The 144,179-nt window shown below is 32.8% G+C and overlaps 8 protein-coding genes across 9 annotated transcripts; 7 read left to right on the forward strand and 1 right to left on the reverse strand.

The window, feature by feature from the left end:
• Positions 1–21,678: 21,678 nt before the first annotated feature.
• Positions 21,679–24,713, forward strand: LOC129946696 (L-lactate dehydrogenase). 2 transcript variants are annotated; one of them, XM_056056968.1, is made up of 3 exons: positions 21,679–21,957; positions 23,474–24,322; positions 24,390–24,713. In XM_056056968.1, the coding sequence occupies exons 2-3, from the start codon at positions 23,489–23,491 to the stop codon at positions 24,552–24,554; spliced, it is 999 nt and encodes a 332-aa protein (XP_055912943.1). In that variant the 5' UTR covers positions 21,679–21,957; positions 23,474–23,488; the 3' UTR covers positions 24,555–24,713. The 2 variants fall into 2 exon arrangements, with proteins under 2 accessions (XP_055912943.1, XP_055912944.1); XM_056056969.1 differs by lacking the exon at positions 21,679–21,957 and adding an exon at positions 22,545–22,828.
• A 2,415-nt stretch (positions 24,714–27,128) lies between these two features.
• On the forward strand, positions 27,129–28,274 carry LOC129945306 (endothelial lipase). Its single transcript, XM_056054961.1, has 2 exons — positions 27,129–27,301; positions 27,364–28,274. Exons 1-2 carry the CDS (start codon positions 27,148–27,150, stop codon positions 28,272–28,274), a joined length of 1,065 nt encoding a protein of 354 aa, XP_055910936.1. The 5' UTR covers positions 27,129–27,147.
• Positions 28,275–28,701: 427 nt separating this feature from the next.
• Positions 28,702–65,606, forward strand: LOC129944667 (bestrophin homolog 15). Its single transcript, XM_056054261.1, has 11 exons — positions 28,702–29,043; positions 42,928–43,481; positions 56,681–56,791; positions 57,124–57,304; positions 57,391–57,759; positions 57,926–58,054; positions 60,830–60,937; positions 63,525–63,758; positions 63,830–64,109; positions 64,179–64,568; positions 64,628–65,606. The coding sequence occupies exons 2-11, from the start codon at positions 43,411–43,413 to the stop codon at positions 65,128–65,130; spliced, it is 2,376 nt and encodes a 791-aa protein (XP_055910236.1). The 5' UTR covers positions 28,702–29,043; positions 42,928–43,410; the 3' UTR covers positions 65,131–65,606.
• A 2,199-nt stretch (positions 65,607–67,805) lies between these two features.
• LOC129945848 (multidrug resistance protein homolog 65) lies at positions 67,806–74,882 on the forward strand. Its single transcript, XM_056055781.1, has 13 exons — positions 67,806–67,963; positions 70,212–70,493; positions 70,550–70,795; positions 70,857–71,028; positions 71,089–71,403; positions 71,461–72,018; positions 72,087–72,465; positions 72,521–72,950; positions 73,004–73,267; positions 73,328–73,624; positions 73,677–74,037; positions 74,099–74,455; positions 74,523–74,882. Coding segments are annotated over exons 1-13 (3,864 nt in total). The 5' UTR covers positions 67,806–67,961; the 3' UTR covers positions 74,724–74,882.
• Positions 74,883–75,956: 1,074 nt separating this feature from the next.
• Positions 75,957–83,505, forward strand: LOC129948326 (multidrug resistance protein homolog 65-like). Its single transcript, XM_056059284.1, has 14 exons — positions 75,957–76,569; positions 78,796–79,050; positions 79,111–79,356; positions 79,452–79,623; positions 79,675–79,989; positions 80,048–80,504; positions 80,563–80,663; positions 80,755–81,133; positions 81,203–81,626; positions 81,683–81,946; positions 82,008–82,304; positions 82,366–82,726; positions 82,780–83,136; positions 83,206–83,505. Coding segments are annotated over exons 1-14 (3,831 nt in total). The 5' UTR covers positions 75,957–76,567; the 3' UTR covers positions 83,407–83,505.
• Positions 83,506–84,382: 877 nt separating this feature from the next.
• On the forward strand, positions 84,383–91,184 carry LOC129948325 (multidrug resistance protein homolog 65-like). The gene is made up of 14 exons (XM_056059283.1): positions 84,383–84,539; positions 85,977–86,234; positions 86,303–86,548; positions 86,605–86,776; positions 86,825–87,139; positions 87,197–87,653; positions 87,708–87,808; positions 87,911–88,289; positions 88,354–88,777; positions 88,834–89,097; positions 89,214–89,510; positions 89,570–89,936; positions 89,989–90,345; positions 90,429–91,184. Coding segments are annotated over exons 1-14 (3,840 nt in total). The 5' UTR covers positions 84,383–84,537; the 3' UTR covers positions 90,630–91,184.
• Positions 91,185–95,914: 4,730 nt separating this feature from the next.
• On the forward strand, positions 95,915–103,032 carry LOC129948327 (transmembrane 9 superfamily member 3). Its single transcript, XM_056059285.1, has 8 exons — positions 95,915–96,204; positions 96,273–96,468; positions 96,537–96,898; positions 96,955–97,086; positions 101,230–101,396; positions 101,460–101,894; positions 101,974–102,204; positions 102,262–103,032. The coding sequence occupies exons 1-8, from the start codon at positions 96,133–96,135 to the stop codon at positions 102,404–102,406; spliced, it is 1,740 nt and encodes a 579-aa protein (XP_055915260.1). The 5' UTR covers positions 95,915–96,132; the 3' UTR covers positions 102,407–103,032.
• Positions 103,033–108,370: 5,338 nt separating this feature from the next.
• LOC129944392 (serine/arginine repetitive matrix protein 2) lies at positions 108,371–116,086 on the reverse strand. The gene is made up of 6 exons (XM_056053776.1): positions 115,353–116,086; positions 114,865–115,282; positions 114,720–114,806; positions 111,115–114,650; positions 110,081–111,047; positions 108,371–110,020 (listed from the first exon to the last, which is right to left on the reverse strand). Exons 1-6 carry the CDS (start codon positions 115,783–115,785, stop codon positions 108,634–108,636), a joined length of 6,828 nt encoding a protein of 2,275 aa, XP_055909751.1. The 5' UTR covers positions 115,786–116,086; the 3' UTR covers positions 108,371–108,633.
• Between the last annotated feature and the right edge of the window lie 28,093 nt (positions 116,087–144,179).

Consider the following 144,179-nt stretch of genomic DNA (forward strand, 5'->3'; position numbering starts at 1 on the left):
TATGATTCAAACAAAACCATTAACTTTTTGTTTCATTTAAAACGCCACCGCCACTGAAACCTGAACAATATATAACAATTTAAGAAAACCAAACAAATTTGCATCCATTAGTCAAATCAATGCATTTAAAGTAAACTAAAACTCTAAATAATGCGATCTAATCAGCAGCGCCATACATATGAGTATAATCCTTACCTATACCCTATAGTCAAGCCACCTACATATAACAAACATTTAGTAGCCAAATTCGTTAGCGCTAAACACTTGTTACTCCACACGCCAGCTAATGACATTCCAATGTAAAAAAAACCAGAGCCATAACAACATCAGATCAGATGTACCAAAAGTACCAACCAAATGCCAAACACCAAACGCCAATACAACCAGCTAACATATATGTATGTAGTTAAAGTTAAATAAACCTAACCGACCGAAGGCAACACGAAAATCAAATAAGAATTAGCCACTAGCTTGGGCCAAGCCAGGCTAAGAAAACGCCATCACCATATTACAAGTGGAAGGCAGCCTCTTACTGGTAAGCGATGCGATGCAATAGCGCAAAGCCAAGCAAAGCAGCAAAAGTCCTTACGAACTTGTTCGTTTTCGTTTGGCCCAAGGCCCAAGGCTTTAGCCACAAATCAACGAACGACACAATTCAAATAACACTAAATCAAAAATCACTTTTACCTGTGAGACATTAATGTTCGTTTAAAACGTGAGCATAACGCGCGCACGGTCCGGAGTATTCGTTGGACCTGGACGAAGCGCTTCTCAAAGCCGCAGCTTAAGCGCTATGCTACCCATTGCGCTATTGCTATTGCCCAAGCCAAAAGGTGCTGAAATGGTGCTGAGTGCGAACCTCTTATTTAAAGATACTCTCTCAGCTGAAGTCTGTCTGTATACAATATACACAACCTAATAATAAACCATTTCATGCTATGACTATGAGGGTGGGGCGGAGGCTGAGGCATCTTATATTATATAGCTTAAATCACAACGGACTGCGAGTAGGGTAGCACGCAATCTGTGACCGCGCGTACCACTTAATTAAACCAAATATCTTTGATAACCGAACCTGATTGTAGGCAATAAATCAATTTGCATTATTTCGACCGAAACGGAATTACAAATATCCGCCATTTGTGAGCTGGAACAACGTCACAAGGCTCTATGTGTATATAGTATTTATAGTATACGCAGGATGCGGGATGGTGGTTTTGTTAAGCCATAGTTTGCTATCAGTTACAGACAGAAAAATGTTGATAGCTGTCAGGCGAGCTGGCAAGCTGGCGAGCGAACAAGCGTGAGGAGCGTACGACCAACGATGACGACAGCTACACACGACGAACAACGAGCGACGCAACGCAACGGTCACTTGTGGTATTGCGTGAACCAATTACAATCAATCGATCGGATAAAGCTAAATAACTACATATCGGTTTCATTGTAAACAAAGCAAAAAACAACAGGGATGTTATAAATTACTCGAGAGTAAATTTCACTGCAGGGATAGTGTTAATGAGTTTCTAAATGTTCCTTTCATTTTGTATGACTAACAACTCATAAGTTCTTGAAATTCATAATACTTCATTTTGAAAAAATTAACATTTAACTTGAATTTAAAACCAAAGTTAAGAAAAGATTTGCGATTTTGTATTGCAATGTAAGGTTTACAAAAAATTAAGCTGTCGAAAAATTACAGACAAATTAATAAATCAGAAATCATAGATTTCAAAATGTTGTAGGTTAGTAAACTTATAAAATTTTCTTGCGACTTTCTAGAGGTAAAGGCTTTAGATTATTCTTTTAAAAGAGAAACAATTGTTATATAACATCCCTGGATGTTTAAAGCGAAATTATTGCTCAGGTATTTAAGTATTTAAGTCTCATTACGAGCACTATATTCCCAGCCACCCACTCACATCACGAGCTCGTGTATTCCTATTTCATTTCAATTATGACAATTATTTGATTTTAAACGTGCGAAGCTTGCCCACACAGACTACAGGGGGATTATTTAACAATTGGTCATTGAATTAAAGAATTTAGTATTAATAACATTGAATGGGCTAATTTTGAGGCTTGATGGTATAATGGGGCGGGCACGCCCGAACTTCTAAATAGTATCTACTCTATAGACGGTTGGACTGATCGACGAAATGAAACGACCACAGCTGCTAGCTTCAGAATGCGGCAAGTGCGCGTTGCAGGCTAATTGGTCACGACATCGCAAACGTTTTTCGCATTCTCCAATCGAATATTGGACAATTTGGAATGGTTTCAACTAAAATGTAGGAAATGTTTATTTTTTGTTGGCGAGTCTATTTCAATACCTTGGTATAGTACATATGAGCATTAGAATTATTTTGTGGTTTTTGTAGGCACAGTTTTAGAAATTAATAGTGAAGAAAATTGATTGCGAATGATGCATGCATATTGATTGAACATCAATGAATTTAAATTATAAACATTTGATTTAACGTTGTTTAATTATTTTCCTAAGCTTATTGTCATTCAATATCATTAATCCTAGTTTACATTTTGCCATTGGACAACAATATTTTTAAAAAATTGACTCCCACAGCGACTGGAAGACAAATTGAAAAATATTCAAAATTAAGACAAGTATACGCCATAGTGGCCCAATTGATTTTTGTATTGGTTTTGTTTGTTAAGTTATGGATTTTCGATTCTGCTTAGCCCTATTATATATTATTTCGAAGAGTTTAAGTTGTATTGCCATTAAAATAACATTCAATTTAATTGAAGACTGAAATACCACTAAGCCATCTTTTTCAAATGTCTGATGAAATAAAGCATTTAAAAGAGATTAAACAAAAACAAAACATTCAATACTGGCCTAGTACAGATATACATTAATTTCCTTCATTTTTATGTGAACATAAGATAAAAATACAAATTAAAAAGGGGTGAATGTATTACATTGCCCCCTACGAGGCGAGGCGGTTGGTTTGGTCTTGACAACACGATCTTTCGAAAGACCCTCCTTCTTTCATTTGTTTTACTTCCCTCTAAAAATAATATGGTAGCAACTATTGAAGTATACGCAATGCATGCACATGCACAATGCTCGTTATCCAATTGAACACTCGGTGCAACTATAGGGGGCAATTGAGTAATCTTGCCCAACATCTCCTATATAAATTACCAGATCGCATTTAGATTTGCAATAAGATAACCAGGCGATCGCATTGGTTCGCAATTCCAAGATTCAAACGTGCCATCGCAATTCGAATTTAAGGGCGACTTTCTACTTTAAGTTTCCCACTATTTGTCGCATGTCGCAATTTAAAAATAAAATACAAAAAAACATACGTAAATTCAAAATAAAGGAAGATAAACCTGCCGCAATTTCTTCCCCCAAGGTGGAAGCACAATAATAGTAACGACCGATCGTGGTATAGGCGCTACATTGAAACAATATGCCGCGATCGTCGCGAGATACGATCGTGATTGCACGCCTTTGTGATAGGAGCGAGAGAAAAAACCACAGAATAATATGCCCGCAGGCGAAGGCGAAGGGATCCCATTCACTCTCCTGCAATTTTCTATATATGTTTGTTAAAGCACAGGTTCAGGCTCAACCTCAGTCTCAGGCTCAGGTCTCAGGAGCCCTATACCTACTCTAATCTGCATAAACATGGCCATCGGTTTGAGCAGAATATGTCTGCCTGTGTGATTGCAATCTACTACGGTGGCACCACCATGCCGACCGCATCCGTAAAATCCTTGTCGCGTGTTTATAAACAAAAAATTAAGTTAATCCCAGAGAGAGATCACGAGAGAGATGCTTATAAAGGTATCAAAACCCAACATGCTCAGGACCGGGATTTTGATCAAATGAAGATGTACCACGGTATCGTAATATTCTAATTTTCTTGCGATTATCATTATGAATATCAATGAGTCCTTACTACATATATATTGAACAACTTAATATGGATTGCCCTATAATCTGTGTTAGCGTTAACAAAAAAAAACACCGGTAGCCTGAAGTAAGTGTTTTTTTAGTGACATTTGTATAAAGCAGGTACTTAATAGAGTAAAAGGACTGAAACGTGATCAGGAGCAACGAGTTTTTGAAAAGTCAAGTTAAAAAGTAGCTTTTTAATTGGTTTTTTGTAGAAATCTATATTTTGCACATCTTCAATGAAGGTTTTCAAATACAAAAATGATATACCAACATTCTGTAAAGTCTCAAAACAAAATGGAACTCAGCGGAAAAGTGTGGGCAAACCTTATCGAACTATAAAAGCTAAACTTGGATTTCGTACAAACTAACCCTTATATAAATTTTTTCAATGGTCTTACGGTAAACTTTAATAATCTAGAATTTTCAAAATCGAAAATCGGTATTAAACGCTTCAAATAACTTTTAAAATACTTTTTTAAATATTAAGATCAAAATAATTTCGATAACCCGTGTAACATTTTTCTTGGAATGAGTTCTGTTTCTTGTATGAGGTTTTTCAGAGGTATGAGCTGAAATAATCTGCTTTTGAATATGAAAACCATAGTAATCGCATGGGCAGATACTAGTATATTTTTGGAGAAAAAAAAACAAGTAATGGTTTTTCTTGTTAATCTAAAAAACTAAAAAAAATATTTGTCACCTCGAATATTTTACGAACAAAAATTGATTTTTTCTCCAAACAAATTTTGTCCACCGAAGAATACAAATATTGACATCTGGTAAAATTTATGAAAAAACGAATTGACAGTTTTTTTATAAAAATCCAACATCTAGCTTGTAATATTCTTTAAATAAGAAATACAAACATTTAAGAAATGCTACTAAAATTGAAAAAAATTGGTTTTCGACTAAAATTGGTTTTCGTTAAAATAGATTTTGAAATCAAACAATTTCAATATAATTATGGAAAATATAGTTGCTAGTTTTTGAATTTGTAAGAATAGTTCAATTGATAACTTTTTTAACAAAACACGAAAACCTTCCAAACTTATTTGAAATATCAAATGTCATTAACATTTTTGAAAACAAAACAGGTATATTTTTAAATCTTATAATAAATTAAATATTTTTAAATAGACTCGGTATAGGATTTTTTTCAATTTAAGTCATTCCTTCTTAAGTTGCCTCTACCTACTACACGAAGAAAATAAAACCCCATTTCGAAAGTGCACACTTTTGGCCAAATCCATCATACTATCCAATTCAGCACATTGATATTTAAAGCTTAAAACTTCTATTTCAATATAACCTATCTTGTGTTTTTTTGTACATTTTTCTAGGAGTTTAATTTTACTATTAGCACCTATAATTTAAAACAGTAGTAAAACTCTATGTTTATTTTAAATTTATAGAAATAATACCCCAAATATAAAATCTTTGCTCTGACAGAAAAAATGCATTTGATAGAATTTAGATATCTTAAGACTGAGACAAAGGCATCAAATTTATGTAAGTCCAATTACAAAGACTAATACTTCTCTTAAAATAAAGATCCAAATAAAGTCTTTTCCCTTATTAAAAGTAAGCATTTGCTTATACCCATAATAATTCAAAATTCTAGATAAGTAGATCCTTTTTTTAATAAATACCTACATTATAGAGTCCGACAAATAACTTTTTTTGAAAATGATATAAAATCATCGAGTGTAGCTTCGGCTGCGTGGCATGTAGCGACATCTTGTTGAAACCAAATCTTCTCTAAACGTTGTTTTCAGCTTTTTTCAATCGTATACAGATACACTCATATTCGTTCAGCGGAAGGATTACATTAATTATCTGTGAAATCAAAGATAAGCTAGATAAGCACATCTTTCCGCCAAGAGGAACTTTGGTGGTGGCAGCTGTATGGTTTGGGAGGCCTTTTTCGAAAGTGGTAAGGTTGCACTTACCTTCACCTCTACTAGAATGAACAATTCTGACTACACTTCGGTCCTTGAGGAGAATTCGGTAACTTATTTGAGACGATTTCGTCGAGTTGAACATGTCTTCCAGCAAGTTAGTGCCAAATTTCATATAAGCCGTCAAAGTTTAGATTGGTTCGAATTGAACAACATTAATTGATGGAGTTTCCATCACGTTCTTCAGATTGCAAACGCTTCGAAAATGTTTGGAGAATTTTAACCCTCGAAATTTATGCCCATTACAGGCAATTTGCTAGAGTTTCTGAGCTATGGGAAGCAGTTGTGACAGAATGGAACTATCTAGACGACTTCATATTAAAAAACCTAGTGAATAGTATATTTATAATATTAGTTTTTTGTTAAAAGTGAACTTAATACGAAAAAATAAATATGGTTATATATCATATCTGTTTTTCTATTTTGAAACACCAGGAGAGAAAGTAACGGTACTTTATTTTCTTCTCAATTTGCTTGATCAGAGATGAAAATCAATAAAAATTTAGCAAGAAGTCACCCTGTTTTAAGTTTTTTATAAAAACGCATTTTTTTAGGTGTAAACCTATGTCAAACATTTTGTACGAAAATAAGATATTCTCTTTAAAAAAGTCCGACAGTTCTTCATTTACACATGCAACAACCTAAAGATGTTCTAAATACCTACAAAATGACATCAATGATGACTCCTGTTTGTCAATTCCCCCGAAAGTTCAGTCTTTCGTTAAAATAAGAGGTAACAAAACTTAAAACATTTTTGTTTTATCTCTAATATCTTTGGTCATCTTTTTTTTTAATGCTATAACAACCTTTAAAAATTAAACGATTTTTTTTTGTAGAATTGCATTACTTCTTGATTTATAAGGATAAACTGCACTTTTACCCCTCTTGCTACCCTTCAAATCTATGAAAAATTTAAGCTTGTTTTTAGGACATTTCTTACTCTGATTTTGCAGGACTAGAGCCTGAGAAGATTCGTTTAATGTGATACTAATAAAAAATATCATCTTACCCAGACATCATACTAAAAACATCGTTACAAATTGATAATAATCTAAAACCAATATGCGTCACGAAAAAACATGCAAACATAAATAATGAATCCTATTAAAAGTCATAGTAATTGTTTATCAAGTCATCGCTTAAGCTTTAACTACAGCTTCACTCGACTCGCTTACTGTCCGATTTCGATTTATTTTATGAGCTAGCAGTATTTTTCAAAATGAAACCCTGATGACAGCCGTTCATAAATATCACAATAAAAGTCTCAAATCCCCTCATATTCGCTTTAAAAGTCCTCACTCGCATTTGCGGCTTTCATATAACAATAAACTATAAACCGTATAGCGTAGCACAACCACCAAATATTGCACATACAGATCACTGACAGAAATTCCGTCGTCATTAAAAACCCTTTCATTTGCTAACTGGAAAAATATTTACGACTTTAGCCTGTTTTGAGCTGCTGTCACATTCAGTTATGCGGGACAGAAACGGGAACATTAACTATGGACTTTTGAAGGTTTTCAACAAAATAGTTTCACTTTCCGTGTCTGTGTTATGTGTCTATGCTTTTAGTCAAACAAAACTATGGCGTGTGGCAGCTTGGCTGTAGATACAGTTCGAGTTTATATTTATTGTCTGCTAGTGTTTCTGTAAAACGAGTATCGGTTTGTTTGATAAAATTTTTAAGTGGACAACTAACAACTGATAGATTTTGTCACATTTTGTTGCAACTTATATCCTAAACTGTCATCAAAATCCAAGTTTGTTGGTCATTGTGGTTAGAGTAGAGTAAACAAAATGTTACAATTTTTATAAAAAAACGCAGGAAATTGTTACTTTTAACCCACCAAAAATGAAAAATACATTTTCTGAAATTAAGATCGGCCATTACAGTTCACTTCATTTCATGTCGAAAAAAGGCGTGGCATTTATCATCCCAGCACCTCCATTTTTGTGTTGTATCATTTGTTATTCACTTTCAAAACACAACAAGAACAAAAATATAAAAATACGTAACGCCAGATGGACTTAAAGTCCAAAAGACTCATCATAACATTATATTTTTTGTATATAGCCGCAGATCTCCTTTAAAGACAGATGTTAAAGTACTTCAAGTTGAACAAAAATAACATACAAAAAATTGGACATTGCGGTAAGGGAAGGGCGAAATGTATCCCCATCCTTGTTGAAAAATTACAACTAGTTGTACAAACTCACTCCTCCTTCCTTAAGCCAAGTGATCCAATTGGCATGAATTCAAAAAGGGTTAACTCAATGCAAAGCAAATTTCATCCACTTCCACTTCCACTTCTACCCCAAGTGAGAGGAAAAAAATAAAAACATCAGAATACCAAAACACACCAAACTACCAGTGTTTATCAGGACCATGCCAGGCTACCACCGCACCACACCGAACCGAACCCAACCGAAACGAACCGCACACAATGAGAAGCAGGAAGCCAGCCAGAGACGCAAAACCAACATTCAAGCCCAGGACGATTGTTATCTTCAAAAATGCTTTTTCGGTCTTTTCCGTATAGTAAAACTATACACAGAATGGACTCTTTCACATCCGCTGAATGAAATACACAAAACCATTGACCGCCGCCAACATAACATTTATACAGCATATATAGGTACATATTTATGTATATAAGGCTAGCGAGTATATCCAGGACCACGACCATAACACTATAACGCCCAAGGGATTACGTTCTGATTGCATTCGGACATTGACTGCAATTAGAGAAAACATACATGTGTTGAGCTTGAGCATCAGGAGCTACAAGTTGCAAGAAAGGATATACGCTCTACTATACTATGCTTTGAAATTGCAATGCCATGCGATTCTGATTCTGATTCTGAAGCTGCTGCCCATGATGGGGGTCAGAGTAACCCCAGCCAGGGTTACTCTTAATCAACTTTTTGCCTTTAAATATTGTTTTTTATACTGGGAAATTTAAAAATGCAAATAAGATGATAATTTAAATAAAATCCATTTAAATAAAATACATAGAGCACACGTGAGAGTTTGTGTTTCTCAGAGCTTCCTCCAATCCTAAGGAAAATATATGCGTAGCGTGTTCTAATCATTCAATGTTTTGAAATGTGTAAAAGATATCGATATCACATTTTTAGCGTCTGCAATCTCAGAGGTGAAGTGATGCATTTTGAAAACCTGTCCAACCGATCGATTTTTATTTGTAAGAGAATACCGTGCAAAAAAAGGTGTGTTCGATGAGGTTCCGTCTGTCAACTTAAGTTTGCCAAACGCGTGAGTGCGTGTTCTTCTTCTTTTTGGTAAAAAAAAGCAAACAAACAAAATTAAATAAAGAACTACTTTTCACGGTCATTCACAAGTCTTTTATTTTTGTTTTTGTCTTTAAGGTGAACTTCCATAGAATAATCCCATTGCGCGCATGAAATACAAAGAAAAAGCGGCCTCCAAAAAATCGTGGGGCATTCAATTCAAATTGGTCAGTGGTCAAACAAGCGCACACTGATGCCAAATGACACCGACAGAAAAATATATAAAAATTTGTTAGGTTCGTTCTCTCATCGCGCAGTCCCTTTATCTCCCTGATCCTGTCTTCACTTCTGATTTTCTCTGCGTCGTCGTTGTCGTCGCCGTGGTGTGACGATGATGATGGCCTGAAGTTCGGAGTGAGCCCTGAAAATATAATGTCGGGTAAACTTTATAATTTTTTTTTGTTTGTTGGTGAAAAGAACCAAATTCCAATTCGGTGTCGTTATGAAAGCATGCGAAACCAATTCAAAATCCTCGCCAATCCCAATATCACAGATGATTCAGACATTCAAAGCGCTTCACTGCCTCTCGGTGCCAGTGACGATGCCGTTGTCGGTGTCGTCGGTGCCGGTGCATGTGGTGCTATAGGAGTCTTTTTTTGGTCTTTTCAAATGGAATTGGAGCAGCAGCAGCAGCAATAACAGCAGCAGCAGCGAGAGTCACAAAGTCGCAGTGTCAAATTTTGGATACGGGTGGTGAGGATCTTGTGTGTGTATACGAGTATGTGTGCTTCTCGCGGTAAAAAAAGGAGTTCTATCCCGCGATGCAAGGCGATACGCTGGCATGCCCTGCCGGTAATCATTAGAATCAGTGTTGAATTCGTTGGGTCATGGGAATTGAGATTGCTTATAACGAATTGTGATCCATAGAATTTTCACTTTATAACCAAGTTTTTCACTTTAACTTTATGAATTGATGACAATCAACACTTTCCTTATGGTTTTTAGGAAAAATTGTTAGGAAATATAAAGTTATCCAAAACAAAACATTAATTTCAATTGAAATAAATATATTTCACAGATATTTTAAAAAGAATAAAAAATAGTAAGTATACGTCTAAGTGCACCGCGAAACAGATTTTTCTACATTAACACTTTATTGTTTTCAAACCGTCTCTTGCATGAAAAATAAAAATTCCAGGACATTTAAGTTCCTTGAAATTTGAATATAAAATTCAAAATAAAACATCTTTTTACTTCTTCTTTTCTCATACTCCAAGTAAATCCATCAACTAAATGTTTTTCAAAATCAAATTATTTCAGTTGAGACTGCAAACGATTTCATTCTCCTTTTCAGAACATTTCATCGCACAAACGAATTGAATGTGGATTTCAACAACAAGAGCAGAGATACATTTATATATGTTTGTGCATATAGCTGCCAAAAAACAACGAAATAAATACAAGACCAGCCGAATCCATGTCAAAATTTAAATAAAGTGTGAAAAGGAAGAAGACGTCGACACAAGTGGAGTCCATACAAGTGTTATTTTGGTTGCCAAACAACCGCGACAGTGAAATGAAAAACCAAGCTAAAAAAAATGTAGGTATCAAAAATATTCCGCAATCCTTAAGGAAGACCGAATAAAATAATGGGTTTTTAAGGCAATTAGTGTGTGAGGTAAAGGGGCTCTGGATCTACCTACATGTGGCTTGCATCTTTTCTGCTGCACTTGTTTCTTTCTCTTATGGACGTAGCTATACACAATCGCACAACACGTAAAAGTCCATCGATGATAGCACGCCATTTGCATTTCCTTAATCACGTAAGCTCAGTGCTGTCTGCCAAGTTTAATCGATTTGACATTACCCTGTAATTCACCTTCTTATACATATTTCTAAGCATATACATATACCAACAAAAAAAAAACGTATCTACATTGTATAATGAGTCCTTTGAAACTTATTACCTTGGATTGGCAGCTTCTGGAAAAGGAAGGCTCTCGCCTAGTCATCGCCTTATCTTGCCGAATCGATCGGTGATATTCATTCGCACGCACGCGCATTTCTTGCTGCCTTAAATACATACACATACATATGTATGTATCTTATGGTAAAACCAGTGTTGAGTGTGGCGTATTTGTGCTAATATTTCGAAAATTGCGTTTTTATGCTAATTTTGTTGAGATTGTTTCCCTGCGATAAACCCAAACCACCGCAGATCGATCGAAATCTGAAAGTTTTATAGAGGACGCGATCCGAGAGTATATAGGAGGAGGTGGGGTGTTAAAAACTGCAACTATAGAATGATGCAAGTGCGGCACACAAACTCTCCCCCTGGGCATAAATGTGTGGTGGAAATTTTATCACTTATATTCCATTCCCCTGACAGCGGTCCAAATAATAATTAAGTTGTAAGAGGCACGAGATGCAAAATAATATATGCCACTGCCACATATTATACTCGTAGTTATAGACCAGTCCTAGCTTCAGTCCCAGCCTCAGCCCTATACTTCATCAATTGGTCTAAATGTAAGAGAGATGTTGTGAGGAAAGGAAGTGATCCCGCACGCGGCAGGATCTCTTGCTGTGCACAAGCGCAGCGCAGCAGTAGGGCTTTCCAAGCTGCAAAAATATATAGAATACAATCCATAGGCGAGAAAATGTTATTAGGAAAATGTTTTAATATGGCGTATCGAGAGTGGAATTTATTGCCAACAGTAAACCATGATTCTTATCAGGGAATTGCACAGCATTCAGGCCATAGTCAAGGTGGGTTATTAATGAAATAATCCCACAAGAAGCGTGGCTGCACGGCTAAAATGATCAATGTATGGAAAGAAGATAATAATGTGTACCAAACTTGTATTCACATATTGGTGTATCCATTTAATAAGGGGACAATTAAAGTTACAATTATTAAAGTTACAAAAATATTGGAAGCCTACAATTTCAATTTTTCAATTTTATGAAGGTTTTTAAATGTTATTAAATTAATGAAGAAGCCCTCAAGTTGAACTTTGTTCAACAGCACTTTGCACAAATTTTTGTTTAAGATTTTAAGAATTTAATAAATCTCAAAGAAAATTTGAATACAGCTACAAGGCTAATCTATTCTTATTTGAGTAATCGAATGCATGCTGTGCAAATTGGGGATAGTTTATCTGATTTGCTACCTAACGTTTCCGGTGTCCCTCAGGGTTCTATACTCGGTCCTCTGCTGTTCTCAATCTATTTCAATGAACTGCCATCAATTATCAAGAACTGATCGGTTCTTATGTATGCGGATGACGTCCAATTATACATGAGCTGTCCCCTTGGGCTCATTGAACATGCAGCTTTTTGTGTAAATGAAGACCTAGAGAAAATTGAAAAGTGGTCTCAATTAAATGGTCTCCTTTTAAATCCAAAAAAATCCAAGTGCGTAGTAATATCAAGGGAAAGTCTTGATCTCAAATATTTTCCTTCGATTGTATTGAGCTAAACCGAACCCAATAACGTGAGAATTTTTGAATTTTCCACGAAAAATATAGAAGTTTTTTGGCTAAATCCCTTCTTTTCGTCCTTTAACGAAAATGACAAAAAATTCATACAAAATGGTTTAGATTGGTAAGAATTTTTTATTTTCTGGCCTCAAGTCTATAAAACACACCTTCTAAAATTCCTGGTTTAGTTTCCAAAACAAAATTTGTTCGTTTTCTAATTTGAACCAGAAAAATGTATTTAGAATTCTAAAAGAATGCAATCTTTTGTGAGTGGAATCTTTTACATTAGATTCACTTTGAGGCTGGAAATTTAAATTTGTGTACCATCAATCATTTTACATTGACACTAAATCAATCTCAAGCGCAATTGTTTGCAATTCTTTTGATTTAAAAAGATTGTTATTTGCAAAACTTGGAGCCTCAAGTCAGTACAAAAAATTCAATTTATAACTCCTAAGAGATTGCATTCAAAAAAGATTTCATTAACAAAATATTGCATTCTCTTTAGAAGCTAATTTTCTTCTTTTGAGTTATATTTAAAATTTTTCCACACATGTTCTCAGAATTATCAATTTCTGTTTTCTGCAAATGTTCATAAGCCTAGTTTTGACATTAAATTGAAGGAAATTTTCCTACTTCTCTGAAAATGTCATGTTTCTAGTATCATAATTAGTGACGTCTATCATTACGGCTTCATGGTACAACTTTATTTACTGCAGAAATAATTTAACATTTATTAAAGTAAAACGTACATATTTTGAACTTGTAATGCTTTTGAGAGAGTTTAAGCCCATTTCTTTCAAAACATATTTCTTTTCATTTCGTTGAAAGGGCGACTCTCTTTGAATTAAAAACCTTGACTCAACATTAACCTAGATAAAAGATTTATTTGTTTCATCTCATTTAAATCAAAAGAAAACCAAAAAATGAAAATAAAAAAACACATAATTTCAAAACCAAGCATCAAGAACATTGCATATTCACTTTGGAACGTGTCGAAAACAAAAGATCCACAGAAACTATGCACACGTAACATCGCCTATCTATCTGGGTCACCATTTAAGCCCGTACCTACTATACTCCATTCAAATGCAAATACTATGTGTATCCGAATCCGTGCTCGTTAAAACTGAATTCAAATTCAAAAACTAAAAAAACAAAACAGAAGCAAAGCAACTTTATATTTCCTGATCTGCAGTTTTGATATCAGTGCAGTGGAAAGAGGATATACCAAAGGAAAATATTAAAATAAAAACATTTAAACTAAAGTGAAAGCACACCACTATACTGTAGCATTCAAAAAAAAATCTGAAAACTATACAAGGAATTTTGAATTGGAAATGTCCTTTGGGAAATTTGAATTATTTGAATGCACGTGGTGGTGGTTTGGCGCTTCACAGTCACTTCGCATTCACAGCAAAAGCAACATCGACATTCAGCACTAAAATAAAAAAGAGATCCTTATCGATAGTTTTTCCTTGCAAATAAATGAAATGCGTTTTCGAATTGAGTCAAGGATGTGTTCCGAAAGCTGTTTTATGTACTTACACATATGCATCAGATGTAGATGGAGATATCTTGGAAATTGCTATTCTCTCTCTAGCTCGAATATTTGCTCGTTTCGGTGTCACAGCCATCAGAGTGCTATGTGTATTTGTTGACGCGAAATGGCCAACACTCTAAGCTCCGTTTAGACTTATTGCATCGTCTTGATGTCCTTTCCCAAAATTAATGACTATACCGACACTTACTCGATTCCTTACAAGGAATATCTCAAATCTGCTGCTGCTGTTGTTGCTGTAGATGTTGCTGTTGTTACCGAGAATGCAAGTGTTGTAGCTTCGCAGCTTCTCTGAATCAACTTATTTAAATTAAAAGCCATTTCAAACATGAATATTAATGCCTTATGTTGGCAATTAACACACAGAACATGGAACTCTGGGCATGGACTATGGTGTCACCGTACATCCAATCCACAAAAAGGGGGTTTCACAGGCAGCGACAGAGAAATATTTATGGATGGATGGATTACTGGCGAAAGGCTGCGTGGCCTGATTTACGCGCCAACAAGGTGCATCTATTTTATCACCAAACAATTAAACGGAATAGCTCTACGAAGATATAGTCGTACCTACCTAGCATCCTTGCAAAGGATGTTGAATTATGTAAATCCATATATTTATCCTTGCAATTCATTCGTGTTATGTGCTTACTACTTGTTTTATTTATTATATGAGAAAAGGCAATGTCGGAGAGAGCATAGTTAGTATAAGTTCTGAGATAAGAGTGAGGAATGGCCAGAGTAATTCCAGGGAGTTGTAAAAAATAAAAATAAATTCCCCAGGGTAATTTATCTTAATATAACATTTTTTGTCTGCTTGTTTAAACTTTGAAATTCTGCCTATATTTTAGTTTATTAAGTTTTGAAGGAGAAACTATTGTTGCTACTAGTGTATGCCTGTTTTTAGCTTTTAAAATAAATAAATTGGGTGGCGCAACAGACCATTGAGAACTGGGACCTAGTGACTTACAACTTTCAACGATTCCTGTGTGAGAGTAGTGTTGTCAGAGATGGTTTTTAGCTTTATCTTAGTCAATTTGTAGATATTTTGAGTTAGTTCCTAATTTTTGTGTAATAGGATCTAAAATTATTTTATTTAAATACTATAATCCGTGCGATTGAGAAATCTTGGTATTTATTTGCAAAACTGGAGTTTCAAGGATAAAGGAGTTTTAGAAACAATGTCTTCCAGCCTATTGATTTAAGCTAAAATAATAAGCCTATTGATTTAAGCCAAAATAAAACAAACACCAAAATGTGTAAAAATTGAGAAGAAACATTTAGATCGGCTGATTTGGACCTCTAGGTTAAGTTGGATAAATGGGCTTGCGATTGATTTAGTTATCGCCACACTAAGTTCAATTAAATATCCCTTGTGATATACTGACAATTTTAAAACTTCCTTGAAAAGAGAGTGTTTAAACTACGGTTTTAGATGTAATAATTTGTAAGCCCCTAGAACCTTGAAGTTTTTGGGTTTTTCTAGAAGCATTTTAATACGAGTTTATATTAAGTAGTGTTCCTGTGTTCTTCTTCATCGTTGTATCCATTGCATATGTCGTCAACAAACCGCATTTTCTTACTGTGGTATCCCAACAGGTTGTGACCGGTTGTTCTGCTCACAAATATAAGATTTATTCTCTGGTTGCATAATCTTACCGGATATGATTTTGACAGATTTGGGCTATAATTCCCTGGCTGTGGGGCATGTTTCAAGACTTTTCCATAGTTCCCAGCAGAGCCTTCTGTCATTGATGCCTGTTTCACAGCGTTTTTTACCACCAATACCTCGGGTTGGAAGACAGTGCTTTGAGCGGGAGTCTGAAGGAGAACTCTTTATAAAGGTTTTCTATTTAAAAAAATATATTACAAAATACTTTTTTAGTTTTGTTGTGATTTTTTGCGAATTGATTGTTTTACTTGTTATTACGTTTGTTGACATTCTAGCAATAGTTTCATGAATTTATTATTGCGAGCTTATAACATTTTCAATTCAAATTATTCAATTTCATAAAAAAATGACTTGAATTTAGAAACAAAAATGTTCAAAGTTTTTTTTTCTGAGGAAATTTTAATCGATGAAATGATTTAAAAATGTTCACTTATCGCAATTTGAATAACAAAAAGTTAAATTTCATCAAATTTAAAGCAAACATTTTTAAGCAAGCAATTCTCAAATGGCCTAAAATTAATACTTCCCAATCAATCATATATATGCTTATTTATGCCATTTCTTGACGTTTAATTTTCAATGACTAAACTTGAAAATTAACTTGTGGAAAATGAGCAAAAACTCTTCAAGAAAGTGTAGTTTTCAGTAATTTCGATTGTGTTTCTCTTATATTTCATTTTTTTAAAAATAAAGTGACTTTATTTGAAACGGTTTATATTTATAGCTTTTTTAACTTAAATTATATTAAAAAAAAACAATGACATTTAATTTATTGATATTAATTTGTTCATAAACTTTCAACATATAAATTGGCAAATCATTAACATCCAATGAAATTTGTGACAAATACAATTAAAAGTACTCAAAACTATACTCTCTTTAAGGCTTTATTGCTCATTCTAATTCTAATTCTAATACCTTACTCTTAACATTTACCCGATATCATCCAACTTTTTAACTTGCCATAGGATAACTTCCTTGTAATGGGTCCTATTTGTCGAATTGAAAATTTTTACATTTCTCGACGTTTAAAGGTCCCTAGAGTCGAAGTAAAAGATTTTTGGAGAGCTGTCTGTGTGTGCGTGTATGTTCGTACATCCGTACGTCCGTATGTTCGCGACGTATTTTTCGTCGTCCATAGCTCAAGAACCAGCTGAGATATAAATGTTGTTATACAGATAATAAGGCAGAAAGGTGCAGAAAGGGCTCTCAACAAAATTGCGTGGGTGGTTTTTTTACCATAGCAATTTAAAAAAAAGGTGAAAATGTTAGTTAGCCCCAAATATCCCACGAACCAATGAAATTTAAAAACCTAAAAAATAATTAACAAAAGTAGTTAAAAATTGAGTTTCGACTGAAATATCTTTTCAAAACTTTGAGATTTTGGCTTGAATCTAATTTTATTTTATGAGAAATATTGTTTTGAAAATTTGGTAAAGTTTTTTGAAAAATCAAATGGAAAGTTTTTTAACAAAAACTAAAAACCTTAAAAAAGCATTTCTAAAAGTTCGTAAAAATTGATTTTCGACTCAAATGCCTTTTCAAAAATTTGAGATTATGGCTTCCAAATAATTTTAACTTATAAGAAATATTGTTGTCAAATTTTGAGAAACCTCGAACTGACAGTTTTTTTTACAAAAAATAAAAACCTAAACAAAAGAAATTAAATAAAAGTTGATAAAAATTGATTTTTGACTCAAATATCTTTTCAAAACTTTGAGATATTGGCTTCAAACTACTTTTATCTTTTAAAAAATATTGTTGTCAACATTCAGTAACATTTTGAGAAAAATCGAATTAATAGTTATTAAAAAAAAAAAAACTAAAACACAAAAAAAAATTAGTAAAATTTCGTAAAAATTGATTTTCGACTCAAATGCCTTTTAAAAAATTAAATGTATTGGTTTCAAACTTATTTTATCTCGCATAAAAATTCTTTTCGATATTCAGTGAATTTTTGAAGAAAAAAAAATCCAACAATCCTTTTGTACAAAAACAGTACGAACATTTGGTAAAAATGATGTTCGGTTCTCGATACCACGTGAATAATAGAAGACATTCACTTCAAATTAATTTAATTAATCCAATTTTTATATTTGTTTATATAAGAAATAAAAACTTTAAGGAAATGCAACTAAAATTGGTTAACGACGGAATCAAACTTTTTCATCATATGCAAAACATTGTTATTATTTTTTAATTTTTAAGAATATGTAATTCAATTGACAACATTATACGTAATACGTGCGTTTTGTTCGCATTTCTTATATAGTAAAGTGAGAAATTCCGATGTGGCCAGATTTTTGTATTTAAAAATTGGTACAACTGAAACAAGATCTGTCAAAATAATCATAAAAAACTTCAAAAAGGGGGTTTGTTCGTAGACTACTACATTAACATGTGGTGTTGAAGCGAGCTTGAAGCTCGCTTCAATTCTGTATATACCTGAATCGAGTTGAGATTTATCTATTCTAAACTGAGATAAACCTTTTTTGGAAACATAGCAAAACATAAATATCTTTTCTATTGTTTTTTCTTGCAAAATAAACCCAGTTAGTCCATTTTCACTAACAAAACTAAATAATTTCAACAGTAATAGATTAGTTTCTTCCGCAATGGAAAGCACACATGATTCCAAATGCAGAACTACTCAACAAACACAGCCATCGAGATACAAATGCAATATCAATCGTACCAACATTTGAGAACGAAATCACATAAGATTCATTCGAGGCTCATATAAATGTCAAAAACCTATCCATAGTGAGATTCTACTCTAACTTTTATCGGTGTTATTCTCACTATGGATATTGTTTTTGTTATTAGTGTAAAACCCGAGTTTACTATGGATAGATTTCCCAACAAAACACGGGTATTTTTAACAAAACACGAAAACCTAAAAACCTTTTAAGCAAGACAGCATTCCAGCCTCTTTTTTAATTCTAGTATTTAAATTTTATTTTATTTGTCAATGTATTTCAAATTTTCAATTTATAACAGCATGAAAATAGTGCTGCCTGTTGATTGCTAGCCTTACTAACTAGCTTTAATTTACAGCTTTCAGTAACTTGAAAGGTATTTTATGTGTGACATCTATGAGAAAAAATAAACTATTAGCAAATACACAAACCACATGTTAAAAGGTTGCCGAATTTACTTATTTAATTTTTTTTTTAGTTTGTTCTAAATTATCTTACAATAAATTGGAAAAAAAATAATTAATTTTTAGAACACATTTATTTAAAGAAGTGAAATTCGAAAATGATGGATCATTGTTTGAGCGTCATTAAGTAAAAATGATTTGCATAAATGTGTTTGTTGTATGCGTAGACATAACAAATGTAGGTCATAACTTTGCCGGTTTCAGGCTGATTTTTCGATGAAACTAATTTGCATTTCAGAATTATTTCAAAAAGATTTCAAATTATCTTAACAAAACGGTGAAATACCTGCAGGCAATTTTAGTTTTTGAACTTGAATTATTTGATTAATGTAAGTTTTATTAATTCTTTTTCGTAAATTTCTTGACCTTGATAAAATAACCCGAAACGTAAAAATGGCCTTATAATTTAAAATTCGTTTTGGATTAAAATAAAGATCCAACACGTGAATGCGAAAATAAAACAGTTTTGTCTACCAGAGATCTGTGCAGTTCATACGACATGTGACCAATAGTTTACTTTTGTTGTTATTTTTGTTGTTGTTGTAAATATAACAAAAGAGCCGGTTATTTCGTAGATACACATTCTATAAAAAAAAAATACTTGGCATCGACTCACTGAGTGGACGAACCTACGTGATTCACTTCTCGTTTCTCAAATATGAGGTTGCCCCAATGTGTTATGATGAAATCCAAACTCTTTAAGTTTTCTTCAGAAGATGACATGGAAACAGATTGTTGTGCATTGTGAGTAAAGTATCTATAAGTATATTTATGAGGTACCGCTATGAACACTTGCATTGTACGTAGATAGGTAAGTTAAGTACTTGGTTTGGTACTTACTTATAGGCTGATTTGAAAGTGTTTTGTGATTTAACTCATATGAATGCATGATAATGACGTAGTTATCGTCATTCTTTCAAGTGTAACCAGAAACTTGTATTTAATTTTTTTTTTGCGTTTAAGACATGTAAGGTAGGTTAAAAGATTCATACTAAAATATTGAAGAAGCTTGTATTAGATTTAGTGGAATATAAAAGGACTTTTTGCTTTTCTTCTGTTTCGAAACATAGAATAGTAAAATATTATTTATAATATAACAATAAGGTACTTTTTGCAAATAGGAGCTATACTTTTTATCTGTGCGAAATAATGAAAATCAAAATAAAATAATATTGCTTTAGATTTCTCAAGATTCTCTAATATTAAGGACATTTTTGCAAGGTTCTAAAATTGAAAAAATAATCACATTTTATTTCACTTTGCGCAGTTTGAAAAAAAAATTTGACTTCTATTTAAATAAGTGTTAACTCTTTTCTAAGTTTTAGCAAAAGCATTGACTTTATAAAAATTAAAGAAAAAATATAAATAAGAGCAACAACGTTCAACACCTTACCTAATACTTCAGTATTATAAGAATAGCTCATGGTGGATGTAAAAGTGGGACCTGGATACCTTTATGCGTAGGTTTCTTATGAAATGTTTGTTTGAGGAAAAAAAGACTTCAGCTCAACGTAGTTTAATTGATGTTTGATATGAATTTCTGTAAATAATTTATTATTTATCAATGAGATCTTTATGCATATAGAGAGAACAACGTTTCATTACAAAAACCTTCCCTACACGATCTAAAGACTTTGTTTATTTAATAATATTTTTGAAGTGTTGACGAAGCATTTAAGTGGTTAAACCGGTTGGCCGGATTTATAACTCAGACATTTTTTTTACCGAGTGTCTTCAAATTTTGAATATATGTATTTTGAAAGAAATTTTCTTTGAAGTTATAAAATAATTATTTATTTCATACAGTTCATTTGTTTTTAAAAATTAAACTAGTTATGTAACCGATAACCATTCTTTACGTTTTCTCTAAGGGTTTCGATGGCCTCAATTCGAATCTAACTTCTTTAGATTATAACATAACATAAATAAATTACAAACAAGGTTTTTAAAAACTTCAGATAGAGTCAAATAAAGAACCATCTCATAACTAATTAGAAAATATGAAAAATTAAGTGAGATACTAAATTGGTTGAAACTGAATCTAGAATTTTTGTAACTTTCGACAACAAGTTGTTAAGTCTTAACCCATAATTTATTTTTTCGCAAAAAATATGAACTACTATCGAGCCATGGAACTACTTGCTCATTTTTTTCGATAAATAATTTAGGTAGGTATAAACAAACGAAGACATTAAAAGTAACCGAAATCAATACTAAGATATATTGTGCTCCAAGATCTATTTCCTCTCAAAAATAAACAAAGTTTAATAAGTAAAGGTAAGTTATATGAATGCGTCATTCATTCATGACAAATCTGCTTACGCCTATTAAATCAGCAACCCAGTCAAACTTTTTTGAATTTCAAAAGTCTACCAAAAGTTTACAAATGCATTTTTTCAATTTCAAATATAAATTGCTGATTTCAGGCACGCAAACCTTTCCCTAAGAATGTATTTTATCATATTGTATCTAGATACATACACAAGAGTATTTCCAGAAAATAAAAGATACAAACCAATGAGCACGACCACAGTATACACAAAACAAAATTTACCACGCTCACTCCTCTCAACACATATCAAAGGTCACCTTGAAATAATGTACAAAAAGCTCTCCATTCGAATATTCCGTCATCATATTGTGCGCGCGTAAGAGAGAAATATACCTAATCTAACGCTCCCTGTCGCTGTTCCTTTCCTAACGCATTAGTTCCTTGCCTTCCAAAAAAAAGATATAAAAATTTGTGTATGACAAACTAAGTACAAACATTCAAAACATTCAACTCAAACTCAGTCCGCAGAGAACCCGCAAAGTGTGTAGACGTTCAAAACATTAAAACTAAAAGATACTTTCGTGATACATAAAACAATCTTAACTGATAAACAATTCGAATAGTGATAAATTATTTCCTATCCTAAAACAAATTTCAAAAAATGTAAGCAGCTTTAACTATTTTTTTAAATTGAAGTACCTGTGATTAAAATAAACAAGATTATAACAAATTATCTATACTCGTACCTACACAATATTGATAGCTCATAGATACATATCTATCTACCTATTTTTATTTATTAATTACTGTGCTGTGACCATGTTAATAATTTTAGTGATATCATCAAGTTGCAATTATTCGTGATAAAGCAACGAATTTGTCATTCAATTCTCGTGAAGTGCAAAATATACTTCTAATTATTAGAAACAATTTGTAAATCCCCAACTCTTTATCTATTTATATCGAATACGAATTCTAAAAATAAAAACCACACACCCAGAACTGGACACCACTTTCTTCTTTAGAACAACAACAATTCGAACAAACAACAAGGCAATTTCATTTTTATTCTTCTAAAAATGCCACTAAACCGCTATGACCTTCAATGGGGGTGTTGATAGTGCAACAACCCTTAAAGCCGGGTACTTGCACTTTTCATCGAGACATGCGTCTTGCATCCACTTAGCGAAAAAACGATGACACTTTGTTTCTACCATCCATATGCAAAATATCTCACTTTCAGAAACTGGGTTGAGGTGAGATAAATGCTCTGTTTTGGTTTGGTCTGTCTTTGGCTGGAGTCTCGCCTACAACAGAATAGAAAGCTCCCCAAAAACTCTCTCGAAAGCTCTCGCATATTCGGTATATGGTATCCTTTCTTTTGACTTTGAAACGAAGTTTTGAAGGACACAAAACTCGTACTCGAACTTCTTATAGCTAAATTTCTTTCCAAGTGATGAGACGTTGGAATTCAAACCGGCCAGTATCTAAATTGTTGTTCTAAAAAGTGGTTACAGTACATTTCTTGAAAAATGTGAGTTGTTAAAAAAATCTAAACCAGATAAGAATTCGATTAACAATTTAATTTCATTTTACCGACTCATGTTATAGGATTCAAAGATAAAGTGAAGTGCAAAGATTTGAAGCCAATAATTTATGTGAAGTGTGTTCACATTTTTATCGTTTGATAAAAATCGTTGTAAATAAATGATCAAACGTTTTTTTATTTCAAAATTGTAATCTTTCACTGCATTTTCTTTTTTAAAAACTCATAAATGGGTACACATAGAAATAGACACACATTTTTGGCTGGCCAATCATTGTCATGTGTTTTATTAATCAAGTGGAAAATTAAACTACATATTTCTCTTTTTTTGTTTAGTGATTTGACTTTGAACTTTTTATTGCGGACGAAACGTTTCTGGATTAGATTTTTTTTGAAATTACATAGACTATCATAAGGGCAGTGTCTAGTGTGACATATTTCAAGGTCAAATTATATTTTATGGACCAATTTGAATTTAGCGGTATTAAATTTGGTTTTATCTGACTTAAACTACTATTAGGTTTATTCTTTTTGATTATCATTCAGAAATTCCTTGACAATTCATTTAACTTTTGTTTAAAATATGTATGAATTTTTCTAATGAATACTTTTTGTAATCTTTTTTTGTTTTAGCAAAAATATCCCAAGATGACTTCAGTAAAGGACAACATTATGTCACAGGTCGCCGAGACCTTGCCCTCAGCTGGTAACAAAATCACCATTGTCGGTATTGGTCAAGTCGGTATGGCTTGTGCTTTCAGTATTTTGGCCCAAAACGTGTCCAACGAAATTTGCCTCATCGATGTGTGTGAGGACAAGTTGATTGGTGAAATGATGGATTTACAACATGGATCTAACTTCTTGAAAAATCCCAAGATCACAGCCAGTACAGATTATGCAGCTTCGGCTGGTTCACGTTTGTGCATTGTCACAGCTGGAGTCCGTCAAAAGGAGGGTGAAACCCGTCTGTCGTTGGTGCAACGCAACACTGACATCCTTAAGCACATCATTCCTAAGTTGGTGGCAAACAGTCCCGACACTATTTTGCTGATGGTCTCCAATCCAGTTGATGTTATGACCTATGTGGCATGGAAACTCTCCGGGTTGCCAAAGAATCGTGTCATTGGTAGTGGAACCAATTTGGATTCGTCACGTTTCCGTTTCTTGATGTCGCAACGTCTGAATGTTGCTCCAACATCTTGTCACGGTTGGATTATTGGTGAACACGGAGACAGCAGTGTTCCAGTTTGGTCTGGAGTCAATATTGCCGGTGTCCGTTTGAGGGAGTTGAACCCAACCATTGGAACTTCTGACGATCCAGAGAAGTGGAACGAATTGCACAAACAAGTTGTTAACAGCGCCTACGAGGTTATCAAGCTAAAGGGATACACCTCTTGGGCTATTGGTTTGAGTGTGGCTTCGTTAACATCTGCTATCCTGAAGAATTACAGCAGTGTTGTGGCTGTTTCGACATCAGTTATGGTAAGAATTCAAAATCTTCATTGCCTTTTCATATTAAAAATGTCTCTTTTTGCTTATTTTTGTATAGGGTGAACACGGTATTGACAAAGATGTCTTCCTTTCCTTGCCATGCGTCCTCAATTCAAATGGAGTGACATCAATTGTCAAACAGATTTTGACCCCAACTGAAATTGAGCAACTTCAAAATTCTGCCAATGTCATGGATCAAGTTCAAGCTGGTCTTAAATTTTAAGTTAATTTTTATCAATTAAGAGATTTTTAATATTTAATTTTAATTTATATATTTGTAACAAATTGTGACGAATTTTTATGTTTAATTTATAATTTTTCCTCATCCAGAAACAAAAAAAAAATATGGAACCAAATATAATTTTTTTAATTTAAATATTTACTTTTTTTGTTTTATTTTCATAAATATATTTTTTTAATTTTTAATATTATAGTACAAAAAAGAAATTTAATCAAATATCTTGGTAAATGATGATGACAAAAATCATGAAGCATACTATAAGTCAACCGAAACTACCTCATTAGCTAAATGGATTGATTGGACGACCACGAAAGAAATAATGGCAAAAATTTAAGACATCGCTCGATATATGAGAAATTAAAAACAAGGATATTTCTAAATTAGTAAATTGAATAAATAATATCTACAATATTAGTATAAATTATTACTAAAATATAAATTTTTTAATTATCTTTTTACTTGCACTTTGTAAGTATAATAATTGAATGCGCACATAACTTAAAACTAACTGCTAAATGTACAACTAATGAAATGGATTTGAAATTAGAAATAAGTATAAAGAAAATATTGTAGCTTAAAGTTTAATACAGTTTTTATTCAAAAATAAATAAATTTTATTAAAAGTTTTTCTTCTTTTATAAAAAAATGTAAAAAAACCTTTAAATTTTTCAAATAAGTTGCAATTTAAAAAGTAACCAAGATTGAATTAAAAAGTAGTGATGTAAAAATAGTAAGTTGCAATTACTTCAGACTTTTTGAGGGTAGTCTTTTTAAAATACACTTTAACCTTTTGTTTCTTAAATATTAGGACGCCAAATAACATACAATCTTTTGATATAAACGTGTGAACAGAAAATTTGAGTATATGAAAATTTCAAAAAAAAATCTTTCGTTCGAAACAGTCGGAATAACATAAATACAAAATAGATCAGCGTTTATGACCCAAAGCTAAACATTGAAACAAATCAAGAGAGATTTTGAGCTACTAAAGATTTTTCAAAATTTCGAATATAACTCAATTCCTTTCAAAACTTCAAAAGTCGTCTTGAAAAAAGTGAAAACTGACGGCGGGTTTCTTGAGAAAAAAAATGATTGCCCAATTGTTGATTTGTCTACTAATTCGACTGGCTTTAAAAAAATCCCAATGAAGCCATGATTTTGCTTCCATCAGTTGTGACTGTTTTTGTTGAGACATTAAATCTTAAATCAAAATACTCTCCTTCTTTAATGGACAAATCTCAACCAATAACAAGATATCTGAAGCAATTCTTAAAAGCGGAATTCATTTATAACAAGAATCTTACCATTTTTAAGAACATTTGTTTTCCGTGAAGTGAATTCTAAAAAACAGGAAAGTAGTGCGGTTTTTGGTTTTTCAGAAAATTGTTTGTTAATTTTTTTATAAAAAGATTAGTGGAAAAGGGAAATTCAACAGTTAAGTTAGTTAAAAAATGTTTTGAAAACAATTTCTGATAAAATTTAAAACATTTTTTGTTGAAATATTTTTTCTTTGAGTTTGAATTAAAGTTCAATTCCGTCTTAAAGTTAAATAAACAAACCATCCTGCTGGTTTTATTTTGACTTTTTCTCAAAAAAAAAATAAGTTAAACTTGTTTTCTCACGCTACTTGCTTAAATATTGCTTGAAGCGTCTTTTTTAAAGCAACAAATCAGAGGCTTAAAGTAATTGGTTAAAAACACAGTATACGAGTACGAGCATTTTTACTGGGAAACGTTAATCCCAAAACTCATATAAAATTGCTAACATTTTTCTGTCCGAACAATTGTGTGCAATACCTTGTGTTTAAGTTAATATTTTTATAAATATAATCAAAGTACATTTGCCACAAGATTTTCTTAACTTACTTTTAAAAATGTTTAAAGAACACATGAAATTAAGTCTATGTTAAGTCCAAGTAAATGAGCTAATACAACAAAATTTAATTGATATTGCAAACAACAGGTTTTCGGCTCTTGAAACAGAGGAAAGGTAAATCAGTAATCCTTAGTAAATCCTCAGCAACCTTCCTATATCCAACCGAATCTTTCTAATTTTCAGGACAGCACAATGTGTTCGAGTGGGATATTTCGAATATTATTCTATTACTTAAAATGGCTTTCCTCTCCTCTAGATCAACTGATATTATGATAAATTTGCCAATTTTCGTTTTCAATGGGAACAGCTTCGATACTGTAATAAAATGTTTATCTTTTACACCATTATTATTTTTTTAACGAAATGAAATTGAGGAAGAGTATTTCTTCCATTTGTCATATACGTATTTTTCAACAGAACAACGCTAAGAACTCTTCTGTCGTGTGCTCGCGTGCCTATACGCTTTTTTTTAACCAACTTTACCATTTACTTCCGTTTTAATTTAAAAAAAAATGATATTATGCGACGGAAGTTCATGCGCAAGTGTCAGTATGAGTTCAACACTTATAACAATGATAAAAACGTGACTTTATCCAAATTCAAAATTGACCTACTTCTTTGATTTTAGTTTTATATAAATTGTTTACTTTTTTTATTTGCATTGGTAGAATCTTTTGTGTCTTCATCAGTAGATCACAAAATGGAAAATCGCATTTATTTTTTCCTAATACTTTCTTTTGTTGGAATCAATCTTGTTAGGTCTAATAAAGCCACAAGTGCAACAATAGATTCTGTTCAAAACTACAACATTAAGACACTCAAGGCAGCTTTGCCATTAGGTTGGAAAAAGTTCTGTAAGTACTACAAGAGTTTTCGAAAGAAGTTCCAATTGTTAAGTATATGTTCTCACATTTAGGTGAAGCCGATGTCGATGAAGGGGTGATGTCCTTTTTCCCTGGAAATGATCCATCTGATGCAAAAATTCATCTTTCCACACCAAACAATCAGACCATAACCCTGCCAATTAAGTACGTCTCTAGGATTGGCGAATTCGGAATCAACACCCGCTTGAAAACCATCGTCTATGTGAATGCATTTTTTGCTGATCATATTTACCATATCCACGGGAACCTAATTTACATGCAAGAAGCCCGAAAAGACTACAACATTATCATCGTGGATTTCGCTCAAAATATTCTTCAGCTTTACAATGCCATCAAACATAATGTTTTTGTTCATGGCTACTTCGTTTCCAAGCTCATCTCGGCATTGGTTCAGAATGGTGTAAGGCAGTCAGACATAACACTTGTCGGTCATTCTGTAGGAGCTAATATTGCCGCCCTCGGAGGCCGCCTACACAGTGAAGAAAAAACTGGGAGAAGGCTTGCAGCTTTAATTGCTATCGATCCGGCTTTGATGTGTCAGAGGAAGGACGTGTACGTAAACGCTCATGTTTGTGAAAAAGTCATCGTTATTCATGGAGAAAATGGCATCTTTAGTGTGACAGAACCATTAGGAACAGTTGATATTTATCCCAATGGCAATAATGTGAGATACCAACCCGGCTGCAACACAAAGATATGCAACCATGTTTTCCCATTTTTCGTGTTTCTTGATGCCGTCATTGAACAGACCCCGATAACAGCGGTAAAATGTGAATCTTGGGAGAGTTTTAGGCGTGGCAAGTGCGACTATACTTCGTTGATATCGTTGGATAATTTTAAATTCGGAAATACGCCGCATGGAAAATACTATTGCATAACCAAAGAGACCCCACCTTTCGGCATCGATGTAGCCGTAGAAGGTTTGAAGTTACAATTGCATTAATGTAGTTTTAAAGGTTTGAATAAAATTAAAGTGAATTTTTCAAGAAGACTGTGAATTTTTTGTTTGGAAATAAGTACAAATCTGGATTTTCAATGAATTTACATACATTGCAATGCACTTATTTCAAAAACTGATCTTAAATTTTTAATAAGCATTGCATATTCGAAGGCAGATGCAAATGAAAGCTCTTTTTACGATCTCACCAAAAGCTTTAATAAGATTAATTCATCTGCAAACAGGTATTTCACAAACAGGTAATGAAGAGAGACACATTTATCCAAAAGATCGTTAAAAATAGATCGTTAAGCTGAATCGCAGCTCTGACGAGAGTTTAATTCGAACTCAGCTCACCTGCTGATTACCAGATTCAACCTATTATTATTACCCATTGTAGGTGTTTCGTATAGACTTGAAATTTCTATCTCAGCCAAGTATATTTCAGTCTTTCGATAATTTCAGCCACCGTCGGTTGTGTATCTCTATCCCCCTGGTTACACGTTCCGCGGATGTGAATGTTCAGTCCACCTCGAATTTCTAAACATACAAAACCTATACTAAGTGATTCGAATACAATGAAAAAATCATTCCGATCGATTTGTGTGCGTTTTCAAGAAGAAAAAAAGATGTGATTCTTAGTTTTTGATATTAAGAAGATATTCTATCCACCAAGTGAAGTTTTGGAGGAAAATAATTTAAAAAAAAATTGTGTGTTGGCTGTTTACTTCTTTTTATTTGGATGAAAACAATATTTTAATTTCATACTTTCAAAGTGAGTGCTGGAACCAAAAATTGCTTATGGAATTTAAATTATTTATTTTATATCACAAAGAAAAAACTGATCTTTATAAATCTTTCTTCGTTACTCTCTCTTTGTTGATATCTTTAAGAGAATAAAGCGATTTCTGCTGTCAATGGATTAATTTATTTGTATCATTACATTCTGGTTGTGCTCCGCAATTTAATGGATATCAGTGCCGTTTTAGCTTTGATCTTATTTCCAGTTATTGTGAAGGTTTTTCATTAAAAACTATTGAGACACAAAAAGTTAACAGAGAATTAAATGTCTGGTGTATCGTTCAAACTTAAACTCTATGTCGACCAAAACATCAACACAAAAATGACAGCTGTTTTTTCATTGTTGTTGTTGTACTGTCAAATACCAGAGTGAAGTTTCTTTATGATGATGTGGACAAAGCCGAGAGTTCTCTCAATTATATTTTTTTTTCCATTCAGGTGTTAATGTGGTTCAGGTATTGCACATAGCAACATGAACTAAACACTGAACAGTGCATCATGCATATTCAATATGCATTGTGGTCTGGTGTTGTTTCGTACCATGCCACAAGCAACTTTCTGTTGAAAATGAAGTGTTTAATATTTCGGGGAAATCGGATGATGGCCTTGAAAGTTTTAAAACTCAATTACAAAAAAATGGAGGCATACCTACTTAACTTTTGTCTGCTTATACATTGTTAAACAAAATTATGCTTGTTGCTATTCCTGTTTTTCAGGAATTGTTGTGCAACAAGGTGCGAGCGAGGTCCTTTCATTCTTGCAGTTTAAAGTGGTTATTGAGAAAGCTATTTTTAGACGAAGTAAAAGAGGAAAAAGTAGGCATTTTGTGTTGGATGTGGGCTTCGCTTCTTACATAATTATGTGGAAGTTTGGTAAACGAAGGCTTCGTAGATACTAGATACTAGTGTTAAAAATCCAGAGACATTTATTGAAATATGAACATTTTTATTTTTTTGATTTCTTATAATAATAAACTGTGGCGGCTTATTTTATGGATATTGTATATTTTCCCAATTTTAAACTAAGGACATTGGTTTTGTAAAATTTCGAAAGAAATTTTGATCAAAATTTAACTACAAAAAGGTCTACCTAGTGTGTCAAAAAATGCATTTTGATTTAAGAGTGGTTTTGGTACCTAAATGTGTTCAGAATAACATAAAATGAGTTTGATTTTGTGATAAAAATGTATCTGTAGTATAAAATCGTATCTTAATTATTTTAAGAATTTTGAAAAACAAATTAAAAAAGTGCAAAACTTTTAACCGCCGCGGCGTTTCCCAAAAGTAAACTTGCGCATACTAGAGTTCTTTTATCGGAAACTACCAAAAATAGGAAATTCAGACAGAATTCAGTGAACCCGTTGAAGGAAATATTTGGATAAAACACAAAAATTTGAAATAAACCTTAGGCGCATGATTTGAAATCAAGTGATAGTCCAAAAATCAATAAACAAGAAAACTGAAATATTTTTGGGTTTAAATAAACAGGATAAAAATACTTTTTACAAGTTTTTATCCAAACATCATTTTTGAAGCAAATATCACTTACCTTAATTTCACGGCACCGTATTTATTACGTTTTACTTCAACGTTATTAAAAACAAACTCTGGCAAATTGTATACAAAATCAGTAAACAAAAATTCAGTTGTTTGATATTTAAATAATTTTTTATTTAAATTTTGTTTGACATTTATTCTTTGATTATTTGTTGGTTTAAGTGTGGTGACATAAACGAAAAATAAAAATATTCTTCCGAGAAACAATTTTTATTTATCGATTTTGTTGAGGGGATTTTATTTTAGATGAATACAATTTTTTTAGGGTGACATTTGTATTGTTTATGATGCTTACAATTGTGATTAACACGTTGATAAGGAATATTTATGGAATATTTTTTAAGAAATTTAAATAGGTTAATTAATACAAAACGTACTTCTTTGTTTTTTAACAAAGCTTTTAAATGCATGTAAATTATGTTTGTTTTATGGGAAATTTAAAGAACATCCTAAGATGCAAACCACACTTATAACGTCGAATTGATAAATAAATATATTTTTTGACGCAACAGCTCGATGCGAACCAAGATCTAATGACTTAAAAATCTTAACCAATCCTGAATGTGCCGAATAATTTATCTTTTTAAACCGATTCATATTCTCTAATTTGAGAAAGCATTTTTCATGACAAGAATTACACTTTTCTCAGGATATTTGGGACTTTAAAACAATTTAGAGGTAATTTCAGTAGAATTTTATTTTCTGTAAAAACAAAATAGTAGTTGGCTTTTTATCGAATTCCTCATTTGTCGTTGCCTACAATTATTATTCTGGAAGTAGTATCAATTTTTCTTCGTAAAATATTTGAGGTGTGGTATGTATATTTTGTAAGCTGCTTTTGAGCTCATACCAATTTTGTTAGTCGCGTTAATAGTTTGTGATAAATTTGGGGTCAAATAAATTCTGTCCCTTTTTTTAAATTGCTATAAGAAAACACGCACTAAATAGTTTTTTTTAAAAATCCTTTCTGTGTATTTTAAAAACAAAAAACTAAAAAATAGTATAAAACAAATCGTTAAATATCTGCTTTGAAGTAAAAAATAACAATATAAAAAATTAACCAAACGTTTACACGCGAAAACACATTTTTATTTTGTTTTTGCAAAAAAGCACAGGTGTTGGAAGTTTTTATTTCTCTATTTTTTGTTTGTTTTAAAAAAATGTATTATGTAATAATAATATAGTTTAACAAAATGTCACTAAATATGTATATTCAAACTAATTTCTTACTTAAATCTTAATTGATACGAGTGTTTCTATATCTTTAAAAAAAATAATAAAAAGAAACTCCAAAATAATTACATCATAGTTTGAAATTGAAAACAAAACAAAAATTATGTATAAATAAAATTAAGTCTGCATAACATTATAATTGAGACAAGATTTTCTGCATAATCAGCGAATATGCCAAACATACGCTATGCTAGTTGTATATAAATGTTTATTTGTCATTGTTTTTATTATTATGAGTGCAGATATTAGTTTGTTTCTTTAAATATTTGATAGTATTTAAAAATGGATGAAGGTAAAAGCTTGCCTAAGGCTTTTATTTTTTGTACTAAAATTGAATGAAAAATATATGTTTAACATTTTACGTGTAAATGGTTAGTAGATATTAATAAATAAACAAAAGTAATGATTAAATTTCTAAAATAATATTTAACTAAAAATTGTGTTTCGAGAACCAAAAAGTTCAAAATCAATCATTTGGCTTGAAGTTCATCTTACTCGAGGTCTATTGAAATAATGCGAAAGAAATGATTAACTCAGGAATAAATAATAGACAATTATTAAACGGGAAACACGATAATACCTTCCTTTTGAAATATTAACACCCAACAAACTTTTCCATCTAGCTCGGTCCCTAGCTCTAGATGTCTCCAATTTTACACTCCAAGTTGGGGGATGTAACTTCCTCTACCGCACTGTCCTGTGGGTGTGGATTCGAAGACTTTCCAGGCAAGAGCATTGGTTTAAATGCGGTCTACGAGACCCATCCATCTTAGTCGTTGGGCTGTTATCGTTCTGACTAAGTCTACATCACTATTAAAGCCGTAAGGCTCATCGTTTCATTTTCTACTACACTCACCTTCTACGCATACGGGACTGTAGATTACGCCAAGAACTTTGCTACTCAATTAGATTCTTAGCCCCTTGTCCCTTAATCCCTTGTTTCATCTCAGCTACTGGTGGACCAAATATTTAACTACCTAAAAGTTACGCCTGTTAATGGTGACGTTTTGACCGAAACATCAGTGTTGTAAGTCTTTTCTTGATGACAGCATGAACTTTATTTTGGCCTCATTAACCGTTAAACCCATTCCGCCTCAGTACTCATAAAAGCTCCATTGACATCACGCTGGGTTTTTCCTATTATGTCAATGTCATCAGTATATGCTAGTAATTCGATAGAATTTTGAAAATAGTCCCTCAAGTGTTGACGTGGGAGCTCCACACTATGCACGATGTTAAAGAAATCGCATGAAAGGGAATTACCTTGTCTAAAGCCCTTTTTGACATCGAAAGGTTAAGAGGGTCTCCTTTTTTCATAATCGGGCAAACAATACTAATTATTCATTCATCGGACATGCTTTCTTCCGAATAACCAAACTATCTCCAGCTACTTTGAAGAGCTTGGCAATCAAGCCATCTGCTCCAGCAGCAGTTTTGTTAGACTTTAACTTAGATATGGCAATCTTTACTTCGTCTAAGTCGGGAGGACGGGATTGTTGGCTTTCGTCGGCTATGTTGAATGGATCATCTTGCCTGACAGCGGAATTCGATATTAAACTTTATTTTACTGAATTTTCTACATTCTTATAAACTTTCTGTTAGAACAATAACATCTTCTTGTTTTTAATATTTAATAATTATGATATTACACTTTAGCTTAAATAGTGTTTGAGTTCAACTTGAACATGAAAATAATTTAACACGGAAGAACAAAAAAATCAGTAAGAAGAATTATTTGCCAAATGTCGGCGATATTTTTATTTTTTCAGTCACACATTTTTGTATTTATTATTTAAGCAAATATTGTAAAAATAAGATAGAAAAGTATTATTTGTTAATTAATCAATAGAATTAAAAGTACACAAATTCAATGTTGTATTTAATCAACTGATGATGTGGGTTTTCCCATTTTACAGATGCTATTTTTATATGTCTTTTATTTTTGAAGAAAAGTTTATGACACAATCAATAATAATTAATTTTCACATTTGAATTTTTTATAAAAAGTTTATTTTTTGTCAATAAATGTTATTTTATAATTTGTATAGTCACTTGAAGTCAGTGTTGATGAACTGAAATAACATTTTTTTTAATCTTACACTTATGTATTGACTAAATTTGAATACACATTTTTGTCTGGTAGAAGGAATCTAAGGTTCAAAATATTTATTTTAATTTAAGCTTTTCTGTTTGATTTTAACTGTTTTGTACCACTTTCGCACCGAAAGAGTTAAATATGTTTTGTTTAGTTAAATTAAATATTACCTCTTGATTAGCAATGGCTTAAACATACAAAACCGCCTAAATTTGAAGCTAGACCGATGCAGGCATACAATTCTTAAGAATTTCTAACTTTTTGGAAAAAAATGAAGGGGCGATGTGTTTCCTATTGTTAAAAAAGTGCTATTAATACCGATGCAAGTATATTTGTTTCACATTTCATACTTATTTATCTACATTTGCTTTATTTCGACTTATACCTGACATTTTTCAATAGCATTAATTTAAAATTTGACTAACCTCTTTTTATTAGAAGTCGATTTTTTTAGTAGAAATGAAATTTGCACAGTTGATCCAAACAAATCTATGGACTTTGTTTTCGACAAAAAAAAAATATTAACGATCTTCAGGACCAAACTGAATAAATAAAAATATTCAACATTTTACAAAAAAAAAGCGGTTTATATAAAGAAAAAACGAATAAGTATGAAAATGTGCACGCAACGAATTGTCTGCTTTTAGCTTAAAAAAAACTAAATTTCGAGAATCGTCAGAAAGTCTGTTATTAGACAAGCAAATTGCTGTTTGTAAACTTTTGATCAAAGAATAAATAAAAAATAAAAATGGCAACGAGGTTTTACAGTGACATAGTAATGACTCATTGGACAATTTAGAAATTAAATATATTATTCAAAATTTGAAAAGAAAATTTTAAAACACTGTTTTGTAAATTTATTCATAATTTGTGTAGAAACAGGTCGAATTGCTGTCTTTCAGAATTCTGTCAAAATATTAGTCATAATACTGTTAACCCTAGTTCTGTATTTCAAATACTGTAAACATAGAATATTACATGTTTTAAATGATGTGTAAACAAAACACTATACCTCCAAACAAATATTTTTTTATTATTAACATTATATTATTATATTTAAAAAAAGTATTGCAGGAGTAGTTTCTGAAATTTTTCCTAAATATTTCTAAAATTTTCTGAAATGCTTCTCTGTCTCCACTTTTTGAAGGGGCAAGTGTGAATGGGAAATGTAGCAAAAGTGTGGGTTAACGAGAACGTTATACAAAAAAATAAATTAGGTGGCGCAACAGTCCGTTGAGAACTAAGTGATTTACAGCTTTAAACCAATCCTGTGTGCCAGTACTGTTGTCAGGGATTGAGGGGACCTACAGTTTTAAGCCGAATCCCAACGACTAATTTGAGAAAGCACTTTTTATGACAAGACTTACTCTTGGAAAATTTGTCAATTCCTCGCAAGGGACAGTACCCGTGAAAAAAAAACTTTAGATGTCACTGGCAGTGATTTAACTCAAGACCTCTGGCATGACAGTCCAACGTGATAACCATCATCCCATGGGCACTACATTATACAATTGGTACAAATATTTGAAAAAAAGTATACACTTGACAAAATTTTTGAAAATATAAATTAGAAAAAAAAGGTAGAGAAAAATAAAAAAAACATAGGCACGGAATTGGAAAATAACGAAACATTTTAGAAGAAAGACAAACAATTCCAAAAACATTCTCAAACTTTCCGCATCAAAAAAAATCAGAAACATTGTAGTAATGTTTGGCAAATGGGAAATATTTCACAAATGTTTTTTTAAAACAATGTTTCCAAAAAAATTACTTTGGTGTGGAAATAGCTTGTTGAAGAAAACCCCAAGTGTCCCCATTTATATGTAGTTTTTTCAAAGCTTTGATATTTTAAAATTTAATTTTTCTCAATTGTAGAAATTCTTGAATCGTAGTTAAAATAGGGGTTTTGTTAGTCATTGGAAAAACGTAACTAAAAAAGTAAATTAATAAGAAAAGAGTTACTACGTGAGAGTGCCAATAGAATTCTAAAAAACATTCTCCCTTATTTTGTAGCCAATTAAACACTTATAAAGTGTCATATACTATTAGTGACAATTAAAGTAGCACTATTTTGATGTATCATCATTCCAATACTTTTTATCATCATCGCCTAGCCCTTAAATTTCTAACAAATCACCAATGTTACTTTTTTTTAACACGACCAGTTTCTTCTAATAACCCACGATTTTCTTGTTTATTTTATTTTGTTTTTCTTATATTAAATTAAAAATGTCGTAGGATAAGAAATTCATCTTCGTTTTCTTATTTATTTATCTCTCTGGCAAAATTGTGAATTGACCGATCATTTTCTTCAAAAAAAAAAAAAACGATAGCATTCCGATCGATTACAAGTTCTACATCATGACTACATAGCTTTGTTAATAAATCACTAATCGTCCGTGTCGCGATTGCCGCGCGCCGTCCGTCCCGTTCGACCGTACCGGTGAGCTGTTGTCGTTGTTTGGAGCGTCGTAATTTTTGACGGATACAGTTGTTGTTTTCTTATATTTAATCGAATACCTATACGTTTATTTTGTGATTTTTATTCAATCAAATGGAAAGAAACAAGAATTAAAAACATGGCGCTTGATGATGCTCATCTCTGACTCTGAACCAAACTGTTATTTTATTTATTATATTTTGTTATTATTATAAATGAAAAATATACACAATCCCTTGGATTGAAAGATAAAATGCAAATGTCAGACTTTATTATAATCTTGAGTAAGATTTAAATAATTGAGATAACTGCGTCGTAATTTTGTTGTCTTTCAAAATTTTTTAAAAACTCAATTTATTTGAATTGTTTTTTTTTTTGTCATTTTTTAATTTATTTATTTACTTACGTTAACTATTTCGTGACATTGATATGATAAGAAATGTTTAATGTTTTCACTACTGTAAAATACATTTTTATAGTTATTGTTATTTTGGTTTTGTGTGCACAGTTGATCATGATCAAATATTTTACCATATTTTTTTTATACACATAACTATAAAACTGTAAAACACTAAAAATCTGATATTTTCAAAATGCTTGTACTTATCAAAATTTAAGCATTAACAATTTTGTACACCAAAGTTTATCTACTCTCTAGGGTGTTTAGTTACTTTACTTTATTTCGTCAATAATCTAAATTTTTTCCAACTGCACGGAATGGAAGAAGTAAGGGCTTTAAGGCATATTCAGTCGCTGATTCTCTCATTTTATTTTTTTTATTTGCAAGAGCTGCAATTTTAAACAATGACTGTTCGGCGCCTCAGGGTCAAAAGATCAATCATTTGGTTGGGCTTAAGACATAAAACATCATGCACTCATAACACAATTAAGTGAGCTAACATTTTGAAAGAAATTGGTTCGTTAGTTGAAAGTGGGTCAAAAGTCCACAATTTATTTCAATATTTAAAATTTTAAAAATACCAAATTGATTTTTCAAAACTTCATATTTTATTTTGGTTCATGTTTTTCATTTTGTAAGAATGAAAAGAAAGAAATGTATTCAAAGATTTATGGTCTTACTATGTGTGCAACAAATGATGATATATTTTTGGACACCCATTCTTCAAAATAGCGCACACACTTACATATGTCTATTTTCGTACATTTCAACATTTTAGTCGATTTAGCTTACTAAAAGAAACAATATTTTTATTTAATTTTACAACTAATTATAATTAAAAGATTCAAACAAGGCAACGCTCAGAGAATTTAAAGATCGAATTTATGCTAAGCAACGTTGAAAACCAAAATGAGAAATAAGATTTCAATTGTCTTGTTCTCGTCTTTTCTTGAAGCCTTGCTAAGATACTCTTTAGGTTTAATTCTGAAAGGTTGTCGTACTACAGTTGATTAGAAAGTCAATACACAATTATGTAGAGTTATTAAAAAATTGGAAACATGCATTTACAAAAGGAATTAAATAATAAATTAAACAAGTCAGTTCATTGGACAAACATCTACAATTAATTAAACTAGTAAACATTAGTTGAAAGAAAATTAAATAAAAATTCGGTCGAAATATATCAAACTAAGAAACGTCTAAAGATGTAAACTCTAAAATTGATTTTGATAATCGAATAAAAGTCAGAAACAAATATTTTATCAACGTTTGGCTCTATTGATAAACTTGCCCCAAACAATTTTTAAACAATTTTAAAAGGTATTTTCTGATAAGTTAGAGAAACTTTAAGATGAAGTAACTTTTGGTAGATAATAATGTTTTTAATACAAAGTAGAAGTATTATTTTTCCAAAATAAAAACATGTCGTAGCGATTGGTAAAAAATAATTCACAGGGAAATCGCTAAATTGGTCCCCCTAGAAATAAATAACCAAAGAGCAAATTAACTCAGCTTTCCCAAATCTATAAACAGTAATTATTTAAATAACCAATAAATTTCTCATATATTAAGTTTCCACATCTCTTGTTATTAAAACATTTTTGATTTTAACTTTTCAGGGTCAAAAATAGGGTATTTTTATTATCAATCTTACTAGTTCAAATTTAAATTTTGGATTCACCCTTTCAAGATAATTTTTATGTTAAAATTAGATAGTAAGTATTTTAAAATAGGTCAATGCTACTTTTAAAGTGATTCAGATTGCATAACATTAGTTTAAGTTGGTCCATTGTAATAACAGATTTAATTTGGTATAAAAACTAAACTTAAAAACAAAAGTCCTATAGGCAACAACAAAGATTTATATATTTCTTGTTTTAAGACTATTTTTATTGTTGTTAAAGCCTCAGAGATATTTACCACTGAATTCATTTAATGTTAAACAGAAAATTTAGCCAATTCAATGATGGTAATATTTTCCACAACAGTGCTTGAAAGTACTTGCAGTTGAACAAAAATCTGGGTTTAACCCAACTAAGTGGGGTTTTCAGTTCATCATAAAAGAAATTAAATAAAGATAAAAAATGGTACTCACCATGAATCATATTCACTGGAACTGAATTAAAATAAGCATCATAACGTACCTGAAACCATAAATGTTTACTGCCGTTAAATAAATGAAATCAGTTGAATTACATTTTTTTTTTAATTTGACAAAATAAATATTGTTTTGAATGATTCTCCGAAATTCTATAAAAATTTATATGTCCTACAAGTGCTCGTTAAGTAAACATTATAATAACAAGTAATAAGTCATTATTTTTGTATTATGCAAACAAAAATTGTGTGATCAATTTTAAAACACTTTTGCAGCCGTTTCACTTTCTGACAGAAATTAAAATTTACTGTGATTTGTCAACATGCAGCTCATATATCAATATTATACCATTTTAACCTGCTATCTGGAAATATTTCGTACAGTTTTCATTCAGATTAGCTAGTGTATAGATATAATTCCATAAATATGTAGATCAGAAATTAAAAAAAAAAAAAACAACATTTCAGACATGTATACGCCACCACCGGGCAGTGCCGTGACAATTCAATGAACAAACTATCAGCACGTACATTTTTATTGAAAATTATTAAAATTATTATTGTTGCAATTTTACTTATAATTTAAGTGCAAGCTCAGTAGAAATAGAATCTATTTTTCAAAATATCAGTTCACAATTTCGGTTACAAACGTCATTTAAACCCAATACAAAACAAACTTGCACCAAGAAATTCAAAGAATTGCAACAACAACAACAAAAATAAAGAAAATTATAATACTCTACTTAAGTTACACAAAAGCCATTGAAGCATAGTGCCAGTTCATATATTTTTTACAGCTTGCGTAATTAATTGTATATTTCAGTGTCCATATAGCCTCATGCAGTTAGCCTCTTAACTATGGTGTATCTTGATTATTGTTTTTTGTGTAATACAAATTATTAGTGTTGGGTTCAAATCGATGTAATTCGCTGCATTTGATTTGTTAATCGAATTTTGAATAGATTAAAGTCTGTCTTCATTACTGAAAGGTTATAATATCGAAGAATAAAACACTTTGCATCTGTTGATGCTTTGACTAATTGACAGCCACAAGTAATATAAGTGATGAAGAACAATGAGCTATGAAGTCGTAATTAGCCAACGACGCACGACGACAACGACGAAGTTGCCATCGACATTAAGTCAAGTCGAAAATGTTTTGATAAAGACATTTTTAATGAAGTGTTTAAAAATTTGTGCTGCATTTGCAGAGGTGTGGTGTTGGGAAAATTAAATAAGGCTGGTTGTTGATCAATGACTAATGACGGTATAAACTCGTCGTAGACGGCAACGTGAAATGTCAAATTTAATTCGCACTTAAAGAGAAACGTTTAAGTAATTAATTAGTTTGACCATCAAATATCCATTAAATTTATATTTAAGCTAAAAAAAACGTGTTTTTAAGGCATTAATGGACTTCAATTAGTGTGGCTATGGAGAAATTGTGATAAATAGCCTTTGGTGTCATTTCAGAGTTTTTTTTTTCAAAAGATCTGTAGGTACCTCTGATAGGTTTTTAGGAGTTGTTAGAAAATGAAGTGAATTTTGATTATTGAATAACAGTTTTAAAGTGAAAAAGAACATCTTGGTTGAGTTTTTAAAAATTGTAAACTTGGAAAAATAACTTAAAGTGATAATAATAAGTGAAACTTATAACGAGTGTGATTTTAGAGGCAAAGAACTTATATAAGTTGGCAACACTATTTTAATTGGTGTTTTTTAGTTGGATTGTAATTTAAGACAAGAGATTACATAATAAGACGTAGAATTACACTTGGTTAAACGAATACGTCAAAAAACAAAATGGCTGTATTTGGATTGATAATGAGCCTCAAGTTTCCACAATCTACAAAAACTGATTGTTAGGTGTACTTGATAGGTTGGTGGAATACGTGGTTCCTGCTTCTTTAAAAACGATGCTAGCCAGAACGTCACAGTCAATTATGACCTCTAGATTACACTACATACAAGACAGCCATGGCAGTCAAAGGTAATGCCAAAAGATTTATTTTCGACCAGAGAAAATTTCATGTCAATTTAAAAAAAATATCTTTGATTTATTCCATTTTAAAGTTCTATAACAGCTGTTCAAAAAAATAGGTGTGCTAAAATTTTTGATATTCACTGTTGACTTGTTGCTGATTAGCGGTTCTTTGAAAGCAAGCAACTTTTTTTAAGAAAGAACGGTTATTCTCTCTATGAGGATGTCAAACCCTTTGGATTTGAGTAATTTAATGTTAAGCAGCTAAATTATTTGTGTTGCAATATGATTTGTTTGTTCTAAGAGTTGGCCATAAAAATAGGTGTGTTCCGAATAAAATCCAATTTTCCTTATTTTCTGGTATAAACTCTTGAGGTGGTTTGTTTATAATCATTTTATTACCTTCAAACAATATTTTTGTATTCATTAGTGTTTGAGTATCGTGAAGCTAGAAGAAAGAAAATTAGTTCGTCGACATAGAGATGAGGCAAGACCTGCAAATTTATTGCGAAGGGCCTAGGCATATCTCAACATTAAATAACTAGTGCTCCTAAGCCCAGTAGTAGTTCGCAAAAATAGAGGCCGCCCGAAAAAAACATCAGCTACCAGTGACCGCCGCATACTATTTCTAGCTACATCTAATCATTTTATTTCGTCAAGGACTATAGGGGCTCAAGTCAATAATGCGGTCAGTGCACGTTCGATCGGAAGCATGCTTCAGAACTCTGATCTCACAGGAAGAATCATGGGGAAAGTTCCATTTCCTTAGGGCTTCCAATATACGGTCCAGAAAAGGATTTTCCTTGAACCTTGCTTATTAAAAGCGGACCAGAGGGCTTACAAAAATGTCGGAATATTCTGTGAAGTGATGAAAGAAATGTACATTTGTTTTCATCGGATTCCGGGATCAATTTAAGGCGATTACCACCCCTGCTATACACAGAACACTATTAAACACACGTGTGAATAATATCTTAACACCGCACAGATTATAGAGATATTTTGGAAGATATCGTATTGTCACCGTTTTCTGAGGAAAACATGCCCCTGCTCTGGAACTTTCAGCAAGTCAACGATCCTAAACTTAATACCGCAGGTCTTGTGATAGATTGGTTTCGAGAGAACCTAGTATCCTTTGTCCCTTGGCCAAGTCGATCCCCAGACCTCAATCCTGTTGAGAACTTGTAGAATGAGCTTAAGCTGAAGTAAGGGGGTCAATATTTCACTAATGGAAACGAATTGTAAGAATGGTATTCCATAACCCAGCAAACATGCAAAAGTTAATAGAGTTAATGCCGCGAGGACTCCAACAAATTTTGGATAATAATGAAGGATAATCAGGTTATAGAGAAAGCAAAACAAAAATTATTATAAAAACAATAATATAAATATTTTAGAAAGACACACCTATTTTTTTCTCCAAGCGAAAAAACCTGCATCTGCAGTTTTGGGGTTAAATTATTTATAATTGTTAGGTATTTGAAAGCCTTTAAGTGTTTTTTATTTAATAAATATAAGACCTTCAAAAATATGTTCTTAAAGTGATTATCATAGAAACAGTAATAAAAATTAATTATCACCCCCATTTTGGTGGCCTAGATCGAAGAAAATTTATATTTTTCCAATGGACGCATTTCGTAAATTAATTAATTGTCAATATCGCACTGGAAGTATATGGTCATTAATTGCATGACTTAGTTGGTAACACTGTAATGTGACACCTGTCAAACTCAGCTGTTATTTAAGGTGTCATATTATAAGTTAGATATCTGTGAATCGCTTAGGAATAAAACAATACGTTAAAATAGCCAAAACTTACTACAAAAGTGTTGATTTGAACTTACGAGTAGCTGTTATAATCGAATAAGGAATCTTCCCGAAGCAACCGTTCAAATGGTTGGAAATTCTCGAATACTAATTTTGGAGAAAATTATACAAAATATAACTTTTGTATTTTTCTCTCATATTTTCTGTGAAATTTTTAATAAATTTAACTACTATTTAAATGAAATCAAACACTTCTTTAATGACACTATTTATTTTTGTTTACTTTCAGATTAATTCAGGATTCAACCTTCATTTACTGACCTCCATTCGAAAAAAAAAATAAAAAAAAAATAAACCTCTAAAAGAAAATGTCTGCCAATTTAAAAAGAAAAAGCAAGAAGTGAAGTGTTTATTTATGCTAATAAAAATCTTTGTATTTATTATTCGGCCTTTAAAAAGTTAACAGAAAGTTAAGACATACAAAAAAAATAATATCATACTGTGCGTATACCAAACATGATATAAATAATGTCCACCATGCTGGCGGACTATAGTGTGTAAAAACCGTGTCTAGATTTTCAAATTATTGCAAAACAGTTGACAGTGTTGCCAATCAGAAAAGAAAAAAAATATCAAAGGAAATTAACCCCATAGAAGTTTATTTATGATCAAAATTGAGAGGTTTTAAATAATTTATTATGATTTGTGCAATAAATTTACTCGTTTGAGTTCTGTAACATTTTGAACAGAGCCAATCAAACGAGCACACACTATGACAGTATCCTATTCAGGTGAAGTTCCAAATGGAAGCAGCTTTGGATGTTTTTGGAAGATTTTGTGGAAGTAAGTTGAAATTTTATTTCTATTATAAAAATAAGTGCATACATTCATTTTCAAGTTCTTACATTTAAAAAATGTTGATTTAATATTTTGTTGTTCATTTTTGTATAATTTTAGAAAGAAAATTTTATATTTTAATAGTCAGAAAAGAAAATATATGATATAAACATGACGGATTTCAGTATTTTTCAAATATCAATTGATAATTGACACACACAGGGCAACATTAAAGTCCGTTACAAAATTCAAACTAGTTAAAGAGCCTTTCTTTTGTTCCAAAAAGTTACCTACAGATGTGGTTATAAAAGTAGAACAACAATTTTACGTGACAAAGTTAATTGTGTAAGACCCAAACAGTATTTTTAGTTACCTTTTAAATTTTGTTTTTCATATATTTTATGAAATCGAATAAAAAATGTTAAAAGTTTAGCTTGTCTTTAATTTGGATAACAGGTCAAAAATATATCACAATGACCTTGGTGTTTCTCTTTTATATGTTTACCATCCAAACAAGTTGTGTCCACTCATCTGACCCAAAAACAAACCAATATAATTATGTCACCTTGTGGTATAGGTACCTAAGTAAGAAAATATAGTCTGAGTTTCATTCACAAAGTTCGAAAAAATTCAAAAGAAAAAAGAAACTACCCTTTCGAGAAGTCTTCATAAGCAGAAACAATAAAGTCTGGAGAAAAGACAAAAAGAACGACAGCACAAAGGCTGCAAATTCATAAAAAAGTATGTCCCATTAAAAATTTGTCAGTAAACAAATAAACAAATAAATTACACAGTTTTTAAGGAGCTCCCTCTTTTTTCAAATTTCAATCGAAAACCAGGCTATCTCCATAAAAAGTGACACAACATACTTTATGTCAGAAAATGGCATTGCTATTTTGGCGTGTGCCGAATGATTAATCTCCTTTGGCAGCCTTAGAGTTGTTTTTGTTTTCCAGAATGGTAAGCTGACGTTTGAAGTTCTCGCATATGCTCGGTCTTTGGAGTGACCATCTGTTCTGATAAAGAGTTTGGAAACTTGTTTTGAATTTTATACATTTAACTACTAAGGTAAAATAAAGCCCCAAATTATGACACATACAACTTCGTGTTTAAATGGTTTTAAAAGCTGACATATTTAGTTGTTTTGAAACTTATTAGTGTGGCATATATGACTTTCTGGCTTTTTTTTAACTCGGGTTTAACAAATCTGAGCTTTAAAAACTAGTTTTTTTAGGAAAATATGGTCACCCTATAAAAATGTAAAAAGTGTGTGAGAAAGATGAAATTTAATATACTCTACGTGACGTTACCAAGCAGGTTCGTCTACCTTAAATAGCAAGTACCCTGATTCACCTGCCTCTTTCTCTACCTAAGTTTTAAGAGGTATACCGATGCAGAGGTAAAGGGGTTAGATTATTAGTCGCATATTTGAGCGTAAATTCTTCGAAATATTTACTTTCATTCTTATCATGTAAATATAAGCAATAATAATTGATGCTATCTAATAGGTAGACAGTAACGCCACATTTGTATGCAAAGGCATGCGCCAACGCTCCGCCGTTCACTTTATTTCCCGTTCCTTCATATTTGAACAATGTTCCTGAATATTCATGTGTTGTATTTCGAACGTATAATTTTATTAAAATATTCTCATCGTAAGAGATTTTTAAAAGATTCAGTTTTTGTCACTGACGTAAACTCCTCTCAATGCAGTTTAAGCTCGAAAATTCTACTTTTTTGTGGAATCTTCTGACTCAAAGTTGAATCTGAATGAACCTGAAAAATGTATATAGAAGTAAAGGATTTCGTAAAATCTGACTGAAGACAACAGATTTTCCATTTGAACGGAATCAAAACTGCCAAATTCATTCTTGTTTCAATGTACTCAAAGCTCTTTGAATTAGGTTTTTGTTCAGAGGGCGGATTCTGAATGCTCAGAGCGAAATCAACAAGTTTGTCATTCTCAAGATAAAAGTTAATGACGTAAATTTGAACTCAATTAAATGAAGCTTGTGGAAAACTTTACCTCAGAGGTTTACTTCGACAAATCATTAAAATTGTTCTTAAGAAACTTAGGGTTTTCTTTCATAACTTCATTTCTTAGGTTACCTTCAAATAGTAAGTTTATTCATTACTGTACGACCTTTAAATCTCTTTTAGCCCAAAACAATACAAAACGAACTATTTTCTAGACAATACTTAATTAACAATTTCTATAAACTTTTCCTTCATCAATATTCAACAAATTCAATTGTTTGCTATCCCAACCTTCACCTAGAAACACAGCTTCACCAGCCCCTTTAATAATATCAAATTATAATTATCCTCTCTGACTGGGAAAAAAGGCAGGCTGGTAAATTGAAAAATGTATGTAACTATAAATACTTTTGTAAAGAGTGATGAGTTGAGTATGATGACTGTGATGAGTTTCCCTTTAAATACACCCTTGTTTAACATCGAACAAGTTGTGTTTTAAATTGAATCATCAAAAAGCAAAAAAAAAAGAAAAAGAAAACACAATTTTTTCCCGCACTAAAACTTATTGAAAAAAATCGACATGAGAAAATCTCAAATCTTCATTAACTAAGAATACAAAAAAAAATTATATTATGCATAAAAACTCGTATACATTTTTATTTTTTCATTTGTTTATAAACAAATATGGCAGACATGAACGCATTCGTATCACATTGAAGAAAATATAATGATTCTAGGTTAACCAGTGTGTGGCACATCGACGACGAACGACATCAATGTTGACAACTCAAAAACTATACTAGTTTTTAAGTATTCTGAACATGACGGTGTTAAAAGTGAAAATCTAACCAAGTTATTCATTCACTTAAATTAACGAACTCATTTATTGTAAAAACAAATAAAAAGAGAAATAATTGTTATAATAAAACTACACCACAGACTAAATCTATATCATTAATCTTAATCATCTTCCAACTTGAGTCGCATTCTAATAAGCTTCAAATTGAACCGTCCTCCTCTCAATATGGATAAAAAAAAACGGTTCACGCCACTTCACCTGTGTGTAGCAAAGTTTGAGGTATTTTTCAAACAAAAAATTAATGAATTGAAATTGAAAATTAGCTATTTTTTTTAAATTGTAATATTTAAAGGTACGTTTGAGTGTTCAAAAAAGAAAATGCAATCACTGTAATCGATAAAAATAACAGGAGTGTTTTTTTAAGGATGATGTGTGTGTGAATGTGTTCGTAGAGTAGTGTCTTACATGCATCTGTGTTTCCAATGAGCTGGCGAATGAACTTTTATAAATCATCTTTTTTGTAAACACATGTTTTCAATTTTTTTTGTCGGCTACATTTCAACTGAAGTACGACTACTTTTCAAAATCAAACTTAAAAAGTAAGGTTTTAAAAAAAGATGAAAACAAGAACATTGGAAGCATACTTCCATTCTGGTTTTATAAATTGCTCAGCATTTAAACAATCTTTGAATACTCTGCAAGTGTCGTTTTTATCTTTTGTTGAATTAAGTGTAAAACTAAACAAAAATACAGATGGAGTGATGTTCTGTAATCAACAAACGAACGAACGTTTTCGCTCTTATCATAATCCGCACAAGGAATTTTTTAAACTAGGTTTGGTTTTTATTTAAAAATGTTTTCTTAGATTTACTTCTCAATGGAAACACGTCAATTTTAAGAGATTTTGTTTTATCAACTTAACAAACCTTGACGTCATTTGATAGAAAAATCATTTAAGAACACAGCTGTTCTAATACACAAACAAAAAATAAAATGTTTACTTTATGAGCTACATATGTTAAGAAAAGAGTAAAATTATAAACAATATCTTATAATTTAGAATTCCATGACCCCATCAAAAAGTAAGCAAAATGTTTAAGCCTAAAGATCGAGTATTCTAGTCATCTCTTTAAATAAAGTTAAAGTTAAAATTATAAGACTTCATTCAATGTCAGTAATTCTGAGATTCTGACATTTAAAATATTAGAGTCATTAAACAAACTTAGTGGGTCAGTTAAAGCTATCATTGGGCAGGTTTAGACAGCAAAAGGGACTTGATTTGCAGTCACAGAAACGTACATTTTGACAAAAAACAACTAGTTAGTTTTTCAAGTGTCATACGGTTCAAACTTTGGACTTTTCGTCATAAGAACCTTCAGTATGTAGTGCCAAAAATCATTGTTGTCTACAGTAGCAAGCTACTAGTTCATCACGACTTGTATTTTATATTGTTAATAAATATTACTTTTTCCTTTTACAATTTGACAAGGAACCCTTTTACGCAAAACATTAAATGTACAGAGTAATAAAGTTCAGCTTTCGGTTGAATGAAAAAAACTTAATTAGCTGTCATTTTAACATTAGTTGCATTGGCTTAAAAATAAAGTATAAATTTCAAAAATAACAACGTTAACTCAACGAAACAAAATGTTTAATTATGGAAACCAATGATAGCTATAAGAGGCACATCAGGTTTGTTTGTCAGCTTTGTTGTTTGTCACAAACTGACATTTATTAGATATGTTCAAATACGGTGTTTTTAATAAAAGAAAGATACAAATTTGAACAGTTAACAAAGGATTAACATTTTAGAATTCCTAAATGTTTAAAAAGATTTCTCGCTATTATTTCGACACTTTGTTGCTTTTAAAATAAAAGTAATATATTCAGGTATTTTATTTAAACATTAAAATTTATTTTAAACAGTCCAACATCAAATTTCGAATAATTAAATCTCATTTCTGTTTATAATATCTATTGATTTACTTTCTTAAAATAAAAAAAACATGGCTTAGTTAAGTTATTTTCTTAAATTGGGAGTAAACCATAATAACGCTACACTTGCACTGTCCCAAGCACGTATTAGTAAGCAATTACTTTCGACTGAGTCGTACATTTTATTGAAAGTGAATTAAAAGTTTTATTGCGTGATAATACTCTGTGGCGCAGATCCGTTTGGGATCGCATCAGAAAAATTTCCGGGGTTTCTGTCGTGTCAGAACAACCTTATACCAGACCATTGAACCGTAGCATGGCTTGGCTTGGCTGTAGCTAAACGTACTCAACTGGAACTGTGATGCCATGGTGGTGTTATTTGATGTACCATGTACCGCCGGCCGCTGCTGCTGCCACTAGTAACTTTTGCTATTGTATACGAGTATTTAAAATTACTAGGCTGTGAAGCCTGAATGTTTGTTTTGTCTATGAAAATATTTAAATTCGCAACAAGATAACAAACGATAAAGACGATATGATGTTGGAGTCATGGTCTTTCAATATAATGTAAAAAAAACACCCACGTTTCTTATTATCTGTAAAATGCATGCCATTGCCATTTATAGGCTTTGTTTAACTATGAGGGATTAACTTTTGAAAAAATAGTTTAAAGTATTTATATTCACAGATGAATTTATTAATTTAAGACAAAATAAAATATATTTTCTTCTGTTTAAAAGTTTTCTCTCAGTCTCCAGCATCATCAAAATAAAAATAGATTTCTGTTGATAAACATTTTTTATAATAATTTTGAATTAAATTAAATAAGAAATTCCCATAAAAGCTTAAAGTGCGCAACGCCAACTAACGATGGACTGCCGGCGGCTGCGGCGACGAGTGACGGTGATCAATCAAATCATCAATTCTTAGAATTCCCATATTTAATATGCTGTCCGCGCATGATAGAGTCAGACACCTGCGGCTCTTTTTCTGTGGTTAGACGTTAGAACGGTCAACAAGACGAATTATATCTTATTAAATATGCAATTGCATTATAGGTTTACTATGTAATTAATTTTATTTAATGATTCGGAAACTCTGTTTGTTCTTTTGGGGTTGTAAATTTAAAGATCCCTGTAGTATAAATACTCGAAGTAATTACAAAGTTTCAAATTATTGAAAAACAAATAATTAATCCATTAACAGGTTTTAAAAGTTTAGAAAAATACAATTTCATAAAATGACAGAGTTTGACAGCTGTCACAAATATAGAGACTCCATTTATTTAATTTGACCCGTTAATGGCTTTACCGAGTTTCATAATTTTTAATTTAATTTTTAAAACATAAACTAAAAAAAGTTACTTACTCTTTTGATAAAACAATTGTCAAATAATACCGCTGAGCAACTGACGTCAAAAATAGTAAAAACACTACTTTTTCAACACTTTGATTTCTGTAGCGAGACCGACCGACCGACCGCGAGACTGGAATTAAATACAATAATTTTACAAAAAAATAACTTTACAAACTTTTGACCTTTTTTTAATGCACAATAAATATTTTCATGCATTTAAAATAAATTGTCTTTTTTCTGCGATAAAAACTAAATCAAACGCCAATTAACCAACCGTCGACATAAGCCAAAATAGGGAAAAATTAATATTTTACGAAATATAAAACACTTAACTTAATATTTAACCACTTACTTAATATTTTATTTCATCACGACCTGCTACTGCCTATTACCAAAGAATAAAGATAATGTAGATGAGTTTGAGAATAGATTCCAAACTCCTTAAATAATGGTGAACTCAAACACTTATTAAAAGAGTAGACTGAGGAGTTGAAACGAAATCCAATTCAAATTTCGATCTTGGCGATCTTGGATAAATAGATGAAAAATATTTTAATTTAAATTGAACCATTACGTTAAAAAAAAACGCATTGTTGCCCTTTTAGGATGAATATTTTTTGCAATGAGCCACATTATTATTAAGGGATTTTTGAAAACTTTTGTGGTATTTTTTTTGTAATTCCGAAATTCGCAAACGAATCTAGATTGTTATTAAATTTTCTCTAAAATTTATTTTATAACCTAGGATTTTTTTTTAATAACATAATTTTTCTCCGAAGATGGAAAAAATTTTTTACCCACTCTGATCTGGCTGTAATCTACAAAGCTTTCATCCGTCCAAAGCTTGAATATAAATCGCATTTCTTGGGTGCCCCTAAAAAAATTTAAATCTCTTGAATAGAATTCAAAAAAGGGCTTTGGCGACAGAACTATAATCGAAAAATTTACATCTTACACCGCCGCAATGTTTCATGCCTTTCGTTGTTTTATCAATATTTTACAAACAATGTTCTGTCAAATTAGCCAGCTGCATTCCACTCCTTAAACTATTCAGCCGTAATTATCGCACTTCTAGGAATGCTCATCAGTTTACCCTTGAGCTCAATTTCGGGGGTACTGTCAAGTATAGATATTCTTTCTTAAATCGCACATCGAGAATGTGGAATGCTTTGGCCAACTCTGTTTTTCCCTCCCATTTTGATGTTCAGAACTTTAAGACCAATATGCACCGGTATCTCCTTTTAAATCCTTCACTATTTTCCTAACGCTCGCACTGTGTTTAAATAACCACTTGAGTGCTGGAAGGGATTTTTATTTAGGTTGTGATTTTTTTATAATAGTGAAAAATTTGGTTGACAGCAAATAAAATATCTCTGAATCCATGAATTTATAACATAATTTGTGTCATCATACAAAATACTCGTAGGTATAAATTCCAAAAAGAACTCCAATATTTTGCTAACAAAAATTATATTATTTTCAAAATAGTTTTATGCATCAAAGAATAACGTTTTTGACATCTGGTCAAATTGTTAAAAAATCGAATCGACAGATTTTTCACTTAAAATTAAAACTTAAGAAAAATGCTACTAAAATTTGGTAAATATTGATTTTCTAATAAAATATCCCAGCAAAAATTAAAGATATTGATTTCAAACTAATTTAATCTTATGAAAAACTTTCATCTTAAAATTTGATAAAATTTTAAGAAAAAATTAATTGTGAGTTTTATAAACAAATATATCGAGAACATATTAAAATTTGGACTTCAAAATTATTTCATTCTATTAAAAATATTTTTTTCATCATAAGGGTATATCCTTAAAAAATTCAACCTCCCACTGAATTCCAAAGTATTTCTGCTTATTTATATGTTATGGCTGAAAAAAAAAATATTATTTTTAAATTTTCAAAGAAGTTTTAATCAATATATCAACAAAAACAAATCATGAACATTTTAGCGCAATGATAATTCCTAATTCCAATCAGTACTTGTGGAGCTCTAGTTTTGAGATTTAGTTCATTTTGGGATACATGAGTCACATTTAAACATCAACGTAAATACTTGTTCGTAACAGTTATTTTTAAGATGATCCACAAATGTTCAAATATTTGTAAATATTATTTCCATGAGTCAGTTGCCAAATTTACTTAAAGTTGTACACCTCTTCCGACGCTTTTAAACTTGCAAATAAATTTAACAAACATCAACTTTAATTATTGTTCACACTTCGTCATTTGATTGGATTTGATTTGAAAATACGATTGAGAAAAATCAAATCAATCTATCATCAACTGAATATGCACCTACTTAAATATCAAACAATTTCCGTCTAGCACAGTGCTCCAATTTCCTGCAACGTGCACAGCACAGCCTTATGTAAGATCTATATGCTTAAGTTACAGGTACAAATATACTTTGTGTCTATGGTGCAAACTTGCATCAAGACTCGTGCATGATCACCTTGATCTTGGACGCAATTCGTATCGAATTCAATTATGGAAACGCGCGACAAAACATTGTCATCATAATTTATCTAATCCCATAAGATTGATACGTCTAACCCAGAATAGAGCTAGAATAGTAAGTAAAGATAGTAAAATAGGAGCTTATATTATTACTGTGGGGCGCTTCTTTCATATTGGCTACATGCATAAAATTAAAATAGACTGTTGAGCAACATTTCCAATTAAGGAAATCAAAATGTATAAGAAGTTATCTACTTCATTCTGAGTTTCGTTTTTGTTAAACAATTTGATTGTTTGCCAATATTTGTTTGATAGAATTTTTATATCTTTTCAGGTATTTTTTCTGTTTGCTAAAATTTCGTTTAATGAAGATAAATGCAATCTTGGAATTCAACATCGAATTTCATGTTTTATGGACATCAATATTAAATTGTTGTTTGTTGATTCAGTGTTTATGGATGTGGCGTTAACTTAATGAATTTTCAATAAAAACACGTATAGTTGATTAGTCAGTTTCTTTTTTTTTAATTTTAAATCAATTTAAACTTGACTTGTACGTTGTCAGTTCATTTATTGAACCTGGAAATATTATGGAATGTACTTTTTCATACATATTTTTGTTGTTTTTATTGTTAACAACTTTTAAACAAGGAATTTTTAAAATAGAAAACAATTACTGAGTGGGAAAAATCTGCCAATAAATTGATAATTGGGCAAACAAAATACACACGTGCTGAGAGCAGCTGTGCTTTACATGAAAAAGGTGAGCAGTTTGCTGAGAAATTTTTAGCGATATGGAATTTTTATTTTTAATATAGTGGAATCGCTTTCTCTGAAAATTAAAGTTTTAAGCGAATTCAAGCAAATACAAAAACTGGAATGCAACCACACTGCAAACTTCCCATCCCGATTTTTTGTGAGATAAGAAAATTGAAGAAAATATCTTTCATTATTATCAGTTTTTATTTGTTTTGGAGAAAATGTTTTCAATTGGATTTTTTCGATAAAATAACTAAAAAATAGAAACTTGTGCATATGATAAAATAAGTTTAATTTCAAAATCTGTTTTTGGGTCTCGAGATTTTAAGTCGAACACATTTTTTCTTGCGAATTATAGGAACTACATATGTACATATATGGCGAGTTTTGCATTTGTAAAAAAATTCGAACTCGAGATTTTAATCAAACATGATATTACGATGGTAGGGAAGTCGAAAAAAGTGGGTCCCGCGATTCTATCCGGTCTATTTTTTCTGTCTGACCACGCTCCTACAGCATAAACCATTGGGTCGATTGAGTTCAAACTTGGAAGTTAAGGATTTGACCAGATTTACATTAGGCGTTTTTTTTTTCATTTTTTTAAGATCAAAACTAACAGTGGCCCCCATACATTTTTTTGTTCAAAAAACGATATTTCGAATTTTCTTAAAAACTAACCAATAGTTTTTTTTTTAATTTTCTCTAAAATTTTATTTTTTACCTTGGCTACTTTTAATAAGATGAACATATTTTTAACAATATTTGATTATCAAAAGTGCAATTTTTAGTTTTTGGATTTTTAAAAAAATATTGATTTTTTTTTTCAAAGTTGTATATCTCAAAAACTTGTCAACATTTTTTTACGAAATTCAAATGTTAAGCGTATATTAACAATCACTAAACAACTGCATATCAAAAATATTTTTATAAAACAATTTAAAAAATTTATTTATAAAAAATTAATTTAAAAAAAAACGCTCGAACGATTTTCAAAAAAAAATCAAAGGGTTTTTGATTTATAAAATGGCATCAAATTTTTGAAGAAAAACTTATTTTTCAGGTAAGGTTTTGAGTTTTAAGTTTTTTTTTAAATTATTTCACTTGTTTGGAAAGAGGGAATGTCATTGGATTGTAGTAGGTACCTTCTACCTACCAATAACATTACTTCATTATCATTATAAACATGTCTTTATCTATCTATCTGCATAAAGCTGAGCACGCCAATGAACTATTCCTTATTTGTTTTAGACACCTACCTAACTACACAACCAATTGGCGATCGCTTTACAATTTAAAAATACATGTTCTTCCTCTTTCTTATCTTCACATAATTTACTTTCCATCCTGGTTCTTCCAACATGAAATTAAAATAAAGCTATCCAAAGGATAAAGCTTTGAACGAACTAGTTGAATACATAATCAATTGTTTTCGTTAAGTATGTTTACAAATAGTTTTCATTTCCGGGATGAGTTGTCCTAGGATGAGTTGTATCTTGGGTTGAATCACAAGTTTTTTGACAAATCAAGTGGCATTTATATCGTTGAAGAAAATCTTATTCTACAGGCATATTTTTAAATCTTATATAGGTACTTTTTTAAACAGACCCTTTGCATACAGGAGCAAGTTCGTGCGATCCAGTCGTGCATTTTTTTACCAATATGTTATAAGATTTTTTAAAGGTTTTTCAACGTTATATTGTATAGAATGCCATAATGTTGAAATCAATACCTTCACTTTTTCTAGCTACATTCTAGACGAAACTCAGTTCTTACTAATTTTGAGTAGACATTTATTTTTATAAAAAAAACTGTCAATTGGACTTTTCTTAAAATTAAAAAAAAAAGGTTTTAATGAGAAAAAATTGGTTTTAAGACTGCCAAGAAATTCGAATCGAAAATCATTTTTTAACTACTTTTAGTAGTATTTTTTTCTAGGGTCTTATTTTTTAAGTAAAAAACACATTTTTGTAAAAGTACTTTCTGCATCTATTATTGTTGTTATCTGTACTTAAAATAAAATATATTTAAGAGTCGTATGGGCTCTTAGACAGGTCCTCGCCACCCTGCATGACCTGAAGTGTTTACTCTGGCGTATGTGAAAGATATTTGTTTGTAAAATTTTAACTGAACTTAAAAAAGACATAATAAGAACACATTGCACATTTTCGTTAACTTAATTCGTCCTTTAACAAGATTGATACTTAAAAAAAAAACAGCAATCTGTGGAATATGACGTTTCTGTTTTTTCGTATTTGTTTAATTGTAATTTTGAATCATCTACAATTATTTACCATAAAAGTATAGAAAACTATGCAGTGACATCTCTGCTTTTATCAATTCAAGATTTTTGTTTGTTTTAATCAATTTCATATACGACTTCCTTTTTATCCATAAAGTTTAAAAAAAAATCAAGGTTATTAATTTTTGTATAGTAATTATCCACAGTATGTATTATTTTATTAAAGTTATTTCCCCTGTTTTTTGTTACCAAATCAAAAATCGCGCGTGTTTATTTAAAATTAAATAAAAAAACACGCAAATAAAATGTTTAAAATATTCTATTTGAATAATTCATTTGCAAAAAAAAAAAACAAATAAAAAAATTCAATAAAATACTATATAATTAATTATCCCATCAGGTATTTCCAACACTAATGATGGCTCCAACTTCATATTAGTCAAATTTGTTTGAAATAAATTTTAGAGAAATGGTTCTTAAGTAAAATGATTGGTGAACTATATTTTTCTCTTTTACAAAAGTATTTCATATAATTAGATAAATGAATTACGATTTAGATGATTGTGTTACTTAATTTTCACTTCAACGTCATTCATTTAACCAATGTTAACACCTTAATTTCGTTTGACATGCAACTTGATGCTGTGTGATAAGATAGAGACGTACATTAAAAACTATGAGATAAATCACTTAGATCCGGCATTTTACGCACATCATGTTTACCAAATAAAGCTATTTGAAATTGTAAACAAAAGCCGGCACATCAGCGAGTTCATGCTTTCCGAGGCTAATGGAATGATGGCATCTGACAGATAAACATTGTTTAAATATTTTCTGTCTAGGTACTTTCGAGCACGTCACCGACACACTGTTATCATAACATCCATTACAAAAAGCTGACGGGACTTAAGACCAGCTAAATTTTGTATTCTTGGATTTTAATGAAAACATTTGGAATGTAATGTGTAAGGTGTTTTTTAAGAGCTTGAGAACTTTAAAAAACAAGACAAGACGAACATTTTTTTGAAGTAATTTTTCAGACGTTAACCGAACCATTTCCTAAAATAAAATCGTCAAGAAATTGATTTTGCAAGAAATTGAAGGTTGAGTTGCATGACAGGTTACGCGACACAGGTATAACATCATTGAGCCTCATCATTAAACACCGTACAATGGACGGATAGCGATTGATTGATTTATTTTATTTTTCAGAGTTAATTTACAAATTGTGAATTGAACGCTTCATGATGAATTTATCAAACATAACTGAACATAACATAATAAGCCTTTCTCGACTGTTAAACCGCTGAAAAAACATCCCATAGAATCGTGGCCTTACTAAGTCTTTGATGAATATTAAAGGAATGCAGAAAGCCTGTAACGAAAAACTTATATCGTCCCCCAATAATTTTAATTTTTTTTGTGAAGTCCCTGATGGTTGGATATTAGGACCTATTCTTTTTAATTTATGTTTGAAAATTAAATTAACTATATTAACTCTTAAAATATCACTAAAAACTTCGATTGAAGCTTATCTAATCAATTCATCATACATCAAATAGAATGTTCAATAAATTATTGTTTAACTAAATGACTATTTAGAATTTATAAGAAAATTCATTATATTTAAGTACTAATAAATCATTTCTATTTCTATCTAACTATTTTCAGATGGCGCGGCAGTGTCTACAAATTAGTGTGGCGTGAATTGGTTGCTTATTTATGTTTATATTATACCATTAACTTAGTCTATAGATTTGTACTTAATGATTACCAACAACAGTGAGTATATAAATATTTTAATAACTTTACTTATATTTTGAAGGTATTCAAAAGTGAAAACAATAAAATCCTACGTAAATATAAGACAAAAAACACACAACACGTGCTAATCGAAGAAATACGAAAAAAAAACCACTTTGCGTGATTTTGAAGACAAACATACAAAAAAAACAACTTGTGGGTTCTCGATTGGCATCTTGCCCTGCGGCAATACGTTAACGTGTTTTCAGTTTTATATTTATGTAAACATCCCAACTCAAGTTTAAAAAACAAGTTTAAAAGAAGATGAAAACAAATAACAACAACAACAAAAAAACATCTTGAATTTCCAGACTATTTGCCAAAATCCGAGTTTACTTCGGTGAACAGAGTGAAACCATCCCGATGTCCTTTGTCCTCGGGTTCTATGTAAGTCTGGTGGTTAAGAGATGGTGGGAGCAATACAGATTACTGCCATGGCCAGATACTCTTGCCCTATTCATAAGTGCTGCAATTCCTAACTCCAATGGAGGAGTAAGTGTAAAAACAAACCTCAAAGCCTGTCTTTCAACCCAATCTTTTATACTAAATCTATCTCTTCTATTTTTGTGTTTATATAGAACGAGACAGGGCGATTGATGCGCCGTAATATTATGAGGTACATGGTCTTGGCTTATGTCATCACCCTGCAGCGAATTTCACTTCGCGTTAAGAGACGCTTCCCATCGACACAGCATCTTGTTGATGCTGGGCTAATGCACGAGAGCGAGATGAAAATCTTCGAGACCATGAACGCCAAGAGTCCCATGTCCAAGTACTGGATGCCTCTTGTGTGGGCGACAAACATCATTAATCGTGCACGCAAAGACGGTCTGATCTCATCGGATCACATTGTTCAGACAATTCTGGTTGAATTGTCTGACATCCGACGAAGGCTTGGCGGCTTGATTGGCTACGATACGGTCTGCGTGCCATTGGTATACACTCAGGTAAGTTGCACGTTTTATTATATATAAAGGCGCGTAACCTTTAGTTTTTTCTTAACGTTGTTTCTTGTTTTTCCATCGAAATATGATGTAAGCGGAATTTTTTATCATACGGATACGGAATCATTTATTATAATGAACTAATATTTTTCTTATAATGTCATTGCAGGTTGTCACATTGGTGTTGTATATTTATTTTATAGCCGCTGTTGTGGGCAAACAAATGCTCCCGAATATGCCACCTCGAAATGGAAAAGCCGATACTGACTTGTATTTTCCACTCTTCACAGTTTTACAAGTAAGTTTTCTGTGTCTTTAATAAGAAATAAATTATACACTATTTCGTATGCCATAAAATCTACTATCATGCAAAGAGTTCTAAAAAACAAAATTCCGTTCTCATTAAACCTTTATGCTTTGTGGGTACGTAAATGTCTCTTGTTACATAACATTTAATAGGAGTATTATTTTTTAAATTGGTTCAACAATAGAAAACCTAAGTCTACATTCTACAATCATGGTTCAACTACCTTACCTACTGAAAAATATCAATTCTCAAAACCAAACCACAAATCCACTAAACCGCAGTGTTCTGCTTTTGCGTTATACTTTGATTAATTGTTATTTCTTTCAACTTTGTAGGTAAATATTTTAGTCTAACAAAAAATTAAACAAATAGGTACCACCATAAAAATAAATATCAGAATTTTCTTATACGGGTGGTTATGGCATATCCCAAGATCATTCAATTAGAAAACAAAAACAAAATCAAACTCAGTATATAGAAAAACGGGTGCCGGATATTTGTGTTAATTAATTTTTTGACTATAGATACCAACGTGTGTTGCTAACCACAATAGCTTCTTAATTTTTATTAAACAAAATAATACTGAGATAGTGATATATGCACACCTTAAGAATGTTTGAAATGCGGTTGAATGGGCTATTAAATATAATAGCGTTTTACAATGTGTTTTAGGTTATGTTTGCATTGCATCCCTCGAGGAGGTGCTAAAGGTATGCATTTTCATGGCAAATATCGTGGTATTTTGTGTAAGATTTTGACAAAAAAATTTAAAAATAAAACAACTACTGAACAATAAAACTTATGAAGATGCTTTCATTGTTCAAGCAAAACAAAATTTGAATACATTTTTAATAAAGTTTCTTAAAAAATCGAAAGTTCAAAAATTCAAATTTATTTTGCACTATCGAAGTTGTACCAACCTTAAAAACAATACACACAATTTGTTACCTTACGCTGCAAAATTTTATTTTCCATTGTCAAAAATGCAAGTCTTCAAAGCATAGAATTTTCTATTCGCAAAATATTCAAAGTGACTAATTAATTTTTCATTCGCTAGTATTTTAGTTCCAGAAATATTTGGGGTCAATTTCTGTTTTTTTCTTTTAATTTCTGTAGTAAGAAAACCACGGTCTCAATTTGTTCGATAGTTGAAAAAATTTGGACTCGTTACCTCCACTAGTTCTTGAGATATGGCCGGAAGAAAAAAGGTTTCCCAATTTTACTTAGACTCTCACGCACTGACATCTCTCTAAAAACTTTTAATTTTAGGGACATTGAAATGTCAAGGAATGTTAAAATTTTCAATTCGACAAATCGGATCGATTACTTTTACAAATTTTCACTATCGAAATATTGGACTTTTTAAAAAATAATTGCCAAACTTTTACGAAAAAATATATTCTTTTAAATTGACGTTTGAATTTAACGTAATGTATTGTTTCTTTTTACATGGTTGAGTATTCTAAATTTCCAGTTATTGTAAACGGTCCAATTTTTCAAATCAAAAATGTTGAAATTTCTCGACATTTCCAGGTGTTTACAATCATAATCCACTGTTTTTGGAGAGATGTATAAACGATTTTTCATTGATACGTCGAGGCAGTTTTTTAAAAAATTGGAAATCTAAAATACTTGGCTACAAATAAAAGTACATATGTATATAATTTCAACGTCCTGAAATTCTTGGCAAAAATTTGCTTCAACTTTAATTCTGACCAATTCAAACTTTCCAAAGTTCTTTAAATGAAAACTTTGCTTATTAAAAAATACAACTCACACTGCTGCCCTTTAAAATAATTATAAATGTTTATATTCAAGTCTTTTCTTTAAATTTGATTGTTAAATTTTCGAACTCTGTTTGAGATTACTTATTTTGATTTAATGTAAAATTAATTAAGATGCTACTTAAATAACAACTCAAAATTGATCTTTTGTTCAATTAGTCCATTGTTCTTCAGAGTGCCCTAAAATTAAAAAAAATTAATTTACAAATAAGTTGCTCTAAGGCACGCCCATTTTAGTGTTCATTAAAACTATTAATTTAGAATTTGCTGCTTTAAGGGCTTAATTGGTGTTATTGACTTGAACAAAATTGAGTTGTGGCCTTTATATCTATTTATTAAAGATTAATAATTTTGAATATTTCAAAAATCATTTTTTTAAAATTGAACCTAATCATTATATTTTTTTTTCTAAAATGATTTGCTTCAAATAACAAAAGATTTTTAACAAAGGTTGTTGAAATAAAGACATCCTTTTGTTAGATACGTAAACAATTTTCAACAATTCCAAATAAAAATTCTAGACCTTTCACACATATCGTAAAAGTAATTATTTTGTTTTCTTATTTTCTGTAATTCTTCATTCATCAATCAATCAATCAATAAATTGATTGATTAGAACTGATTTATAATTTTCGGGTATTTAATGTAGGCAAGCTCCATTTTTATTTATTTTTTACAAATTTGTCAGAAAAATATACAAAGTATTTGCGTTTTATTTATTATGAATGGTTAAGGTTTTAGTTTTGACAAGAGATGAGTACTTTTATCTTTAATGAAAACATAATGAAAGTTCGAAAAAAAGTTCTTTTTAATATATTTATCAAAACATAAATATATTATCTATTTAATAGATAATTATATTTTAGTTCTTTAAACATTTGAACATTTTAAGGTGTTAAAATTCTAAAACCATACTTATTTTTTTTTTAAATCAAACAAATCAATACATCGTCAGTAATATTTTTTTTAAATCTTTTTGTAGTTCGTGTTTTATGTGGGATGGCTTAAAGTTGCAGAAGTGCTAATTAATCCATTTGGAGAAGATGATGATGACATTGAGCTTAATTGGCTTATAGATCGACACATTAAGGTAAGTAAAGAATGTACTTTCCCAGAGTTTCTATAAAGGTAAACAAAATTACCCGATATCCTTTAAAATTGTAAAAGAAAACAAGACCACCAGCAGAATGATTCATCATAACATGTTTACAATTATATATGAATTCTTCAGAACTTTGTGAAAGCCTTATTTGATTGAATAATATTTATCTTAATCATGGGGTTTCCATTTAGGTTTTTTTTTAATAATTTTTCTTAGTTTTACCTTTTCTTGTAACAATTTTTTCCAAGAACTTGTTTTAACATATCACGATTTTTACCAGAAATATAAATTAATACAATTTATAAGAATTACCTATAAATAAGTCAATAGAGGGTGGAAAAAGCTTATGTGACAAGTCTAGAATGCGAAGTTAGTAATTAAAGCCAGTTTGTTTAATTGTAATTGTTAACCCAATGGTAAAAGACCGGTTAGGAAAAATATAAAATCCACAATTAGTCATTTATTTTATTCTTGAGCAAAACACCCTTTGTGTAAGTTAAACTTATAAAGTAAGTTGCTTCAATGGATAACTTTTTTTCGGTATATTTCCTTAAAACACTCCTATTAATTTTATTTTTAGGGCAAAATTCCCATTACTTTTAATTCCCATTACTTTAATAGGAATCATAATAAACTGAAATAATTAAACATTCGCAAACTAGAAATGTTCAAATCCATCAATAGAGAAAAATGAACAAGACGACTTACACAACCATTATACATTTAAAAATTAGTTAAAATATTTTAGTAAATTTTTGAGAAATTTAAGTTACTGAGTAAAAACGATTATTGTGCAAAGTGATTTTCTTCTTCTAAGTTTCTGACATTTCATATTTAGGTTTGCTTTCTTTTTTTCCAATCAATGTCACTTTTAGACGTGTTCAGAAGCATGGATTTTAATAGAATTTGTTATCAATTATTGTTAAATTCAATTTTCATTCGATTATTGCTTATCCGTTTTCTCTTCAAATTCTGGTATCGGGTGTTTTTTAAATAGCTTGAGAATATCAATTGATTTTTGCCGCAATTCTGGATGTAATGGCGTCAAAAGTGGCTTGAATATTTGCTATTGAACGAGAACCAAATGTCAAAACCACTTCTGTTGCTAGTTTAAATTTCCAAAATTTCGATCCTTTGTTCTGGTCCTAGGAAATAGTAATACTAATTCGCCAAACCTCTTTGAACTGAAATGTGACCACAATTTGACATTCTCAACTGTCAAAGCGCAGAAATCAAACATTGCAACTTCCCATGCAGCTAAAAAAGCAACCTATAGAAAATAATCACTTTTAACTATTTTACGTAATAGATAATTAATTATAATTGTTTATACTTATTTAAAAGGTATAACTTACTTTTTATATTTCCAATGAGAAATAAACAAAACCTATAAAAAATATTTTTTTATGACAACAACATTTTTGTATGGTGTTTAAAAAAAAACATTTCAATAGCTGAGTTTTAGCACGACCAAAAACAATAAAACTCTGTTAATTTCTGTTATTTTACAACTTAAGCTGTTAATAATAATTATAATAAATTATTTAAAGATTATATTTTGTTTCAATTATAATGCAATTTCCAAATACGTGACAACGAAAACAAAAATAAAATACTTTATTGCACAACAAAAGAAACACCTGAAAAACATAATAATATATTTATTTAAGTATTTTCACTTTTTTTTATATCTATTCCAAAACCAAACCAAAAACTTAAGACGTGACCCGATGGCATCTCAACAAAAAAAACTGAAAACTTTGTTTTTTCTCCAACTAATTTGTATTATCAGTTCATTTGTTATACAAATTGTTGTTAAATTGTAAAGTAAAAAAGAAGGCATTCATATCAGCTGTTTAAAAGTAAAATACTTTGATAAATGCAGGGCATGTATTCTTCTTCAAGTTGGCTCCTTGCGTCTTGACATGTTTATTAGCGACATGTGGCTACTACAAAGTACTCAACTTTTGCCAAAAACTCATCCACCTTAGGGTGGTAATCAACTTAACACTTACATGTGCTTAGACTTTTTTAACTATTTTTGTTAACACGTCTTTTTTCAGTAACTTACTACGTTGAAAGTGAAACCAAAAGCCAGGGGAAAAAAACTGAAGCATTAAAACTGAAAGTTGGGTTGGGTCTTTGACTTGATTTTAATTGGCAAAACATTTCGTGGAATACATTCCGATTTTAATTTATGTATGTTTTAATTTTAAATCAGTTTTAAATGTTTAATTTACATAGACGAAGAAACAAAACTGTCTGGTCTTTTATTTACGCAGGGAAATTCAATCAGTTTATTTTTAAACTTTCAACTTATGTGGATACCAAAATAAATTATTCCACCCATAATGTCTTTGCGTATAAACTACCTTATTTGTTTATTAAATATTAAGAGGAAATGCCTTTTTTCAAGGCTTTAAAAAATTTACAATTCAGTTTTTATTCAAAATATGCGACATACAATAAAAATCACAAGACCACGTTTATTAATTAATGTATTATAATAAGGAATTTAAGTTTAGTTAAATTTGATTAGAATTCCTAAACTTACATTTTTGCTGACTAATTTTAGGCTTCCTACATGATTGTTGATGAAATGCACGAGGAACATCCTGAACTCCTGCGAGATCAGTACTGGGAGTGCGTTGTACCGAAGGACTTGCCTTACACTGTGGCTTCGGAACACTATCGACGCAACGAGCCTAAGGGATCTGCTGAAAAATACAAAGTTAAAACTGCTGACGCCATGTACGCGAACATCATGCCTACCAAGCGTAACATGCCCGATGACGTCTATGCAGATTATGTAACAACAAATTTACTGCACAATTTTTGAACACACATAATATTTAATGGTTTGCTTTTCATTCTTCGCAGGAAAGTGTCGATACTCCAATGGTTGAGCGACGCAAAAACAACTGGCTCACGCGTCAACTATCCCGTATGGGTTCGATGCGAAGTCAGTCCACCGCATACTCCTCTGGAGGCACAGCGTTTAATCGAAATCGTTTGAATTCAGTTTACTCCAGTCCAGAGTCTGGCCTGCCTCTAGCAATTTTACAACAACAGCAGCATCAGCAGCTGCAATCGAAGCCGAGCTTCTATGAGAAGTTTGTCCATCGGAAGTCATTGCGTGCTCAAAAGCAACTAAAGCAAAGTAGGTTTACATTTGAAATCCCAAAAGTAAAAAAATAATCGTAATTTTTTGATTTTTTAACACGTATAGATACAAGGCTTAATGTGAATGGCCTTAACGTGGCTGTGCCCAAAAACAGACCTCGCATTCCAACACCCGACGTTACAAAGGAAGGTGTAGAAAAAGAAAGTAAACTTATCTTCACGCCTGGGTCGACGGGAACAAGTACTTCCGGAGCTAGTGGAGTTGAACTTGTGGCGTCACATTTGACGTCATCCCATAACATGTATCCATATCCAAGTGGACAGGATGGTCAAGTTCTTGGAACTCTTCTCCTCTCACCAATCAAAGAGATGGATAGTTGTTCATCGAACAACACCCTCATTCCAGGACATCCAGCAACTGCTGCACTTGCCCAAGCTGTTCTGCCGAAGAATCTCCAGGATGTTAATTTCGGAACTGTTTCCTTAAGTCCTTCAAGTAAAATATTTCAAGAACTTTCAAGGAACAACTGATATCAAATCTCTTCTTTTTTTTAGATCTACCGGTGACAACACTGTCATTCCCATTCACAGTGACTACATCAACGTCCGATTCAATGCCGTCGGGAACTTTAAATATAGTTTCCATGCCTCAGATAACCACAACAAATGCCGTGTTCGATACCAACGAAATGATGTCGTCTATTCCACTAGCCCTGACCATTCCACGATCGGTTTCAGCTGTTTCAGTCACGGAAACAGCTCGCGATCCATCGAATAATAGATTCCTCACTGTGAAGAATGAAAATCACACACCAATCTCGCGAACGAGTAGTTTCAATGATGCCTTCATTAGAGATTCTTATGTACTCGAGCGGAAGCTCTCTCAAAGATCACTCAATCAACCAATCGAAAATCGAAATAATTCCTCGAATCCTCAAATTTCAACAAGCAACGGCAATAGCCTTATGCCAAATCCTTCTAACGAAAATTCAACTTCGGCTCCAACAACACTTACAAAAGGAACACCCGAAGCCAAAAATGGGGAAGTTTATGTTTAAAATGTATTCAAAAACGTATATATGTATTTCGATTTCGAATATTGTAAATATCCATAGTTTAGGGAGATTTTGTAAATTTCAAAAGAACTCTCCTATAGCTATTGTTAACTTTTTTTTTACAATAATTATTTAAAATTCTTGTGATATTTTCAAAATATGCTGGCATAAGACAAAACGTGCGTTAGGGTTATTTTATATACAAATGTTATTTTGTCTTCTCGCTATTGTTTTAATCTTTTAAACATGAATCTCGAAATATTAAAAAATGTTCTTTATATTTTAGGAAATATGCAGAGTTAGCCATAATATTTTTGTTTTCGTTAGCAATAAGACTTGTAATATGAATGTGTACATTTTAAAACATTTATTGTAAAAATATTTGACGTAGATATTTTATTAGTTAACTATAAAAAATGTATTTAAATTTAAATGAAGAAAAAATAAAGTTGATTTAATTAGAGATGAGAAATCAAAAATTGTAACGAATTTACTTTGGAGGACAAATTCAATGCAATCATGGAACTGCTTTAGTAATAGAGGCAACTTTTAAAACTTTGTGTGGCCATTTCAATTAGTTAGTAGTTTTCTAACTTTATTCATATCTGTTCAAAAATGAAAAAGATTGAAAACACAATTTTCTTTCATTTTAAACGTTGCACTCTAACGCGTCTAAAAAGTGATAGTTTATAAAACAAAACAAAAAAAACTTAATCTAGAGAACGAACGTTATGAGTTAAGGCGTCAGAAATTCTGAAATCAGTGAATTACTAAGTGATAGAAACATCACCGATTAAAAATAGAAAACTTATCAAAAGACATAGTAAGTCACTAAAATCGTTTAAAATTTGAAGAAAATAAGTGAAATGTTTTAGAAAAACGTAATAGCTGTTTTTAACAAATTTACTACATTTGAAGCAAGGCGTAAACCTACATTTGCAAAGCTTAATAGGCAGTATCACAAATGAAAATAGGGCATTTAATTTAAAACCTTACTTTGTGAATTCTTTCAGGAAATATCAACTGAAATTAGTCTCAAACCCTTTAAAATATTACAGACAATAAAATATTTTTCGACATTTTGTGTACAATTCTTAAAGATCTTAATTATAACGCATGTGTACAATGGTTTTAGTGCCGTCAAAATAAAAGTCGTTTCTGTAAGTAGGTACTCGTACTAATTATCCAGGTCTTAACTTTGTAAATAATTCTTTGATATTACAAAGGCGTAATTTTAGAGTGTATGTCAAAGTTTTACGAGGTATCTGACAACTAGTTTTTCTTCAATAAAAGAATTGATGCATTTTTTAATCTGTAATCCCATCTCATATCAAGTTTATATATTTGAAGTAATTTGTAGAATTTTTGAAAATCCTCCTTTTGAAACACTGAATGCTTAAAAGGCTTTTGACAAAAAAGAGTCAAAAACAGTTAAAAAGTATTTTTTTGTTCTGATATTGAATCAGTTTTCCAGACAATACTATTACACCAGGTTTTCCAAATGTATTGATTTAAAACCCATAAGAGTATAAGATTCCAGGGTCTTCAAAAAATCGTATAGAGTCTAAGCCGCATATCTAAAAACAAACATTTACACTTTGCAAAATTATCATACAAAATGTTGTTTAGAACAACTTTTTTCTTAGCTTTTCTAAGTCCTAAATACACCGTATCGTAAATTTTCAAATGTTTCTATTTATTCCAAAACTTGACCTGTTAAGGAAATAATAAAGTTTAATTCAAATCAAGGGCAACTAAAACCAATAATGATGACTTCGTCGTCTCTCACGTTTATATAATTAACAAATTTACATAATTAAGCTTATTGCAATTGATAACCGCCTAATATAACTTCTTGTTATCTACTCTGATATGCACTTCTAGCTATAAGAACGTAAGAACAATTTTACTATTTTAAGAGTACAGTAATACAATAAGTATTATTTATTAAAATATTTTATCGCAGTTCTTAACCAGTTACATATTGAATTACAAAACCATACACTTGAGATTAGAAGTCGTACTTCTTTCCTTTGCGATCGGCACACGTATACTTGAAGCCACTTAACTATTAATAATTTAGATGTAGGTACCCCACAAATGTAGGCACTTACAATTTTACTGATAGCACAAATTAAAAACAAATTCATTGATGAAACTGTATAAAGTTTGATTCTTCAATCAATTCAACGACGAAGTGTTACCTCGAAAGACAAAGCGACTGCGCAAGATATTCTTCTCACTTCTTACTCAAAACAGAGTAAAAAGAAAAAACAAATCAGATGATTTAATTAAAAAACTCTCATTTCTTTAACGTCAACCACTCGCCATAAAATTCATCTATAAAAATCTAAAACAACGATCTCTGAACTCCTTAACATGTGCTCTCTAGCACCTAGCTCTGCATTAAGATACATTCCTTCCATAATAGACCAATATGAATAATTTTAATTTCAATTATTAAGATTCGTCTCTTAATATCTACCTACTCAGCATCATCATCAGAACGAGAATATAGGAACAATTTTACATTGAGATACTTAAAGCTCTGTCCGATGCGACAATTGGCAAACCCATGCGAAAATATCAAAATCAATTCCCAATGGAACAATCGAGTGACAAGTGAAATCGATCATATTTAAGGCAAATTGAAGATCTAAAATATTCTCAGTCTTCGCGATATACTTGATGTATTTGGATCTCTTGAAAATATAGAAAAAAGCGGATAGCTATTCGGATTCGAACTGGGAAATCCTTCGGTATTGTGTGAAGACCTGAGTCTACATGACCTAAACAAGGATTATTAAATCAAATCAAAATCAATCAAATCAAAAATGTGAGAAAAATATTAAATATTAATATTACTTGAATATATGACTTGAAAATCAAAACTAAGAAACTGTTGTGCTAAAACTTACTCTAAAGAAGTTCATAGCAATTTTTTGAATTTGTGTATGGTGCTTTCTTTCAAATTATGAAATGAAAAGAGTGGTCCAAAATTTGAAACAATCAATTACTTATAGCTTAACATTGTTAGCAACTGTCTACATTTTAAGCAGTTTTAGTTAATTATTTCAAAATTAATATTCTTTATTAATTGCTAAAATATGAAATCCCTTTTATTAAAAACAGTGCATATGAACACGTCTTACCAGTGACAGTTCGTGAAAAAAAGACAAATCAAACAAACCTCCTCTTTTGAAATGTCAAAAATTCGGAAATCATATGGATGTGGACTTAGAAAATTACTAAAAGTTGTGGTTTTGACATTTACTAAATCTTTAAAGGATGATAAGATGCTAAAATTATTTAAATTAGCGACTTAATGTTTGTTAAACCGTTTAAAATTTTAAGCCAGTAAATTTTCATAAGGGCACAGTAAAAATTCGTTTGAAATAAACTGAAGAAAAATCTTAATACTTGTCAAATATGTTCAGTGTTACTATTTACAATATATTTACACATGTTTTACAGTTTAAAACTTAGAAAATTACTTGCCAATACCAAAAATGAGTTTTATAGTTTAATTAGAATGGGAAATTTTAATTACTTGGCTCAATTCATTCATTTGAAGAATCTAAAGAAATAAAATATTAAACTTGTACAGAAAAAATTAAAAGTTTAAGCGTACCAGATTTTACAATATTTACAATTATAATAAATCAAATGTTTGAAAAATATTCTTGTTTAATCGAAAATATAGATAGATTTATATACTGGTTTTCCGAATAGCGAGATCTTTCTAAAAGGTCATAATTTCTACTTAGACTTAGTTGGGGTTTTTATATACTGTTATTTAATTAAAATTTAATTTTTATTTTTGTTTCTTTTTTTTTGCTAAATATTGGAGAAGTATTTCTAACAACTTTATGTTAAGGCATAACCGTTTAAGAAAGAGTTGATCTAAACACGCTCAAACTTTGACAGTTTAAAAAAAAAAAATCAAACGAACCTAAATGGGAAGAATAAGCCATTATTAGGCTTGTTCAACCAGAAAAATATAGTGCAGTAAAGGATTATGAAAATTGTCAGAACAAGTTCAAGCAAAAACGTCATACGTCAAAAATTGAAATTAAAGGAATAATTTAAAATACAATTTTAGTAGAATTATCAAATTATTGGATTAATATTTCTTTATAATTTTCTACTTACTTTCATATAAATTTGATTTGGTGTTGGGAAAACACTGAATCAGCAGGAAAAGAAATTACCATTACAGAATATTCGAGATGATTCAGCTAAATGAACGCTAGTCAATGTGCAAATGTTTTCTACATGAACAGAAGAAAGGAACACTACAGTCCATTTCAGCAGGTTGAACACAGCTATTAAGACATTTTAGAAATTCGTGAGCTAACATTACTAAAATTTTAAGTGACCTTTTTTTGATGCAAATTCATTTAAAACTATTAAAATTATCTTTTGAAATCGCTTCAATGTCTTATTAATTGTTTAAGGCGTTTTAGACTTTTCAAAACTTTTTTGAAGACAATGCTAAGCATATCTTCATTAGCCCTAAAAAAACCTATCAATATTTTATGAAACAGACCATTTTATTCAAAACAACGTAGAAAGGTTTTTAATTTCCAAGGAGTGATCTTTTATTTTACTTCTTTTAGGTTTTTTTAAGTACAAAAAAGCTCGAAATTTATTTTGTATTTGTTTGAAAAAAAAATATTTCGTTTATGAAAGTTTATGTGAACTCATACCAATTATGTTTATTAATTTTGTTGAACGTTGGTTAGAACCACAAAAACAAAATTATCTCAAGGGCATTTTTGTTTACTTGCATCCGCATACTTTTTCAATTGTATTAATAAGCTTATATATCTTAGATTCTCAAAAAAAATAGCAATAGATATTAAATTTTAATTGAAAATTAAACTATCAATTGACTCCAATGACCTAACTGCGGCTGTTGTTGACTTTTCTAGCGATCTTTCAATAAGAACACGCATCTTTGACTTCGCAGCCGCACCGTCTGCCGAACCCTGAATTAGAATTTATTTATTTATAAAATTTATTCAAGGATGAAACACAAAAATTAATTAACCAATTTATAATGGATTTTGATTTCATTTAAGGTCATCCGTGGGAGAAGAATCTTCTTCGGGAAAATGTGAAGAGGAGGAACCCGTGGAGGCCACACCACCGGTTGGATTCTTTAGACTTTTTCGATTCACAACTCCTTGTGAAATATTCCTGCTTATTATTGGAATTTTGATGTCAGCGATTAAAGCTTTGACACTTCCAGCAGTTGTTATAATTTACAGTGAATTTACAGCGATGCTTGTGGACCGCACTTTGGCTACAGGGACTAGTTCAACAACTTACTTTTTACCTCTTTTAGGCGGTGGGAAAACACTGTAAGGCATTCGCTTACTTTTAGGACGCATGGCTTGAATAATATTGATGTTTCTAGGACAAACGCTACACGAGAGGAGAACAATAAGGAGCTGTACTATGATTCGATTTCCTATGGACTCTTGTTAACCATCACTTCCGTTGTCTTGTTGCTGTCGGGAATATTTTCAGTTGATGTTTTCAATTTAATTGCATTAAAACAAGTGACTCGTATGCGGATGAAACTCTTTCGAGCAATCATGAGGCAAGACATAAGTTGGCATGATACTGTAACTCAACAGAACTTTGCCCAAAACATGACAGAGTAAGATGAGTTTTTGGAGATTTTTCTGAAGTACAAAATTTATAACTTTCATAATTTAAAGTGATATTGAAAAGATCCGCGATGGAATTTCTGAAAAAGTTGCCCACTTCCTGTATTTAATTATCAGTTTCGTCATAACTGTGGCTATTTCGTTCGCATATGGCTGGAAGTTAACTCTGGCCGTAAGTGTCTACATTCCTATTGTGATAGTTATGAACTATTTCGTGACTAAGGTGAATATATTGAAGCAATTTTCCAATGAATTGCAGACGATTTAATCAAACTTTGTTTAGTATCAAAGCCGTTTAACAGCTTTAGAGCAAGATTCTTATTCAAGTGCTGGAAATCTGGTCGAAGAAATTCTTAGTTCAATTCGAACAGTTGTTTCGTTTGCCGGGGAAAAGAAAGAATCCGCTCGATACGATAACTTCTTGATTCCCGCTCGAAAAGCTAGCCAAAAGAAAGGAGCATTCTCTGGATTCAGTGATGGAGTCCTGAAGTCTCTGCTTTTTATTTCATGTGCTGGGGCCTTCTGGTATGGAGTGAATCTTATTCTAGCTGACCGAGACAAGGTGGACAAGGAATATACCCCAGCTATTCTTATGATTGTGAGCAGGACATTTTTTTGAGGATTCTTTTTTTAAAAGTTACTTTAATTTGTCAAGGCATTCTTTGGAATAATTGTGGGGGCTGACAATATTGCTAGAAGTTCACCATTTCTCGAATCTTTTGCTACGGCAAGAGGTTGTGCCACAAAAATATTCGGAATCATTGATTCCAAATCAAATATCGATCCGATGTCAACAGATGGAAAAATTCTCAACTATGGGCTTAGAGGTGAAATAGAGTTTCGGGACGTATTTTTCCGGTATCCTTCGCGACAAGATATCATCGTTCATAGAGGTTTGAATTTTAAAGTGAAAGAAGGTCAAACCATTGCACTTGTTGGTTCATCTGGTTGTGGAAAGTCCACTTGCATACAACTTCTGCAGAGGTTCTATGATCCTGTATTCGGACAAGTTCTTTTGGATGAGTTGGATATCAAGAAATACAACATAAGCTGGTTGAGATCGAATATTGCTTGTGTTGGACAAGAGCCTGTTCTATTTCAAGGAACCGTGAGGGAAAATATTATGCATGGTAAATCAACGGCAACACAGAAAGAAATCGAAGCCGCTGCCAAGTCTGCCGGTGTTCATGACTTTATTGTGAATTTGCCAGAAGTGAGTATTTGTCTCCTGAACTCTCCCAAAAATACTTATTAAGTGTTTTTTTTGTCTTCGAAATTTAGAGCTATCAAACTTTTATCGGAGAAAAAGGTGCACAGTTATCAGGAGGCCAGAAGCAGCGTATTGCTATTGCTCGGGCACTCATTCAAAATCCAAAAATTCTCCTCCTCGACGAAGCAACTTCAGCTTTGGACTATCAATCTGAAAGACTTGTTCAAGAAGCCTTGGACCTAGCTAGCAAGGGAAGAACAACAATTGTTGTTTCTCATAGATTGTCAGCTATTAAGTCGGCAGATCGGATATTTTTCCTTGATCAAGGAAAAGTTGTCGAAGAAGGATCCCACAATGATTTGATGAAACTGAAGGGAATGTACTATAACATGGTCCACGCAGGTGATCTACAAACTATCGAATCAAATGATCAAGATATTGAAGAGAAAAGTAAGTTATTCAGAATATATCTCCCTTTCTAACAAAATAAAGCCAATTCTTTTAGATAAATCTCTGGGAATCTATGAAAAGTCTTACGAACTCAATGCGAATAATTTTGAAAAAAATCTAAAAGATGTTGTCAGCTTCGAAGGACCTGTCTTCACATCCCCCAAGAATGACGATGAAGAAAAAGATGAAAAGACTCAATATGTCAAGACATTCATTAGAATTCTGAAAATCTCACGACCAGAGCTAGGCTATCTGATATTTGGTATTATTTCGGCTACGCTGTATGGATTCACATATCCTGCTTTTTCAATTGCCTTCGGAGAATTCTACGCTGCTCTCTCACAAAATGATGAAAATGAAGCTAGAAGCCGAACTGCAATACTCTCGATTTGCTGTTTGGTGATTGGCATTGTTACCGGGGTTATTTCCTTCCTTCAAACTTACCTTTTCAATCTAGCTGGAGTTTGGTTAACAACAAGAATAAGGTAAAACTAGAAAAAATCAGTCGGGCTTAACTAGCTAATCATTTTTTAAAAAGGTCGATGTCATTCAAGTCGATCATGCAGCAGGAAGTTGGGTGGTTTGATGAAGAAAAGAATAGTGTTGGAGCTTTATCCGCTCGTTTGGCAGGTGACGCTGCCAATGTTCAGGGAGCTATTGGTTTTCCTTTGAGTGGATTAATTCAGGCTTTCTCTAACTTTTTATGCAGTGGAACTATTGCGTTCTACTATTCCTGGAAGCTTGCCCTTTTATGTATTTGCACATGTCCTATAATCATTGGATCAGTGATTTATGAAGCCAGGTAATGAACATACATATATAAGACTTTTGAACTCATCAATCATGATATTTTACTTTGTAGTTCCATGTCAAGTGCAATGATTCGTGAGAAAAAGATTCTTGAGGAAGCCAGTCGCATTGCTACAGAAGCCATTGTTAATATCCGAACAATAGCTGGTTTAAGACGAGAAGGGGAATTAATTGAAAAATATAACGAAGAGATAAGGAAAGTCGAGGTAGAAATAAGAAAGAAACTTAGATATCGAGGTATTGTTAACTCCTCGGGACAAGCATTTGTGTTTTTTGCCTATGCCGTAGGGTTGTGCTATGGTGGAGTTCTTGTTTCAGAAGGTTCAATACCATTCCAGGATATTATTAAGTAAGTAGGTCGTGAATAAGCAAAGAACTTCTATAAAGCATTTTCTTGACAGAGTTTCGGAAACACTCCTGTACGGTTCCATGATGTTGGCTCAATCGCTTGCATTTGCCCCAGCTTTCACAGCAGCCCTGGTCTCAGCTCATCGTATATTCCAAGTTATTGATAGAAAACCAAAAATCCGCTCCCTTACAAATAAGTGCAAGAATTTCAACAAGTTGAATCAAGTCGAAGGTGTGCACTACCGAGATGTGGAATTTAGATATCCAACGAGATCAGAGGCACAAATCTTGAATGGCATTAATCTGCAAGTTCTGCAAGGTAAGACCGTCGCTCTTGTCGGGCATTCTGGATGTGGTAAATCAACGTGTATTCAATTGTTGCAGAGGTATTACGATCCAGATAATGGAAATATTGTAAGTTACTGTTTTTTTTGTTGTTGAAGAAAATCTTCTAACGATTCTCTTTCTCTATTAGCACATCGATCAAGATGACATTAAGACTGATCTATCATTGGAGTCACTCCGGTCAAAGTTGGGCTTAGTTTCTCAAGAACCATCCCTATTTGAACGAACAATAGCCGAAAATATTGCCTATGGAGATAATTCTCGGGATGTTTCCATCGCTGAAATAATGGAAGCAGCCAAAAGTGCCAATGCTCATTCTTTCATCATATCACTGCCAATGGGTTATGATACTAGATTAGGTTCCCGCGGGACTCAATTATCCGGAGGACAAAAACAAAGAATAGCTATTGCTAGAGCTTTGGTTAGAAATCCAAAGATTTTATTGCTTGATGAAGCAACATCTGCTTTGGACTTACAAAGTGAAAAGGTATAATTTGTATTTATTGATCAGAAACTAATGATCTGAGAATAACTTTTATGACTTTATTTTAAAGGTCGTTCAACAAGCTCTGGATACGGCATGTTCGGGACGAACATGTATCGTAATTGCACATCGTTTGTCCACAGTTCAAAATGCAGATCTTATTTGTGTATTGCAAAATGGACGTGTAGCTGAACAAGGCAATCATCACCAGCTTATCGCCAGAGATGGACTTTATGCAAGACTTCATAAGACTCAACCGAGCTCTGACTAGAAATCATGTCTTTAAAGTTCTCTTGCTATTTAAAAAAATCACAATAATCTGTCCAATTTATTTTTAAGTATATTTTTTTTCTAATTATAAACAAAAATGATATTGCTATTCATAAGTATGAAAAAAAGAAAATTAAAATAAATATAATATTTAAATCGATGTTTTTTTTTAAATATTCAACCTAAAGTCAAATTGATAATATTTTACTGGAGTATTGAAATATGTTCAAAAACCACTTGAAATGTGTTCAAACACTTGATTCGTCTAGAAATTTACCATTTCCATGAATTTAAGATTTTTAAACGAAATGATACCAATTTTGACAAATTGGTATACTTATCAATTACTCGAAAGTTGTGATACGATTGCATTGATTGTTACATTTTAGTCGATTAATTTCAAAAGTCCCTAAATGTTTTTTTAATGATATCTTCCTTAAGGAAGCCTTTGGATTATGTTAAAATTTGTATAGTTGTTCCTAAGAACGAATATATTGTTTTTTAATTAGTTTTGGCTTGAATACTAAAACACAATTTTCAAAACGCGAATTCTGCGAAATTTTTACTTAACAGGTTTTTTTCTCTTTTTTAATAACTTTTATACTTATTAAAGGATGTCTAATCCTTATCTTTATAAGTCGTGATATTTTCTTAAAGTTTTTAATTATTTCAACAGATCATTTCTGAATTATCTCGGAACGTAGCTAACTCTTAATGCCTAGTAGAACAACTAACTTAATACCTATCAGAAAGTATAGTAACTTCTAAACATTTTACGTAGCGCATAATTTATTACGAAGCTCGATCTAAGATTATTTCACTTCTAGAAGGTGAAACCACATTTCACCGGAGTTGAAGTAGTTTCCCCTTATTTCCTAGTGTATATTTAGCAAAGTTATGTACTTCCGGAATCGGAAAAATGCAATGTCACTAAACTTACGCTCGCTTTCGAGTTAGCAGTAAGCTTTACAACAATATTTTGTATAGCTCAGTTTTTAAAGTTTGATATTATATTTTAATTAGTGGAAATTAGAGGCTATTTTATTAATAATAACCTCTAACTGATCACGTTAAATGTTACAGAACGCCGAATGATATTCAAAACAAATTATTTCGTGTATACATATTTATACTGAATTTAAAAAACAATATTCGAGGGCATTTTTGGAGCAAATTGTTTAATTTTCACTAAATAGTTCCATTATAAAGGTTAAACAGTTAGGGTGAATGAATAATAATTAGTATCTCATTTCTCCCAACCCATACTTCTTTTTCCTTGTAAAGTCTCCCACACAAGAATTGAAAAAAAAAAATTCAAAAAATTGTTTCAGATTTCAGCATACCTAAATTCAGCATTGTGGCAGAATAATTAACACTAGTGAATAAAATCAATTGAAACAATAATAAATTTGCTATGTACTGTACATCAATAGGACCATCGTGAAAAATGATCTAAAACGTGCCATTCACATTTCTCTTCTCTCTATTTTCAATAAAAAACAATTAAGTTTCGAATTAATAAATTGACGTACTCGTAGTACATATGTAGACAAGCTTTATTCTCTTTATTTATATATGGAAAATGTCTTCCTGAGGTCTTGAAATTGAAACAATATTGTCCATAGTATTTTTCAACTTTAAAATTTAAATGATATCAGTTCTTGTTAAGATCCCAAACTGTTCAGTGTTCTTACACCTCAAACGCTAAACTTATGAAATAGTTTAAAGATAACGAATACCGTAATACAATTAAATAATCAAATACTTAGTTTTGTGAAAAGATTATTATTATTATTTCATTGTCAATTGTGTGTTTAACAAGTGCATTATCAAAAGTTGGAAGAAATGTGAGTGTTCCTCTTTTATTTCATAATAAACTAATAAATTTTGAAATATTCAGTTACGGAATTAGTTTTCAATCTCAAGACTTTAAAATTTCGTTATCCAATCCGGTATCTCCATACATATGTTTAAGAAATGAATTAAGATGATGAAATCATACACAAATATTGTCTCAGCAATTTAAAGTTTATTTTTTCTTGAGTTAAAAAAGAATGTTTTGAGTTCGATGGATGTTAGTTTTGAATTAAATCAGTTAACTTTTCCTGTAAATTTATTAAATCAAGGAAAAGATTTTTGTTGGTAAACAAGGAAGTACGGTAAAAAAATAAATCTCAATCGAAGTTCGAAGTGCGATTGTGTCCTTTTCGTCAGTAATAAAAAAACAACTTAAATTTCAAATAGAAAAACATTTTTGAAGGACATTATACAGGATCTTCAAATTTATCCCAAACTTAAATTTTCTGAAATCTGACCCAATACGTTTCTAGAATTAACATCGCACTACAAAAATCGATCTATTTCTTGTGTGGCCTTATAATTTACTATAAACATCATCATTTGAAACACCGTTTAGTTAAATTGACATTTTGGAAAGAAAAGTATTTTATTTAATTATTGAATTTTTTCTCAACATTTGAAGCTATCAAGTCCGTCATATTGTAGCTGACCTAGCTATACATAAGTGGTCCCAAGGCCCGTACTATCAGTTATCTTAATATTGTGACTTCTGATGCAATTTTTTCGCTTAAGATAACTTAAAAAATAGCTTGCCAAATATAGGAATGGAAGTTAGATCTTAAAATTTTGAATCTAAATCTACACTCCTTAAAATCTAAATTAATTTCGGGAATAATTTTGAACTTTGAAGAAAATATTTCGTTTTTTTTTTATTTTCAATGGCACAAAAGCTCAACCAAATTTTCTTAATCTTGTTTCAAGCTTCAGATGGTAAGTTTTCAAGTAATTGAAATAAAAAATTAAATTTGATGACGCAAACTTTGGTGGTGCAAATACTCCATATGTTTTAATTAAAATTTGCGTCACAATTCGGCGCCGCCAAATTTGCGAAATTCACGAATATTTCTTATCTATGGGTGTACAAACCACGTGCTTTTAATGATTTCGCAATTTTTTTTGTGATCGCTTACGAATTATGTTTCTTATATTTTTAATTAATATCGCAATACTTCATTTAAGCTTGGGTTGCTTTGTTTTTGTGTATCAATGTCATTTACCAACCTTTAATTCTTTAGCTTTTTAAAGGAAATTGTAGTGATTGTTTAAACTTTTCGAATTGAACAATTCGAACTTTTAAATTACTGTTAATCAAACTATATTACTAAAAGTAATTTTTACTATTCTACTTACTAACTTACTTACTGAAAAACACTGAATAACCAGAAATTGCCTTTCGTCAAAATGGAGCTCTATTTTATGTTTGAATATTAAAATTTAAATCAAAAACATAAAGTGCATACAAAAATTTAAATATTTTTCAACAAAACACAATGGAATAATAACATTCGGAGATTTAAATAGTTTTCACCAACCTGCACTGCTAAAAAAGTAGGACAAAATATTCAGAAATAGAGTGCACTATAGTTTAGTCGATGAAACCTAATCACCGAAAATCAGTTCAGATATTTTCTCTATTGACACAAAAAGCTGCACTTTTATGTCAAGAGTGGTCCCAGGGTACTTAGTTAAATGGGTATAACTTACAGTCTGAACTTTTTTGTGCTAAGGTTTTAGAATGTTTAAAAATGTTAAGAAAAAAGTCATCAAATTTTCGTGGATGTACTACTCCAAAAATTATGGTGAAAAATTGTGAGGGATTTTAATTGCTCAATTTTACTTAGTTTTTAACAAAATGGCAATGCAAAACAAATTGATCTTAATACAAATTAATTTTCCTGACTTTTGGTTATTCTAAAATGCCAAAAACATTAATAATACAAATCATTATACCAAATTAATATAAATTTGTCGAAGCGACAATTTTAAAAAAAAACTATAGATTTGAAAAACCTGATTAAAAATGGTATTAGACCCAAGTATTTTGAGGAGGAAAGATATAAACATCAAAATATTCTTATGTTACATAGAATGTTATTAGTAATATTTTGTAAAACTTTTATTTTTAGTCTAAACGAATGTCTCCCTGCAGCGTTGCAAAAGGAATATAGAATGTGTTTCACTAAAATTGCTTTTACTTTCTTTTTAAAATCTAGGGGCTCCAAAAACACAGAAAAGGACACTACCAATAGTAAATCGGTCAGTTTTGTTCAGCTATTCCGATATGCAACGCCTTTCGACTGCTTCCTATTATTTATTGCATTCATTTCCTCCATTATCAAGGCTGCAATCTATCCTTCCGGTATAATTGCTTACAGTGAATTAGTTGCAATGTTTGTGGATCGCAATATGGGCTTTGGAACTTCTTCGAAAACCATTTCATTGCCTTTATTTGGTGGTGGCAAAATACTGTAAGTCATAAAGTCTTCACCGTATAAAGCACGATATTATTTAAAACAATCAATTCTTAGAACAAATGCAACCAAAGAAGAAAACATGGCCGAGTTGAGAAATGATTCTTGGGCATTTGGATATATTTTGACAATACTTGCAATCGTGCTGTTCTTCTCTGGAGTTATCTTAATTGATATTTTAAATCATGTAGGCCTGAAAATCACTTCAAGAATTAGACGGGAATTTTTTAAGGCCACAATAAGAAAGAACATAGCATGGCATGATGCTTCTTCAAATCAAAACTTTGCAGTTCGAATTACAGAGTAAGTAAGACTTACAGACTGATTACAGAACACAAAGTCAAAAATCATTCCGAATCCATATGTTACCAACAACAATTCACTTAATAACTTTTTAGTAATTTGGAGAAAATTCGTGATGGAATATCCGAAAAATTGGGACATTTTGCGAACCTAAGTATCGGTGTCGTAATTGTCATAACTTTTTCATTTGTCTACGGTTGGAAGCTGACTCTAGCCGTTAGTGCTTATATTCCTTTGGTTTTAGTCACAAACTATGTCGTAGCAAAGGTAAGTTGTATGCAGTCTCTAGTTCAATAAACTTATTAAACCAATTTGCAGTATCAAAGCAAACTCACGATTCGTGAGCAAGACTCATACGTAGTGGCTAGCAGTTTGGCTGAAGAAATCATCGGGGCAGTGAGGACTGTTACTGCTTTTGGAGGCGAGAAACAAGAATCTGAACGATTTGATAAGCTTCTTCTCCCGGCTCACAAGGCCAATAAAGTAAAAGGTGTATTCACCGGAATAGGGGATGCAGTCATTAGATCAATGTTGTTCTTCGCAGTTGCACCGTCATTTTACTATGGAGTTATTTTGGTCTTAGGTGATCGAGGCAAGCCTGATCCAGAATATACACCAGCAGTTCTAATGATTGTACGCCAGGTTTTCATTTAAACATAAGGTCCACTTGTTCATTAACTTTCTTTTTCAGGCTTTTTTGGGAATTCTTGTTGGAGCCGATAACATTGCAAAGTGCTCACCGTTCGTAGACGCCTTTACTACAGCAATGGGTTCGGCTGTGACGATTTACGAAGTCATTGATTCAACGACAACCATTGATCCAATGTCTACAGATGGGAAAATTTTTAATTACGGACTCAAGGGAGATATTGAATTTCAGGATGTCTTCTTTAGATATCCCTCTCGTGAGGACGTAATCGTTTTGAGAGGACTTAATCTTAAAGTTCAAGCCGGACAAACTGTAGCTTTTGTAGGTCACTCGGGTTGTGGGAAATCGACTTGTATTCAACTTTTACAGCGATTTTATGATCCTGTCTTTGGAAGTGTGACCATAGATACAACCGATATAAGAAAATATAATATATCATGGTTGCGTTCAAATATTGCAGTTGTGGGCCAAGAACCTGTCTTATTCCAAGGCACAATAGGTAAGTTCATATGAATGTAGGATGGTTATTCCCTATGGAAACTTTGGTTTTATTTTAGGAGAAAATATTAGACACGGGAAACCAGATGCTACACAAAAAGAAATTGAATCTGCTGCTAGAGCTGCTGGAGCACATGACTTCATAATTGAATTGCCATTAGTAAGTATAATAAATATAAAAATCTTGAAAATCCAGAATCTAAACTAAATCCGAAGTATGATTCTTATTTATACGTTTTATCAAATTCTAGAGCTACGATACTTCGATCAGTGAAAAGGGCGTACAATTATCAGGTGGCCAGAAGCAGAGGATCGCAATCGCACGCGCTCTCATTCAGAACCCGAAAATTCTCCTCCTTGACGAAGCTACGTCAGCTCTAGATTATAATTCTGAAAAACTTGTGCAGAAAGCTTTAAATGCTGCCAGCAAAGGTCGCACTACAATTGTTGTGTCCCATCGTTTGTCGGCCATCAGGGATGCTGACAGAATTGTTTTTATTCATGAGGGCCAAGCTGTTGAAGATGGTTCTCATGAAGAACTGATGCAGTTACGTGGAAGATATTTTAACATGGTAACTGCCCATGAGTACAACGATGACGATGTCAATGAAGAAGATATTTTGGAGAAAGGTAAAATATGTGAAACATGAAGATGCACGGCAATAATTTTTAACGCCCGAGTTCGTTTTTTGATTGTAGAAAAACCTTTTGACATTACCTTCGATCAAACGAGTATCAATCTTGAAAAGAACGAACTGAACAAACAACGTTTATCAAATGCGTCAACTATTGCAAAGCGTGTTCATAGCAACAGTGACTTGCAGGAAGAAACACAATTTGTGAGGACATTTAAGAGATTGCTAAAAATTGCCAGGAAGGAATGGTGCTTGTTAATTATGGGAACTGTTTTCGCCATGATGTATGGTTGCATTCAACCAGCCTATGCCTACATATTTGGAGAATTCTACGCCGCATTGGGAGAGAGTGATCCTGATGTAGTTATGCATCGTACTTCGGTTCTGTCTCTTATTTGCGTGGGAGTTGGCTTATTGGTAGCAGCGATTTGTTTCACTCAAATATACGTCTTCAATTTGGCTGGCATTGGACTTACAACGAAATTAAGGTTCGGTTAATAAATTGTTCAAAGAACTGTTTTCAGATAATATATATATTTTTTAGATCTTTGACATTTAAGGCTATTCTTGCCCAAGAGATCGGATGGTTTGATGAAGAAGAAAACAGTGTGGGAGTTCTTTCTGCAAGGTTGTCGGGAGATGCTTCCAGTGTTCAGGGTGCAATAGGACAGCCTTTAAGTGGAATGATTCAGGCAGCAGCGACTTTCGTTTGCTGTATATCATTATCTTTTTACTTCTCCTGGCAGATGGCGTTGGCTTGCTTATGCACAGCACCCTTTATGGTAGGATCAGTGGTTTATGAGGCAAGGTAACACATATATTGCGTTCTGTAATTTCAAATGTAAATCTTATAATGATTTGATTGTTAGGTACATGGCAAGTTCAGCTGTTCATGAAAAACGAACTCTCGAAGAAACGAGTCGCATAGCAACTGAAGCCATTGCCAACATTCGCACTGTGGCTGGCCTTCGTCGAGAACCTCAATTGATAGAAGACTACAACAAGGATGTTGATAAATATATACGACTACTCAAAAAGAGACTTCGTTTCAGAGGAGTTGTTAATTCAAGTGGATTCGCTATTATGTACTTTGGATATGCCGTAGCATTGACATATGGTGGAATTCTATGTTCGGAAGGAAAGATACTGTATTACAATATTATCAAGTAATATTTGATTGATGTATATGAATTTTCTGAATTTATACCAACTTAAATTTAATTTCAGAGTTTCCGAATCACTTCTGTATGGCCTTTATATTTTGGCACTTGCCCTTGCCTTTGCTCCATCCTTTACAACAGCCCTCATTTCTGGACACAGACTTCTGAGAATATTGGATAGAAAGCCACGAATTAGATCATCACACTTCTCCGAGAACAACTTAAAAATTGAAAAGTCTTCAAAAGGAGTAACGTACAATAACGTTTCTTTCCGTTACCCAACTCGCCCAGATGTGCAAGTTTTGAACGGGCTAAATTTGGAGATCTTACAGGGAAAGACCGTTGCACTTGTAGGAGCATCTGGTTGTGGCAAATCAACTTGCATTCAACTTTTGCTGAGATACTACGACTCTGAGAGAGGACAAATCGTAAGACTAAAACGTTACGTTTGGAAAAATAATTCAATATTCTACATTTTAAGTGCATAGATGGCCAGGATATCGAACAGGATTTAGCACTGCCAACACTTCGTCGTCGATTGGGTATCGTTTCTCAGGAACCTGTTCTATTTGAGAAGACCATTGCTGAGAACATAGCCTATGGAGACAATTACCGAGAAGTTCCAATGGATGAGATTATTGAAGCTGCAAAACTTGCAAATGCACATTCGTTTATAGTGGCGCTGCCAAACGGATTTGAAACGAAACTCGGAGCAAAAGGAACTCAGCTGTCAGGAGGCCAGAAACAAAGAATTGCCATTGCAAGAGCTTTGGTTCGAAATCCACAGATCTTGTTGCTCGATGAAGCTACTTCTGCATTGGATTTACAAAGTGAAAAGGTCAGTAAATTTAGAATCCATGTCAAGGTTCCAATCAAACTAATACCCCAAGTTTTGTTCTTATAACAGATCGTTCAATCAGCTTTGGATACAGCTTGTAAAGGAAGAACATGCATTGTCGTTGCTCATAGGTTAACCACAATCCATAACGCAGATTTGATCTGCGTTTTACTGAATGGAAAAATAACCGAACAGGGTAGCCATCAGCAATTATTAGCCAGGGATGGTATATACGCAAAGTTATATAGAAGCCAACCTGCTATAAGCTAGATCCACATGACTATGTTTATAATAGTATTTCGTATATGTATAAGGTTCCTTTGATTAAGTTAAAATGATGATGTTGAGTAAAAATAGTTAATAACATAACTAAGATCTTTCTTATGTCAAACACTTTTAGTACACTTTGTGATTTTTGTCTTAACTTTTCTAAATTCTTCTGATTCCAATGTCCTGTCTAATTAAGAAAAGGCGACTTGCTTTTCCACCTTGAAAGAAATTGAAGAAGTGTTTCAACACGTGCCCGAGGTGAACTATAACAAGCAACTGATACTAAACTGCGTTTTTCTAATTTTAAAAAGTATTGTGCCAGCTTGAAATTGAAAGACGTCAATTATTTGCTCAAATGTTTAAAAATATAAAGTACGAAATAAACGCAAATTCATGTATAGATAGATTGACTGCGTAAGTATTAAAAAACCAACAAATATTTAATTTCTTAAAGGTTTTGCCTAAAGATGAGTTATTGGTAATATCAAAATTGTACATCGTAAGCTACAAAATGTTATTTTATTGTGCTGCAAGAAATCTGTCTTATGTTAAAAAGACATCAGTTCTTGTCGTGAAAAATTATTACTCACATTTTAAAAAATAATTTTTAATATTTCATACAAATTTGAAGTCCAATTAGCGGGTATTCCTCAATAAAATAAAAACTTATTAATATTAAACATTAATATAAAGAAAAAAGTTTACAATTTTCATTAAAAAATAAATCTTGAATTTTTATTCAATAGTAACAGTAAAAGTAGTAATAAAAAAAAGTGTTTACAAAATTTGTAAAGAAGTTTGTTTGTTGTATTTTTTTCTTGAATTAGCATCGACAATATTACTAACGTTTCATGCATTAATTAAATCAAGTAAGTACAACACATTAGCATATTTAATTTTATATTTAAAAATGAGATACCTTACCTATCCAAGTCTTTTTGTATTTTCCGAGACTTTCAGTCTTGCAAAATTGGAGTTCATATTAGGATCTCTTTTTTCATTCGGTAAATCTAAGCACTTGACGCGAATGCAAAAAATTACAACCGATAAAAATATGTTCTTATAAAAGTTAAGATTTTTGTGCGTAAATATTTACTTTTTCCTAAGACTATTTTGTATAAAGTGATAAAAATGTGAGTGCTATTTTATTTTTCTGGGAATAGTGTTAAAATAATTAAAATGAAAAAAATATAAATTAAATTTATGAATTGTATACGTTAAAAAAATTGACACTTTTTAGTCCTTTCTAACTGTTTACCTTCAATTTATAAATATCTCTCGTTTTTCTACTATTTTTAAATTTGTTTTACACGTTTTAAGCCACGTTTCTGAATAATCTATTATAATTTTTTCTCTCTTAGGAGAAAACAAAATTCATTAATTTACTCAGCAGTTAAAGTAATTTAATTGCAGTGGAACAAAATATCAGTGACCGTTAGCATAACTAAATTTGCATGAAAGCATTGTAAAAAGATATAAAGTTTAAGTACAGGCATCTCTCAGATTTTACAATGCTGTAAGATGTATCACTAAAAATGTGTGTAAAATGTCTTTGAATCGTGTGAGTTTGTAACTTAGCGTGAAAATATTTCAATTAAAATTATTGTCGGCCAAAGGTCATTGCAAACGATATGACATTTGAAAGTGTCAGATACATATGTTTAACGGATCCGAAAATTGCTGTCAAGTGTCTGTCATAAAACCTTGTGAACCGACAATTCGTCATTGGAACTTATTTTGTAACTGTCACAGCTCATTCTCAACTAATTCCAGAACACTGACTTATCTGACAACATTCTAAGATCTGATAATTGTCAGTACTTAACTTAAGTCTTAATTTTTAATGAATTAGAACAACAAATGGTTTTTCTTAATCGTGAATATAACTTTGTTAATATTTTATAATTAGGCACAAAAACTCGGCCTTTTTTAAGTAACCAAAAAACAACCTGTGTACATTACAAATAAAAAAAAAAAACTGTACAATTCGAGGCACACATTTGTTTGCGCTTGTGTTCGATTTTTTATAATTTTATTTTTTAATGTTAAGCATTATTAATGAACTTCGTGTACAGATGTTGATGTATTTACATTCATACATGTTTATTTAACGGTAATTTTAAAAACGATTGACGAAAGATTATTGACTTTGAAAATATTTACCCATTCCTCTTTCACCTAAATTATCTTAAATTTAATTTGAAAAATGTAAGGCAAGCAGATTTTGATTAAACAGATAATTCAGGATTTAATTGGCCGGTTTAAATTTCTAAGATATCAGAGAACTGAAACTGACTAAATCATACGCTTTTACTAAGCGCAACTTAATGCCACCAAAAACTCAGGACTGTAGTTACAAAAATAAATCGTAGCTTAACACTCATTTTACATTTGAAGTTTTGATTCAAAATTCCTGACGTTTAAAAATAAGGTTTGTTTGTTTTTTTTCCTGTCCCGAACTGTCAAAGTTTAGACGTGTTCAGTTGGTAAAGGATTAAAAATTTAAAATTATTATTAAATTATTGAATGTTTAGAAAATTTCACGCTAATGCATTTTTTTTTTATTTTAGGGGACCCAAACAAACCGCAAATGCAACTGAAAATAAAAATAAATCCATGAGTTTCTGGGAACTATTCCGATATGCAACTTCATCGGATTTTTTGCTGATATTCATAGCCTCGATTTCTTGCTTTATTAAGGCGTTAGTTTTTGCTTTTGGCATAATTGTCCACAGCGAATTGGTTGCGATGTTTGTGGATCGTAATTTAGGCTTTGGAACTTCTTCGAAAACGATTTCACTACCAATATTTGGTGGTGGCAAAATACTGTAAGTTTAAGAGTTTTCACTTTATGAGGCATGAGGCAAGAAGTTATTTAAAAGAACTTTTATTTTAGAACAAATGCAACCAGGGAAGAAAACATGGCCGAATTAAGAAATGATTCTTGGGCATTCGGAATTATTTTTACAATACTTGCAGCTTTGATTTTTTTGTCTGGAGTTATATATGTTGACATTTTGAATCTTGTGGGCTTAAGAATCACTTCGAAAATGAGGAGAGCATTTTTTGAAGCAACTTTAAGAAAGCACATTGGATGGCATGATGTTGCATCAAATCAAAACTTTGCTGTTCGAATTACGGAGTAGGGAAAACTTGGATATTGTTCCGAAAGCTCATTCAATTAATGTTTTTTTCTAGTAATTTGGAAAAAATTCGTGATGGAATATCAGAAAAATTGGGCCATTTTGTGAATTTGGCTATAAGCGTCTTTCTTTTTATTACCACTTCGTTTGTTTATGGATGGAAGTTGAATCTTGTGACAAGTGCTTATATACCTTTGATTTTGGCGGCAAACTATATTGTAGCTAAGGTAATTGCCTTTATATATATTTCTGATATCTTATTAACTCCCTCAAAGTATCAGAGCAAGCTTACGATGCGTGAACAGGACTCTTACGTCGTAGCAGGGAGTTTGGCTGAAGAAATCATCGGTGCAGTACGAACGGTTGTCTCTTTCGGTGGTGAAAAACTGGAATCTGAGCGGTTTGATAAACTTCTGCTTCCTGCTCACAAAGCTAATAAATTAAAAGGAGTATTCACTGGAATTGGCGATGCTGTTACCAAATCAATGCAGTTTTTCTCAGTTGCATCTGCGTACTATTATGGAGTTATTTTGGTCTTAGGCGATCGGGGAAAAACTGATCCGGAATACACCCCAGCAGTTCTAATGATTGTAATTATTTTTGTCAAAATACTGAATATATGATTATTAGCTTTTTTTAAAACACAGGCTTTTTTGGGAATTCTTATTGGAGTGGATAAAATTGCGAGATGCTCACCGTTTTTAGATGCTATTAGTTCAGCTATTGGTTCTGCAGTGCCGATTTATGAAGTCATCGATTCAGCAACAGATATCGATCCAATGTCTTCAGAGGGAAAAATGCATGATTCCGAATTGAAGGGCAATATTGAATTCCAGGATGTTTTCTTTAGTTATCCCTCTCGTGAAGAAGTAATCGTTTTGAGAGGACTAAATTTAAAGGTCCGAGCCGGACAAACGGTAGCTCTTGTTGGTCACTCAGGTTGTGGAAAATCGACTTGTATTCAACTTTTACAACGATTTTATGATCCAGTATTTGGAAATGTTACTGTAGATCAAATGAATATAAGAGAGTTTAATGTTTCCTGGTTGCGGTCAAATATAGCTGTCGTGGGTCAGGAGCCTGTTTTGTTTCAGGGCACAATTGGTGTGTTCATGTGATTTGTTTCCATTAAACTTAATAAATGTTGTTTTTTTTTAGGGGAAAATATCAGACATGGAAAGCCAAAAGCTTCGCAAACAGAAGTTGAATCTGCTGCTAAGGCAGCTGGAGCACATGATTTCATAATTGAACTGCCATTCGTAAGTAAAGAGTCATGTAAATGATTTACCTGCATTGGGCGCCATTTAACTTTACAATCATTATTATTCTTATTCTAATCTGACTCTATTTTAACATTTTAGAGCTACGACACTTCGATTGGTGAAAAGGGAGTTCAATTATCAGGTGGTCAGAAGCAAAGGATCGCAATTGCGCGTGCTCTTATACAAAACCCTAAAATTCTACTCCTTGACGAAGCTACTTCTGCTCTAGATTATAATTCCGAAAAAATTGTGCAAAATGCTCTCAGTGCTGCCAGTAAAGGTCGTACTACAATTGTTGTGTCTCATCGTCTATCAGCCATCAGGGATGCTGACAAAATTGTTTTCATTCATAATGGGAAAGCTGTTGAAGAAGGCTCTCATAATGATCTAATGAAGCTACGCGGCAAGTATTTCGACATGATTACGGCTCAGGAATTCAACGATGAAAATACAAATGACGAGGACATTTTAGATAGAGGTATGATTTAAGGTTTGAGTAAAAATAAATTATGATTTTGACTATGGGTTAAATTCTGTTTTAGAGAAATACTTTGACGTTGCCATCAATCAGACAAGAAAAAATGGCAGCTGTCACAAAAAACTACTTAACAAAAATAGTTTTTCCACAAATGGATCCGCTTTTGAAAGAGACAGAGATTCCTCGCAGGGAGAAACAGAATTTTGGAAAACATTTCGAAGACTTTTGAGCATTGCTCGGAGTGAATGGTGTTACCTAGCTTTTGGAACACTTTGCGCCATGCTATATGGTTGTATCCAACCAGCATATGCTTACTTATTTGGAGAATTTTATGCAGCTCTAGGGCAGAGTAATCCTGAAGTTGTTTTGCACCGCACTTCTGAACTTGCTTTTATTTGTGTAGGAGTTGGGTTTGCTGTGGCAGCCGTTTGTTTTCTTCAAGCTTATATCTTCAACTTATCTGGAATTGGTTTAACTACAAAACTTAGGTGGATTTTATTTATATTTTGGTTAATTTCGAAATGCAAAGATTAATCTTTTGCAGATCATTAACCTTTAAGGCTATTTTAGCTCAAGAAATCGGGTGGTTCGATGAAGAAGAAAACAGTGTTGGAGTTCTTTCTGCAAGATTGGCAGGAGATGCTGCAAGTGTTCAAGGAGCTATTGGACAGCCGATGAGTGGTTTGATTCAAGCAGCTGCAAATTTTGTTTGCTGTTTGTCATTTGCGTTCTACTTCTCCTGGCAAATGTCGTTGGCTTGTTTGTGTACCTCACCCTTTATGATAGGATCAATCTTCATCGAAGCAAAGTAAATCTCTTTAGAATGTGATTCAAAAATCTCTTTTTTAGATCAAGAACTATCAATTTGACATCAATCGAAGAATCTATTTCTTGTTCTAAATTTGATTTTCTTCATGTTTTCAGATTCATGGCAAGTTCGGCAGTGCATGAAAAACGCACACTCGAGGAAACAAGTCGGATTGCTACCGAAGCCATTGCCAATATCAGGACTGTGGCTGGTCTTCGACGAGAGCCTCAATTGATAGAAGAGTACAACAAAGATGTTGATACTTATATACGGCTCCTCAAAAAAAAATTCCGTTTTAGAGGAGTTGTTAATTCAAGTGGTTTCTCCATTATGTACTTCGGATACGCCATTGCATTAACGTACGGTGGAATTCTTTGTTCGGAAGGAAAGGCCCAGTACTACAATATTATCAAGTAATATTCTTAGTTAAAAATTTCTTCTAAACAGTTGAAAAAAGATGATTCAATTTCAGAGTTTCCGAATCACTTCTTTTTGGTCTCTTTATTCTGGCCATTTCCCTCGCATTAGCTCCAACATTCACATCCGCTCTCATTTCCGGCGATACTTTACTTCGGATTTTAGACAGAAGGCCGCGGATTAAATCATCCCGTCACAGTGATGTTAGAGAAAATTTAAAAATTAAACAGTCATTGAAGGGAATTAGGTACAATAACGTTTCCTTCCGCTACCCAACTCGGCCAGATGTGCAAGTCTTGAACGGTCTGAATTTGGAGGTCTTACAGGGAAAGACCATTGCACTTGTAGGAGCATCTGGTTGTGGAAAATCAACTTGTATACAACTTTTGCAGAGATATTACGAAACTGACAGAGGACAAATCGTAAGACTAAAACGTTACGTTTGGAAAATAATTCAATATCCTATATTTTAAGTGCATAGATGGTCAGGACATCGAACAGGATCTAGCACTGCCAACACTTCGTCGTCGATTGGGTATCGTTTCTCAGGAACCTGTTCTATTTGAGAAGACCATTGCTGAGAACATAGCCTATGGAGACAATTACAGAGAAGTTCCAATGGATGAGATTATTGAAGCTGCAAAACTTGCAAATGCACATTCGTTTATAGTGGCGCTGCCAAACGGATTTGAAACAAAACTCGGAGCAAAGGGAACTCAGCTGTCAGGAGGCCAGAAACAACGAATTGCCATTGCAAGAGCTTTGGTTCGAAATCCGCAGATCTTGTTGCTTGATGAAGCTACTTCTGCATTAGACTTGCAAAGTGAAAGGGTAAGTTAAAACTCATTTCAATGTTTAAGAGCTCTTAAAAGAGGTGTTAGTTAAACGAATGCTTAATACATTTCCATTTACAGATCGTTCAATCAGCTCTTGATACAGCTTGCAAAGGAAGAACATGCATTGTCGTTGCTCATCGGCTAACCACGGTTCATAATGCAGATTTGATTTGCGTTTTGCTTAATGGAAAAATAACCGAAATAGGTAACCATCAGCAGTTATTAGCCAGGGATGGTATATACGCAAAGTTGTATAGAAGCCAACCAGCAATTAGTTAACTATCCCGTTCTGTCAAATTTTGATAGTTAACATGTTAAAGTATTTTTAAGTAGAATTAAAAGTGTTTAAATAAAGAAAAGATAAGAAATAATTGTAAGGCGTATGTTTGTTCAAAACATTCACACACAATACTGAATCACATGATTCAAATGTCAATTTGGACATTTCTGCTATTACTGAAAATGTCAAAAATTATCGAATTATGTTTTCACTACTGTAAGTAACCTTAAATATAATGATGACACCTTTTTTCTTCAACCTTTTTATTTACATATTTGTAGGGTTAATGAAAATGCATCGAAAACACATTTCCTACGAATAATTTTTGACCTATGTTTAAATTGCACAAGAATTTTTATGTTAAAAAATTAAGAAAAAAAGAAATTGAATATATTTAGAGCAAATCGTTGAGATGTTGCGTTCAAACAAAAGTTTATTACAAAAAGTAAAAGTATATGTATAATTGTAAAACATATTAGCCTAATTTATAATAACCTTAATTTGACATTGAATTGCATATATTATTTTTTTGATAAGTTTATTTTAAAATTTAAATGTTGGCAATTCTGATATACATACATAAAGCTCAATTTACATTGATTTTATAAATTTGATATTTTTATTAATTTTATTGATTTTATTATTGTATATAAATAAATGCATGTATTTATAATCGCACATTTTTCGCCCTCGGGTTAAGTTCTGTTTCACAACCATTTTTGCAGGCATCTTAACAGGTCTCGTTGAATTTCTGCATAACCGTAAGCCGCTATCTAATTTGACATTGAAAATAAAGAATTAAAACAAATTAGAATTGAAACAAGGAAGGCATCAAATCTACGACAACAACAATTGCACATGAACATGTTACTTTTTTGCTTTTCTCTATATGAATGGAAAAGACCCGTTGGTTATTATGAACTAACTATGCCGAGCCTGAAAGCCTACTACAATGAGTAGTGTATTTTATTCCCATTGATCGTTTGTTTTGGTTTTCGTTCGTGCGCGTTAGTTTATTTGTGAATTGTGTTTGTGACGTTTTAATTTTATTAATTTAACCTTTATTGTTTTAATAATTGTATTTAATTTTAAATTTTGTTGTTTGTTTTAATTGTGAATATATTATAGTGTTGTAAAAATTAAATTTTAAATAAAATGTTCAGCGCAAATACGCAGCAAGGAGAATCCAGGTGAGTGTTTGTTGGATGGAAAATTTTAATTTTGAGTGAATATGTATTTTTTGTTTGATTTATTTTCTTATATCAATGTAGATTTACATGTTATTATAATTTTGATTACATTAAATATAATAATGTGTAGATCTATTAAATATAAATTTCATATAAATACATACATATGACGTGATTTGGTTAACGGTCTAATCAAAGCCGGTTTTATGTAAGTACATACGCGAGTACATTTATTTTATATATATCGAGTGCGTACGATAATCAGTAAATTAAATTGTGCACATAGTGTTTTTTGTTTCCAACAATTTAAAAATATTCTTGTGTGAAGTTCTTTGGTGATATTTTGTGACGTCATTAATTTTGACATTGCTTTATTTGTTGTGAATATTATTTCGTTTCGGATTTTGACATCGCGAGTTTGAATCGATTAAGATAATATTTTCACTGTATTTTTTATAAAGTGCACATTTAGTTTTATTTTATTCATATAAATGTGAATATATTCTGTTTGAGAAATAAAACGTTGTTTTAAATTCAGTTTGTTTCCTTTTTTTTCTTTTTCGAAGCTAGTTAAATATAGAATAGCATTTGCTTTAATAAAATAATTAAATAAATAGTTGGTAGGTTTTCATTAGATTTCTTGTTATACAAAAAAAATATTATTTGTTGTTTTACATTCGCTCAAACAGAAAAAAGTAAATGATCTTTTGATTACAATTGATTTTTGTGTTTTAGTTTACGTTTGTATAAATTCATATTATAAATTGTTTTGGAAATTTGTAAGTTAATATTTGTATGAAAACGGAATTTTAAACAAATTAAAAGGTTGAAAAGCTTCTTCGATATTTTAAAGCATGTTCACAGAACATGAAGAGATTTGTCCACCCAACGGATCCGTTTATTACACAAAACATTTGTTCTCCAGAGAGGACACTATGTTGAAAATAGAGCCTTCGAATTACTTGTAGTATCGGACAAATAGCTATCAAATGGTAAATACGCCGCAGAAAGTCTATTATCGAAATAATTTGTCGCATTAGTATTTAAAGAGTGGCTTAGATTTCTATATGTTTCTCTAGATGACGATGGATGGCTCTATTTAAATGTTGAAGATATATATTTTCATCAACTTTTGCGATAAATTTCGAAAAGATATCTTGCCAGTTATCTATGCTAAACTCATTCAGTTCAAGGAAACATTATGGCGATGCTTCAACATGAATTGCATTATTTGGAGTCAAATTAGGTAACCGAAATAATCTTTTGAAAAAGAGGCGTTGTATCAACTTAAATTCATCAAAATAGGTGTGACCAAAAACTTGAATACCGTAAGACAAGCAAGTGTTAATGGTTGCTTGGAAAACTCGGTATTTAGATCATAAGTCTATGTTTCTGTTTGAGAAGAAAGTTGGCCAAATCATGTCAAGAGGTACTTTAGCTTCCTTGCACTTACGCTGAACATGTTTATTGAAGCTATCGTTAGCAGACATCAACACTCCTAGATATTTGAATTCCTGTACTATTTCAATAGGTTGGTTGTTAAGGAACCACCTTTCTTCTGCCAACCCTCTAAAACTCCGTGCCTCAAACACCACCATTATCTTTGTTTTCTCTGTCCCAGACATTGCAGTACGTTGGGACCCTATTGATTTGTAGCTGGAGAGAAAATAGGTTATCCGCTAGCATAACCAATTCATCCACGTAAAGAAGCACTTTTATACGAATATCAGAAAAACAAATTCCACCAGGTAAATTATCTGAATTATCATCACACGTTTGAAACCATTTTAAAATCTCGGCCCATTCCAAACTGAAGCATTAGTTTTACATAATATTTTTTCGTTGATATTTAGAAATTTTCTAGATATACCAAGTGAGGCCATTTTATAAATGAAAGCTGGTCAAATGCAGCTCCATAAAGCAAAGATATGGTCACCCGTTGAAAAGCCTTCACGAAAACCAGCTTGAAACATACCTAAGCGATTGTTTGATTCTACCCAATTGATAAATCTTTTATATAGGATTCTAGCAAATACTTTTCTGATGGAATTTAATATTGAAATTCGTGTGTAATTCTCAGGTAAGCTAGCATCACCTTTCTTAAATATTGAAAATATAACAGCTTTATTAAAGCTGATGGGAATGCAAGCGGAATCGTACAAGTTGTTATAAAAAGAAAGAAGATATTGCTTGTATTCTAAACATGTGTTTTTCAGAAATTCAACGGCAATGCCATCAATTCCTGGGGACTTATTGTTTTTCATGTTAAAAAGAGCAAGTTCCAGTTCATTAAGGACTATTACAAAATCAAGGAAATTATCGACTGTGTCTGGCCAAGCGTAATGAAACGAGCAAGTCATCTTGACATGTCAACAAGGATCGGAAATGGGATGCCAGAACTTCAGCTTGTAATACACTTGAAGTTTGAAGACATACGATTGTTTCCACCCAACTCCCTTACATTATACCAAAAATTCTTTGAATCCTTACACCTTTTTAAGTTGGTCGCTAAATTAAATTTGTAATTTAACTTTTTTAGCCCCACAGACCTGTTTTTTATATTTTGCTAGCTTCCAGATATGCAGACTTAAAATGGTCTAAATTAAATCTTCTAAACAACTTAACTTCTGAGCCTTACTTACTTTACAAAAATACTAATTTTATTTTTTGTAATACCCCACAATATTCCCCCACTTGCTCTTCCTTGAATATTATTTGCTTACAACCGGAATATAGCTGGTATTAACTTTATTCCGGTCCTTAAAATATTTAGACATTTCATTTTGTCTTTCTTTTTTTTTAAACGTTTCAATCAATATAATAATATCGTATTTTTGAATTAAATTAAAAAAATCAGCCAGCATTAATTTATTTTTAATTCCAGCTATATTGTAGATAAACATACTAAAATTAATAAATCTACTACTAGTAATTGTTGTTTGGCAGACGGCACTGTTCTCCTATTCATTATTAATATACACCGGTAGAGGCGCTGTTGAGGGTAAAGAGTACTCAGTTTAATGTTCTCCCTTTGCAGTCAAAAAGTTCAAGTGCATTCGAACCAAATTTTTGTTGGATAAATGTCATCTCTGTTGATGTTTGGATTCCTAATCCGCGAACGCATTTTTAAACAAACGTGTTGTTGTTAATTTCCATTTTATGACCTTTATTGCAATTTTAGCAGTAAGATTCAATCCAAGTAATTTGTTTTTTGTTCCGAATAAAGACAGAAGGATGCAGAAGTGATTGTTACACTTATTCCAGCTCCTATTAGAATACCTGAGCCACGCAGAATCTTTTGTATCGTGTTTGCTAAGTCAATTTCTAAGATAACCGTGCATCTTTATTTTCTTCTGTTAGTGAATTCCTTCGTCTTTTTAACAAGGATATTATCATTTTCCTTTAGATTGAGAAGACCCTTGCATGTTTGTTTTGCTTAGTCAATTGCATTGGTGTTTTCTTTTAAAGGAAGATGCAAAACTATGGTGTTTTCGTAGGCCTTACGTGACAGCAGCTCAAATTGCGACTTTAGAAGATCACATCTATTCGTAATTTTGAAGAGTTTTTTATTTAAGCGTGCATTTGTAGCTTTAAGAGAAGCAACTTTTGTCGCAAGTGATGAAATATCTGGTGAAAGTTCGGTTACTTTTCTTTTGTTCTAACTGCTCATAGAGATTTGAGTCAAATGTTAAATCTAAAAAACATATATTTAGTTGTGTTTCAGTGCAGCACTTTTTATAATAAAATGTTCATGTATTATTTAAGATATTTTTTTTTTCAATAAAACTGATTAAATAGAGTAAAAGAACTATTAAATTTTATTTTTTAAAAAGGAGCACTATTTTTGTACACTCTACCGTTGACAAATCCAATGTCACCATTTAATGAAACAGGCAGTAAATAATCTTAAGATTTCATTCTCTATCTCTAAATTAAAGTCGATTTCTCAAATTTAATTCATGTGAATTTGACCTAATGGAATAATTCACCACAATTCATTAAATTCTATTCTCCTCTAGGTGTCGCTTCGAATCTGTCAATTTTATTCACAGACAAATAGCTGTCAAAATCGAAATGTCAGCAACTGCACAGGCACACAAGAAAAAATAAGAAAAAACCTTAAAAAAAGTGTCCCCCGCCTGTCAGTTGACGTGTTTAGAATTTTCATCTTCTTCATCCATAATCGAAATCAATTTTTTTCTGTTTTGCAAAAATCTGCTGAAAAATGCAAAATAACTAAAAACCCAAACAACTTTTCATCACACAATAACCCGAGTCATTTGATTTTTATTGTAAAATTGTTGCAAATAAAATGTTTTTTGCCCACGTATTCATAATTTGTTTATGCGTGTTCGGAGCGTTTAGCGACGAACATAATCACATTGTAAGTTTTTAATTATTGCTAAAATAAAATGAAGAAGTTCCTAAAGATTGACTCTTTCCCTTTGCCAGTATAACGACCGCGAAGAAGTCGTTCTATGGATGAACACTGTCGGCCCCTATCACAATCGCCAAGAGACCTATGCCTATTTCTCGTTGCCATTCTGTTCGGGTTCCAAACAGAGCATAAGCCATTACCATGAGACCCTCAGTGAAGCTCTGCAGGGAGTCGAACTTGAGTTCAGTGGCTACGAGATCGATTTCAAAGGTAAATTGATAATGATTCCGGTCGACTTTGAAAACTCTCAAATGCTCTACTTTTTACTCTACTTTCAGTCGACGTCTCATCGACTGTGATCTGCATGGTTGACTTGACCGAAGACAAAGTGAAGGCTTTCACCTATGCCGTTAAGAACGAGTACTGGTATCAGATGTACATTGACGGTCTGCCGATTTGGGGAAAGGTGGGCGAGCGTTCGGAGCGAGAGAACAAATACTCCATCTACACCCACAAGAAATTCGAAATCGGCTACAATGGCAAACAGATTGTGGACATTAATCTGACAACGGAGAAGAAGGAACTACTCGTACCGGGAGCCAAGATTAAGTTCTCCTATGAAGTCATCTGGAAGTTGACTCCGGTTAAATTCGAAAACCGTTTCGACAAGTATTTGGATCCCAACTTTTTCCAACATAGGGTATGTCAAAGTTTACCACAGTTAAGGCCTTATTTGATGACAATCCCGTTTTTTAGATCCATTGGTTTAGCATATTCAACAGTTTCATGATGGTGATCTTTTTGGTTGGACTCGTGTCAATGATTCTTATGCGAACTCTGCGCAAGGACTACGCACGATACAGTAAAGATGAAGAAATGGACGATATGGTGAGTTCAAATAGCATTCTTTGTTCCCAAAGACAGTCACCCTTTGAAATTGCCAACGTTAAGGCATGTGTGTTGTAGTTGTTTATCGCTATCTTCGTGCGTGATAAGAAAATCTGTTTTAAAATTAATTTGCAACAAAAAAAACAAAATTTACTTAAATGTCTTGTTTAACGGTCTACGATCTTTATAGGGTGTAATCGTTTATCATAGGTTGTTAGAGTTTTTGTGTAGAAACAGAGTTAAACAAAAAAAAGCGAGAGAATGGAGGGGTAGGGGAACATATTAACAAAGTTTCTTCACGGTTGTTGACATTCAAGATAAAGAATTATGTGGGTCTCTAATTTATGCAAGTTCCAATGAAATTTTAATTGAAACGTTGATATGATCTTGATTAAAAGAGAGATTTTCTACTCTTTCATTTTCAGGCACTCATGTGAGCATTTGAACTTCAAAATCTCTAAATAAGTTGGCTTCTAAAACAAGTGAGATCGCTTGAAAAATCGGCATTTGTAAATCGTTTCACTTTGAAGTTATGTCAATGCTCCCGTGAAACGAGCTTCATAGAAGAATTTCTATCGTATTCACGAATGGTTCCAAAACAGAAAGGGAAATGTCTTTTCATCTAATGTTTCTTGGAAAGATCAATAAATATTCCAGGCTTCTGCAGTGTCTTTCAAACAGAGTTGCTTCAAGTCTCTGAAGCCACTTAAGATCTCACTTCCCACAAATCGATAAACTACAACAAAGACATATTATTTATTAATTGGCAATCAAAGCCATCTTAGCTTGAGAGGGAAGGCTACGGAGTGGTTGCGTATGCCGATGATGCTGCTATCGCCGTCACAGGAGAACATCCTAATACACTGAGAGACCTCTGCCAAAACGCACTCAATATGCTCACTAGATGGGCTGATCACTGCGGACTTAGTATTAATCCTCAAAAAACAGACCTCGTCCTTTTTACACGGAAACACAAGATCCCAGTAATTGTACCTCCTTCAATAAAATGTGTACTACTTATTTTTACCAATGAAGCCAAATATCTTGGTCTGATATTGGACAAAAAACTAAGTTGGAAACCTAATATTCAGGAAAGAGTTAAAAATTTACAGTAGCTCTTTTCCTTTGCAAGAAAGCCATAGGAAGCAAAAAGGGTTTTCAACCTCGCATAACCTACTGGCTATACACATCGGTCATCCGACCAATACGGGGTTGCAATATGGTGGACTGCACTGGAGAAAGTCACATACTATGACAAACTCAGCTGAGTCAAACGCATTGCATGTCTCTGCATAAGCGGGGCATTGAGAACCACACCCTCAGCAGTGTTAGATACTCTCCTCCATCTGGCACCCCTCGACAACTTCAGCAAACAAGTGACAGCGAGTACAGCTATAAGACTCAACGTCTCATCTCAATAGACCAACAACAATGTGGGGCACTCCATCATTTTGAACCTCTTTGGTTCTACACCAAAGTACATAGACTACACTATTCCAAAACCCCAACTTGGAAAAAACTTCCAGGTATCTATTCCATCCAGAGATAAATGGGAAGACAAAAAACTCCTGGATGACAAAAGCATTCATTTTTATACAGATGGATCCAAGACTAATGAGGGAGTTGGTAGTGGCGTGTACTCAGAAAAGCTTAATCTAAGCGTCTTCCCACCGGAAATTTTAGCGATCAAAGAGGTTTTCTCCTGGCTAGGAGAAAACGTGATATCAACTTCTGATTGCCGCATCTTCTCTGACAATCAAGCTGCTATTAAATCTCTTGACGGTGTCTCAACCAAATCTCAAACGGCTTGATTGTCGATCGTCTCTTATGGAGATGGCGCAACAATTTAACATCCTCTGTTGGGTGCCGGGCCACAGAGACATCACAGGAAAATTATAGAGCCGATAAACTCGCTAAAAATGCAACCGTTATAATTATTACGTGCTACATGTAAACTTCTGTTAAAAGAAACAGCTTTTGAGATAACAAACTCTAGGTGGCACAATTTATCAACATGCGCAAAACTCATATAGCCTTAAACTGGACCTAAAGTGCTCTAAAGACTTGTTATCTCAAAGCAGATTTCATATTAGCTCCCTAATAGGTTTCCTTGCGGGACAATGTCTTATAGGCAGATACGCAATACGACTTGGTGTAACCTCAAATGACTTCTGCAGGATCTGTATGGACGAAGATGAAGAGGAAACAATCTCTCACCTTCTCTGCACTTGTCCTGCTCTTTCACTAAGACGCAAACTTCATTTGGGAGACTACTCTTTTTATAATCCCAGTGAACTAGAAAGGATATCAAATATCTTCTTCGCTTTTTAAAAAGCTCAAAATGGTTCGACTAGTAAGAAGTAATTCTCTAAATTCATGTGGTACCACAATTGGTCTTTTCTTTTGGCCTAAGTGCATGGATTCTGAATCCGCAGCCACTTTTACATAACCTAACCTAAACTATCTTTTCTATTATAACGAAGTCAAAACTTGTTAAGATGTGCTGTAGAGAACTAGGTTATGAGAATCCAGACCAAAAAAGATCACTTCTTAATCCGAATCAGGCAGTACGTCACTAAAACACAAATAAATGGAAATATTCATCAAAATTCCATCGAAGCTTCAAGCAGGAAATAGAAAAGTCTCAATTATTTCTATTGACTGGTTACAATTTAATCGGTTCCCACATTAAAAAGGATAAGTATCAGCTCATTAGATTTATAGAAAGGGTGTGACGATGAGGAGACGAAAAAGTACATCTCCCACTTCCTCTGCAATGGCCTAAGTCTAAAAACAAAACAATAAGGTGCAAGACATCCTGGCTTCTCCCAAAAATCAATATTTACACGAACCTTCTATTAAAGTCCACCTATCGTAATTATTCATTGCAATGCAGATATCTTGAAAAATGAAAGCTTCTTAATGACGGCGGTATTGCTTTCGTAGTAAAGCTGAACCGCTTAAACAAATATTTGAATAGTTTTGGAGAAAGTAAGATTATTGCACCAGTTATTTGTCATCATGTAGTACCCGTAGCATGATGGTTAGTGCGTTGGACTGTCATGCCAGAGGACTTGGGTTCGATCCCTGCTTGTGCCACCTAAAGTTTTATTAACGGGTACTGCCTCTTGCGAGGAATTGACAAATTCTCCAAGAGTAATTCTTGTCATGAAATAGTGCTTTCTCAAATTAGCCATTCGGATTCGGCATATAAATTGTTGGTCCCCTCCATCCCTGCAAATACTCGCACACAGGAATGGTTGAGTGTTGTAAGTCACCAGGCCCTGGTTCTCTACAGACTGTTGCGCCACTTATTTTTTTTTTATTTGTCATCAAGCTCTTTTATCGAAAACGTGTGCATTTGGTTCTGATGAATCTTTTCTTTGTTAAGTTAGAAATTAACTTTGTTGGTGTGCCACAGGGCTCCATTTTGTCTCCGATACTCTTCCTTAATTTTATAAAAATTATCTTTAGTCTGAAACTTCTAACACACTAAATTGTTTCGCTGATGGCAGTACCCTTAGCTTTTCTTTAGATTCTCATCCTTCTCCTACGGATGTACACTACAAACGGCAGCGTAGTTAAGCTTGTTAAATTCTGATCTTGACAGCACTGTCCAATGAGGAATCAAAAACCGTGTAGAATTTAATGCTTCGAAAACCCAATGTTGTCTTCACAAGGTCCCAATCCTTTCATAATTGAACCACTATTTCCATTAAAAATGCTTTAGTGAAATAGGAATTGCATTTCTCCACTCAGGAATGCTCATCAATTTACCCTTTGTTCTCAATTTCGGACTGAAAATATAGAGCTTCCTTCTTTAGCCGCACTACACGAATTTTGAATGCTTTATTAGGCTCAATATTTCCCACTCATTTAATATGACTTTAAAAACTTATTTGTATCTTTTTTCTTATCCAATCCTCCTATCCTATTAGTTCGAAATGTGCTTATCGGATTTTGAAGATGAACCACCTGTTAAGCCTAACCTATCCCAATTTGTCTGTCTTGTAGTTTTTCAAGTTTCTAACAACCTAAACTTAAGCTTTGATGATTCTTTCAATTTGAAATGCAAAGCCTACTTTATCCATCTCTTTGGTATAGGGTTTCAAATCAATACTTAAATGCGTTTAACTTTTACAGGAACGTGACTTAGGTGACGAATATGGCTGGAAACAAGTTCATGGTGACGTATTCCGAACTCCGCAACACAGTTTGTTCTTTTCAGCTCTCATCGGAGCCGGATATCAACTGATCTCAGTTGTATTTTGTGTCATTATTTTCGCTATCGTAGGAGAACTATATACAGAGTAAGTATAGACCATCGAAAGGATTCACTTAAAACAAACTAATCTTGTCTTCCTCCCTTTAAGACGGGGGTCTCTTCTATCCACTGCGATATTTGTCTATGCCGCTACCTCACCCATCAACGGTTACTTTGGAGGATCCCTGTACGCTCGGCTGGGTGGGCGCATGTGGATTCGACAGATGATAGTATCGGCATTTTTAGTTCCGGTCTTTGTTTGTGGGACTGCGTTCTTCATCAATTTCATTGCAATTTACTACCACGCTTCGAGGGCAATTCCATTCGGTACAATGGTTGCCGTCACCTGTATCTGCTTCTTCGTTATTCTTCCACTGACCCTCGTGGGAACGGTTGTCGGACGTAATTTGGATGGCCAACCAGACTTCCCGTGCCGTGTGAACGCAGTACCCAGACCCATCCCGGAAAAGAAGTGGTTCATGGAGCCAGCGATTATCATTCTCCTCGGAGGAGTTTTACCTTTTGGATCGATTTTTATTGAAATGTAATATTTTATTTTATTTTTTTCAAAAATAACTCAGTTCTAATACTATTTTTTGAAAATGGGAAAATCAATTTTCTAGGTACTTCATATTCACGTCATTTTGGGCATACAAAATATACTACGTCTACGGTTTTATGCTTTTGGTCTTCACGATTCTCACAATCGTCACCGTATGTGTAACAATTGTATGCACGTATTTCTTGCTAAATGCAGAGGACTATCGGTGGCAGTGGACGAGCTTCCTGTCGGCAGCATCAACGTCAATTTACGTCTATGCGTATTCATTTTATTATTTCTTCTTTAAAACTAAGTAAGTTGAAAAAATTAGTTAGTTTCTAATTTAAATTTTAATTATGTTTTTTTAAAGAATGTATGGACTCTTCCAAACGGCTTTCTACTTTGGCTACATGGCGCTGTTCAGCGGAGCGCTTGGTCTCATTTGCGGCACTGTCGGCTACGCCGGAACAAACTTCTTCGTGAGAAAAATCTATTCAAATGTGAAAATCGATTAAATTCTTCTTGTATATCGAATCACTTAAAACGAAATACAAAATAAATTATAAAACTGAACTTTTTCCTCGATGAATATGAAGACAAAAGAAAACAACAAAAAAAATTATTAATTAATTGTGATGACTTGATTCTACGGTGTACTTCTTTGGCTCTTAATCTCAAACCACACACACAAACCACACAACCAATGTTCTAATCTTGACCAGTCCTTAATCCGCAAAAACTTCTATATAAATTAGTTATAAGTATTCTATACAATAAAACAATACTTTTATGTATTATTATTATATAATTAATTCTTTTTTTTTAAATAAGTTTGCTTAAGATTTCGATTGTTTAAATTTTGAAAAAAATAAGGAAGTTACGATAGTCCTTGCATTTCTATTCCTTTTTTTTAAATTAGTTTTTGTTTTCTTTTTTTTTGTAGTGAACGGCGTTTTTAATATAATATTTAAATACATAATAGAAAATTCTTTATCACAATAATAGTTTATATATATATTGCAAAATAATGTAAAATCAATAAATATTTATATTTTTTAATTTTTCCATGAATTACCACGCAATAAAAATGCAAAACAAAAAGAAAAGTTTGTGAACGATACACAAAAAAAAAAACAAATAATTATGCAAATCACTGGACAATTGTAATAAAAACATAAAAAATAAAAACAGCAAATATGGAAAAGAATACAAAATTACATAATTAATAATATTATTGATTAAATTAGGTTTAATAAAAAAAAATATAATGAAAGTAGATACTGATGAGGAGTAAACAAAAATGTGTCTTCATGTTTTTATTTATTTTTAACTTATTTTTACTAGTTGCAGGTTCAGGCGACATAAGGGACTTAAAAGTAAGGCAAGTTTCTGGTATCTGGCCGGCTGCCAAAGACTGTAATTAAAGCGACTTTAGTGGAAAGCTGACTAGAAAATTGGCCAAGAAAAATCTCCCTAAATATCAAGTCAAGTCAACTTATGTAAAAATCGCTGCTGAACTTTATTACTCTATGATTTATTTATTTTCTGCACACCTTCGTGTAATGCTTTCTGTAAAAAGCTTACGTGTAAATTTCGAAAAGAAACAAGTAATAATTTCTTTACTTGTAGCTTGCCTGAGGAGTGTTCTGTAGACAATAATGATTTTGGTAGTTTTTGTACTACGAACTTTAAGTAGAGGTTTGTGAAATAAAGTACTGAATTTGAAATTTGTGACACTTAAAAAACTAACTAGTTGCCTTGGTCAAAATTTACGTTCAAAGAATGAAGTTGACTGCAAATGAAGTCCATTATGTTGTCTGTACCTGCCCTATTAAAAGGTATTGTAATTGTTTAGAATCGTCGAGTTGAAATGTTTTGACATTTCTAAACGCTTCAAGGAAACCAGAACCACAATTTAGAAAGAATTAAAGTAAGTTTAAACGATTGCCAGGTCTGACAATCATTGCCAGATCTGCAAAAGTCTGACAATGTGTGAAAATGAGCTGACAATGGGCTGAAAATTTAATTTGTATGTGCACGGTTTGCAGAATCTACAAACATCTGCAAATCTGTTGCTAAATATTTGTCTGACAATGTCGACAAACTAATTTGGCCAAATAGCTAGTAATAGATTTGCAAACATTTGTAGATTTTCTGCCAACCGTTTACACATCAAATCAAATTTTGGATCTGCAAATTTATTTTCAGCTCATTGTCACACATCGCATTCGCATCAGTCAGAAAAATTTAAAGCTACAACAAAGTGAAATATAAAAAAATATGATAAATGGAAAAAACGTAGCAGTTGCGACTATTTTAAGTGCTTTTTTATTAGTAACAGCCAAACATCCCAAAAAGATGTGTCGTAGGGTATATACAAAGGATTGGGTGGCCCGTCGTGAGCAGGAGGGATCTTACGCAAATGTATGGTCGAATTGCGAACAAAGGAACCAGAACTGTATCGAAATTTTTTACGATTGGATTGCAAGCAATTTGATCACCTTTTAGCTTTGGTGGCTCCACATATTCAAAAACAAGATACGGATATGCGCAGAAGCATTCCTGCAGGTGAGCGTCTTGCGTTAACTCTACGATACCTAGCTACCGGCGACCTGTTTCGCATTTCTGCTACAACGATCTCGAGAATAATTCCACATGTCCTCGATGCTATATATAAAGTTCTCGTGGACGAATATCTTCAGGTAATTTTACATAATTCAATTGTTGAATGTTTAATAATTGCGGTTCTTAGACCCCGAAAGCACGAGAGGCTTGAAACGCTATTGCCAACGAATTCAACGAAATTTTGCAATTCCCAAACTGCATTGCAACCGCACAAAAAAATTAATTTTTTTTAAATTTACGGAAACAAAACTGCCAGGTAATTTTTTTAAACTTGGTAATGAGCTATGTATGTTTTAGAAATTGAGTGAAGTCGAAAACGTAAGAAAAACGGTCAAACGTTTTTTGAAAACTTATCGCATAACTTGTTGTTCCCTTACGACCCTATTACAAATTCCATCAGAATCGGAAACTTTTACGAATCCCGAAAAAAAACTATTTCCAAATACGTTCGTAGGGGAAAACCTCATACAATTTTGCATAACGAACCGATTTCGTGATACGGTTTTTCGGAACTCGTAAAAGTTTCCGATTACAATGGAACTCGAGATAGGCCTTCTTAATGGAAAAAAATTAAATAAAATTGTTGGAAAAAAATATCACAAACAAAATCATTTACTTATTTGTGTACTAGGTACTTAATTATTTTCGAGTTGTGTTTCCAATGCATTCTCCTTCTAACAGATATGTACTTCGCTGAAGCTAGGTTATGTATTGTTTTAGAACCTAGAATAATTAAAGAACAAAATTAGTATTTATTCAGCTATAATATATAATGTATTCGACTAACAAAATGCAATTTTCAATACTTAAAATATAAAAGTGGAGCCTATAAATTTGAGAGTTTCGCGATTCTATTTCTTAGCATTTAACTTAATTAAGATCCCAAAATGGACTTTCTTCAAAAACTCAAACTTTCATTTAGAGAGTCATTATAAAAAAATATGTTTTTTAACCAATTTTATAAATACGTAATAACAAATAATTTTCAATCAATAGAATTGGACGCAGGGACGAGATTGAAATTGCCAAGGAAAACGGTTGTTTTTCGAAATCGATTTTGATTGTTTCAAAATGTATACTTCAAATACCTTCCGTGGTCAGATCAATGGGGTCATATTTTTCAAGGTGACATGACAGACTGAAAAACTAAACTATGAATATGTACGGAACTTAATTACGGCAACTTTTTGATTTCGGTATATGGTGAATTGAAGAATTTAGTAACAAAATTTTAAGGAACGTCACTTGTTTTTTTCTAAAGCTAATGCTGTGCGTTTTCGTGAGTTAGTTGGTTCTTATAAGGAAAAAGGACATTACCAACCGCTAATAGGAATGTTCCTCAATATTCGCTTGAACCGCAAAATGGCATTGATAGTAACTTATTACATTTTTGTAACTCTGGTGGTCACATTTTGAATATGGAACATAAAATAAATATAGAAACTCTTTGTTGCCTCAAAAATTGAATGTCAAATTAAGCAAATTTTTCTGTTAAAATTGTCTTACCCCTAAAATTGAACATTGACCAACAAACCAAAATTCTAAATAATTCAGAAATGTATGGTTTAGGAAAATTAGATACAGAATTGAATTTTATACTAAAAAAATTTGACAAAACTGAATTCTGGTTAAGAGCTATGTTTATGTACCATTAACAGAACAAAATAGAGGAGGGGTAAAAGGGGATGAAGTACACTTTTTGGAAATTACTCGCAAACTATAGATTTATTGAAAACATTGCAGCTCCTTTGATTTTACACAAAAAAGATAATGACACTTTTGTTTTTCGTACATTTGAAAGATTTTTATAAAAATCTGTTTAAAATATTGAAGCGTAGTGCATTTATTGAAAAAACGTGCTAAAATCATATTTTTGGTTTGTGAATTATTTGTTGGTGTTAAATAATTAAGCTTGTTTTATCTTAAATCAAAAAACCTGAATCTGATCTCACAATTTCACCATCAGATCAAGTTCTTGAAATCTTAAAAAAATCCCCAATACGGTATTTTTTAGCTTTTGATAAAATAAGACATAGCAAAGAAAAAACAACAACAACCTTGACTTTGCAAACAACTGTTTATTTTCTAGATACAGCTTAATTTGTTTTAAGTATCTTACATATTGGGTTTTCCATAGGTGAAATAAATCAATATATTTTTGACCTAGATCTGTCAAACACAAATTTTTTCGGACAAAATTAAATGATTTATTTATGATTTAAAAAAAAATCAACAGATCTCGGTTTTTTTTGCAGAACACGTACACAAAGTTCCACTATAATGCAATGACAAGAAAAAACCATTCCAATATCAAGACGATTGAAGGAACTCGTAACCAATCGATGAAAACCCCATTACTTTCAGAAAATTCTCATTATTTATTCATTTGCCTCCTTTATATAGTTTTTAGAAATCGACAGAAATTTAATTTGAATAACGACTAAATTTGTTTTCATTATTCCTTTCATCCCGGAAATTTTTTAAAATTCAATTTCGATTATAGGACCTTTGTTCAGTATTAAAAAACGATTAAGTTGTCAAACTATTTTTCAATTTCGATCTAAATTTGAGTAAAAAGTGATTACCTATACAGGTGTTCAGCGTTAAAGTCTTAGGAGTGTTGCAAGAAAAATAAACCTTTTTTAGTCTGACTGTGGAAGAAATGTTATGCGTCCTCAAGAAAGGAGTTTCGATTCCGTTTTACAAAAATTACTTAAACGGAAGCATCATTGAGTGGCGTCGCTTTTCTTTGCTAAGTGTTGGATCAATGTTGCAACCATGGAAACATATCCTTGCAAGAGGTTATGAGAGGTTTTGGCTTCACGATCATCGAATCTCTATGGTATCCCGGACATCTTAATTTGTGAGTGGATTTGAAAAATTCTTTACCCACCATCATTTTCAATAATAAACGCCAACTATAACTTGAAATACAAAGGCAATGGAACGCCGATCCGAGGTTAAATGCCAAAAACTAGTTGAGTTTCGAAAATCTTGGAATCTCAAGCCTTCATGGGTTTGACAAATACCTACGTTTATTTTTAGTACTGATTTCGAATCTGAATTAATAATAAATAATATTTACCAACATTTAAAAAAAATCGTTTTTAACAATATTTTTGCTGAATTTTTTTAATGTGTCAAAAACTTTATTTGAAATGGGATCAAATAAATACTTTTTAACTTGTTCCTAAAAACCGTTTTAGCTAAAGTGGTTATTTTTTTTTAGGAATAAGAAATACTGAATATACTTAACCTGAATTCAAAGATGGGTTTTTAGTAATAGTTTGTGAATTAACATCGTCTTAAAAAGTCTAATATGATGATTTTAACAATTTAAAAATACGATATTTCAAAAACCTGGCATAATACAGTGTTTTTGAAGTCAGATTCGCACTGATGACGCCAACAATCTTAGTTTGGTTCTTAGTTACACACGTTATTTTTTCTCAACAGGAACATCTAATTTCCTTTTCATGTGAACAGCGCTACAAAGGTTTGCCAAGAAGTTTAAATTAATTTTGAAATAGTGAACTAAACAGCAAATTGTCCGTAAAATTCCTTAATTCGATATTCGAAACAAAAGCAACAAATACATTTAAAAAAGGAAAGAAAGCTAAATATGCTTTCCGTGCCAATTCAAGCTCGAAATCAATTACAAACTGATCGGCATTGAAAATCACAAACTCAACAAAAAAACACGCTTTAACTTTTAATAACTTTTTGAGTTTTTTATCAATACTTTTTTGTATCGGTAAACAACTCCGATATTTCAGAATTTTTTGTAAAATGGAAATAAAATTCCTGAATTTTTTTATTCAAAATTAAAGGATTTGAATTTAAAAGAGATGAAGGAAAGGAAGTCTAAAAGTGTTGTTATTTTGTTTAACTTTTATTTATTTATTTATAAATATACTGCGCCTTTATCGTCGCAGATATTTCCTTATCAATTATCAATTAATCTATTTTCCATACATAAATGAAGTTCTAAGGTTTTGTTTCATTTGTATAGGTAATTCATATTCAAATGTATACATTTTGTGTTGCAAACAAAATTAAAAAGGAGTGTTCTTAACACCCCGCAGACTAGGCCTTATTTTTATTTCTTGTTTTAGAACTATTTCCTTTGAATATTAAAGGGAGCAACCATTGCCTGTGGATGGGGGGCGTGTGATTGGTGACCCGGATGCGGTAAATGCGAATGCTGATGATGCATGATTTGAGGCGGGATCTGCTGGCGCTGCGGGGGTAGTTGTTGCATTATTTGTTGGGGGTGCAGCTGCACATGTTGGGGTATGTGCTGTGGCATGTGTTGGGGTCCATTCATTGACTGATGTTGGAGCGGATGTTGTGGAGGGTGTTGTGGGATCTGCTGATGTGGATGCTGCTGAGAGTGAAGCATCTGTTGGGGGTGGTGTTGCTGCTGCTGATGCATTTGATGATGGGATGAGGGGCCGTTTCCAGGGAGAAGATGGTTCGGCGGAATCATGTTGCGCATCATCGGGGGCATATTCCTCATGTTGTGCATGTCTATGGGAGCCTGACCTCGCATGAAGAACTGCGGAGGCGGTGTACCGTGCATCATCTTGTGAACTGGTGCAGGATGTGGGGCAGTCATGTTTGGGGGTGGAACGTTGAACTGATGCGGCATAACAGGTAGAGGTCCAGCTCTAGCAAGAGGCGACTGGGGCAGGCGAGTGAGTCCCGTCGGTCGTATACCAGTAAAGCCAATCGGCGACATCCGTGCGGCGGTCGATCCACTCACGGCGACGAAGCCGCTCGTGAATTTCGGCGACGGTACTTGCGGGGGAGAGATACGCGGTGATATCTTTGGTGATGCAGGTCGCTGAGGTGGCGGAGTCTCAACTAGACTCGGTTTGATCGACGGGCTTTCACGTCTCGATGCTGTTACAGCAGAGGGAACCTTACTCGTTTTGGGCGAAGAGAAATCCCGAGATGGGTCCTTTTTCGAGTTTGTAGAAGGCGGAGAGACTGTGGTTGAGGGAGATGGAGCCGCAGGTGCTGCACCTGCTGCTGTAGCAGTTGCATTCGCAGCTGTTGGAGCTCCGGCAGTGGTTAAATTTGGCGGAACTAGTTTGGGATTGAGGAGACGTGGCGGAATGGGATTTTCCATTTGCGAGACATACATGGAATGTACGACTGCGTCGAAGTGGAAATAGAAGAGAGGCGTTGGGGTAGGTGGCCTTAGATAGACTGGTTGTTCTAGGTTTGGTGGAGGAGAGCCCGGTGGTGGCGGAGGTGGCGGCAAACTGTCCAACTCTGGGTCGATTTTATACGACAGCTCACTCGCGACAGGTTCTACCTCTTTCTGGGATTCCACCTTCACCACTTCGGTTTCCTTAGCTGGCTTTAAGCCGTGCTTTTTGCGCAAAGCCTTGAGCTTCCGACGAATTTTAGTATCAATGGCTTTCCGATCCTCCTCTTCACTGTCCCGATTCGGGAATATGCCATCCTCGAAGTAAACTTTTTTCCTGAGGGATTTTCTATGGAAACAAAAATTTAGGATCAAATGAAAAACGGTTCCAAAAGAAAAAAAAACTTACTCTTCCAAAGCAATTTTTTTTAGAATTCCCCTGGCACTTCCATCAGACTCCTTTCCCAGTCTCAAAACAGCCGAGGCAATGTGTCTATTGCTGACTTCTTCCTTCCACGAAATCGCAGAGATCTTCTTCACCTTTTTCGCCTTCGTCTTCTCGGGACTCATTTTCTCCACTTTGACTTCTGCCAGTGCCGCCACCGCCGCCGTTGGTTCCGTTAATTGGTCTTTCTTTTCTTCGGTCAACTTAATCGAAGGTACATCAACGCTGGGGACTATTTCCAGAACGTTGCCCTTCTGCACCGCAACTGCAGCTGCCTTGGGCAGTTCCTTGAGCAATGACGAGGGTTGTGATTGTGGTTGTTGGACATAAGGCTGCTCTTCGTAGAAGAAATTGGAGTTATTCGCTCCTGAGCTTATTGTCGGGATGTTCGAGTAGACCTGCTGATCGGAGCTGTTGACATATTGGTTGGCGTAGTTCATGTGCTGATAGTTGGACGCCTGTCCGCCTGGTTGAGGTGGCAGAGACATATAACCGTACGTACTGTAGTTGTAGCCTCCGTAGGGATTCTGTGTGGAGGCATCGTGACCGTTTAGGACGATGTTTATCCGAGCGTCGAGTGATATGCGGTTGGATGGGTCCTGATAGTAGTACGACTCCTGAGGGATGTAGGATGAGCGATGTGAGTTGTAGTGATAGGTCGGCGAAATCGATTGTGAAGAACTTCGATTGGGCGAGTGGCTGCGACTTCGGGAGGAGCTTCTTCGCATCGGTGGCGATGGAGGTTTGAATGGGAGCGGAGATCTAGAGAAAGTTCTGTCGTAGGAACCACTTCGCGATCGACGTCGCCCTTGAGGGCCTGGCGAGAGAGATCGCGAGCGAGAATGAGTTCGTCCCTTCCGCGAAATTGGATCCGGTCGACGACGACGGCGAAGTGGTGAGCGACTGCGGCTCCGACGACCTCTATAACGAGCTTCAAAAATGTTTTAATTTAGTTACAAAAAAAGAGAGATCAAAACCTTAAAAGTAAAATAACTTACCACCTTGTCCCCGCCTCGGTTGTGGTGAAGAAAACCGCCCTCTTCTCCGGGGACTTACTGAGAGCGAACGCATCCGTGGTCTTATGGCTCTCGACCTCGACGTAGATCGACTTTCCCTGCGGTTGTACCTATCGCTCGACCGGCGATCTTCACTCGATCTCGAGGTGTTTGTGTCGATCATCGGCTTCACAATCGCCACTTCCTTGGCTGGCTTCGCAAGTAGTTTCTCGGTGAAGTCCGCATCTTCTTCCTGCTTTAGAGGCTCAATCGCCTTCACTGCCGCCGATCCACTGGCCACGGCAGTCTTCGGCTTCTTCATGGGAGAAATTTTCAATTTTATTGCTTCTCTGTTGGCGTCAAAGATTTTGGTGTCTTCTTGCTCGGCTGGTGTCTTCACCTCTTCCATACTGGCTTCCTGCAGAGTTGGGATGAATTGGGGTTGGGTGGCAGCAAGATTCTCACAACTGCTCTTGCTGGAATCCACTCCCGAGTCGGTTGTGGTTAAGTCTTTAGCATACTTCTGCAAGATAAAGTTTTTCTCCTGCAGGAGAAGGTTTTCCATCTTCCGCAGCTCCTCGACAATCTCATCGCCGGAATCGTAGTTCGCTCGCATACTTTGTATATTCGCGAGATTTTCCTCCAGCTGTTGGATCTTCTTGAAGTCATATGCCACGCGGTTGCTTCGTTTCTTCTTGTTTTTCTTGGATGAGTCTGACTCTTCGTTGTCTTCCTCGGAGGAAGATGACGACGATGAACTTGAGCTGGACGACGAAGAAGACGACGACGTGGAGATGGTCGATGTTGTGGAGTTCGACGAGCTGGTGCTGTGATTGGGGTCAGTGGACTCCGACTCCACGTGAGAAATATCTGTTTCTGGAGTTTTATCCTTGGCTTTGATTTTCGACATGTCCACACCGGTTCCCTCGACGCTTCGGATAAATTGGTCGTAGAGTTCCTGCATCCCAAAGAGAACAGCTGGATCTTCTCCGTTTGGGTTCGGAGGTGTTTTCGCAGTAAAACCGGTTTTTGTTGGAACTTCTGTCTCAGCTTCGAATGTCTCAAGCTTAATTTTAACCACTTTCACTGGAGGAGGTATGATAGCCACGGAAACTTCTGTTGGCTTCGGATCATCGTCGTTGGGCTTCGATGGCGGTGGACTCGGGTTAACCAGAAGTGGGTTTTCAAAGCCATCACTAAGCTTCTCGCTTTCGAGCGATGCGGGAGGAGGAGTCCCCTTGTTGGGATGATCTGTTTTAAGCATTTTTTTCAGGTCCAGGCGCTTTGTTGGCGTCGAACTGTCTTGATTGGTCATGAAGTCCACATCGTTCTCCCAATTGTCCATGTAGTCGTCCGTATCGGGGCTCTCATCGCCCTTTACTATGCCTGCAGTTTTTTCTTTCTTATCCTTCCGTGGGACCAGATCGTCAATGAATGAAAGACGTTCCGAGGTTAACTTCTTTGCACCTGGTTTCTCAACTTGAGACTTCGTCTTCGGCTTAGTTGTTGGTTCCTTAGTCTTCAATTGGGATTGGTTGGAAATGTCTGTCGGGGTCTTGATTTGTTTATCACGAGAGAGTGATCTGTTGGTTGGTTTTGGGTGTTCTGTTTCACGTTTTTCTGACGGAGTCTTGCTTTTTGAAGCTTTATTCTTGTCAAGTGGTGGAGTTCGCGAGCGGGATCTTCTCGTCACCTTGAAGGGATTCGAGGGCTTCTTTGGAGCCTCTTCCACGTGCTCAGCGAACATGTCAAATACTTTGTCTGCTTTTGAAGACTTGTCCGCTTTGTTTCTTGTGTCAGGATTTTTTTCGTCTACCATCGATCCATTTTTCTCATCCATCGACTCTCGAGGAGACAAATCAGGTGAGGACCTTCTTTCTGAACGATTTTTGGACCCTTCAAGTGATGGATTCCTTTTTTCCACAGACATTGAGCGGTTGTGTGAGGAGCCTGGCGATCGCCTATTGAATTCTCTTCGTTCTTTGGACGAATGCGGTGATCTACCTCGCCCAACTCTTTCTTTCGAATTAAAGGGGTTTCTTCCAGGAGATTTACTCGATTTGGAAAGGGATCTGTCCAGCTGCTTTTGGTCGGATGTGCGCTTGTTGAACTTCTCTTTTGAAATTGACCTTCTCTTGGGCGATCTGGATCTTCTTCCTTTCGAGAATGAAGTGCCAAACGATGGCTCTGGGTTTCTTTTATGTCTCTCCATTGAGCGGTCCCAAGGCCCATCGTACTTTTCCATCGAGATCGATCGCGAGCGTGTCCATTTTTTGTCTGCATTTCTGTCTGTCTGAGAATTCGATCGAGATCCACGACTGCTTCTGAAACTTCTGTCCAAACTCACATCTTTTTGGGGTTTTGGTAAATCTGCAGATTTGTCCCGCAGAGAGAATGGATTCCGTTTTTCTGGGGAGGAAACTCGTTTCCTCGAGTTCGATCGGGACCGGTTTTGAATTGGCTTCCCGGTGAATGGGTTCCGCCGCTCAACGGAAGTGGCTGGCTTGGGTTTGGCTGCAACCACCATATCAACCGATCTTTTTTCAATGAAAAGATTCCTCTTCTCATTGGACAATGAGGGGGTCTTTATTGGGGACCTGCTTCTTGGACTTTTGTCCTGCTTTGAATTTGAATCCTTCATCGAATCGAATTTCTCACTCGGTATTGGAGGAGTGGAGCCGCATTGTGAATCTATCGAAGAAGATTTTTCCCGTGGTTTTGGTCGTTCTTCAGCGGGTTTGATACTTTCTCTTGCTGGCTCTGGAGACGGTGTATCAGATGGCTTCGATTTTTTGTCTTTGCTACAGTCACGTTCTACTTTGATCACTTTCACCACTTTGTCCTTTTTCTCTTCCTTTATTTGTGGAGGCTCCTTTGGCACGTCCACATTTATAATTGTCTTTAAGTCTGACTTCCTTTCCTGAGGCGAATCAACCGAGTCTCGAAGCTTCTGTATTAGTTCCAATGGATTCGGGCTAAACGATTCCGTCTGCTTTTCCTTGGACCGCGACTTTGACGGCTTCTTCTTCTTGCTGTGCTTTTTCTTCTTCTTGTGGCGCCGACGCTGTGGAGTACCGTCCTGACTGCTTGCGGTTGATTTTTTGTCCTCATTCATGTGCTTGTAGCTCTTTGGAGGTGTTGCAGAACGTTGTTTTACACTCGATTCTTTGTCCTCATCCCAACACTCCTGCTCCGAGGAGTTGTCTACCTTTTCTTGCTTGATTGTAATTACTCGCATTGATTCGTCTAGCTCATCATCTGAGGGAAGGTCCTTACTTTTAGATTTCTTTAAGGACTTTTTGCGATGTTTCTTTCGGGGTTTTTTCTTCTCTTTTTCTTTTTCCTTTTCCTTCTCTTTGGGTTTTTGGGATTTCTTCTTTTTGGATTTTTCATGAATTTTGTTTTTTCGACCCTTGGCTTTTTTATGCTTTTTCTTCTTCTTTGAAGCTTTGTGCATCTTTTCAATTCCTTTCTCGATTCCAATGTTTATGGTGGAGGCATTGAAGCAATACGAAATTGATGGCTCACTTTTTGTCCACCTGCAACGTAAAATTTGTTATTAATTTTATGATTCTTGAGGGACTCTTGCACCAAACAAAAACACTTACTTTAAGTTTGATTTCTCTCCCTGTAGCTGCACAATTGAGCTTGGAATCCTGCTGGCAGGACTGGTGGGTCTTTGTTCGACGAATGGCCTAAAATAATTAAACACATTAACCTTCTGGTAATTCAAAAACTCAACTTTAAGCGTACTCTCTAAAATGAGGCCCCGGAAATCGATGTTTTGGCCCTCCACCTCCGCCCATAGGACCAAAAGGGGCGTGTGGTCGGAAGAACCCTCTCATTCCTCCACGCATTCCACCGCGGCCGTCAAACCTCGGTCGGTGATGTGGTCGCATCTGATGGAAGTTTCCGCGACCACCTCCTCGCATGAAAGGGTGCATTGGAGGACCGACTGGTCGGAATCTCTTGAAAGGATCCTGCGGCGGATAGCCCATTTGAAAGGTCATGGGTTCCTTATTGTTGCCACGGTCATCGCTGCTTGCCCGGCTGCTATCGAGCACCTCTTCCTCCCCGTTACTCTCATAAGTCAGTTTCCCAGAACCCATGTGCCGTTTCCTGGGCAACTCACCTTCACTTATATCGCTGTCAATGATTTCGGCAACTTTTTCTAAAACAAACAAAGTTCATTGTCCACTTTCCTGAAGAAAACCCAAAATTTCTCTGGAAACTGCACTTACCTTTTTCCTTTTCTTTCTCCTTTTTCTTCTTCTTCTTTTTCTCGTGTGACCGCACCAGCTTTGCCAATTTTATCTCCTCCAATATCTTCTTACGCTCAGCTTCCTTTTTCTCTCGAATCGCATCGAGTTCCATTATCGCACGAACTTTATCTTGGCACAGCGCCGCCTCTGCCTGCGATGCTGATTTCAATTCTTCTCGCCTCTTCGCGGCGTCCATCTCTGTATCGGTTCGAGTGAGCGGCGAGAGGGCAGGTAGCAACCTGACTACCGGACTTGCAGGAGGAGTTTTGACCTCGCCAGGTTCTAAACTACTTCGGCTACTATCTGCATGTTGTTCGTCTAGAAAACCGAATTTTAACTTTGCAACTCCATCCACCGAGACTATTATATCGGATTTATTAATTTCGGGTAGTTTTTCTTTTGTCGGTGCCATTTTAATTGAATGGATAACGCGATCGTGAAGTTTTCTGATTAAATTAACATTTTGTTCAGCTCAACTATGGTACAATGGTCTATTTTGGGTCGGGACGTAATTTGTTTTTCGAGCACATCGGGTAAATACCTCGAAGTTAGGCACAATTAGAATTTAATTTATCAATTAAAACACTTTGGTTTTGAGTGAGAATAGATTAATTGAGGGAAATTGTCTAAATTAATGATTCAATGAAGAAAAATACAAATATCTAAAATCAAAATCGTATTGCAGCGCTAAACACACGAAAAGTTTGACAAGTAGAGAAAAATGCATTTTTCCCCCAGATGTCTATTAAGGTTGGGAAATTTTATGAAAAGTGATGCCAAGATGACTTTTTTTGCACATAAAACATCCCTTTGAAGGAAGCAAACATTTTGTAACGTTTATATGTTCCGACAGTTCGAGTTGAATATTGGTTGAAATTGTGATTCAGGATATTTAGCAGTTGTTTTCAATATTCAGTAATTTTGATATAAAAATCGAACAGACCTTTTTTTCATTCAAAATAAAATCTAGACAAACTTTTAAGCAAGACAAATCGACAGACGGGATGGGATGTTATCAGTGTGGGTCGCATCCCAGCCTCTTTTATTTGTTAATCTGACATCTGAAAATTGAGTTAGTCTTAGTTTAAAGAAATGAAGATCCACCGAATCCAGATTTGATCTTTAAATAAAAATTGATCAATTTATTTTAAACCTTGAACTTCAAAAACAGGGGAAATTTGAATTTTGACAGATCTAGATCAATTGATTTATTTTACCTAAATTTTTTTCTTTTTACCATTTTTTTTAATTTATCTTCTAGTAAATGTTGAATGAATTTTAAAATTAGCTTTAACTTGTGTTAAAGAATATCATATTTAAAACAGAATTGACTTTTCTGAGTTTATTCGATTTATTAATGTTTTTCGTTGTAACAAGGATGTTGAACCACAATTTGTAAAAACAAAATTAAAAAAAATAACTATTCTTTTTTGATGTGAATACATAATGATGGATTTAAATGGTGTAGACTACGAGGCTTGGAATTTTGAGCTTTGCAAATTAATACTTACCTTAAATAATTACACGCATTTTTTTGAATTCTATAAATAGTATAATAGAAAATTCCCAAGAAAACGCATCGGCGGTAGCCAGATTTTTGTATTTAAAAATTGGTACAACTGAAAGAAGACCTGTCAGAATAATAATTTAAAAAAACACAAATAGAAGAAAGTTTTGTGAAAATCAAAAGTTAAAATTAACTTCAGCAAAAAAAAAACTAGCTAAAACTAATAAAATAGTCAATTTTCAAGAAGAAATGGTAAGAAAATATCTGGGAATTGAGATTCTGAAATATGTTAATTCAACAATTGCAGCTTTTGACATAAGATAAAAACCTCAAGGAGGGATTTGTTCGTAGCCTACTGAAGCTGCCATTAATATTTTATATACCTGAATCGAGTTGAAATGAGCTTGATGCGACTCGATTACTTACGGGGATCGAAGTCGAATCAAAATTTGTGAAGAAGAACCTGTGTGGAGAAGTTGATTTTAAAGATAATTCACTATGGTCTGTTTATTTGCATGTTTGTGTGCAAAACATATAGTTTTGTTTTAATCAAATTAAAAGAAAAGCACATGGAATAGATAGGATATTCTTATATGGTTGTGAACTATTCAGTATTTCATTGTTTAACACGAATCAAACTATCCCACTTGCACTTTATAAAAAACTTCGAAACACCATTTGCATTTTAGAAAGTGATGTCAAACTCAATCATTTTTGAATCTTCTTGTGCGGTGGAAACACCAAAAAGATTTATTTAATCTAAAGTGAGATAAACCTTTGGTGGAAACATAGCAGAACTCAATTATCTTTTCTATGGTTTACGCTTGCAAAATAAGCACAGTTAGTCGATTTTGATTAACAAAACTAAATAATATTATCTAACAGTAACAGATTGATTTTTTTCCCAAATGGAAAACATATGAACTACTCAACGAACACAGCCATACATGCAAATGCAATATCAATCTTACCAACATTTGAGAACAAAATCATATAAGATCTATTCGAGACTCGTATAAATGTCAAAAACCCATCCGTAGTAAGATTCTACTTTAACTTTATGATATTGTTTTTGTTATTCGTGTAAAATCCAAAACACGGAAATGATTTCATAATTTGACGTTAATTAGCCCTGCAATAGTTATGACTTGAGATTTGGGTTTTGTAGTTCAACGTTGTTAATACTCGTAAAATTTTGGCAGTATGTATATTTATTTCAAACATAATTCAGAGTCATTTAAACTTTTGTCCATATAGTTGGGATTTTGTAAAAGAAGCTATTTCATAATTTATTTGCCTTTTTCTCGAAAAAAAAATGTCAAAGTGATGGCCTGACGTTTTTGATAGTAAACAAAATATCCGCCTTACTTTTTTCTAATACGAATACCATCAAATTTGTTCACTGTCAAAGCTAAGATTACTAAGCTGTGTTAACACGGTGGTAGAACCGTGTAAAATTTAGCTTTATAAATAAAAGACACCGAATGCAGAACCCAAACTGGCAGTTTATATTTTAAGAATTCTCCTTCTTTTAATTGTGTGATAGCGAATTCTTGTGAGATCAAACCACAAAAATTATATACCCATACTTCTGACAGTAAAAAGTTTTTATAAGACATTTTATGCATATTTATGAGAATTCAGAAATCTTTAATTTCTTAGAAATAAAAACTAGATAAATGTATAGGCTTTGAAATGAATCAAACGTCAATTTTGGCATTTGAACTACATTTAGTTTAAAACCTTCAAAAAATCACTCGAAAACATCGTATTCTGTAATCATATGACCTCTCTGTTTATATGGCCAAGTAGCCTTTTGACTCCTTGAGTTTTTTGTTCCATTTCAACAATCCTTGCAAGAAAAATAATTCATTTTTATTTAACATTCGCCATCCATCCATTAACCAAAACATAATTCTAACGATTCAAAACTATGCCTTTGCGACATGGACTTTATTTGAAGATTGATTGTCTGTATAGTAAATGCATGAGTTTGTGACCAGAACACAACTTTGCAATGTTTAGATTTTATTAACGTTCAGACTTACAACGACGACGATTTAGCAACAAAAAAATATACGAATCAATCAATTATAACGCATGCCAAGTCACAAAAAACTATAACCATGTCATATATTCATATGAGTATATTCTAGAACTAACTCCTGTCCACTGCCCAGCTGACCATCGCTGATGCTGTCCTGTCTGGCGTTCTATTCAGAGAAGACAATCATAATAAATTTCCTTTGTGAAATCTCTTTTGGCATATGAATTTGTCTGAGGTTTTCCAGGCAGTGCCTTTTTTATACGATGCGATGGTGGGTGCCTTGATGTGCCTTGGTCCATCGGGATATGGATGGAAACTAAACTGGAAACGTCCAGAACAACCATTTTACTCGAATGCTATGTTGTACTTTTCTATGCTTGTTGTTTTATTTTTATGTTCTAGGTTCTAGAAAAAATAACTGAGTGAAATTTATTAGCAGTACACAGCTGGATAAATCACTTTAATGGAATGATATCCGCCATAAATACATATAACAATCAAATTTATCAAGTCATTTGACTTACTTACACTCTTTGGTCCTGTGAAGAAAATTCGGTGCAAGAGAAAAATGGGAGATGTATTTTCTTTGAAAAATTTTTTAGCCAAATGGTAACTAAATACTAAAAGACCTTGAAAGAAGATTTTTGACCTCTTGGAATCGGAGTTCCGAAAATTCTCATAGAAATAGTAAGACTCGTTCTTATTTATATCCTCATTTTTATCCATTTTTGACCTTTATAGTTAGACAAAAAATCATCTCATAAATACAAAATGAAACACATTTTGGCGGAATTTTAAAACAGCCTATATTAATTTTGGTAACAATTTACTAAATATTCTAATATTTTAATAGTTTTTCTCAATAGAAAAATACTTACTCAATTGTATTTAAAAAAGTTTCATCTGAACCTGAACACGTGTGAAAATTGAAAGTTTGTGAAAAATAAACTAAACAAACAAACCTTAAACTGTGGAATGGACTCATTGACGTAAGATGTCATTTTAACTTTTTTACTAGAAACTTAATCAGTCATTTTTGGCTAAAAACCAAACACGCTTCAGCATCGGCTTCGCCTGACGTTTAAGAATTCAATCATAGGAATTTAATGCATGCTATCACAATGGCTGCGTTCAATCTCGTGTTGGGTAGGGTATCTTGGATAGGTGGATTTTCAGATACCTTGTTGAACGAGTTGGATAGCTGTATTGTCAAAAAATAAAAACAACCTAGCAAATTGATCATCTACAAAACGCGAACAAAATAAGTCAAGTTTTAAGTTTAAAAAAATAGATCATAATTACCTTTGAAAATTCGGAGGCAAATAACTGCTTCATCGTCTATTACGTACAGAACATCCTCAAATACAACTTCAACTAACATTTTGTATCTTTTTGTTAACCAACAAATACAAAAAGCTGAAATCAATTTTCAAGTTTCTTGAAATTCAACCATGTGTTGAATCAGCTGTTCTGTCAGATACCTACATACATACCCAAGAAATTCTTGTATACCTTTGGATTCCTTTTTTGACATCTGGGCTGTTTTTGATCAGCTGTTATTTTAAACGTAAAACCCTAACAAAAAGGTATCCGGATACCCTATCTGTCTGAGATGGAACGCAGCCAATGAAGCTTCGACCTCACGTTTCATTTGACAATCGTAAGGAAATAACGTAATGTGACTCCAAACGGAAGTTCTTGAGACAAAATAACAGCTGCTAATGACAGAAGTGCCATTTTATCATTCAAAGCAACCTTGAACAGATCTGAGTTTTTTGTTTTTATCATTTGGTCAGTTTATCTTCCTAGGACCTCATAGATTTCCGTATTCTCAAAAATATGAACAAAGTTTTTTGTACAAATGTTTTCATTTTTTCTGTGAGAAATCTGAGAAGAAAATTTGTATGATTCGAATTCTCAGGAATTCTCTTTATCATAATTTTAAAAGGATGGAACGAAATGCATAGCTAATAGAACAGTAAATCGTGTTTTCATTTCGTTCTCTTGTTCTGTCAATTTGTCAGAGAAAATTTTTAGAAATCTTAGAAATATAAACTGGCCAAATGTGTCAGTTTAATAATTTGTCTCGTTTTACAAACTGTTAATCTTTACTTGTTTAGGAAAGGAGATTCTTACAAAAACAAACAACATTAAGACCCCAACAAAACACATAATTTAACTCAACTATAATCTTGTCTCAGAAACAATTACAGGAGAGGAACGAACGGTTTCGACCACAGCATTGTTAGAGTTGTAAGCATCTGTATTTCCGTTTCCGCCAAACTAAACTTACTTAATCGTAGTTTGTAGATTCTAAAGATTTACTCATTGGAATGCTTCTATCAGTTTCTTGAAGCTCTGCGTATAACTCTTTCACAAGTTTATATGTAATTCGGCATAAGTCCTATTGCAATTTTCAAGCGGACAAAGTCTCAATAGACGAAACACAAGGACCTCACTTAGCTATACGTCCTCCTGCATAGACAGACATTATGCTCGTAATTCTTGAAAGTCTTTTAAGATGACAAGAAAGTGTATTGTGATGTCGATGTGTAATATCCAGATTAACCATGAATAATTATCGATTTCAAATAACTAAATGCTCAATTGATTTTGGATTCAATTCTAATCGAATTGAAGCTTTTGTAAGACGACGACAAGTTGAACATGAACATGTTCATAATGAGGGGGTTCCTGCAAGTGATATCGACATTCGACAGGACCAACAATAAATGGATTTATTTGAGTTGGGTTTATATGGTTGCAAAGTTCTATAGCCAGTCAAAATATGTATAGGTGTATATAATAGGTAGAAAGTTATGTAGACACTGGTTAAGGGAGAGGTAGAGGTTTTATTCAAGAACAATTTGAGAACCATTATTTAACCCAATTGGATGATTGCAGATATTTTTGTTAGTTAGTGGGTGGGTGGATGTTTAGATGTTTGAATACCTGGATGCCTTGACGCTGATACTGATGGTATCGTTCGCACACTGATTGAGGCTCAATTGTACAAGGTTGATGAGATGGTTAAAGATCTGCATCTGAAATGAAAGGATACGTTCTCAATGGTTTACCCATCATCAGGTATGTGTTGTTTTTAAGTATAGGTACGTACTCAAAATATTCGATAGGTGTTGTGGAAATCTAGGACTTTGAATTCTAAGCCGAATGCAGATGATTTGAATGGGTTGTTTATGATTTGAATGTGATTGGAAGTGGAATAGCAATAACAACAACAACAAACACATAGAATACGGCTTTGGAAAACGTTTTGTGCGTCAACGAAGTGTTCTAAATACCAAAAGCAGTATTGAAATTGAGGGGTCCATCACCCTACATTTAACCTGTGCCTAAGTATTACACTAATCTATTTGGAAATATGCTCTTATCAATTCTATTTAAGGAACATATGATTACTTTATTCATAAAGTAATGGCACAACATTTTTTTAATAATGTTGTGTGAAGTTGAGAACATATTTTGAAGTTCGCAATTTTTTAAATATTGAGCAATTAGCACGCTATTACAAATTTGAATCGTATGCCAAATACTAAAATATTAATTTCCTGTTATTAGCAATGGAAAACCTGAACACGTCTTAAAATTGACCGTTCGTAAAAATAAAACAAACAAATCAGACAAACCTAAATCTGGAATATTGAAATGTCAGAAATCCTGAAGTGGAGTATGTAGTTAGAAAATTAGTGAATAAAATAGTATTAGTATTAAGACATATACATGCATATAAAACACATTTTTAGGGCAATAGCAAACAGAATCGGGAAAATTTTCTCAGCCAAATTTGTCTGCCATGACATTGGTTTTGACAGGAATTTAAGAACATATTTCGAAGGCAAGAAATATTTCGAGAGGAAAGAAATTACCCTGAATTTTGAAATGTTGTTCGTCAAATTTAAAAAAATAAAAACATTCGATCCACACTGGGCACGTTCAGACAACATAAGGGACTTTATTTGCAGTCAAAAGCCTTCTTTGAACATAAATTTAGATCAAGGCAAGTAGTTAATTTTGCAAGTGTCATGAATTTCAAATTCAGAACTTTACTTCGCAAACCTCTACTTTAAGTTCATAGTACAAAAAGTACCAACAAAATTATTGTCCACAAAACACTCCTCAGGCAAGCTACAAGTCCACCAAGATTTTCATTTTGATTGTAAAGAAATATTAGTTATTTCTTTTCCAAATTGAAAAGGTATCCTTTCACAGAAACCATTAAATGGAATTGTGCAGAAAATAAATAAATCATAGAGTAATAAAGTTCAGCTTTCAGTTGAATAAAAAAACATGATCAACTGTCATTTTGAAAGAAGTAGACTTAACTTTATAGTTAGGGAGATTTTTCTTGACTAACTACCCAGTCAGTTTTTCAATGAAATTGCCTTAATTGGAAGGTCATTTTTTGGCAGCTGACCAATCAGATACTAGAAACTTGCCTAACTTATGTTGTCTGAAATACGTCAAATAAATAGATGGTTGTTTAATAAAAGGTGCTATTGAGCATTTGTCATTTTTGAAGCTGTCATCTTTTGACGTTTGACAACTTAAAACCACACTCTTACTGAAAATGTAATGTAGAACAATACACTCTTCAAAATGACTAAAAAAAATTACTTACTTACTTACTTAAGGTGCGCTACAGCGCGGGCGGACCTGGGCCTCAACCAACATGCGTCTCCAGCCAGCTCGGTCCCTAGGTAGCTGTTTCCAGTTTCGCACGCCAAGTTGGTTGAGGTCCTCTCCCACCTAGGTACGCCACCTGAGTCGCGGTCTTCCTCTACTGCGCCGTAACTCGGGATTGGATTCGAAGACCTTTTGGGGCTGGAGCGTTGATGTCCATTCGTTCTACATGACTTAGCCATCTAAGCCGTTGGACTCTAATTCTGCTGCCTAGGTAGACAAAGTCCTTAACTACTTCAAAGTTATAGCTGTCCATGCTGACGTTTTGTCCAAGACGTCGTTGTTCAATGTCCTTTTTTTATGACAGCATATACTTGGTCTTGCCCTCATTGACCACTAAACCCATCTTCTTCGCTTCCGTCGCTATGCTCAAAAACGCTCCACTGACATCACGATTTGATATTCCAATTATGTCAATCTCATCTGCGTATCCGAGTAATTGGATGGACCTTTGGAAAACTGTGGCTCTAGTGTTGACGGTTGAGTTTTGCACAATTCTTTCCAGAACGATGTTGAAGAAGTCGCATGACAGTCTAAAACCTTTTTTGACATCGAATGAATCGGTAAGATCTTTTCTGACCTTGATAGAGCAGCGTGCATTCTCCATCGTCATTTTGCACAAACGGTTTGACAGGGATGCCAAAACTAGACATTGCTCGGTAGAGCTCTTCCCTATAGATGCTGTCATACGCGGCTTTAAAATCGATGGTGGGTATCGATTTGAAGTTCCTGGGTTTTTTCCAAGATCTGCCGTAGGTTGAATATTTGGTCGATAGTGAACTTTCCTTGTCTGAAGCCACACTGATAAGAATCAATCAGGTTGTTGACGAATGGCTTCAGACGTTCACATAATACGGCAGAGAGGATCTTATACGCAATGTTAAGGAGACTGATGCCTCTGTAGTTGGCGCAGTTTAGAGGGTCTCCTTTCTTATGTATCGGGCACACTATGCTGAGATTCCACTCATCGGGCATGCTTTCTTCCGACCATATTTTGCAGATGAGTTGATGCATGCTCCGTACCAAGTCATCGCCTGCTGCTTTGAATAGTTCGGCAGCGATGCCGTCAGCTCAAGCAGCTTTATTTGACTTCAGTTTAGATATAGCTAACTTCAATTCGTCAAGGTCGGGTAGGCGGAATTGTTGATCTGCGTCGCCGAGGTTGAGTGGTTCTATCTCCCTTACAGCGGAATTCGGTTTGTCATCGCCGTTATATAATTAGGAGAAGTGATCTTTCCATATTCTCAGCATCGACTGCGGTTCTACTACGATGTTCCCCTGATCGTCTTTACAGGCTTCGGTTCGTTGCTGGTACCCTTGGGAGGTTTTTTTCACCTTTTGGTAAAATTTACGAACCTCATTCCTGTTGTGACATCCCTCTATCTCCTCGATCGCGCGCTTCTCATGCTCTCTTTTTTTCCATCTTCTGCTCGTAGAGCTCGCGAGCAGCTCTAGTCCTTTTGTGCAGCGCCGTTTTGTATGCCTCTTGTTTCGCTGCGTGCGCTTGCCGGCATTCGTCGTCAAACCAGGGGTTTCGCTGTGGTGGCCGTGTGAAACCTAGCACCTCAGAGGCGGCATCTCTGATGACTAAAAAAAAATACATAGCAAAAATACCAATTTTGGAAGATAAATGTAACGACCGTGTTATTTCTGGATTTAAAAATGTTTGACTTTTTTCTTTAAGGCTACTTGAAAGTACAGATCTTTGCCAATGCTCAAAAATTGATTCAATTAATTATAAATAGAAGTCGTGAAAATATACGTATATGATATAAGAATTATGCATGGAAAATTTAATGAATAGTGAATAGTTCTGCAACCACAGCCGTGCAGTTATTTGATCAATATTCTTATGTTAAGGGCATACCTTCCTCTTTATCATGAAATTAACATTAATTGCATTGTTTTTTAAAATATCAATTTTTAAAAATCAAATTAAACCTCTTATTGTTAAACCCTACTTAAAGTGATATTTTTGGTAAAATTTACTTTTTTTCTTAAAGAAAAACACTGTTAAATTTTTAGAAAGTAAAGATTGTATTTTGTAAGCTTAAAAGTAAGTTTAAAAGTCAAAAAATATTTTTTAATCATTTTTAGAAATTTGTCAAAAAACTGTCAATTTGTTGTAAAATACGTTATTTTTCATTGCATACAATTATTCTAGAGGTAGTAAAATTATTGGTTCGTAAAATGTTGAAGGTTACAATATTTGTTTGCTTAGAACTTTTTTCAAACTAATAAGTGTAAACAAATTTAACGTATTATACTGCCAACAACATGAATTCAAAAAAAATTGAAGAGAGTTTAAATTCTGCAGATTCTAGAGGGTCTACATGAGCTTTTGTGTCACCATTTCACCAAAATCTTTTATTAATGTTTATCAGCTTACTTCAAACTTCCCTTAAACCATGTTCTATTCTTATTTTTTGGCGCTCAATAAAAAATTAAAAACACAACCAATTCCTTGAAATATAAGGAAGCTTCTTTAAAATGTCTTTTTTCGTTGGAGTCCCAAAAGCTTCAAGAGTGTAACATTACTTTTTTTTCTATTCTATACAGGTACTTGCTATGAGATCTTCTATGTACTGAACGAATGTCGTCGTACGTATATCAAATAGTCATTTTTATGAATAAAACAGTCGCTTTTACATTTAAATTCGTATTTCGTCAACAATTCAAATGTATTTTAAAACATCCCTTTCAGCAATTCCAGAAAAAATTCCTTTCTGCTGGGGTTGAGAAAGAAAGGCATGCGAACAAAAAAAATCGTATATCCCCACAAAAACCATGAATGTAAAGCCAATCCGATATGTGTCCTTTCAATCCGCCTTAAAGGACTTTATATTCGGTGTTAGGTAACAAACACCAGCATTACACCGCAAACATTAGATAGCACCTATATTCGTTCCTACATATACATTTAGCATCTTTGAACCCTTTCTATTTGAATCTCATTATATAAACTTTAACTGTATCAAAAAAAAAATAAATATAAGGTTATATCAAGGATACCAACAAAAAAAAAGAGAAATAAAATAATTTACGTATGCCACTTTTCCGCTTGAACACGTTCGAATATGAAAAATCGGTGCTGTTGCGGCTCAAACGCCTCCATCCTTACTCAAAAGAAAAAAGGATACGTGACAATAAACATATTGTGCACGTTTTGTTGCTAAACATCCTAATAACAACTTCTGGCACACAAGAAGAGGAATCCATCGTCCATCCTAAATCTCTCTGATGAGCTTAACAATATATATTCCAGGTCCGAATTTGTGTGTACATTTTTGTACGTCTATATTTTTTGTATCCTTGGTCCCTGTTCTTTTCACAAAACATCAGCATCCTACAACAATATCAAAAGGACAGTATAACAGATGTTCCTTTGGCCGGAAATGGAAGGACGACAAATCTATTTCCAAACTGGCTTGGTTATTGGTTTGGTATGGTTATGCTCATGCTTTTGCTGTTGGTCCTTCATCTAGAGCCACCATCACAACCACACAACCCGTTTTCTTCCTCCCAACATTTTGAGGAGGACACGAGTTTACATCTACTTTTAATATATTGCTTCAACTCCTGCAAGTCCAGAGTCCTCTTTTGTGAATTCCATACTAAATTTGGATACTTATTGCTGTTTCCCATTCCAATATCCAAAAAAAAGAGTTGGAGTTGAAGCCTTCTCTTCTATCTACTTGAGAGGGAAGGATAATATGTATACGTTTAGAAATGCGTCTCTGCCAAGAAAGCACAATCAAAGGATGCTCATGTTTTCTCCATCATATGGCATTATACCAATTTTCCCAAAAGCAAAAGAAAGGACCCGCATGGAGTGTTTTGGAATAAAAATGAAAACTTGGAAGATTTATTAGGATACCACTGAAAATATAAACAGAGACTCAGAGAAAGTGGGAGATCCTATGATGTCCTGATGCGGTGCGATGGTTGAGGGTGTGATTGGGACTTTTTGGGAGTCTATATTCTCTACCTTGCAGGATGTGTGTAACAGATACATGTATGAAAGAATACGTGACCGATTGATCTTTGATTGTTTCATTTTGTTCTTCATTTTAAGTTGATCCTTTTTTTTTGTTTTTGTAAGTATTCGATTTCATTTTTGTTCTTGTTTTTGTTTTGATTTGGAAAAAAATATTCGTGCGGCTTGAATTGATTTCTAAATAACAGAAAAGATTTAATATATTGAGACGAGCTATACAAAGGATGCATGTCAATTGGAATTGGTTACCCAGGATCAGGATTTTATATTATATCACATAACAAAAAGGTACATTTTCTTTTAATATCCAATGATTTATTAGTTGTAATATATTTGAGCTTGTTTTTTATTTAAGCTAATTTGAACACAGAGATAGTAACAGATTGACTTTGGAACGGATGTTTGAACTAAATTAGATTCCGAAATGAGAGATGAATTATTATAAACTTATTCATGTGATTTGTATCAATTCTATTAAGAAAAAAAGATTTGTGGATTCTGAAACCTGGCTAAATTAAGTATGCGCAAAAATCTTGCAGTTTGCGTCATTAGTTGGTAAAGCGTCTGTTTTGTTGTACGTATTTTTGTAACATTTGGTAGCGTAAGAAATTTTATTAAAAAATCAAAAAGATCCAAGATTTTGTTAAAAGATTGGGACTTTTTTGATTGCATTCGAAAAATAATTATTTGTATTATAATACAAAAAGAAGAATACCGTTTTTGAAGTCTGTATAATTTTCGGAAACATGGAATGGACAGGTTTTTCTACAAACAATAAAACTTAAAAAAAAGGTATTAACAAAAAGTGTTTTTGGATTTGATTACCTTGAAAATCAAAGAATTTACTTTAATCTTAGTTTATCTTATACAAAATATTATTTTTAACTTTAAATAAATCAAATTTTCAAAAAAATTAAAAATCTAATAAAAATACCATATTAAATTTTTGCATCATCCTGAATTTTTTTATAAGCAGAAAGGTTTTGTTTTTGGCAATGAAATTTTAATTTTCCGATGAGTTTTGCGAATCCAAAAATACTCCATAAAGTTTTTGAGATATACATTTTTATATTTTGAATAAAAACATATAAGGCTTAGCTTCTTTTTTTAATGATTTACAGGCACTTATGGGGTTATTAATACCCTTAACACGTTTAAAGTTTAAACACAGTGCGAGTTTTAGGAAAATAGAGTAGGATTAAAAAGGAGATACCGACGCACATTGGTCTTAAGGTTTTGAATATCAAAATGATAGGGATAAACAGAGCTGGGTAAAGCATTCCACATTCTCAATGTGCGGTTAAAAAAAGAATCTCTATACTTGACAGTACGTTCAAAATTGAGCTTAAGGTTAAACTGACGTGCATTCCTGGAAGTACGAGTATTACGGCTGAATTATTTTAGGGGGGATGCAACTGTCTAATTCGACAGAACACTGTTTATAAAAATATGGGTAGAACAACGAAATACATAAAACATTGCGGCGGTGTTCGAGTGACGTAATTGTTTCTGTTATAGTTCTTTCGCCTATCATTTTCAAAGCTCTTTTTTGGATCCTTTCCGGGGATACAAATTTCTTGCACCGTCGGAGAAATCCTAAGCACCTAGCAGCATTTTTGCATTTTTGTCAATATCGAACATGTGATATTATCGAAAACGCGTGTTTCTAAAATTTTAAGAGTTTGAAATCCAACCAAAACCACCAAAGCGTTTAATTCAAGATTTCTCAAAACATTATTTAGAGTAAAATAAAAGCTCTAAAAAACGAGAATTTCCGAAAATTATGTAAAATACTAAAATAACTTAAAATGTATCTAAAAGATAATAATTTGTTCTTTGCAAATCATCGTACAATTTATTGTTAAGGAATATGTTGTGTTTTACCTTAAACTTAAAAATTGGTTTTCTTAAGCAATTTTACAGGGAAATATTTTAAAAATGTGATGTGACGGAATAAATTTAATACCAGATTTGAATTCAGTACAACTTAATCCTTAAAAAAATTAATTTTGTCGATAAGTGATATTAATTGCGTACTTTTCAAAGTTACTTAAATGACAGTTTTACTTGCAAAAAAAAAATAAAGAAGCCCAATTTGAAGTCCTCAGTTTAAGTTGCATTTAAACTTCTTAACTTCAAACAGGAAGTTATTATAGTGGGTCCGATTTGTGAATTTGAAAATTTTGACATTTCTCGACGTTTCAAGGTTCCTAGAGTCCGTACGTTGACGATTTTTTGTGTTTTTGGTTTTTAGATCCAACTATTAGCGATATAATCTTCTTTTCTTAATTATGGTTATAACCTAATTACTTTTCTATTGCCTAACATTCAATTTTGGCAAAATTTTAAATGAAACATTTTAAATTAGTTAAATCTAAATTTTGCAAGTTTAAGAAAATTTTTACTCCGACTTAATGTCCTGGAATGTATTTAAAAATAATTAGACATAAAAACATCTTACAAACTGCTCTATCATAAAGATTGCATTATTAATCCTACGTCATAAACCCCATAGAAGAAGTTAAACACCCATTGAAACCCCATGTCTGAGTTAATTTGAGGCTAATAATATTCAAGCCGCCTCCAGACAAAATCACTGGCAAAGTTATGCAAAATAAGAACAATCCATAAACAACAAGAGAACAACACTAATTTTGCATCACAAGTGCACTATAGAGTAAAAGTTCTCTATATTTCGTGAGCCATTTTAAGTTTTTTGATCCGTTGCGGACACTGCGGTTTTCACCAACCATTTTCCAATGGTTCATTCTACTCTTTTTGAAAGCGTTTTTACTATTCGTATATATTTTCTGTTGCTACTATGCCAGATGGAGACAACAAAAGATACAACCCCCTGCAAAATTTCGACCATCTTCCTGAGTTTTCTTGCAAAAAAAAACCCACACGCCCAACATCGGAGAAGTCGCAAGTTGCAACCCTGGCAAAAGTGTGCATTTGATGTGACAGTAAGTGGGCGTGGGAGTTGGTTGGAACGAACGATTGTTTTTAGCAAAATTAATATATATATTGTTTCGTTTTCTTGCTTATGGTTTTTAAGGTTAATTATATAAGGGCTTTCGCGGCAAGATTGTGGCTAACCTTAAAGTTCGTCTTGTGCTCTGTTGGGTGTGCTTTGCTTCTTCTTTTTTTTGTTGGGGTAACTTTTTTACTTCATAACATTGGAACATCATTTTAAAAGGTACCTTCCAGAGAAAATTCTACATCATATCTATGGTTCGAGTATAGGTTTGGGTTTGTTTCTCTTAAAAGGGTAAAGAAATGCATTTCCATATATACCTATGCTTTTAAACTTGAAAGATGGTGATGACATCGCAGAGAGTGTATGTCATTGTTGGTGTGAGTAAAAACTTTTAAATTAAAATTGAAGATTACATTGGCTATGTGGTGGTCTATGTGTCGGTTTGGTGTGTTTATGTGGCATCTTAAGAACTCGAAAAACAAAGTTTTTGCACAAGGACATCACATAAGAAAGTTTTTATATGTCAGAAACTTTTAGTCACGGACATATACAATTTTAATATTAGACACATTATGTAGTGTATCTAAATTTTACACTCATAGTTGTTTTTCACAGAGACAGCAGAAAATTTAAATCCACTCAAACTGAGTTCATTAAGAGATGTGCTACCATTTTAAAAATGGTATCAATGGATGACGTACCCGCAATTTTTTGTGAATGCGATCTTAAATATCTTCAAAAGATTGCATTTATTAACTTGGAATTGGAAGCTATTGTAACGGGTCCGATTTGTCGAATTGAATATTTAAGTCGAAATAAAAGATTTTTAGAAAGATGCCTGTGGGTGCGTGTGTATGTTCGTACGTACGTCCGAACGTTCGCGACGTCTTTTTCATCGTCTATAGCTCAAGAACCAGTAGAGATATCGACTTCAAATAAATTTTGTTATACAGATAATAAGGCAAAAAGATGCAGAAAGGACTTTCAAGAAAATTGTGTGCAACGAAAAATAACGTTGTCAACAATTGTTAAACTTTTGAGAAAAATCGAATCGACACTTTTTTTACAAAAAATAAAAACCAAAACAAACAAATTAATAAAAGTTGGTAAAAATTGATTTTCGATTCAAATTACTTTTCAAAACTTTGAGACATTGGCCTTAACCTACTTTTATCTTTTAAAAAATATTGTTGTTCACATTCACTAAAATTTTGAGAAAAATCGAATCTACAGTTTTTTTACAAAAAATAAAAACCTAAACAAGATTAACAAAAGTTGGTAAAAAATGATTTTCCACTAAAATATCTTTACAAAACTCCAAGATATTGGCTTTAACTAATTTTCACTTATAAGAAATGTTGTTTTCAAGTTTCGGTTAACGTTTTGAGAAGAATCTAATTTACAGTTTTTTTTTTTCAAAAAATAAAAACCTAAAAAAAAAACAATATTAAAACTTGGTAAAAATTTGTTTTCGACTCAAATGGCTTTTCAAAAATTAAAAATATTGTCTTCAACCTTTTTTTATTTCATAGAAAATATTGTTTTCGATATTCAGTGGTTTATTATAAAAATCCAACTAAAACCTACAAGAAATAATACGCAAATTTGGTAAAAATTGATGTTCGGTTCTTGATATCTTTCAAATTAATTTCATTCACAAAATTTGTAAAAATTTTAGAAATTCTACTTAAATTGGTAAAAATTTGTTTTCGACTAAAAATCTATTTAAGAAAACTAAATTTTCAAACTAAACTATTTCTTTATATGAAAAATTTTGTAAGAATAATTCATCTAACAACTTTCTTAACCCAACACGGAAACCTACAAACTTTTAAGCAAGACAAATCTACAGAGGGGATGGGAAGTTATCAGTGTAGGTCGCCAGCCTTTTTTTATTCACTTTTAGACTGATTGAGAAGATTTATAGAGATTCCATTGTTTTGAAATGCATAATTTACAGATAGAGACCAATTAACCCAAACGCTTCTAGAAATAAAGCTGTCACCAAATATAAATTTGGAAAAAATGGTTGGCCAAGTGCGCTATATGCCTAGTTTGGACCTCTTGGAAATTAATTTTCTCGAAAGCGTTGACCAATAACCATGCACCGTAATGGCAGCTTTTTAATCATTTCGAAAGAATTAAAGGCCGATTATGCCACCAGTAAATTTTAATAGAAGTAATGGAAATTCGGTAATGACTTGCAAAGGATTGTCCTCTGTCCATAAACGACAATTACGCTCATAAACACAATTCTACAGAAGATGTGAAATTCTCAACAATCAAAAAATAGACAACAATAATTGGAAATTGTCATGTTGTTGAAAAAAGACTTTTAAGCTATAAACCGGAAGCATTTACATAGAAATAATTATTAAATTTTTTAAAAACTTGTTTGTTATTAATTTTAAATATTTATATTTTGCCCATCACTAATATTATAGGGGCTCAACCCGTCATTAAGAAAATGTATTTGTAAAAAAATATGTTTTAGCAACATACTTACGTATGTAGATTATAGGCATACGTACCCAGACGTGGAAACATTTAAACGTGTTTCGAAAACCTACCGCACGGCACGTAAAGATATCCGTAAATAAACCCAAATCATAATTATTATTCGTAATTAACCAAAACGTAGGTTGAAAATAATTTCATTTTATTTGAATTTCACAATCAACCAAACATTCTGTCTTGTATATAAACTCCCATCAATGTTCAACTCCACGCCATGCCGCGCCACGCTACGGCACCCACACCGCACCACACGCCACCATTCACACGCTTTTCCATCCAAAGTCATTCACAAAAAGGGATATCTGGCTTTTCGCACGTAATAAAATATTTTCGGTTTGAAGTCACATTTTCATCACACGCTTTGTCGCCTCAATTATTTTAATACATTTTGGATTTGGATATGGTGTCAAAAGGCAACATGTTAATGAGTCTAAACGCCTAAAACTGATTATCAACTTGAATCAAAATTAAATAAAAAGGGTGTGCGCCATAGGGTACAAAGTACCTACTTTATACGGATACGATACGATACCATGATGGTGCCATATTGTCTGTAATTTTGTGCCGAAATTGAGGCAAATTATTCAGCTCCACTTTGAAGTTTCAAAATGTATACAGAGCACAAATACTCATCCAATCTACCACCAAAGAGTGAGAGACAGAGAGGAAGTCCTTAAAGCGGATGTTAAAGTTTAAATTTTAAATAAAAATTAAAAAAAAAAAAACAAAAACCAAAAAGAAAAAAGAAAAATCAACAAAAATTTAAACTGGCAGATAAACGAGTACAATAAAGAGTAATAAAGAGTTCTGCTGTTGCGGAGTCCTGGAGTTAATTTAAATGGTAATTCAGAAAAAAACACTATTGCAACAGTATTTTATGTACATATGTTTTGATTACTGAAAGTTCTAGAACAGAAAGTCCAATGTTTGTAGTTTTCGGATATGTGCTATAGAATTTATTTTATTTTTTGAATGATTTCAGGAACCACAACTGCAAGTGAATATTGTAAAATGAATGCATTTCTGATGCAACAAAGGGCTTAAAGTAGATAATAGACACGAGTGGAATATTGGGACATTAAAGTGTAAAGGATTTTTAAGATTTTAAAGCTTGGAAGGTGCTTATCCGTATCTATATCAGGAATTAGTTTCTAAAATTTTAGTAATCAAATTTTCAAATAATTAAATACAAATTAAGTTCTATAAAGAATTAAATTGATACTTCAAAGTAAAAGTCTACAAAGAGGATTTACTAAAGGCTATAAAATAAGGGAGCTTCAAGGAAGTATTATTTTACTCTGAGAAAACAAAAATGTTTTTTCAACGATTGATTTTAATAAACTAACGTATAACGCTAATAGCCAAAGTTTTATTTCTGGTATTTAAATTGAACTTTTTCTATAGGATATGATGGCCCTTATTTAGATCCGACTATAAAGTCACTATACATTATGATGTATTACTTTACTAAAATTCGAAAAAAAACATTCAAATACAGAATAAGGTTTTTTGAACTTATGTATTTAAATTCATGAATTATTTGTAGTATTTTATACAATTTTTGAAAAATCTTAACTTAAACGACTTTGCAACGAATCTATCGTCTACACAAGGGTAATACATCAAGTTTTTAAATTATTTATATTGAAAATATTTAAAAATAATGTTGAAAACGGATATTTCAATATTTCTAAAAACATCATACAGAGTAAAATGGAGAATCACTTTTTATTTTAGAGAACCTGATTTAAATTCGTGACAACTTAATTCTTAAAAAAATTATGGTTTTGTTTGTGGGACAGAAAACTTAATTTTGAAGACCAATTTGACTATCTTACAATTAGTATCAAACTTGAAAAAAAGAAGAATAAGTTAATTCAACATTGTCGCTTAAATTTTTTAAGCAAATCTTAACTCACAGCTTTACTTTTTGAAGATAAATAAAAGTATTATATGTATTTTAACTGCGGGCTACAAGCAGCATATATAAAATTTTTAACAACTTTTGTGTAAAAGATAGAAAGACTTAACATGACTGAAGCAAAAATATTTTGTTTGCATTTGAATATATTGATAAATTGGCTTATTATATACTGTCTTATAAACTTGTTTCTATTCCATAGAAGCCTTTAGAATATAGAAGTGGTTAATTGTAATTTGGTAAGGCGGCTTTTAATTTTAACTTATCGATTCTTAATGCTATTTAAATGTATGTTATAAGTTCAAGAAAACTTAAAAAAATGTTACTTTGAAAGTTAAAAAAAACACACCATTCCCTGGCTTAGTAACTAATTCTAACTAACTTCTCATAACATACGAAAGAACTCATCCCAAATATTATGAAATACTGGGAAACTATATTATCGACAGAAAGACAGAAATGGTTTGTGCACTCGATTAGTTTGCACAAATACACAAACCATTTATTTAATTCAAATAAAATTCGCATAGTCTACAAAAAGTGTTTCTTTTTTTTGAAACCTTATTTGTTAAAATTGGTTTAACGTGAGACCCGAAAGGGGAGGGGGGCTTACTAAGTAAATAATATAAATGTTCTTAAATTCTTTTTCGAACTTTTCTGGAACCAGGCAATTGATCAACTTTAGAGTAAAAATCCAAGAATTGTTTTTCTTAACCTGCTTAGTTTTCAACTCTTTTCATCTCAGAAGTCAAGTTTAAAAGAAAGTTGGGTGAAGTTTTAAAATGATGAAGCATTGGTAAATGTCACGTAAATTAAAGTTGATAACTTTGAAAATATGATGTACAACACTATTAAGGAGTTAACGTTGTGACAAGAAATATTTTAAATTACGTGTTTGGTTTTTCAGGAGGACCGCAGCATATTTCTCATATATCCTTAATTAATATCAGATTTCTACTACACTTAAAAATAACTTGAAATCGCCCATTTTATTGAGTTTCTTCAAAGCTTATTTTGAAACCAAAAACCATGGTATACCCCCGAGTCTAGGTCATTTAAAATTGTCTTAAAAAAGTATAATATTTCTTTAAAAAGGATTCGTGTTTAATAAATAACACTTTGTTCAAAAATGCATCCCTTTTCCATTTCCCTACTTTTGGATTTCTGTTTGTCTGGCTTGGAAGTAAGTGTATTTAAAAAAATAATAAAAACGATTTTTAAGAGACAATTTTTAAAAAAGAACTTTACGAAAATCGACTAAGGATACAATAATCATAAAAGTATCTACAATACTGTGAAGATATGCTTCTTTCAAAAATCCTATTAAAAGGTAGTATGTAGGTACCTATTGCTAAAGTCTTTGAACCATAACACTTGAAAACCTTAAACTTTTCAAAAAAAAAAGTTTTTAATCCTTCTTTTTGGATCCCTGGTATGATTGTAAATTTGTTCCCATTCAAAAATACAGCAATATATGTTTGTACGTTGTTCGTCGTACAGCAGCGCCAGATGAGTCTTTTTTTCGCCCTGGAACTCACGAAAAAAAAAGATTAACCCTTTCCATTCAGCACACATCACGTCGCATCGTCATTGTGAATGGATGTGCTTCGACTGAACATTAAGCAGAATATGAGGGCGCAGCAGTGGTGCAGATAAAATAAATTACACGTGTTAAATCGTCACCATCCAGGGCAGGGGTCGACAGCGGCGACGGGTGGTGTTGGTGGTTGACAGTGAAGCTTCACGGCCTTTTAGCGGCAGTTGAAAACTGGTATACTCTATAGATCTATATATACATATACTGGAATGGGAAATGACGTGAAAATCAAAACGCAACTTCCAGCTTCAGTTGTTGGTTCTGTCGACGTATAGTGTCGTCATCGTCATATTCGTCGCCGTCGCCGTCTCCAGCGTCGTATCGTAGTCGTCGATGTACTGCATAATGCCTGCCATGGGGCCGGTTACGCTGTGTGATAGGCGTGTAGGTGAAGTGTCACGGTAAATTGTTTTAACGTCATTAAGGGGCTAGCAGTGATTTTTCGGAAGGCTATTGTTTAATTTTTAATCCAGGCTACCCTTATTTTTGAGGACATAGCACGTACGTATCTACACTGCACACTTTACAGTGCTTAAACCATTTTTAAAGCGATTTAGCTTAAATTATTTTATTTTTTTATTATAATGTTTTATATCAGTTTCCTGAGGATGTAAGCATCACAAGGGGGACAGCTTGGATGCATAATACATAAATGGAAACTGAATTCACTATTGTCTTTTCTGTTGGATTTTTAATAATTGTTTTAATTGTAGCTTCAAAATATTGAAGTACATCTTAAAAAATATGATAATACTAAAAATAGCAACTGAAAAAGAGGTGGTAAGTTCATAGATCTTAAAACTGAAAATCGAAATTCATTGATTTGGATGCCATAAGAAATCTACAATTCTACGACCTCCATCATACACAAATCTAAAAAAATCCTCAATATGCGCGAAACAGCACATTCTCCCTATTATTTTTCAGTTTTCAAAATTTTAAGATTCAAAAATACTACCTACAAAATTTGTTTGGAAACTAAGTTCCTTAAATATGAACACAATCTAAAATATAAAAATAAAAACACTTCTGATTAAGAGTTCATAAGTCAGTTGTTATTCCCCATTAAAATATTGACTAATGTCTAAATAAGACACACAAATTAATGGCGCTTAAAGATGCAGAAAATTAAACGACTTCAATTTGACGCATGGTAAACTTTAATAAAATGCTTTGTATACAGCTCACCAGAGTGAAACATGGCGCAGTTTATCTTTCACTCTAACTATAGAGGTTTCAAAAAAAAGGAACATGGAAGGAGGCGAAAAAAGATGGTTTCACATTTTAACTGTTGAACCTTCGAACAAGGACATTTATTTATTTTATTTTTGTTGTTTTTTATTTTCGCTCATCCAAAAGAGAAGGGAACATTTTTATTTAGGAATAGTAATAAAAATAAACGGTCCCTCTCTCAATTAAGTTAAAAGCGATGCCGAAGCCCTACTAGCTACACCACCATCACCAGCGCCACCTCCACGACCACGTCCACATCCGCCTGATGCTATCGAAGAAGGAAGAAACTATAAAATCGAAACGTAAAATGTCCAGATAAACGTCACTTCGAAATGTCTAAATGCTGCTTTACACAACTTGTTGATGTTGGAAACGCTTGCACATTTATAGGTATCTTTACTTCTTTTTTTTTCTATTAAAATTGTTCTTTTCCACAACATCAAATTTAATTTTGTTAAAAGCTTTCGTTTCATTTGATAATAATGCCAGAGCATATGTAACTACATAAATACATAGACATATGTATGAGTAAGTGAATGAGTGTGTGTTGGAAAAGGAATAAAGTCGATAAAATTGATTGAAGTGTTAAACGTTGGGAAATATGAATGGCATTTTCTAACGATTGTAGGTTTTCGATGTTGATGCTGATGTTGATATTGATGCTGATGCTGGCTAAATTATTAAACCGGCCAGAGGATTCTAGAATTTTAATTTACAAATGTTTTTTTTTTTACTACTACTTTCCGACTCCCAGATCAATTATTACTGTAAAAAATGTATGAACGACCCTCGCAGTTATTGTAAGTACGTGCGATACAGAGCTCTCTTAAAATTTCAAAAATTGATATAAAAATAGAAAGGTTGTTTTTGTAATTTAGTAAAAGGAGTTTAATTGAAGGGATTGTTGGTATGGAATGAAAATATTTTTTATCATCTGTAAGGTACCTTATCTATACTACGCAAGAGTAATATTTTTATGACAAAAATATTTATTCTGTAATTTTGTTTACACACTTGCGTTTGCCTTTGAAAATGTCAGTGGTAAATATTTTATATCTTAAAAAGTAGGTTTTTTTTGCTTTAGATTAACAGAGTCAATTTGAATTTTTGAAAACATATGTAATTTGAAGGTATCATATTTTTAAACCAAGGATTATCAGGTAGATGCATACTGTGCAGTCAAAACCGTAAATTGTTCCATTAATTTGAATGTGACGTTAAATATTCTCCATCAGGTCAGGTTTTTGAAATATACATACACCTTTTTAAAGGATATAATTATACAAATGTGAAATCTCTTTCGTTAGTTAAGAATCTTGATATGACTCTTTAACAAGATTTGAAAATAGATATGAATCTTGTTAAGTACTCATTGGAAGTTATTGTAATCGGCCCGATTTTACGAATTAAAAAAGAGGCGACCCACACTGATAACTTCCCATCGCGTCTGTTGATTTGTCTTGCTTAAAATGTTTGTAGGTTTTCGTGTTTTGTTAAAAAAGTTATCAGTAAAATTATTCTAAAAAAAATTAAAAATTACCAACAATTTTTTGCATATAATAGAGTTTGATTTCAAAATCTATTTTTGTAAATGCGATTTTGAGTCAAAAACCAATTTTTACCAATTCTAGTAGCTTTTCTCTCTTATATATACATTATACAAATATACAAATATATACAAATAGAAATTGGATGAATAAAATTAATTTAAAGAACATTTTTTCTAATCTTCACGAGATATCGAGAACCGAGCATCAATTTTTACCAATTTTGCGTATTATTTTTTGTAGATTTTATTTTTTTATGAAAAAACCGACTGTTAGATTTTTATAAAAAAAATTACTCAATATTAAAACATTCGATTTTTCTCAAAATTCTACCGAATGTTAAAACAATATTATAAGGCTAAATAAGTTGAAAGCCATAATCTTAAATACTTGACAAAATATTTGAGTGGAAATTCAATTTTTTTAGGTTTGTATTTTTTTTTCAACTGTCAATTCGATTTTTCTCACATTTAACCTGACATCAAAAACGTTATTCTTCGTTGCACGAAATTGTTTTTGAGATAAAACCGTTTTTGTTCGTAAAATTTTCGAGGTGACACATTTGTTTTCTCAGGTTTTTTGATTTATAAAAAAGAGGCTGGGATGCGACCTACACTAATAACTTCCCATCCCGTCTGTCGATTTGTCTTGCTTAAAAGTATATATATATATATAGACAATATGTACTCGTATCCATTTTTAATAAATTTGCTTTCTATTTTTTGTTAATTTTATTTTTTATGAAAAAACGGACTGTTGAATTTTTATATAAAAATTACTGAATATCGAAATCAATATTTTCTGTGAAATAAAATAAGTTTGAACAAAATATTTATATTTTTAATATTTGAGTAGAAAGTAAATTTTTACCAAGTTTTAATATTGTTTTTTTTAGAGTTTTATTTTTTGTAAGAAAACTGTCAATTCAATTTTTTTGAAATTTTTTCGAATGTTGAAAACAATATTTCCTATAAGATAAAATTAGTTTGAAGCCAATATTTCAAATTTTTGAAAAGATATTTGAGTCGAAAATCAATTTTTACCAACTTTCGTTTAATTTTTTTAGGTTTTTAATTTTTTTGTACAAAAACTGTCAATTCGAATTTTTTTCAAAATTTTACTGAATGTTGAAAACAATATTTCTTATAAGATAAAATTAAGTTTAAGCCAATACCTACAATTTTAGAAAAGATATTTGAGTCGAAAATGAATTTTTGACAACTTTTATACATTTTTTTTAGGTTTTTATTTTTTGTAAAAAACCTGTCAATTCGTCTCCAACGTACGTACACACGCACGCAAAGACATCTTTCTAAAAAATTTTTATTTTGACTCTAGGGACCTTGAAACGTCGAGAAATGTCAAAATTTTGAATTTGGCAAATCGGTTCCATTGCAATAACTTCCTATGGGAAGTTAAAAAAAAAACAGGTATTACTTTACAATATAATATAATAAGAAATTTAAACCAAGTCTCTAACGTTATTGGTTCGTAAGATATTTATGTTTAACCAAAATGTTCACCTATTCTTAAACTGCTATGGTGAAAAAATACCCACGCAATTTTCTTGAAAGCCCTTTCTGCATCTTTCTGCACTATTATCTGAATAACAAATTTTATTTGAAGTCGATATCTCTTCTGGTTCTTGAGCTATGGACGACAAAAAAACCTCGCGAACGTACGGACGTACGGACACGCACGCACAGAAATATTTCCAAAAATCTTTTATTTCGACTCTCAAGAAATGTGAAAATTTTCAATTTGGACAAATCGGACCCATTACAAAATTTGACAAATAATTTTTGGTATTTGAAATATTACATAACTTGATTCAAACGTTTTTAGGGACACTTTTGTTCGTCGGCTATATGCCAAGAACTGTCAAAGATATCGACTTCAAATAAAATTTGGTTGATGAAAACATCGAAAAATTAAGTGGTAGTTTTTATCGAAGTGACAGCTTACGAAAAATGCTACTAAAAGTTGGTTAACATTAATTTTCGATTTCAAATTCTTGGCAACAACTTAATGTATTTTCATAACATATTGTTTTTTAAATTTAGGAATTTTTAAGAAAAAATGTAACTGTCATTTTTTTTTATACAAATCTCCAAATAAAACTACACAAAATAGGGAAAACGAGAATGAATGAAGGTATTAAAATAAAAAGCTTAGTAACATTTTATTGAAAAATTGGGTCTCAAATCAAATATCTCGGGAATCCAATTGTTATTGTTATTGGCTACAAATCGTTTTTATCTTAAAGACAAATTTTGTAATTAATATTTTGTAAAACTTTTAAATATATTATCAGTATATTCTTAGGCTTACATTCTTTTTACCTTTCCTATTTGTATTTTTAAACATTATATAAAACAAGCTGACCCGGCCATGCGTTGCTATGGATAAGGTTTTTTTTGTCATATTATATAATTGTAAACTATTTAAGGGGGACGGTAGGAGAACATCAGACATGGACAACATCATGTTTTTTTTAATACATGCCATTTGTAAGAAAAACATGGTGACCTTTATGATTGATTACTACTACCGTTATAATGAAATTATTATTTACGAACGAAGGAAGACGAAAATTTTAAAGCTTTTATACCAATTGGAATTTGAAGAGGATTGACTTTGACAATCGATCTAAATTTGCGTACAGTTGATGTTGAGCAAAAATCAATACAAAGGTATTGAATTTAAAATGCATTATTATTTTTATTCAAGTTTGTAACAAGTGAGTATATTACAAAGTTTTTAGTAGATGTTATGTGACAGATAAACTTATGAATGAGGTGGGTAGGGCGGATAGTTTAATTTAGCACTAATCGGTGAACAATATTTTTGGTTCACCTGTTTTTCGCTGACACAAAAAGGTTCGACAGTTTTCCTACACGTGAACATGCAACAGTATAGCTGCCCATGAGAAAAAGATGTATGAAACGTTTGGAAGTTTGACATAGCGCCATCTATTGAATACTTACTTGAACCAGTCAAAAGATGCTGTCATCTGTTAGAATTATTTGGAGCTAACAGATAATTGTGATTGTCAAATAATAGACAGATAAACAAATAATATTGGAAATAATCATGGACTGAAATTCAAGCTTTCCTATCTTTTAAGTTGGACCAAACCACACACGGTTTACAAATTTGAGTAAAATCGGTTTAGTATTTTAGGAGTCCATTGCGGGTAAACATCGTGTCATATATATTACTAAGATAATCTTCAAATTTAAAATGTATGTATATTTTTTGTTTTCTGTGTCAGGATTCAGATATCCTGCGAGGTAATCCAATCATATTGTTCCCTAACGAAATAGCTACTTCTTCTTTTTGAGCTTCTTGCCTTCCTCATTGTGTGTGTGTCAGTTAAAATTAAGATTGTGGCATACATTTTTGAGCATGAAGTTGAGCTTACGTGTGTTCCATTTTCCTAGGTGCAATGCAATATGGGATTTCTAGATATGCTGTCACAGCGAGGGGTATTGCGTTTTTTTTTTTTCAAAAATCCGAGATGAAATTTAGCCGGAAAAACTGTCGTCGTCGTCGCCAACGTTGAACCTAAACGAAAAGCTATATGCGGATGTCCTTGCAAAACAAACAAGAACAATAGATACGCTTTCACCTCATGGAATCCCAACCAAAGATTCTGCTGTCATTCTCTTCTTTATTTTTTTTTTATTATTATTCCTGTTAATGTTTTAAACTATAAAACATGTGTACCTCACCTTCATATATATGTACCTATATGTATATATACATCAAAAAGAGTATACTATATTGGAATTGGAAACATGCGTTTTTTTGGCTGCTTTTTCGTACAAAAATGTGTCCTTCGAACCCTCTTTTCCGGAGTTGACAATAAATTTTGCTTTTATAAGAGTATTTTTTGTTTTAGATTTTTATGTCGCGTTTTTGTCACATTTTTATTTATGATACATGTTATATAATCATTTTGCAGAAGTTTCGCAATGGAAAATGGAGAAACAAGCCCTCTACAACTTAAATGGACCTGAGTACACACATGTGGTACAAATTTTAGGAAATGTCATGGTTTTCAAGAAACAGCATCAGCTTGGTTCAACATTCCCATTCCCATTCCCAACTCCATTCCCATCCTTGTCCTTATATCATCTGCACCCCATTTCACCCCCAAGAGACACATACCTTCCTTAAAAGATTTCATCGTCTTTAAGTGTTTCCCTTAAAGGTTCTTTTTTTTTTGTTTGTTGCTGTTGTTGTATTTGTGTTGGTTTTGCTATTTCCTGCTTTCCGAGTAAGAATTTGTAAACACGAGACAACATTCCTTATGAAGAAGTTTATTATACGAAATTTTTTAACACTTACAAGGATCAAAATCCTGTATGAATATGAGGTCACGTAAAACATAAATTGAGATGTGTATTGTGCTAAAGTGTATCCTGATGGTAAGAATGGAAGACACTCTGCTTTACTCTTAGGTAGTATTTTCCAGTTGGAATTTTTTCGGTCTGACGGCGTAGCGCGGCGTCTTAGAGGTAAGGCTTTAAACTGTTGGTTGTTTTCTTTTCGCGAAATAAAATTGTTAAGATTTTTATTTTTCTGACACAAAGAAAAGAAACAAAACGTTTGCCACAAGAGTATCACAAAAAAATCATGCTAAATTATTATACGGACAGAGATTTTAAAATAAAAGCTACATGGGAATAAAGTCTTTTGCTTCCTAAAATAAAAGTAATTTAATTATACTTGAATTCATTCAGAGACTTCGAAT

Source organism: Eupeodes corollae, chromosome 2 (genome assembly GCF_945859685.1).
Source record: "Eupeodes corollae chromosome 2, idEupCoro1.1, whole genome shotgun sequence".
In the NCBI taxonomy this organism is placed as follows: domain Eukaryota; kingdom Metazoa; phylum Arthropoda; class Insecta; order Diptera; family Syrphidae; genus Eupeodes; species Eupeodes corollae.

Excerpts from the sequence above, each read along its gene's own strand:
- LOC129946696 (XM_056056968.1), top strand. The coding sequence starts at position 23,489 with ATGACTTCAGTAAAGGACAACATTATGTCACAGGTCGCCGAGACCTTG. Across the intron at positions 24,323-24,389 it reads CTGTTTCGACATCAGTTATG|GGTGAACACGGTATTGACAA; the intron begins GTAAGAATTCAA and ends ATTTTTGTATAG.
- LOC129945306 (XM_056054961.1), top strand. The coding sequence starts at position 27,148 with ATGGAAAATCGCATTTATTTTTTCCTAATACTTTCTTTTGTTGGAATC. Across the intron at positions 27,302-27,363 it reads ATTAGGTTGGAAAAAGTTCT|GTGAAGCCGATGTCGATGAA; the intron begins GTAAGTACTACA and ends TCTCACATTTAG.
- LOC129944667 (XM_056054261.1), top strand. The coding sequence starts at position 43,411 with ATGACAGTATCCTATTCAGGTGAAGTTCCAAATGGAAGCAGCTTTGGA. Across the intron at positions 63,759-63,829 it reads ATGACGTCTATGCAGATTAT|GAAAGTGTCGATACTCCAAT; the intron begins GTAACAACAAAT and ends CATTCTTCGCAG. Across the intron at positions 64,110-64,178 it reads TCAAAAGCAACTAAAGCAAA|ATACAAGGCTTAATGTGAAT; the intron begins GTAGGTTTACAT and ends TAACACGTATAG.
- LOC129945848 (XM_056055781.1), top strand. Across the intron at positions 72,466-72,520 it reads TCAAGATATTGAAGAGAAAA|ATAAATCTCTGGGAATCTAT; the intron begins GTAAGTTATTCA and ends CAATTCTTTTAG. Across the intron at positions 74,456-74,522 it reads TGGACTTACAAAGTGAAAAG|GTCGTTCAACAAGCTCTGGA; the intron begins GTATAATTTGTA and ends TTTATTTTAAAG.
- LOC129948326 (XM_056059284.1), top strand. Across the intron at positions 79,051-79,110 it reads TTTGGTGGTGGCAAAATACT|AACAAATGCAACCAAAGAAG; the intron begins GTAAGTCATAAA and ends ATCAATTCTTAG. Across the intron at positions 81,627-81,682 it reads GGACTTACAACGAAATTAAG|ATCTTTGACATTTAAGGCTA; the intron begins GTTCGGTTAATA and ends TATATTTTTTAG.
- LOC129948325 (XM_056059283.1), top strand. Across the intron at positions 87,654-87,707 it reads TTTGTTTCAGGGCACAATTG|GGGAAAATATCAGACATGGA; the intron begins GTGTGTTCATGT and ends GTTTTTTTTTAG. Across the intron at positions 89,511-89,569 it reads CAGTACTACAATATTATCAA|AGTTTCCGAATCACTTCTTT; the intron begins GTAATATTCTTA and ends ATTCAATTTCAG.
- LOC129948327 (XM_056059285.1), top strand. The coding sequence starts at position 96,133 with ATGTTTTTTGCCCACGTATTCATAATTTGTTTATGCGTGTTCGGAGCG. Across the intron at positions 96,469-96,536 it reads CTACGAGATCGATTTCAAAG|TCGACGTCTCATCGACTGTG; the intron begins GTAAATTGATAA and ends CTCTACTTTCAG. Across the intron at positions 96,899-96,954 it reads CCAACTTTTTCCAACATAGG|ATCCATTGGTTTAGCATATT; the intron begins GTATGTCAAAGT and ends CCCGTTTTTTAG.
- LOC129944392 (XM_056053776.1), bottom strand. The coding sequence starts at position 115,785 with ATGGCACCGACAAAAGAAAAACTACCCGAAATTAATAAATCCGATATA. Across the intron at positions 114,651-114,719 it reads GGAGAGAAATCAAACTTAAA|GTGGACAAAAAGTGAGCCAT; the intron begins GTAAGTGTTTTT and ends TTTACGTTGCAG. Across the intron at positions 110,021-110,080 it reads AAAAAAATTGCTTTGGAAGA|AAAATCCCTCAGGAAAAAAG; the intron begins GTAAGTTTTTTT and ends TTGTTTCCATAG.